The following is a 144179-nucleotide window of genomic DNA, read 5'->3' as shown; positions in this document are numbered from 1 at the left end:
ATTGCCAGCTCACAGGCAGTATCTGCGATTTCAGCTGGGCACACGTCACTTCCAGTACTGTGTGCTACCCTTTGGGCTCGCCTCTGCGCCCAGGGTGTTCACGAAGTGCCTGGCTGTAGTAGCAGCAGCGCTTCGCAGGCTGGGAGTGCATGTGTTCCCTTATCTCGACGATTGGCTGGTGAAGAACACATCCGAGGCAGGAGCTCTACAGTCCATGCAGATGACTATTCGACTCCTGGAGCTACTGGGGTTTGTGATAAATTATCCAAAGTCCCATCTTCTCCCAGTACAGAGACTCGAATTCATAGGAGCTCTGCTGGATTCTCGGACGGCTCGTACCTATCTTCCGGAGACAAGGCCCAACAATCTGTTGTCCCTCGTCTCCTGGGTACAAGCGTCCCAGCAGATCACAGCTCGGCAGATGTTGAGATTGCTTGGCCACATGGCCTCCACAGTTCATGTGACTCCCATGGCTCGTCTTCACATGCGATCTGCTCAATGGACCCTAGGTTCCCAGTGGTTTCAAGCTGCTGGGGATTTAGAAGACGTGATCCACCTGTCCACGAGTTTTCTCAAATCCCTGTATTGGTGGACGATTTGGTCCAATTTGACTCTGGGACGCCCTTTCCAAATTCCTCAGTCACAAAAAGTGCTGACTACGGATGCGTCTCTCCTGGGGTGGGGAGCTCATGTCGATGGGCTTCACACCCAGGGAAGCTGGTCCCTCCAGGGGACGTGATCTGCAGATCATTCTCCTGGAGTTACGAGCGGTCTGGAACGCTCTGAAGGCTTTCAGAGATCGGCTGTCCCACCAAATTATCCAAATTCAGACAGCCAACCAGGTTGCCATGTATTAAATCAACAAGCAGGGGGGCACCGGATCTCGCCCCCTGTGTCAGGAGGCCGTCAGCATGTGGCTGTGGGCTCGCCGTTACGGCATGTTGCTCCAAGCCACATATCTGGCAGGCGTAAACAACAGTCTGGCCGACAGGTTGAGCAGGATTATGCAACCTTACGAGTGGTCGCTCAACTCCAGAGTAGTGCGCCAGATCTTCCAGGTGTGGGGCACCCCCTTGGTAGATCTCTTTGCATCTCGAGCCAACCATAAGGTCCCTCAGTTCTGTTCCAGACTTCAGGCCCACGGCAGACTGGCATCGGATGCCTTCCTCCTGGATTGGGGGGACGGCCTGCTGTATGCTTATCCTCCCATACCTCTGGTGGGGAAGACTTTGTTGAAACTCAAGCAAGACCGAGGCACCATGATTCTGATTGCTCCTTTTTGGCCGCGTCAGATCTGGTTCCCTCTTCTTCTGGAGTTATCCTCCGAAGAACCGTAGAGATTGGAGTGTTTTCCGACCCTCATCACACAGGACGAAGGGGCGCTTCTGCATCCCAACCTCCGGTCCCTGGCTCTCACGGCCTGGCTGTTGAGAGCGTAGACTTCGCCTCTTTGGGTGTGTCAGAGGGTGTCTCCCGCATCTTGCTTGCTTCCAGAAAAGATTCCACTAAGAGGAGTGAGTTCTTTCTATGGAGGAGGTTTGCCATCTGGTGTGACAGCAAGGCCTTAGATCCTCGCTCCTGTCCTACACAGACCCTGCTTGAATAGCTTCTGCACTTGTCTGAGTCTGGTCTCAAGACCAACTCTGTAAGGGTTCACCTTAGCGCAATCAGTGCATACCATTACCGTGTGGAAGGTAAGCCGATCTCAGGACAACCGTTAGTTGTTCGCTTCATGAGAGGTTTGCTTTTGTCAAAGCCCCCGTCAAACCTCCTACAGTGTCATGGGATCTCAATGTCGTTCTCACCCAGCTGATGATACCTCCTTTTGAGCCACTGAACTCCTGCCATCTGAAGTACTTGATCTGGAAGGTCATTTTCTTGGTGGCAGTTACTTCAGCTCGTAGAGTCAGTGAGCTTCAGGCCCTGGTAGCCCAGGCCCCTTACACCAGATTTCATCATAATAGATTAGTCCTCCGCACTCACCCTAAGTTCTTGCCGAAGGTAGTGTCGGAGTTCCATCTGAACCAGTCAGTTGTCTTGCCAACATTCTTTCCCCGTCCTCATTCCTGCCCTGCTGAACGTCAGCTGCACACAATGGACTGCAAAAGAGCATTGGCCTTCTATCTGGAGCGGACACAGCCCAACAGACAGTCCGGCCAATTGTTTGTTTCTTTTGATCCCAACAGGAGGGGAGTGGCTGTGGGGAAACGCACCATTTCAAATTGGCTAGCAGATTGCATTTCCTTCACTTACGTCCAGGCTGGGCTGGCTCTTGAGGGTCATGTCACGGCTCACAATGTTAGAGCCATGGCAGCGTCAGTGGCCCACTTGAAGTCAGCCACTATTGAAGAGATCTGCAAAGCTGCGACGTGGTCATCTGTCCACACATTCACATCTCATTACTGCCTGCAGCAGGATACCCGACGCGACAGTCGGTTCGGGCAGTCAGTGCTTCAGAATCTGTTCGGGGTTTAGAATCCAACTCCACCCCCCTAGACCCATGTTTATTCTGTTCCAGGCTACACTCTCAGTTAGTTGGATAAGTTGTTAGGTCAATCTCAGTTATGTCCTCGCCGTTGCGAGGCCCAATTGACCATGTTTGTTGTTTTGAGTGAGCCTGGGGGCTAGGGATACCCCATCAGTGAGAACAAGCAGCCTGCTTGTCCTCGGAGAAAGCGAATGCTACATACCTGTAGAAGGTATTCTCCGAGGACAGCAGGCTGATTGTTCTCACAAACCCGCCCGCCTCCCCTTTGGAGTTGTGTCTTCCCTTGTCTTTGTCTTGCTACATATGGGACTGACGAACACGAGCCGGTTCGGGTGGGAAGACGGCCGCGCATGCGCGGTGCGCATCAGCGCACGAGGACTAGCAAAGGCCTTTGCTAGTGAAGTTTCCGGTTGGAGGGGGCTGCCGTGGACGTCACCCATCAGTGAGAACAATCAGCCTGCTGTCCTCGGAGAATACCTTCTACAGGTATGTAGCATTCGCTTTCTCCGAGGACAAGCAGGCTGCTTGTTCTCACTGATGGGTCAGCGTCCACGGTGGCCCGGAACTTGGCAATTTTTCTCAGCAAAAATACGCAAAACGTTGCCAGAGCCTTCTAGAACGCGGGTCCCCGCTCAGTTTTTTCTTTTCTGTAGTTGGAGAGTGGCTGCTTGTCGGTCTCTCTCCGTTCAACCCGAAGAAAGAGCCTTCCATTGTGCTTTGAGTTTTTTCCTCTTAGTTTTTCTTTTCTCTTTTTGGCTTTGTGTTCAAAAAAAAAAAGAAAAAAGATATTTTCTTTAGTTTTGGTCCCCTTAAGTTTTCTTTTGCTTCCGCTGCGGCCCTTCCTTTTTGTGCCTTTTTTCGGGCACCTCATCAATCCACGCAATTATGAACTCCCACCTTACATAACTATCCTAATCACTCCCTTCTTTCCTTTCTACTCCTTTACTTAATCGCCACACATCACTAACTGTACTCGACAAACTGAAATGACAATGTTTTTAAAACTATGTAAGCCACTATGTAATTTAACAAAACTATGTAAGCCAGATTGAGCCTGCAAATAGGTGGGAAAATGTGGGATACAAACGCAATATATATATATATATATATATATATATATATATACAGTGGTGGAAATAAGTATTTGAACCCTTGCTGATTTTGTAAGTTTGCCCACTGACAAAGACATGAGCAGCCCATAATTGAAGGGTAGGTTATTGGTAACAGTGAGAGATAGCACATCACAAATTAAATCCGGAAAATCACATGTGGAAAGTATATGAATTTATTTGCATTCTGCAGAGGGAAATAAGTATTTGATCCCCCACCAACCAGTAAGAGATCTGGCCCCTACAGACCAGGTAGATGCTCCAAATCAACTCGTTACCTGCATGACAGACAGCTGTCGGCAATGGTCACCTGTATGAAAGACACCTGTCCACAGACTCAGTGAATCAGTCAGACTCTAACCTCTACAAAATGGCCAAGAGCAAGGAGCTGTCTAAGGATGTCAGGGACAAGATCATACACCTGCACAAGGCTGGAATGGGCTACAAAACCATCAGTAAGACGCTGGGCGAGAAGGAGACAACTGTTGGTGCCATAGTAAGAAAATGGAAGAAGTACAAAATGACTGTCAATCGACAAAGATCTGGGGCTCCACGCAAAATCTCACCTCGTGGGGTATCCTTGATCATGAGGAAGGTTAGAAATCAGCCTACAACTACAAGGGGGGAACTTGTCAATGATCTCAAGGCAGCTGGGACCACTGTCACCACGAAAACCATTGGTAACACATTACGACATAACGGATTGCAATCCTGCAGTGCCCGCAAGGTCCCCCTGCTCCGGAAGGCACATGTGACGGCCCGTCTGAAGTTTGCCAGTGAACACCTGGATGATGCCGAGAGTGATTGGGAGAAGGTGCTGTGGTCAGATGAGACAAAAATTGAGCTCTTTGGCATGAACTCAACTCGCCGTGTTTGGAGGAAGAGAAATGCTGCCTATGACCCAAAGAACACCGTCCCCACTGTCAAGCATGGAGGTGGAAATGTTATGTTTTGGGGGTGTTTCTCTGCTAAGGGCACAGGACTACTTCACCGCATCAATGGGAGAATGGATGGGGCCATGTACCGTACAATTCTGAGTGACAACCTCCTTCCCTCCGCCAGGGCCTTAAAAATGGGTCGTGGCTGGGTCTTCCAGCACGACAATGACCCAAAACATACAGCCAAGGCAACAAAGGAGTGGCTCAGGAAGAAGCACATTAGGGTCATGGAGTGGCCTAGCCAGTCACCAGACCTTAATCCCATTGAAAACTTATGGAGGGAGCTGAAGCTGCGAGTTGCCAAGCGACAGCCCAGAACTCTTAATGATTTAGAGATGATCTGCAGAGTTTTTGATGGCTCAAAATAACTCTCTCAACTGACAAAAATATTCTCAGTTTCTACAAAATCCACTTAAATACAGCATTAATTCGTTCTTCTAACATTATAGGAAGAATCTAGTATAACTAATGTTTTTGAAGACAAATCTAGTGATAATCTTAAATTGCCAAAAGTTAAATACTTCACAGAGGGTTTGATTAAAGATGAACTAACCAAAGAGTGGAGGAGTGGCCTAGTGGTTAGTGCACAGGTCTTGCAATCCAGCGGTGGCTGGTTCAAATCCCTTGTGATCTTAGGCAAGTCACATAACCCTCCATTTCCTCAGGTACAAACTTAAATTGTGAGCCCTCCTGGGACAGAGAATTATTCAGTGTACCTGAATGTAACTCACCTTGAACTACTACTGAAAAGGTGTTAGCAAAATCTAAATAAATAAAGAAGTCTTGTCTTAACTAATCCAGTTCTCCACACTGTCCAAGCATTTTTGGACTGGTTCATCTGTCTTCAAGGATACTGGAACAAGCAAAATGATATCAGCATTTTAAAACAAGTCATTGGAAGCTCCGATGTTTGCTCTATACTTAGAGATCTTAAAATATTTCTTAAAACTAGCTTTCACTTCTCTAAAATCTCAAACAAGGAAATGGATGATTTGTTTTTATGACTCACTTACTGGTATTTAAGATTTATCCTTTTACATTTTTCATACTTCCCTCTTTTTCTGTACATTAATTAAAAAGGTTTCTGTATGCTGAGGTTTACTGCTGCGTAGACAGTGCCCAGCATATCCTGTTTCCAACAGTGGCCGATCCAGATCACAAATACTTGGCAAGATCCCAAAAAAGTTCAAAACATTTTATGCTTCTTATCCCAGAAATAGTGGATTTTCCCCAAGTCCAATTTAATAATGGTCTATGGACTTTTCCAAACCTTTTTTAAACTCTACTAAGCTAACCGCCTTTACCACATTCTCTGGCAATGAATTCCAGCGTTTAATTACACATTGAGTGAAGAAACATTTTCTCCGATTCATTTTAAATTTACTACTTTGTAGCTTCATCCCATTCCCTCTAGTCCTAGTATTTTTGAAAAGCGTAAACAGACGCTTCACGTCTACCCGTTCCACTCCACTCATTATTTTATAGCCCTCTATCGTATCTCCCTTCAGCAGTCTTTTCTCCAAGCTGGAGAGCCCTAGCCGTTTCAGCCTTTCCTCATAGGGGAGTCGTCCCATCACCTTTATCATTTTCGTCGCCCTTCTCTGCACCTCTTCTAATTCCACTATATCTTTTTTGAGATGCGGTGGGTAGAGTCACCATGGTCAGCATCAGCCCATCTCTCTCCCTTCTGTCCCACAAAAATTTAAAATACATCCTCCTCCAGCACCCTCTCAATCATTGGCACATCCCCCTCCCTCCCTAAAAATATTGCCCTGTGGCTCTCAACCCGACCTGAATTAGTCCCTAGTGATCAAATGGGCCCCTTCCTTCCCCTCCCCCTGACTCGCTCACCTCCGACAATAAAATAAACACTGCCTGCTGTATAGTGTCATGCTTCCTCCTCCAACCTGAAAAGGCAGCAGCATTGCCCACTCGCTCCTGCTTCTGGTGCTGTCATCTACAAAATAGTAGCCCCCCCCCCTGCCCTGCACAGTGCTTCCTGCGTGCTGCAGGCATGTTTTCTTTTTCCAAAGATAAATCTTTTTTTTTTTAATGGAAGTTGGTTAATTAGAACTATGTCATTCTGTTTTTTTCACCCGAAACCTCCGTTCACAGGACAAATCCCTCCTCTCAGTACCCTTCTCCACCACCGCCAACTCCAGGCTCCGCTCATTCTGCCTCGCCTCACCCTATGCTTGGAACAACCTTCCTGAGCCCTTACGCCAAGCCCCCTCCCTGCCCGTCTTCAAGTCTTTGCTTAAAGCCCACCTCTTCAATGCTGCGTTCGGCACCTAACCCTTACCGTTCAGTGAATCCAGACTGCCCCAATTTGACCGCCCCTATCAGACCGTCCGTTCACTTGTCTATTAGATTGTAAGCTCTTTGAGCAGGGCCTGTCCTTTTATGTTAAATTGTACAGCGCTGCGTAACCCTAGTAGCGCTTTAGAAATGTTAAGTAGTAGTAGTAGTAGTAGTGAACCTGAAGAGGCAGGAGCAATGCCCACTCACTCCTGCTTCTGGCGCCGTCATCTACAAAATAGTAGCCCCCCCTGCCCTGCACAGTGCTTCCTGCAGGCATGTTTTTTTAATGGAAGTTGGTTAATTAGGACCATGTCATTCTGTTTTTTCATTTTGTTTTCTGTTGCCCCTCCCTCTTTTTCCTCTCCAACATTGGACAGCATCACCTCCCAAATATGACCATGTAGGGTTTAAAATGCAGATGTGTGATTTTAAATACCTCTGCTTATCTTTGTTATTTCTCTATATTTTTAAAGATTATGTAGATTTATGTTTTTCTAATGCACTAACAGGCTTATTTTCGAAAGAGAAGGGCGCCCATCTTCCAACACAAATCGGGAGATGAGTGTCCTTCTCTCAGGGACGACCAAATCGGCATAATCGAAAGCCGATTTTGGCCGCCCTCAACTGCTTTCCATCGCAGGGACGACCAAAGTTCACGGGCGCGTGTTGGAAGCGTAGCAAAGGCGGGACTGGGGCGTGCTTAAGAGATGGGCGTCCTCGGCCGATAATGGAAAAAAGAAGGGCATCCCTGACGAGCATTTGGGTGACTTGGTCCATTTTTCCTTGCGACCAAGCCTCAAAAAGGTGCCTGAACTGACCAGATGACCACCGGAGGGAATCAGGGATGACCTCCCCTTACTCCTCCAGTGGTCACCAACCCCCTCCCACCCTTAAAAGAAAACTTAATTTTTTTTTGCCAGCCTCAAATGTCATACCCAGCTCCCTGACAGTAGTATGCAGGTCCCTGGAGCAGTTTTAGTGGGTGTAGTGCACTTCAGGCAGGCGGACCCATGCCCATCCCCCCTTACCTGTTACATTTGTGTTGATAAATGTGAGCCCTTCAAAACCCACCACAAACCCACTGTACCCACATGTAGGTGCCCCCTTCACCCCTTAGGGCTATGGTAGTGGTGTACAGTTGTGGGGAGTGGGTTTTGGGGGGCTCAGCACACAAGGTAAGGGAGCTATGCACCTGGGAGCAATTTCTGAAGTCCACTGCAGTGCCCCCTAGGGTGCCGGTTGGTGTCCTGGCATGTGAGGGGGACCAGTGCACTATGAATGCTGGCTCCTCCCACGACCAAATGGCTTGGGTTTGGTCGTTTCTGAGATGGGCGTCCTCGGTTTCCATTATCGCCGAAAACCGGGGTCGACCATCTCTAAGGACGACCTAAGGACAACCATCTATAAGGTCGACCTAAATGTTGAGATTTGGGCGTCCCCGACCGTATTATCGAAACGAAAGATGGACGCCCACCAAACCTTCAACACCAACTTCCATGATAGTAGGCTTTAAAATTTTTGGTTCTGGATCAAAAGTACTGGTAAATATAACTACTGCACTTAAGAGCCAGGACAAAGAAATATATAAGATGATAAATATACCCAGGGCTTTCTTAAAGGGGGTACTTGGGGGAACTGAGTACCAGCACCTTTTACTACTACTACTATAAATCATTTCTATAGCTCTACCAGTCGTACGCAGCGCTTCACAATTGCACATGAAGAAAAGACAGTCCCTGCTCAAAAGAGCTTACAATCTAAATCAGGACAGACAGAGAGGACCAGTAAGGGATAAGGATAGGACAGACAGAAGGACACATAGGGAAAGGACTATTGAAGAGAGGAAGACAAGATGAAGGTTACAAGCAAGTGACAAGTTAGGAGTCAAAAGCAGCATCAAACATGTAGGTCTTTAGCCCGGATTTGAAGGCGGTCAGGGATGGCGCTAGACGTATTTTTTGATTCTCCGAGGACAAGCAGGCTGCTTGTTCTCACTGATGGGTGACGTCCACGGCAGCCCCTCCAATCGGAATCTTCACTAGCAAAGTCCTTTGCTAGCCCTCGCGCGCCCGCGCGCACCGCGCATGCGCGGCCGTCTTCCCGCCCGAAACCGGCTCGAGCCGGCCAGTCTTCTTTTGTCCACACTCGGTACGGTCGTGTTTTCGCCGTGTCGAGCCCCGGAAAGTCGACCTCGCGCGTCCAAATTGTTTTGAGCGTGTTTTTTTCCTTCGGGAAAGCTTTGTTTAAGTCGGGAAGTGGTCCGGAAACCCTCCGCTGGGTTTCGTATCAATCCTCCCCGTACTTCCAGCTTTTTGCCCCGGTAAGTTTTCTTTCGTCGTCGGGGTAGGCCTCTTTTCGGCCTCGGTCGAGATTTTTTCTCCCTCTAAATTTTTGGTGCTTCAAATTTCGCCATTTCGGCTTTTGATTTCGCCGGCGTGATTTTTCCGCCCATGACATCGAAGCCTTCCAGCGGCTTCAAGAAGTGCACCCAGTGCGCCCGGGTTATCTCGCTCACTGATCGACACTCGTCGTGTCTTCAGTGTCTGGGGGCCGAGCACCGCCCTCAGAACTGCAGTCTGTGTTCCCTGCTTCAAAGGCGGACTCAGGTAGCGAGACTAGCCCAGTGGAACGTGTTGTTCTCGGGCTCTTCGTCGGCATCGGCACCGGGATCTTCGAGTGCATCGACGTCGTCAGCGTCCAGACCATCTTCCTCGGCCGCCCCTGCATCGAGTGCATCGAGGCATCGGGCCTCTGCATCGGCGCCGAGACATCGGATAGCTGCATCGACGTCGGTGGTACCAGGACCTCCTCTGCTGATGTCGTCGGACGGTGGTGCATCGGGTGGAGTGCAGGTGAGGGCTGTCCATTCCCCTGCTGGTGGCGGTGAGCCCTCGGGTGGGTCTCCTCCTACCCTGAGGGCTCCTGCGGTACAGCCCCCCCGAGATCGACCTTCTTCGGTCTCGGCCCCGAGGAAGCGACGGATGGATTCGACGTCCTCCTCGTCGGTGCCGGGGAGCTCCGGTGACATGCTTCGGAAGAAATCGAAGAAGCATCGACACCGGTCTCCTCCCCGTGTCGGCACCGAGAGCTCTGGGTCGCCGAGGGATTCGGCACCCAGCAGGCATCGGCACCGAGAGGACCGCTCACCCTCTGTTCAGGAGGTGTCGATGCGCTCCGCTCTGGACAGCCCGGAACAGCCTCCACGCCCGGAACAGGTACTGACGTCGACGCCTGCATCGACCTCCATGCCTTTCTCTGCAGCCGCTCTGAACGAGAGCCTCCGGGCCGTTCTCCCAGAGATTCTGGGGGAGCTGTTGCGCCCTACCCCTCCGGTACCGGCGGTGCTTGCGCCTCCGGTACCGTCGAGCGTGGCGCCGCCTGGCCCATCGCCCGGGGTGAGGTCCCCGACGTCGGTACCGCGTGCGGTGCCGACTGCGGCCACCTCCCAGGAAGGCTCCCCGACTACGTCGGCGGAGGGAGCTTCGCCGATGCGGGCGAGGGAGTCTACCTCTCGACGCCCCCATCGTGGACGTGGCTCCACAGAGTCGAGCCGGGCGCGGTTGCAGACGCAGGTCCGTGAACTTGTGTCTGACACCGAGGGTGAGGCCTCGTGGGAAGAAGAAGAAGATCCCAGATATTTCTCTGACGAGGAGTCTGAGGGTCTTCCTTCTGATCCCACTCCCTCTCCTGAAAGACAGCTTTCTCCTCCCGAGAGTCTGTCTTTTGCTTCCTTTGTCCGGGAGATGTCTACGGCCATCCCCTTCCCGGTGGTTGTGGAGGACGAGCCCAGGGCTGAAATGTTTGAGCTCCTGGACTATCCTTCTCCACCTAAGGAAGCGTCCACGGTTCCCTTGCATCATGTCCTAAAAAAGACATTGCTTGCGAACTGGACGAAACCGCTAACTAATCCCCACATCCCCAAGAAGATCGAGTCCCAGTACCGGATCCATGGGGACCCAGAGCTGATGCGCACCCAGTTGCCTCACGACTCTGGAGTTGTAGATCTGGCCCTAAAGAAGGCTAAGAGTTCTAGGGAGCATGCTTCGGCGCCCCCGGGCAAAGACTCTAGAACCTTAGACTCCTTTGGGAGGAAGGCCTACCATTCCTCTATGCTCGTGGCCAAAATTCAGTCTTACCAGCTCTACACGAGCATACACATGCGGAATAATGTGCGGCAGTTGGCGGGCTTGGTTGATGCTCTTCCCCCTGAGCAAGCCAAGCCTTTTCAGGAGGTGGTCAGGCAGCTGAAGGCGTGCAGAAAATTCCTGGCCAGAGGAGTTTATGACACTTTTGATGTTGCGTCCAGGGCCGCTGCTCAAGGTGTGGTGATGCGCAGGCTCTCATGGCTGCGTGCCGCCGACCTGGAGAATAGACTCCAGCAGCGGATTGCGGACTCGCCTTGCCGTGCGGATAACATTTTTGGCGAGAAAGTCGAACAGGTGGTAGAGTCTCTCCACCAGCGGGACACCGCATTCGACAAGTTCGCCCGCCGGCAGCCTTCAGCTTCTACCTCTACAGGTAGACAATTTTTCGGGGGAAGGAAGACTGTTCCCTATACTTCTGGCAAGCGTAGGTACAATCCTCCTTCCCGACAGCCTGCGGCTCAGGCTAAGCCCCAGCGCGCTCGCTCTCGTCAGCAGCGTGCGCCCCAGCAAGGCCCCGCGGCTCCCCAGCAAAAGCAAGGGGTGAGCTTTTGACTGGCTCCAGCAGAGCATAGCCGACATCCAAGTGTCAGTGCCGGGCGACCTGCCAGTCGGAGGGAGGTTGAAAGCTTTTCACCAAAGGTGGCCTCTCATAACCTCCGATCAGTGGGTTCTCCAAATAGTCCGGCAAGGATACACCCTCAATTTGGCCTCCAAACCTCCAAATTGTCCACCGGGAGCTCAGTCCTACAGCTTCCAGCACAAGCAGGTACTTGCAGAGGAACTCTCCGCCCTTCTCAGCGCCAATGCGGTCGATCCCGTGCCATCCGGGCAAGAAGGGCTGGGATTCTATTCCAGGTACTTCCTTGTGGAAAAGAAAACAGGGGGGATGCGTCCCATCCTAGACCTAAGGGCCCTGAACAAATATCTCGTAAAAGAAAAGTTCAGGATGCTTTCCCTGGGCACCCTTCTCCCCATGATTCAGCAAAACGATTGGCTATGCTCTCTGGACTTGAAGGATGCCTACACACACATCCCGATACTGCCAGCTCACAGACAGTATCTGCGATTTCAGCTGGGCACACGCCACTTCCAGTACTGTGTGCTACCCTTTGGGCTCGCCTCTGCGCCCAGGGTGTTCACAAAGTGCCTAGCTGTGGTAGCAGCGGCGCTTCGCAGGCTGGGGGTGCACGTGTTCCCATATCTCGACGATTGGCTGGTGAAGAACACATCCGAGGCAGGAGCCCTGCAGTCCATGCAGATGACTATTCGCCTCCTGGAGCTACTGGGGTTTGTGATAAATTACCCAAAGTCCCATCTTCTCCCAGTGCAGAAACTCGAATTCATCGGAGCCCTGCTGGATTCTCGGACGGCTCGTGCCTATCTCCCAGAAACGAGAGCCAACAACCTGTTGTCCCTCGTCTCACGGGTGCGAGCGTCCCAGCAGATCACAGCTCGGCAGATGTTGAGATTGCTGGGCCATATGGCCTCCACAGTTCATGTGACTCCCATGGCCCGCCTTCACATGAGATCTGCTCAATGGACCCTAGCCTCCCAGTGGTATCAGGCCGCTGGGGGTCTAGAGGACGTGATCCACCTGTCCACGAGTTTTCTCGAATCCCTGTTGTGGTGGACGATTTGCTCCAATTTGACTCTGGGACGTCCCTTCCAAATTCCTCAGCCACAAAAAGTGCTGACCACGGATGCGTCTCTCCTGGGATGGGGAGCTCATGTCGATGGGCTTCACACCCAAGGAAGGTGGTCCCTCCAAGAACGCGATCTACAGATCAATCTTCTGGAGTTGCGAGCGATCTGGAACGCTCTGAAGGCTTTCAGAGATCGGCTGTCCCACCAAATTATCCAAATTCAGACAGACAATCAGGTTGTCATGTACTATGTCAACAAGCAGGGGGGCACCGGATCTCGCCCCCTGTGTCAGGAAGCCGTCAGCATGTGGCTCTGGGCTCGCCGTCAAGGCATGGTGCTCCAAGCCACATATCTGGCAGGCGTAAACAACAGTCTGGCCGACAGGTTGAGCAGGATCATGCAACCTCACGAGTGGTCGCTCAATTCCCGTGTGGTGTGACAGATCTTCCAGGCGTGGGGCACCCCCCTGGTGGATCTCTTCGCATCTCGAGTGAACCACAAGATCCCTCACTTCTGTTCCAGGCTTCAGGCCCACGGCAGACTGGCGTCGGATGCCTTCCTCCTGGATTGGGGGGAAGGTCTGCTGTATGCTTATCCTCCCATCCCTCTGGTGGGGAAGACTTTGTTGAAACTCAAGCAAGACCAAGGCACCATGATTCTGATTGCTCCTTTTTGGCCGCGTCAGATCTGGTTCCCTCTTCTTCTGGAGTTATCCTCCGAAGAACCGTGGAGATTGGAGTGTTTTCCGACCCTCATCACGCAGGACGAGGGGGCTCTTCTGCATCCCAACCTCCAGTCTCTGGCTCTCACGGCCTGGATGTTGAGGGCGTAGACTTTGCCTCTTTGGGTCTGACGGAGGGTGTCTCCCGCATCTTGCTTGCTTCCAGGAAAGACTCCACTAAGAGAAGTTACTTCTTTCATTGGAGGAGGTTTGCCGTCTGGTGTGACAGCAAGGCCCTAGATCCTCGCTCTTGTCCTACACAGACCCTGCTTGAATACCTTCTGCACTTGTCTGAGTCTGGTCTGAAGACCAACTCCGTAAGGGTTCACCTTAGTGCAATCAGTGCATACCATTACCAAGTGGAAGGTAAGCCGATCTCAGGACAGCCTTTAGTTGTTCGCTTCATGAGAGGTTTGCTTTTGTCAAAGCCCCCTGTCAAGCCTCCTACAGTGTCATGGGATCTCAATGTCGTTCTCACCCAGCTGATGAAACCTCCTTTTGAGCCACTGAATTCCTGCCATCCGAAGTACTTGACCTGGAAGGTCATTTTCTTGGTGGCAGTTACTTCGGCTCGTAGAGTCAGTGAGCTTCAGGCCCTGGTAGCCCAGGCCCCTTACACCAAATTTCATCACAACAGAGTAGTCCTCCGCACTCACCCTAAGTTTCTGCCAAAGGTCGTGTCGGAGTTCCATCTGAACCAGTCAATTGTCTTGCCAACATTCTTTCCCCGTCCTCATTCCTGCCCTGCTGAACGTCAGCTGCACACTTTGGACTGCAAGAGAGCATTGGCCTTCTACCTGGAGCGGACACAGCCCACCAGACAGTCCGCCCAATTGTTTGTTTCTTTTGACCCCAATAGGAGGGGAGTGGCTGTAGGGAAACGCACCATATCCAATTGGCTAGCAGATTGCATTTCCTTCACTTACGCCCAGGCGGGGCTGGCTCTTGAGGGTCATGTCACGGCTCATAATGTTAGAGCCATGGCTGCGTCGGTAGCCCACTTGAAGTCAGCCTCCATTGAAGAAATTTGCAAAGCTGCGACGTGGGCTTCTGTCCACACATTCACATCCCATTACTGCCTGCAGCAGGATACCCGACGCGACAGTCGGTTCGGGCAGTCAGTTCTTCAGAACCTGTTTGGGCTTTAGGATCCAACTCCACCCCCCGAGGGCCCTGTTTGTTCTGTTCCAGGCTACACTCTCAGTTAGTTGGTAAATTTTTTTAGGTCAATTTCTGTTATGTCCTCGCCGTTGCGAGGCCCAATTGACCATGGTTGTTGTTTTGAGTGAGCCTGGGGGCTAGGGATACCCCATCAGTGAGAACAAGCAGCCTGCTTGTCCTCGGAGAAAGCGAATGCTACATACCTGTAGAAGGTATTCTCCGAGGACAGCAGGCTGATTGTTCTCACAAACCCGCCCGCCTCCCCTTTGGAGTTGTGTCTTCCCTTAAGAGTATTGTCTTGCTACATACTGGACTGGCCGGCTCGAGCCGGTTTCGGGCGGGAAGACGGCCGCGCATGCGCGGTGCGCGCGGGCTAGCAAAGGACTTTGCTAGTGAAGATTCCGATTGGAGGGGCTGCCGTGGACGTCACCCATCAGTGAGAACAATCAGCCTGCTGTCCTCGGAGAATACCTTCTACAGGTATGTAGCATTCGCTAGAGAGGAAGACAAGATGAAGGTTACGAGCAAGTGACAAGTTAGGAGTCAAAAGCAGCATCAAACATGTAGGTCTTTAGCCCAGATTTGAAGGCGGTCAGGGATGGCGCTAGACGTATTTTTATGGAGATTGATTCTTATTTCTCCTGTAACTTAGGGATAAAGAATTTCCATTGTCTCAAAACCCCCAACTAATTCTTATACAACAATCTAACCCTCCTGTTTACTAAGTCGCGTGGCAATGCCGACACAGCCCATTATAAAGTGAATGGACTGTGTCGGCATCAGTGCAGCTTAGTAAACGGGGGTGGGGGTGGGGGGGGGTAAGTATTTTACTGTGAAAGGGAAGGCACCCTCTTGTGTTAGCCGACATGTTCAAAGTTAGATTTGGATTTGAGCAAAGTTTGAGGAATGGAAACAGCAATCCCTGGAGGCCCATGAGAATATTAGCTCATATGACTGTATAATTTTATCCCAGCATATAGATGACAGCACTTAGCCTAACTACACTGACTGATCGTTCCTGATCACACTACCCTGCCTTTAATATGTAACCTGTGTTCTATTAATTCTACTGTAAGCCACATTGAAACTACCAACAGGTTGGAAAATGTGGGGTATAAATGTACTAAAATAAATAAATAAAATATCCATCCCTTCTGGGAGAATCCTGCGTTAATCCTACCTGTGTCTGTGTGGAGATGAGGGATAGGGGATTATGCAATCTGTATGCAATGTAGTAGAAAGTTCTACTTTGTAAAAAGAATAGCGGAAAACGGTGGAAATAGCTTTCTCTTCTTTCACTGACTTTTTCAGTGCGATTTCTTTATTTTTTTATTGATCTAGTTCTCCTTCCAGCTCAGTCACACACAGGGTTGGGAACTGGTGCCTTAAACCCTCATTTGCAGCTACCTGGAGTTTTGTCCCCTCTTTTAATATCTTTCTGCCCCTCCACCGCACTATTTCAAAAGAGTCTAAATACACCCTTTGGAAATTCCCCAGGATCAAGCCCCTAAAATTACCACCTCATTCCACAAGCCCCAAATTATAAGCTTCGGAGAATAGGGGATTAATATGGACTATCATAGAGATGGGTAACTGCTCAGGATATCCACAATGAATATGCCTTTTCATAGAATGGAACCAGTGCATGCAAATGAATCTCATGCATATTCAATGTCAAGATCTTGAAAACCTGATTGGCTTGCTGCACTAGAGGTCTAGAACTGTCTACCCCTCGGCTGGCAGGAGATTTGAAGGGAGGGAGGGAGGGATGGAAGAGGCGTCTGGGCCAGGAGGAGTAGCCTAATGGTTCTTGCAGTGGACTTTGATTCTATGAGCTGCTCTGTCCACGTGTTCTTTATTGCTGGTAGTATTTTCATTGGACCTCACTTACATTTTCAAAGATGCCAGCTTGTGTAGCATACGGATGTACACAGAGGAAATATTGGTTTCATCTAATTAGATCTAAATCGTAATTGTGTCATTTGGAGGGGCTGGTTATAGGGATTCACTCCATTCTGATGTTTTCACCTAGTAAAGGGCCACCAAAAACAGACATTATGAGTATCAGGTGCTTAACAATCAGACTTACTACTTATAAGTACAGTTTTAAAAAATAGGTTGAGACCTGGGAGCATTTAACATCTTTTATTCCTGTGCCTACATCAAAAGACAAGGATGGAATGTGGGAACTTGCTCCTTTTGCTTTGTGGAATGCAGTGGTATATTATAAAAATGAACTTGCCTTTTTTTATTACTACTATTTCACAGAGAAGGTATTGATTAATGGGGGAAGGGTTTCCTTCATGCAGAACTATCCAGAGTCAATCTAAAAATGTGCCAGCATTGTCCAGTTCAGCACACTATTAGCAGCCAAGTTCATACAACGTTAATTATGTTCAGTGGAAAATAAATCTGTTGGCTCAGGCTGCTTGCTATGTGAATATCCAATCACTGTTTCAGTATTGCTACCAAGTATTACGTATTAAGGGTATTTGTTTTAATTCATTTATCCAATCCTTACATGCACATGGTTTTGCTTTTTAAACCCAAAGGTTTCCTTTGATAGTATTGTGCATATTTGAATTAGTTTTTCTGTACAAGTTTTGCTTGATTTGAAATAAAAAATGTAAAAACACATCTTGAGCGATTAAGACACTGTATACAGATCCCAAAGCATTAATAAGTATCAATGGAGTGAATACAGAAGTGTTTCCAGTGAGCAGAGGTACCAGACAGGGGTGCCCTCTCTCCCCATTACTTTTCATACTAACAATAGAGCCTATTATTCAGACTATCCAGAGGGGAAGAGAGGTAGAAGGGATAGAAGTGGGTGGAGAGCTGGTAAAGGTGCTGGCATTTGCGGACGACCTTCTGGTGGTAATGCAAAATCCTAGAAGCTCCATGCCGAATTTATTTTCTATCATAGAAGATTTTGGGGCGTTATCAGGTTTTACCCTAAATGTTCAGAAAACACAGGTGCTAGATATAATGGGAGAAAATAAAACATCTTGGAAAAACCAACTTCCCTTAACATGGGAGGGGGACTCTCTTAAGTATTTAGGAGTCAGAATACCAAAAGATCTTTCCAGGCTGTACGAAGTCAATGTAACAAAATTAATGACAGACACAAGAGCAGCATTACACGCCTGGTCTACATATCCAATATCATTATTAGGCCGGATAGCGCTATTTAATATGATCATTATACCTAGATGGTTATATACTTTTCAGGTCTTACCATTATATTTAAAAAGTAAAGATGAAAAAAAGTTGAATCAAATTACACAAGCATTTTTATGGAAGGGCAAAAAACCGAGAGCCCCTATAGCTATATTGCAGACTCCGGCAGAATACGGGGGTCTGGGTTTAATTAGTTTGAGGCACATAACGGTAGCAGGAGGGATGAGACAGATAACAGATTGGTACAGAGACACGCAGCACTACACAGCAACAACGATGGAGTTAAAACTGACGGGGGACACTCATTTTAGTCACATGTTACATGCAGGAACAGGAGTTAACTCAGAGGTCCTCGAAATGACCGGAATTATGCCCACCGCGCGAGCGGTGTGGCGCTGGGTGTGCAGGTTACATCAGTTTAAACACACAGTCACACCTTTTCTGGCGCTTTGTGGGAACCCCTCATTTCCACCAGGAAACCTGTATCCTAGATTTGTAGTGTGGAAAACTAAAGGGATCACTTACCTGTATCATGTACTGACTGTAGAAGGGAAGCTTAAAACATTTCCAGATTTGCAGAAGGAATTCTCCTTGCCGGACACAGACATATTTCATTATTACCAACTGCGACACTATGTGAAAAGTTTGGAATGGGAGAATTTAACGGAGGACGTCCAAGAAGAGTTAGCAGATGCCTTTTCACTCTCTGCACAACAGAAGGTGCCACTATCCTTCCACCACAGGCACATCAGAGATACAGCATCAGAAATACAATATAATGTTATAGCCCAAGCATGGAATATGGACTTGGGTCTAACACTGCCTGAAGAAATATACAGAACGCACATTTTAACCATGAGAAGGTCAATGTGGGCACAGTCGCACTGGGAATTACAATATAAAATGGCACTGCGCTGGTATATCCCGCCCAGAAGAGCTTTCCATATGGGAATATCGCCAGATGGCGCCTGCCCTAAGTGCGGGGGGGAAGGTGCAACTTTAGGACACATGTTTTGGAAATGCCCACATATCCAACGCTTTTGGATACAAGTTACACAGCAAGTGAGCAGATGGTGGGCGACAAGTTGGAAACTGGACGCCAAACTGTTGTTTGGCCGACCGGCTTTGGGAAAACCAACACCAAAAGGTTTGAGAGACTTTGCTGTGCGGACTACTGTTATGGCAAAAAAGGTTATCCTCATAAAGTGGCTATCTGCAGATGAACCAAGTGTCCAACAATGGCGAACACAAATGATAACACTATTGCGCCTGGAGAGAGTTGGAGTGGGAGACATATCATCAGCAGCAGGAAAGAAATTTAAAACACGATGGGCTCCGTTCTGGATGACTTTGTCCCCGGCGGCAAGAAGCCGCCTGTTGAACATTTGAACATTTTATAGATATTAACAATGATAATCAGGCCTGTGGCAACCTTGAACTGGAAATAATGGGGAGAGGGGAGGGGAGGGAGAGGAGGGGGGGACAAGGGAAGGGAGGGGGAGAAAAAGGGGGAAAAAGAATAAGATGTTCCAGTTGTGGGAGTTCTGTTTATGTATAACACAGTGATAACTTAATGGAAGATAAAACAGAAATGTTATGATTGTTTGGAAAGTTGAACATCAATAAAAAATGATTGAACATAAAAACACATCTTGTCAACAATGGGTGGGGCTAGGTGGGGGCAGGGGGCCCCATCGAACTGGTCTGCACAGGGCCCTGCAATTGCTAAGTCCAGTCCTGTGTAGGGTTGCTTGAGAAACTGTAGCTGGCTAATACTGATTTTTAGCAATAGTCAGCAAGTTTAGGCTGGAGGCAGTCGAGTCTGAATGGCCATATTCCAGCCACCTAGATTTAGAGTTTTCAGCTGAATTTAGGAATTTCTCAAAATTTAGGTGGCCAAAATTTGGCCAGTCAGCTTTTCAATATGATTGCAGGTGCTAAGCTCGATGCAAATGAGTCTTTTTTGGACACAGTGAATGCATTTGCTCATTACTAGGGGATGCTCAAACATCTACAACACCCACAGAGCTGGCACTTAAATCAAATGCTCAGCCTCTATCCTCTTGCTTCAGGGGTAGGGGGAAATGTTCCTATGCACCAAAATAGGACTGAAGTTAGGGCATTTCACAACATGTCTTTGTGTTCAAATATCTTTATTAGTTTTTCAACAGAAAACAAAACAAGAACAAACAGCTACGACAGCACATGAACCATAAAAAACACCCTGGCTGGAAAACTAAGCCTAGAGGCTATCCAAGTAAGTAGACAAAGGGGTTCACTGTCAAAAGAGAAAAACATTTAGAAAGTGGCATAAAGGAGCAGTTGGACATTTTCCTCACAAAAATGTCAAAATCCTTATTTTCAAAGCCCATTTTCAGCCATAATGGAACTAACAAGAATGTCCAGATCTAAAACATTTGGAGCTAGAACTGTTTTTAGAAGAAATGAGCCACAAAAAAGAGCCCTAATTCACAAGATAACCACTGGAGAAATAAAGGCATTACCTCCCCGCCCCCCTTACTCCCTCAGTGGTCACTGACCCCCCTCCCCCCCCCCAAAAATGTAAAAGAAATGGTACATACCAGCCTCTATGACAGCCAAGGACGTAGCCAGACTTTGGCGGGAGGGGGGTCCAGAGCCCGAGGTGAGGGGGCACATTTTAGTCCCCCCCTAGCGCCACCGACTCCCCCTGCCATTGCCACCCCCTGCCGCCAACCCCCCGCCATTGCCGACTTTGCCCCCGCCCCTGCCACCAACCCTCAGGACCACCACCAACCCGCCGTCGCCTACCTTTGCTAGTGGGGGACCCCAACCCCCGCCAGCCGAGGTCCTCTTCTTCTCACAAAAAGCTTCTTTCTGTTTCTGACGTGATGTCAGAAACAGAAGGAAGCCTTTTGCGAGAAGACGAGGACCTCGGCTGGCAGGGGTTGGGGTCCCCCACCAGCAAAGGCAGGCGACGGTGATGGTGGGATGGAGGTCATTGGCAGGGGGGTCCAGGGCCAAATCTACGGGGGCCCAGGCCCCACATAGCTACGCCACTGATGACAGCCTGAGATGTTATAGCCAGTTCTATCAGAGCAGCAAGCAGGTTCCTGGAGTAGCCTAGTGGTTGGTGCAGTGCACTGTTGAGAAGGGAACCCAGGCCCATAATCCACCCTAATTGTTATACTTGTGGTGGAAAGTGTCAGCCCTCCAAAACCCAGCAAAACCTATTGTACCTATATATAGGTGACACCTGCAGGCATAAGGGTTGTTGTAGTGGTGTATTGTTGGGTACAGTAGGTATTTGGCAAGTTTTGACAGGGTCACTATACAATATAAGGGAACAAGGGTAAGAAGTGTACCTGGGAGCTTTCATGTGAAGTCCACTGCCGTGCCCCCTGGGATGTTTGTGTAGCCAGTGTACTAGGAATGCTGGCTCCTCCTACATCCCATTGGCTTGATTTTGTGTGTTTTTCACTTGGACTTTTTGTTTTTTAAATGGACCAAAAATATAAATGCTTAGAGCACAAGAACATCTAACAAATAGCCATATTAAAAAAAAAAACCCAAACAAGATATTCTGTTTTGAAAATGGCTATATTCCCCACTAGAATTTTGGATGTTTTGAGCAAAACGTCCAAAGTTGGACTTAGACATATCAAAAATGCTCCTTGTAGGTTCCTATTTCTTCTCTTAAGAATGGAGACAGTTACGACATTCAGCAGCCGTCCTCTCATATTTGAAAGTAACATAGACCAAAGTCCGCCACTCATTAAAACACAAGAATTGTCCCTCCCATGAGTCAGCACAAGAAAGGTAAGCAAAAAAGCTTAAGGTGGTGATACAGGTGTACATAGGCCAAGTTGCTTCCAAATTAAAATTTGATAAGTTAATGGTTCAGCAAAACTATGAGTAGCACAGAAACCTCTGCCCAGTAAGAAGATAAACTAGAACAATAAACAACATATGGGACCAGGTGCTTTTGTTCATTTTACAAGACCAACAGAGAGCGGAATGGCTTGTGCCAAGCATGGATAATTTATTTGGTATCCTAAAGGCCTTGTGAGCCAAAAAAACACATAGATTGATTTACAGATGCTGACAATGACACATGGGTAATCTTGCCCCTGAAAAGATTCCACTGAACTGGAATTAAAAAATGCTTGCGATCCACTTCCCAAACTCCTTCCATGCCCTGGGAGGGGTGAGACTGTGGTTGAGCTAATATGCTATATAAAAAAGTAACTCAACCTCAAGAAAGTAAGAGCTTTTATGTAAGGTTATCTGGAGGCCAGTCAGCATTCAACATGGACAGGCCCACATTGCTAGTTTGCAACGTATACCGAAGTTGCAACCACTGAAAGTAACAAGTACCAGGTAGGCTGTATTCGTGCTGCAATCAGGAAACAACTGTAGTGTATCATTCTTGAGAACACAAGCCACTGTCCAGATTCCATGGGATGATCAAACAGGCCATTATATGACTTTCCATTGGATGTGAAATAATCCATTGCACCACAGTGGCATATGAATTGAATGGTCTCCCTCCAAAAGCATAGCTTCCAAATTCATGAAATACACTTGAATCAAATACAGAATAACTTTCTCTTTCTGAGACCCAAACGTTTCACTACACGTCTAGGGATTTGGAGGGAGCTGGAAGAGTTTGACAGGAATCAGAGCATGCTGGGAAGGGTGAGAAAGTCTGACACAAGATCAGAAGATGCCGGGAAGGAAGTTACAGAACGGATTTGAGTGCAGGAAAGAAGGAGGGAAGACAGGGTGTAGTTCTGTGGTTGCAGTGGGTGCTGAGGACCCCCCAGTGATCAGCAAGCTCATTCGCTGTGATCAGGAAAGAGAGAATGACACGGGGACGGGGAACCACAGTAACCACAGGGATGGGACGGGAACAACTTTGTCCCCATGTCATTTTCTAGTTGGAAGGGTAGAGGGTGATGGTGGGAAGGAGGGTTATTATAACTGCTCATTGTTATTATTGTTTTCTATTTGTAATTTATACACAACAGTTGCACAGCATATTGTTCCTTTGTATACTTTAATAAAAAGATTTAAATATAAAATCATAAGTGTTCAAGGCTTCTGATGAGGACAGAGCCCAGGTGGACGGGGACAGAACTTGCAGGGATGGGGCGGGGATGGAGACAGGGCCTGCGGGGATGGGGCAGGGACGGAGACAGAACCCACGGGGACGGGACAGGGACAAACTTTGTCCCCGTGTCATTCTCTAGAAAGGGTAATTTTTGTTAAGCTCCTTGATAATTTCCACATAACTAGTGCTAGAGAGAGCACAGTGTCCCTTTCTCTGGTTCTATCTGTCTCATGACTGTGAGCAGGAGTAATAAACACTCAGGAATAGTAACAATGACTGGGAACCCTGAGTTGCCATTACAGGTCAACACAAGTTTCCTGTAATGCTTGCTTTCAATCATACACTGCACAGAAACACTCATTCCCCTCATATATAACACAACAAAATGAAAAAGTAACAAAACTTTATTTAGAAAATATGAAACATAATAATTGGCTGAATTCTAATGTTCAAATTACTTGCATCCATCTGGAAACATCCAGTCTTATTTATACAGATTCACCCTCCCCATAGTAGCATAGCTGGTTGTGAGATATGCAAAGCCTGATAAATCATTTGATTTGAGGGTGAGGACCCCTGTTAACTCTAAGATAAGGGCTTGCCTTGTTATCTCTCAGCCAGTCCAGGAAGCTACCATTAAGGCAATGACACATCCTACCCCATCTGCCTTCAAATATGCAAATGCATTGCACAGGGCTCTAGAGTTAGAACTGCTTTTTAACGTCAATAATTAACGATAACCAAGTTGTAGGCTGCTGATATGCAAGAAGAATGGAGACCTGCACCAATGTAGAAGACCTGCATTTCACACTAGCATATCTCTGTCTATCTTTGGGATTCCCCATGGCACACTCAGACTTGGCTTCTTCCCTCCTGCTGGAGAATGGCCAAATAAAAATGTATAATCGTCAGTCTAAAATCGGTGATTATCCCCATGTAAAGAGTTTTGATGGACAGGAGGAGATGACGTGACATCACATGCTGAAGCCTGTCCACCCAAGGTGGTTTTAATTCTCCCCAATGCAGCCGCTGCCATCTTGGTACACTCAAAACAATGTAATTGATAGGGCGACAAGCTCCGATAATGGGCCAAGCTTGTTCCTGCCATCTCCTGTTAATCAAACCTCCTTGTCCCCATGTGATGCCAGCTCTCCTCCCTAGGAACACAAACTGAACTGAAGTTGGGAAGAAAAAAAAAATCTCATTCTAATGCTGGTGTGAAATGTCACCCGGATGAAGTGACGGTTACTTCACCTCGTGTTGCTGTCTTTAGGTCTTCAGATTCAGCTGTGTGAAAGAAAATGTACATCACAGGTACCCCACAGTTTGGGGGATCTCTATGAATTCAACTCTTTCATAAAACACTGTAGGAGATCTCCGTTGACCTCGCATTCCGATGACTCTCTTTCACAGATCCATGGGTACTTCCTACTGCAGACTTGGAATTCAATATCAGTGCCTATCATTGCACAATGCCTAGTGGAACTGACAGGTCTTGATCTAAAGAAAAAAAAAGAGGGGCGTGAGAGATAAGCAAAGTATGACGCCTCAGGACACGTTTACAGCAAAATAACCTGCTTACGGAGGAGTTTTGATTAGGGTTCATGGGTAACATTCTGTATTCTTAGCTCTTCCCGTCTCCCTCTCACCACATATATAACATTCAGGTACTCTGGATATTTCTCTGTCTCAGGAGGGCTCACAATCTAAATTTGTACTTGAGGCAATAGAAGGTTAAGTGACTTGCCCAAGATCACAAGGAGCAGCAGTGGGATTTGAACTGGCCATCTCTGGATTGCAAGACTGGTGCTCTAACCACTAGGCCACTCCTCTACTATTTAGTTACATGTTTAGAACCGGGCAATCCCAAGTAATCAAACACCACAACAAACATTGGTTACAACCGTGGTACTCGAAGACTGAGAACATGAACCTCAATTTATATATTTGACAGATTTCTATAAAGTAGCAGGAAGGGGAAATGTACTAGGGAAAAGGGTCGTGATCTGAAATTGGAGAGAGGTTCAGAGGAAACATGAGGAAATATTTGACCATCATCCCCATCCCCAAAAGTTTTTAGAGAGGTAAAGAAATGGATTATTTTGCTGGAATATATAGTACTTCAGCATAATATGATCTCTCAGTGGATAACCAGGCAACAGGCTCTAAGACTACAGCGAGCTGCAGGGGCTGGGAGATGTAAATTGATGGCTTTTACTGTTAGTTACATACTATATTTTATCTATTATTTACACATAAAAATATCAATCTAAACTGAAATGGAAGAATGCACAATGGAGTGTATATTACATGAGAAGGAATGCATTTTATAGGGAAGGCAGACTCTTAACCCTAACTGAAAGGGTAGGAATGCAGATGGGGTCCTGGATTCAGAAAGAACAGTGCAAGATTTGCAGGACAGACCCGGGTTCTTAACCTTTTTTGGTTCCTGCAACCCTTTTAACAGATCAATGAAACTTTCACACACCCCTTCCTAAACCACATATCAACTAGCTGCTAACAACGATTGCTTCCTTCGCTAAAATTACAGCAGTACACAGTTAAAGACCAAAGAAGTCACACATAAAGGTACAGTGCAATATAAATTGAACATGAGCCACTTGCGCAAATTCCTTTGAAAACTGTCCTAGTAATTGCCTTATCTCTGTGCAGAGAGTTTCAATAAATCACCTCAGATTTCAAGACTCTTCTCTGCACCCCATATGACTTCTTCCCACACTTCTTTGGGTGCAGGCTCCACTGGTAAAGAACCCCTGTCCTAACCTCTTGCCTGGTCCCTGACTATCTGGCTGAGAGGGGAGGGTCCTTCCAGGCCAGGAAAACTGAACTGGAGTCTCTGACGCAGTGCCGTAGCAAGGCCAGCTGACACCTGGGGCGGGTCGCCACTGTGCACCTCCCCCCCCGGGTGCAGCACGGCACGCACCCCCCCTCCATGGTGCATTCTTACTTGCAGGGGATGGGCGGGAGGGCCGATCCGCCCCGAGTGCTCGTCGCTCGGAGCTGCGTCGGCTCCGCTGGTTCCCTGCTTTCTCTGCCCTGGAACAGGAAGTAACCTGTTCCGGGGCAGAGGGAGCAGGGAACCAGCGGGGCCGACACCCCCCCAGCGCGTGCATCCGGGGCGGACCACCCCTCCGGCCCCCCCTTCCTACGCCACTGCTCTGACGGCTGGAATCGAAGACATTTGGAATTGCTAGGAGCGATGAGTTACTATCATGGCTCACCCTCACAGATAACTTAGTCACATGCTTTGATGGCCTCCTGCTAAGAATATTGTAACACTGTCTATGCAGCTTTACCTCTTTATGTATTTAAGCCAAAAGATATGACTGTCACTCCTTTCCTGATCAGGGCCACCGAGAGACTGGGTCGGCCCCAGGGCAAGGCCCCCCCCCCCCCCCCCGAGGTCGCTGCTCCCCCCCCCCATACCCACCCCCCTCTGTCCGCCACCAGGCTGGGCCCCTGCATTGAAATCACAGTACCTCTCACCTAGGGTTACCATTTTTTGTCCTCAAAAAAAGAGGACACTTGCCCCGTCCATTCCCCGCCCACTTTCACGCCCTTGCCCCGCCCCTTGTCATACCTCATCCCGCCCCCTGTCGCATTTTCCCCTCCCCCTGTTCACCCCCGTCACCTCCCCAAATGGGCTGGCTGGCTGGCGGGGGCGGGACTCCCCTCCCCTTACTCTACCATCCCTGGTGGTCTAGAGGTACCTCTTCGGGGCAGGAAAGAGCCCCCTCTTTCCTGCCCGGAGCGCTGCTGCCAGCTGCCCTGCATCCTGTGGTGAGTCCAGCTCTCGGCGTTTCAAAATGGTCGCCGAGAGTTGAAGTCTCGCGAGGCTGCTTCAACTCTTGGCAGCCATTTTGAAACGCCGAGAGCTGGACTCACTGTATGCAGGGCAGCTAGCAGCAGCGCTCCGGCCAGAAAAGAGGGGCTCTTTCCTGCCCCGAAGACGAAGAGGTACCTCTAGACCACCAGGGATGGTAGAGTAAGGGGAGGGGAGTCCCGCCCGCGCCAGCCAGCCAGCCCATTTGTCCAGAAATCCGGACAAACGGGCAGGCTGGCCAAATCCATTCGGATGCCCAGACATGTCCTCAAAAAGAGGACATGTCCGGGTAAATCCGGACGTATGGTAACCCTACTCTCACCTCTGTGTGAAAGTGCTGCAGGCAGCAGCAGATTGCTTCCCTTCGGGCCTCCTTTCCTCCTTGTGTCCCGCCCTCGCGGAAGTTATGTCAAACGAGGGCGGGACACAGGGAGGGAAGGAGGCCCGAAGGGAGGCGATCTGCTGCCTGCAGCGCTTTCACACGGAGGTGAGAGGTGCTGTGAGTTCAATGCAGGAGGCCCGGCCCTGTGGCAAACGGTCGATGACGGAGGGCGGGTGGGACTGTGGTGCTGAGCCCAGGGAATTTTGTCCCCCCTGCCCCCCCTCTCTCGGCGGCCCTGCTCCTGATTAAATACCATTGGCTACCAATTCAGTAAAGAATTCCATTAGAAGATCCTTAGGCTGGCTCACAATGTTTTTCATAATGCTATTCCCTCTTCTCTTTCCTCTTGGATGTTGCACGTGCTTTTCAGAGAGTATTACGATCATTACTCAACAGTTGTCGGACACGCTTAGATTCAACTCACCACAGTGCTTTCTTCTTTGCTGCCCCCTCATTCTGGAATTCAATGTCAATGTCTCTCCAAACTGAAGAGTCATTCTCTAAATTCAAATCAGCCTTGAAGACCTACGTTATCCAGATCAATGTCTAGATGAATGGACCATTTAAGTTGCCTAATGTTTCCACTATGGCAGTCCAAAGGCATCAAACTACTGTCTAAATACTTGTTTCTTAATTAATCTCTTTATTTGGAAAAAAAAACCCTCCACCATAATAAACAACAATACAGGCACAATATCATATCAGAACCAAACTTCACAAAGTCCCCACCCAATCCACCCTCCCCGAGTAAGAGAAAAAAAATAGAAAAGTGCACCCCACAACTATTGAAAAAAGTCTGAATATCACCAGTTTTATTCTATTATGTGTTAAGCAGGTGGCCATAGGCAGTCGGTGGCCCAACTGTTTGGGGAGGCTAAAGGGGGCGGGGTTAGGGGTGGGGCCAGGGCTGGAGCTTAAATCCATAATTGTCTGATAACACAAAAAAAATAAAAAATAAAAGTCACAATTAATACAGCGAATGCTACATACCTGTAGAAGGTATTCTCCGAGGACAGCAGGCTGATTGTTCTCACTGATGGGTGACGTCCACGGCAGCCCCTCCAATCAGAAACTTTACTAGCAAAGGCCTTTGCTAGTCCTCGCGCACCGATGCGCACTGCGCATGCGCGGCCGTCTTCCCGCCCGAACCAGCTCGTGTTCGTCAGTCCCCTATGTAGCAAGACAAGGGAAGACACAACTCCAAAGGGGAGGCGGGCGGGTTTGTGAGAACAATCAGCCTGCTGTCCTCGGAGAATACCTTCTACAGGTATGTAGCATTCGCTTTCTCCAAGGACAAGCAGGCTGCTTGTTCTCACTGATGGGGTATCCCTAGCCCCCAGGCTCACTCAAAACAACAAACATGGTCAATTGGGCCTCGCAACGGCGAGGACATAACTGAGATTGACCTAACAATTTAACCAACTAACTGAGAGTGTAGCCTGGAACAGAATAAACATGGGCCTAGGGGGGTGGAGTTGGATTCTAAACCCCGAACAGATTCTGAAGCACTGACTGCCCGAACCGACTGTCGCGTCGGGTATCCTGCTGCAGGCAGTAATGAGATGTGAATGTGTGGACAGATGACCACGTCGCAGCTTTGCAGATCTCTTCAATAGTGGCTGACTTCAAGTGGGCCACTGACGCTGCCATGGCTCTAACATTATGAGCCGTGACATGAACCTCAAGAGCCAGCCCAGCCTGGGCGTAAGTGAAGGAAATGCAATCTGCTAGCCAATTGGATATGGTGCGTTTCCCCACAGCCACTCCCCTCTTGTTGGGATCAAAAGAAACAAACAATTGGGCGGACTGTCTGTTGGGCTGTGTCCGCTCCAGATAGAAGGCCAATGCTCATTTGCAGTCCAATGTGTGCAGCTGACGTTCAGCAGGGCAGGAATGAGGACGGGGAAAGAATGTTGGCAAGACAATTGACTGGTTCAGATGGAACTCCGACACAACCTTTGGCAAGAACTTAGGGTGAGTGTGGAGGACTACTGTTATGATGAAATTTGGTGTAAGGGGCCTGGGCTACCAGGGCCTGAAGCTCACTGACTCCATGAGCTGAAGTAACTGCCACCAAGAAAATGACCTTCCAGGTCAAGTACTTCAGATGGCAGGAGTTCAGTGGCTCAAAAGGAGGTTTCATCAGCTGGGTGAGAACGACATTGAGATCCCATGACACTGTAGGAGGTTTGACGGGGGGCTTTGACAAAAGCAAACCTCTCATGAAGCGAACAACTAAAGGCTGTCCTGAGATCGGCTTACCTTCCACACCGTAATGGTATGCACTGATTGCGCTAAGGTGAACCCTTACAGAGTTGGTCTTAAGACCAGACAGACAAGTGCAGAAGGTATTCAAGCAGGGTCTGTGTAGGACAAGAGCGAGGATCTAGGGGCTATCACACCAGACGGCAAACCTCCTCCATAGAAAGAAGTAACTCCTCTTAGTGGAATCTTTCCTGGAAGCAAGCAAGATGCGGGAGACACCCTCTGACAGACCCAAAGAGGCAAAGTCTACGCTCTCAACATCCAGGCCGTGAGAGCCAGAGACCGGAGGTTGGGATGCAGAAGCGCCCCTTCGTCCTGTGTGATGAGGGTCGGAAAACACTCCAATCTCCACGGTTCTTCGGAGGACAACTCCAGAAGAAGAGGGAACCAGATCTGACGCGGCCAAAACGGAGCAATCAGAATCATGGTGCTTCGGTCTTGCTTGAGTTTCAACAAAGTCTTCCCCACCAGGGGTATGGGAGGATAAGCATACAGCAGACCTTCCCCCCAGTCCAGGAGGAAGGCATCCGATGCCAGTCTGCCGGGGGCCTGAAGTCTGGAACAGAACTGAGGGACTTTGTGGTTGGCTCGAGATGCAAAGAGATCTACCAAGGGGGTGCCCCACACCTGGAAGATCTGGCGCACTACTCGGGAGTTGAGCGACCACTCGTGAGGTTGCATAATCCTGCTCAGTCTGTCGGCCAGACCGTTGTTTACGCCTGCCAGATATGTGGCTTGGAGCAACATGCCGTGACTGCGAGCCCACAGCCACATGCTGACGGCTTCCTGACACAGGGGGTGAGATCCGGTGCCCCCCTGCTTGTTGATGTAATACATGGCAACCTGGTTGTCTGTCTGAATTTGGCTAATTTGGTGGGACAGCCAATCTCTGAAAGCCTTCAGAGCGTTCCAGACCGCTCGTAACTCCAGAAGATTGATCTGTAGATCGCGTTCCTGGAGGGACCAGCTTCCCTGGGTGTGAAGCCCATCGACATGAGCTCCCCACTCCAGGAGAGACGCATCCGTAGTCAGCACTTTTTGTGGCTGAGGAATTTGGAAAGGACGTCCCAGAGTCAAATTGGACCAAATCGTCCACCAATACAGGGAGTTGAGAAAACTCGTGGACAGGTGGATCACGTCTTCTAGATCCCCAGCAGCCTGAAACCACTGGGAAGCTAGGGTCCATTGAGCAGATCGCATGTGAAGGCAGGCCATGGGAGTCACATGAACTGTGGAGGCCATGTGGCCCAGCAATCTCAACATCTGCCGAGCTGTGATCTGCTGGGACGCTCGCACCCGCGAGACGAGGGACAACAAGTTGTTGGCTCTTGTCTCTGGGAGATAGGCACAAGCCGTCCGAGAATCCAGCAGAGCTCCTATGAATTCGAGTCTCTGTACTGGGAGAAGATGGGACTTTGGATAATTTATCACAAACCCCAGTAGCTCCAGGAGGCGAATAGTCATCTGCATGGACTGCAGAGCTCCTGCCTCGGATGTGTTCTTCACCAGCCAATAGTCGAGATAGGGGAACACGTGTACTCCCAGCCTGTGAAGCGCCGCTGCTACTACAGCCAAGCACTTCGTGAACACTCTGGGCGCAGAGGCGAGCCCAAAGGGTAGCACACAGTACTGGAAGTGACGTGTGCCCAGCTGAAATCGCAGATACTGTCTATGAGCTGGCAGTATCGGGATGTGCGTGTAGGCGTCCTTCAAGTCCGGAGAGCATAGCCAGTCGTTTTCCTGAATCATGGGAAGAAGGGTGCCCAGGGAAAGCATCCTGAACTTTTCCTTGACCAGATATTTGTTCAGGGCCCTTAGGTCTAGGATGGGACGCATCCCCCCTGTTTTCTTTTCCACAAGGAAGTACCTGGAATAGAATCCCAGCCCTTCTGGCCCGGATGGCACGGGCTCGACCGCATTGGCGCTGAGAAGGGCGGAGAGTTCCTCTGCAAGTACCTGCTTGTGCTGGAAGCTGTAAGATTGAGCTCCCGGTGGGCAATTTGGAGGTTTGGAGGCCAAATTGAGGGTGTATCCTTGCCGGACTATTTGAAGAACCCAACGGTCGGAGGTTATAAGAGGCCACCTTTGGTGAAAAACTTTCAACCTCCACCCGACTGGCAGATCGCCCGGCACTGACACGTTGATGTCGGCTATGCTCTGCTGGAGCCAGTCAAAAGCTCGTCCCCTGCTTTTGCTGGGGAGCCATGGGGCCTTGCTGAGGCGCACGCTGCTGACGAGAGCGAGCGCGCTGGGGCTTAGCCTGGGCCGCAGACTGTCGAGAAAGAGGATTGTACCTACGCTTACCAGAAGAGTAGGGAACAGTTTTCCTTCCCCCATAAAAACGTCTACCTGAGGAGGTAGATGCTGAAGGCTGCCGGCGGGAGAACTTGTCGAAAGCGGTATCCCGCTGGTGGAGCTGCTCTACCACCTGTTCGACTTTCTCTCCAAAAATGTTGTCCGCTCGGCAAGGGGAGTCCGCAATCCGCTGCTGGATCCTATTCTCCAGGTCGGAGGCACGCAGCCATGAGAGTCTGCGCATCACCACACCTTGAGCAGCGGCCCTGGACGCAACATCAAAGGTATCATATACCCCTCTGGCCAGGAATTTTTTGCACGCCTTCAGCTGCCTGACCACCTCCTGAAATGGCTTGGCTTGCTCAGGAGGGAGCTTGTCCACCAAGCCCGCCAACTGCCGCACATTGTTCCGCATATGTATGCTCGTGTAGAGCTGGTAAGACTGGATTTTGGCCACGAGCATAGAAGAATGGTAGGCCTTCCTCCCAAAGGAGTCTAAGGTTCTAGAGTCCTTGCCCGGGGGCGCTGAAGCATGCTCCCTAGAACTCTTAGCCTTCTTTAGGGCCAGATCCACAACACCAGAGTCGTAAGGCAACTGAGTGCGCATCAGCTCTGGGTCCCCATGGATCCGGTACTGGGACTCGATCTTCTTGGGAATGTGGGGATTACTTAGAGGCTTGGTCCAGTTCGCCAGCAATGTCTTTTTTAGGACATGCTGCATGGGTACTGTGGACGCTTCCTTAGGTGGAGAAGGATAGTCCAGGAGCTCAAACATTTCAGCCCTGGGCTCATCCTCCACAACCACCGGGAAGGGGATGACAATAGACATCTCCCGGACAAAGGCCGCAAAAGACAGACTCTCGGGAGGAGAAAGCTGCCTTTCAGGGGAGGGAGTGGGATCAGAAGGAAGGCCCTCAGACTCCTCGTCAGAGAAATATCTGATGTCCTCCTCCTCCTCCCACGAGGCCTCACCATCGGTATCAGACACAAGTTCATGAACCTGTGTCTGAAGCCGTGCCCGGCTCGACTCCGTGGAAACACGGCCACGGTGGGAGCGTCGAGAGGTAGACTCCCTCGCCAGCACCGGCAAAGCTCCCTCCGCCGACGTCGTCGGGGAGCCTTCCTGGGAGGCGACCGCAGTCGGTACCGCAAGCGGCACCGATGTAGGAGACCTCACCCTGGGTAAGGGGCCAGCCGGCGCCTCACTCGACCGGTACCGGTGGCGCAAGCACCCCCGGTACCAGAGGGGAAGGGCGCAACAGTTCTCCCAGGATCTCTGGGAGAACGGCCCGGAGACTCTTGTGCAGAGCGGCTGTGGAGAAAGACATGGAAGCCGATGCAGGCGTCGAGGTCAGAGTCTGTTCCGGGCGTGGAGGCTGTTCCGGGCTGTCCAAGGGGGAGCGCATCGACACCTCCTGAACAGAGGGTGAGCGGTCCTCCCGGTGCCAATGCCTACTGGGTGCCGACTCCCTCGGCGACCCAGAACTCTCGGTACCAATGCGGGAAGGAGACCGGTGTCGATGCTTCTTTGACTTTTTCAAACGAAGCATGTCACCGGAACTTCCTGGTACCGACGAGGAGGACGTAGAATCCAGCCGTCGCTTCCTCGGGGCCGAGGCCGAAGAAGGTCAGTCTCGGGGGGGGGGGGGGGCTGTACTGCAGGAGCCCTCAGGGTAGGGGGAGACCCACCCGAAGGCTCACCGCCACCAGCAGGGGAATAGACAGCCCTCACCTGCACTCCAGTCGAAGCACCACCGTCCGACGACATCAGCACTAGTGGAGGTCCCGGTACCACCGACGCCGACGCAGCCTTTCGATGTCTCGGTACCGACGATGCAGAGGGTCGATGCCTCGATGCCGAAGGTCTTGAAGCTGTCGACGTCGATGCACTCGATACCCCCGGTGCTGTTGCCGACGAAGAGCCCGAGAACAACACGTTGCACTGGGCCAATCTCGCTACCTGAGTCCTCTTCTGTAAAAGGGCGCAAAGACTACAGGCCTGCGGGCGGTGCCCAGCCCCCAGACACTGAAGACACGACGCGTGCCTATCAGTGAGCGAGATTACCCGGTCGTACTGGGTGCACTGCTTGAAGCCGCTGGGAGACTTCGATGACATGGGCGGAAAAATCACGCCGGCGAAATCAAAACTCGTAATGGCGATATAGGCACCAAAAATAGGGAGAGAAAAAACCCAAACCGAGGCCTCAAAAAGGCCTACCCCGAAAGCGAAAGGAAACTTACGCAGGGCAAAAGCTGGAAGCACGGGAAAGGGGTAAAGACCGGAAAGGTCTTCTTCTCTATTCTATTTTTATTTTTATTTTTTGCGAAAAACGCGAAGACGCGCGAGGGTCAACTTTGAGGGGCGCGAAATGGCGCAAAACACGACCGTCCCGAGCGCGGACAAAAGAAGACTGACGAACACGAGCCGGTTCGGGCGGGAAGACGGCCGCGTATGCGCGGTGCGCATCGGCGCGCAAGGACTAGCAAAGGCCTTTGCTAGTAAAGTTTCCGATTGGAGGGGCTGCCGTGGACGTCACCCATCAGTGAGAACAAGCAGCCTGCTTGTCCTCAGAGAACTTTTATTACATTTAGATATTAGATATGTATCATATGTCAAAGAATAAAGTGGTTGCTCAAAGCATATACTAACCACAATCGCTCAACTACAAAACACTATGCACAACTTTGTGCAAAAACAGAACCTTACTGTACCATAAATATTACACTGGGCAGAACCTAATACACCAATATATCACCCATACGGAAAATGCAGACCGTCAACAATATGAAACAGTTCTCATGTAGAGCCACAAAACACCCTAATTATCTTTGTTGTCTGGTGACTTTTTCTGATCATGCTGGCCCAGTATCCGATTCTGCTGCTATCTGTCCTCAGTGCAGGTCAGGAAGTCATCCTTGTTAAATATCTCCCTGGCAACCCAAGACACCTCCAGCCAACCCCCCTTGCTCTCCCAGCAGTAAGGTAAACAAACCATAAACCAATTTCTACAACTGGTTACACAAGGCTAGAGGGCTTTCACTGCACTCCTGCTGTGAGGATGGAGGTAAATCAACAATTTAAACCCCTCAGAGCACAGCAGGGGAGGCTTAGCCTCTCCAAGCCTCTTATACCGGGCGCCTATGCAGGTGGCTGTGTGCTAATGGCATGAGTGTGTTCCAAAAGGGTTCCTAAACAGTACAAAATTTTTGCCCCAACCTTGTGTCCATATCTACAAATTCTCGCCATGCCAAAGAGGCCTGAGTCATAAGTAAGGATTTCCACTGAGCGACCGTAGGGGCCTCTTGGCGAATCCAATTAGTGAAAATGCATTTAAGCCCCATCAAGATTGCTCATTTGACTAAACCCAATCTCAGGGTCTTGGATACGAAATGTCATATACTCCAAACAGTATTTTGGGTCTGGGAGTCTACCGCACCTTCCATAATAAGGAAACTTGCCTGCTTAGTGACGACCAGTATGCTTTAATTAATGGCCAGTGCCATAGCAAATGACACAATGTCGCTCCCTGCTGGTGGTACTTAACACAACTGTCAGTTTGTCTAAACCGGGCCTTAATATGCCCAAGAAGGGGAGATATAAAGTCACATCACAATTTTGTATTGCATCTCTCAATAGTTAACATTTTTAGTTGTAGCTCTGCACATCTGAAGGCTCCTTAATATATACTCAGATAGTATTTGAATACTCAAGTCCGATGTCCAACGCTGGGCTAGTGGGGCCAAATCACATTCCAGAAGTAGTTCCAACAAAGCTTTGTGATGACATCTCAAAGGCATCCACTGTTGAGCTTCTAGACTATATGTTTCTGATAAAAGGTCATGTGTAGTAGGAATCGTTGCCACCATAGTGTTTAAGTTGCACGTAGGGAAAAACATCTCAAGTGTCCAAACCAAAGTCTGTACATAAACTAGGATATGGGCGCAGAGCTCCTTCATCATTAATCTGAAACAGGAAGAAAAGACCCCTCCTCCAATGTTGAAAGCGAGAAACAGACACGGCAGGTAATTAGGTGGCCATTGCCCTGGATAGGCAATAAAGAAAACACCCTGAATGGTAATTTAAGAACCTATACTGACCCACTGCCAAGTAATGCACAAGGGACGATAAATTTATTTATTTATTATCACATTTGTACCCCACATTTTCCCACCTATATGCAGGCTCAATGTGGCTTACATCACACCGTAAAGGCAATCGCCAATCTGGTAGTTAGGCAAACACAATAATAGAGAATACCTTAAATAGTGTCATAAATAAGGAAAGAACAAAAGGAACAAGAAAACTGGGAAAGGAGGGAAGGGTAAGAATGTCCAAAGTAGTCCATTAAATTGATGGGTTGCAGGAGGTAGGTACACTGGTTGATGCCTTAGGGTAGGCTTTTCCAAATAAGATGGTCTTGAGTGATTTCCTGAAATTAAGATGGTTTTTACTACTTTTGGGAGAGCATTCCATGGTTGAGTGCTAATAAAAGAAAAGGAAGATGCAAAAGTGGATTTGTATTTGAGGCCGTTACAGCTAGGTTAATGAAGGTTTAGATAAGAACGAGATAATCTGGATGTATTCCTGGATGGTAGGATGATTAATTTAGTCATATAGCCTGGAGCTTCTCCATAAAGAATTTTGTGGACAAGGGTACAGATTTTAAAGGTGATTCGCTCATTAATTGGAAGCCAATGCAATTTCTCTCTGAGAGGTTTAGCGCTTTCAAATTTGGATTTACCAAACATCAATCTGGCCGCTGTGTTTTGGGTGGTCTGAAGTTTCTTTATAAGTTGTTCTTTGCATCCTGCATAAATTCCATTGCAGTAATCCAAGTGTCATAATACCATTGATAGTATTAGTTGACAAAATACCTCTCTTGGGGAAAAAAGGTTTGATCCGTTTAAGTTTCCACAATGAAAAGAACACTTTCTTTGCAGTGGTATTTATTTGGCTTTCAAGAGATAAATTGCGGTCAAGGGTAACACCAAGTATTTTTAGGCTCTCTCAGATAGGGAGCAGGGAACCAGCAGAGCCAACACACACACCTGCTCCACTCACCCCCTTGCTCAGAGGAGGGGCTGCTCTGCCCCGGGTGACATCTAAGGTAGGTATTCCACTGGTGAGCAAGATATAAGTACATAAGTATTGCCATACTGGGACAGACCAAAGGTTCATCAAGCCCAGTATCCTGTTTCCAACAGTGGCCAATCCAGATCACAAATACCTGGCAAGATCCCCAAAAAGTACAAAATAATTTATGCTGCTTACCCCAAAAATAAGCAGTGGATTTTCCCCAACTCCATTTTAATAATGGTCTATGGACTTTTCCTTTAGGAAGACGCCCAAACCTTTTTTAAACCCTGCTAAGCTAAACACCTTTACCACATTCTCTGGCAATGAATTCCAGAGTTTAATTAAATGTCGAGTGAAGAAAAATTTTATCAGACTCGTTTTAAATTTACTACTTTGTAGCTTCATTGAATGCCCCCTAGTCCTAGTATTTTTGGAAAGAGTAAGCAGACGCTTCGCGTCTACCCATTCCACTCCACTCCACTCCACTCATTATTTTATAGACCTCTATAATATCTCCCCTTAGCTGCTTTTTCTCCAAGCTGAAGAGTCCTAGATGCTTCAGCCTTTCCTCATAGGGAAGTAGTCCCATTCCCTTTATCATTTTCGTCGCCCTTCTCTGTACCTTTTCTAATTCCACTATATCTTTTTTGAGATGTGGCGACCTCCACTAGAAGTTTCTTCCAGAGCAGATCTTTAGCCAGTGCAAATTCAGCTCAGTTTTTTCAATGTCCAGCAGGTGTTCCAAAGGCTGGAGGAAAAAGAGGTCTTCCACACTGAGTGCAACCACCCTGGCTGCCAAGCCAGGAACAAGGTGGACACATCACCCTGCACTTTTGAATCAGTGCAAGTCTGTAAGCATACTACTACTACTACTTATCATTTCTATAGCGCTACAAGGCATACGCAGCGCTGAACACCATACAAGCCCATAAAGGAACGGAAGTGCCAAAAGCACCATTGCCCTGGGCACTATTTTCTCCAGTGACTGCCTTGAGTATACAGCTCCATGTCCTTACAGCTCTATCGCTTTCATTTCACTGTCAGGCGGGCTGATTGAAATGGGGTGGGATGGGGGTCCTCTCTGACATCGTGACTGACTGGAGAGGGCTCTCTATTGGCTACATTATAAATGCTGACCCTCCTCTATTTGTTGAGGTAGAAGAGGGATCTTGAACTATGTTTAATGAATGGATCCAAAGCAAGCTAACATGAAAAGAACAAGCCAGGCAAAACACAAGGTGGCTTCGGTTTTTTATTTTGCTTTTAAGCTCAATTGTATGGGTTCTGCTGCTTCCTTGTAAGCTGGGAAGCAGTTACAGTAGTGAGATGCAGCTACTCAGAGCTCCAAGGTTGAGCCTGATGGTGTCACACATTTAGGGACTGGATCTCTTGAACCTCCTGCCAGGGAAAGGAAGAAGTCCAGTAATCCCTCCTTTCCCATGAATATGGTTGAGATTAATTTGCATGCACTTCCTCCATTCTATGTAAATCCATTTCGTGCTAGGTGCGTCCTGACAACCACTGGAGTAGACTAATGGTTAGAGCAGCAGGCTGAGAATAAGGGGACCCTGCTTCAAACCCCGATCTTGGGCAAGTCACCTAACTCGCCGCTGCCTCAGATACGAATACTGTGAACCCTCCAGGGACAGGAAAAACCCCACTGTACCTGAACGTACACCACTTTGATAGTGTTCAGGAAATAAACAAACAAACAAATAAATAAATAAAATAAACAGCATTATATCTTTGTATTACATGTGTAAACTCACTCTTCTGAACCATCAGACCACGTCCAGACGTTATTTTTTCTACTTAATCCAATCCAGTAATTTTTCTGCCTGCGCTTAACATAGTCCTGGAACAAATAGTTACAGGCACAACATCACATCAGGTGGAATATTACAGAGATTAACAGAATTAATTCTTTTGCAAAGCTGAGGCTCTGTAGGCTATTTAACTTGGGAGAGGTATATCCAAACTCTGGCTCCTCGGGACCGCAGCTTTATTCTTAATCAGCTCGGGGGGTTGTCCGGTTCTGGGTGAGGGTGGGTAGTTGTGGGAGAAGTAGAATCACTTATTGTATGTAATTAATAGATTTAGAAGGTATTACGTGGAGTGGGGGGGGGGGGGGGAGATAAATAAAAACATAAAAACTTTGATGTTCCATTGATCTTTCATGTTGTAATTCGAAGAATGGTTCAATAATTGTTGTGGAGTGAATATGTTATCTGTACTGTTTGACGGGTCATCAATAAAAATTGTTGAAACATAAAAGGCTCTGTTGGACCTCAAATGAATTTCTCAGCAGCAGCCATTTTACAGAGTTCCGCATTGAAATAATGAATGGTATAAATCTGACAGCTTCCAGGTAGAGGAAACTTGCATGTGTAGCTGTCCCATTTTACAAACGTCCATTATAAATGCAGCCAATTAAGTACTGAGGCTTATATTTAATGTTTAATTTTGAGGTGAGCATAAACTATCTGGGATTAAGGAGAATGACTACCTTAATCCCTCATGTAAAGCCCTGGCTGAAGTGTGGCTTCGATCTAGTGCAAAACCTGACATGGACATTTTTCTTCACACACACATATCCCCTTTGTAAACTGGGAAATATAGGTGGACATTTTAGTCCCACCAGAGCCACGCCACACCCCACTCTCTGCGTGGTGTGGATCGCCACGTGTAAATAGTGGCTTTCTGGAAATTAGTGATACCCACATGCCACAATTTATAAAATAACGGCTATAGGCTCCACGATATACTTTCCAAACTTAGGGCCCTGTTTTCTAAGCATCATTAAAGGCGCGTTAACATTGTTAAGGAGCGCTAACCATGTACATGCCTACTAGGGGCGTAGCCAGACCTTACGGTGGGAGGGGGCCAAAGAGCGTCAGTCAGCGTGCACAGGACAGGAGGAGCAAGAAGAGCAGGGCAGGAACACGGCTGCGCCGGAGACCGGTGCTGAAGAAGACTTTGGCTGGCGGGGGTTGGGGACCCCCTCCAGCCAAACCAGGGGCCCAGATGAAATTTGTGGGGGCCCATGCCCCCGTGGCCCCCCATAACTACACCCCCCGGTGCCTACAATATCTCTATAGGTGCCTACATGGTTAGCGCACATGTTAAGAACACTAACGCACCTTAGTAAACAGGATCCTTAGTTTGTGAAAATTCTACTGTTAGAAGGTCATATAAAATCCCTACCTTTAATTCTGTGTTACTGTCTTTTATTGTGACAAGCCGTGAGCCTCGTGATTTGCAGTTTGTGTCACCTTGGATTCTTGCATCTTCTCTTTCAGAAAAGAAATAACATTTCCCATCCAGGAGGATCCACAATGAGGGACAATATTTAAACCTTTCTGCAAAAAAATAAAAATAAAAATGAACAGAATTAATCATAACTCCCTCGAACATTTGAGAAACTGGAAAAATCAGATACAGTTACATGCATAGTTCTGGTGGAGCTGTGTGTGGATGATGTACAAACAGGAAGTTATCATTGCGGAAAGATCAGATGTTGGGGGAAGTTTGTGAAGGAATGGGTGCCAGTTTGTAAATATGTGGATATAGTGCTATTACATGCCCGATATTTGTGTTATATTAGTATTTTCAAATAAGGGTTGGGGGAGAGAAAGTGGGATCACACTGTCCAGCAATCTACTCTCTGTATGTCTCGGTTAATTGGAAGTTTTATTTCAAATCTAATAGTACCAACTTAAAAAAAAACATTATGACACCCTCATTCTCCTCAGCGATAAGAGTTATAACTGTTTTGCTCCTATTCAGACTGTTTGCTATGGATATCCCCTCCAGCACTGGCTTCCAGTCCCTGAGTGAGGCCAAGGGAAAATTATAAATGCAGTTTCAATACAAAAGCTTTTCGGAGACACCTCAGTCACTCAATCACTGCTCACCTGAGTGTCTCAACTTGTACCTCAGCCTTTGCTCTGTTATTGAGGTTACTTCTGATATCTGCTATATCTCAGCAGGCAAATGACAGGAAACAGATATTGATTACACAAACAGTTTCCAATTTCCAGCAGCTTTGGTTTAGGATGTGCCTCTTGAAACACTCAGAAGCACATATGTATACACCTCTGCATGCACATGCTAGTAATTTAATCATTTATATATATATATATATATATATATATATATATATATATATATATTAGGTTTTCAAGGCAGAAACTAGGTTCGTGAGCCCTTGAGCCACTGCCGTGGAGCAGCAGTGGCAGGCAAAACCACCCCACACCAGAGACAAGGCAGAACTCTGACAGAAACAGCTAGACTTCACCTGCACTTGACCGCCCTTCCCCAGAAGTTGAGCCCCTGGGTGCAGGCAGCCGGCAGGACTTACCGGACAGGGCAGGAACTGGATATCAACTAGGCTGAACAGGGACTGAGGGTCAGAGGGGAAGGGAATATGCATGGGCAGCAAGGCAGGAAACTGGGCTAGGACTCACAGACAGACAATACTACACAAGACAGGAAAATGAACAAGCTAAAGGACAGGAACTGAAAGCTGCCAAGCAGCCACTGAAACACACTGACAGACAAAAGTCAGGACTGAAAGCTGCCAAGCAGCCACACAACACACAGACTAACTAAAACCAGACAAGAAACCAGACTAGGCAGAAGTGCAACAAAGAACCAACAAACCAGGGACCTTAGGCGATGCAAAGGCAAACACAGAAGCTCCCAGGTGATTAATAAAGCCCATCAGCTGCTGCAGTCAGACGAGTCGGAGAAACTTACTGACTTCACGGTAAACCTGGAGGACGTAATGGGGCAGTTCAGCAAACTGAAGAGTAGCAAATCTCCTGGATCGGATGGTATTCATCCTAGAGTACTGATAGAACTGAAAAATGAGCTTGCGGAGCTACTGTTAGTGATATGCAATTTATCCTTACAATCGAGCGTGGCACCGGAAGATTGGAGGGTGGCCAATGTAACGCCAATTTTTTAAAAAGGTTCCAGGGGAGATCCGGGAAATTATAGACCGGTGAGTCTGACGTCAGTGCCGGGGAAAATGGTAGAGGCTATTATCAAAAACAAAATTACAGAGCACATCCGTGGACATGGATTACTGAGACCGAGTCAGCACGGCTTTTGTGTGGGGAAATCTTGCCTGACCAATTTACTTCAATTCTTTGAAGGAGTAAACAAACATGTGGACAAAGGGGAGCCGGTTGATAATGTGTATCTGGATTTTCAAAAGGTGTTTGACAAGGTACCTCATGAAAGGCTACAGAGGAAATTGGAGGGTCTTGAGATAGGAGGAAATGTCCTATTGTGGATTAAAAACTGGTTGAAGGATAGGAAACAGAGAGTGGGGTTAAATGGGCAGTATTCACAATGGAGAAGGGTAGTTAGTGGGGTTCCTCAGGGGTCTGTGCTAGGACCGCTGCTTTTTAACATATTTATAAATGATTTAGAGATGGGAGTAACTAGCGAGGTAATTAAATTTGCTGATGACACAAAGTTATTCAAAGTCATTAACTCGCGACAGGATTGTGAAAAAATACAGAAGGACCTTACGAGACTGGGAGACTGGGCGGATAAATGGCAGATGACGTTTAATGTGAGCAAGTGTAAGGTGATGCATGTGGGAAAAAAGAACCCGAATTATAGCTACGTCATGCAAGGTTCCACGTTAGGAGTTACGGACCAAGAAAGGGATCTGGGTGTCGTTGTCAATAATACACTGAAACCTTCTGCTCAGTGTGCTGCTGCGGCTAGGAAAGCGAATAGAATGTTGGGTATTATTAGGAAAGGTATGGAAAACAGGTGTGAGGATGTTATAATGCCGTTGTATTGCTCCATGGTGCAACTGCATCTTGAGTATTGTGTTCAATACTGGTCGCCATATCTCAAGAAAGATATAGTAGAATTGGAAAAGGTGCAGCGAAGGGCGACTAAAATGATAGCGGGGATGGGACGACTTCCCTATGAAGAAAGACTAAGGAGGCTAGGGCTTTTCAGCTTGAAGAAGAGACGGCTGAGGGGAGACATGATAGAGGTATATAAAATAATGAGTGGAGTGGAACAGGTGGATGTGAAGCATCTGTTCACGCTTTCCAAAAATACTAGGACTAGGGGGCATGCGATGAAACTACAGTGTAGTAAATTTAAAACAAATAGGAGAAAATGTTTCTTCACCCAACGCGTTATTAAACTCTGGAATTCGTTGCCGGAGAACGTGGTGAAGGCGGTTAGCTTGGCAGAGTTTAAAAAGGGGTTAGACGGTTTCCAAAGGACAAATCCATAAACCGCTACTAAATGGACTCAGGAAAAATCCACAGTTCCAGGAATAACATGTATAGAATGTTTGTACGTTTGAGAAGCTTGCCAGGTGCCCTTGGCCTGGATTGGCCACTGTCGTGGACAGGATGCTGGGCTCGATGGACCTTTGGTCTTTTCCCAGTGTGGCATTACTTAGGTACTTATGCAGGAATCACAAGACAGCTATGGGTGCTGTTCAGGCACAAACAAGAAAAGCAAGTCTGGCAGCCTGGAAGATCCGGACCGGACTCGGCTGAAATCTGGAACGTGTGACAGTTCATAGCAGCCACTGGTTCTGGCCACCAGAGGGCGAGGTGATCACAGACAAGGAAACGGTCACAAACGTGACATATATATATATATGGTGGGCAAACATTAGCACCATCTTCATGGACTGACCCCCATGGTGACCTGGTTACAGTGCAGATAATAAAAAAAAGCTGATGCTGGAATTGTGAGCAAGTCCATGCAGTCGATCCCTGAGGTAATTGAACTAGGTTTGATGCCCTCAGAGAAAGGCTCATCGGCCATGGAGGGAGGCAATGGAGAGAACCGGAGACCTGAAGATTCTGGCAGTGTTCTCTCGTGGATTTCTTCTTTACTATCGCTGAGAATTTACGGGTTTGTTCCTCCTTTTCTGCTTTTTCAACCTCCTCAGTGGGTAAACTGAACTTCCCTCTTACATGACTACCTAGCTTGATTGCCACCTGGATGGAGCACCCCCAGTGAAGCACTGAGCTGGTGCACAGCTGTCAGCTCTGTCGGTCCCTTGCCCCGGAACAGGAAGTTGACATCAAAGGGAGGAAGGGTCCAGCAGAGTTGACAACTGCAGGACTGCTCAGTGCACCCCCTTGTTGCCTGCACCCGGGGTGATCGGCTGTTACTGCCCCACCCTTGATACACCACTACATGATTATCCTGCTTATTTTCGAAGGAGAAGGGCGACCATTTTCTGACACAAATCGGGAGATGACTGCCCTTCTCTCAGGGCCGGCCAAATCGGCATAATCGAAAGCCCATTTTGGCCGGCTTCAACTGCTTTCCATCACACTGCCGGCCAAAGTTCACGGGGGCGTGTCAGCAGTGTACCGAAGGCGGGACTGGGGCGTGGTTAAGAGATGGCCGTCCTCGACCAATAATGGAAAAAAAGAAGGCCAGCCCTGACGAGTATTTGGCCGACTTTATTTGGTCCCTTTTTGTTCACGACCAAGCCGTGAAAAGGTGCTCGAACTGACAAGATGACCACCCGAGGGAATCGGGGATGACCTCCCCTTGCTCCCCTAGTGGTCACCAACCCCCTCCCACCCAAAAACAAAATTAAAAAACATTTTTTTTGCCAGCCTCTAATGTCATACCCAGCTCCATCACAGCAGTATGCAGGTCCCTGGAGCAGTTTTAGTGGGTGCAGTGCACTTCAGATAGGCGGACCCAGGCCCATTCCCCCCCTGCCTGTTACACTTGTGGTGGTAAATGTGAGCCCTCCAAAACCCACCAGAAACCCACTGTGCCCATATGTAGGTGCCCCCCTTCACCCATAAGGGCTATGGTAGTGGTGTTCAGTTGTGGGTAGTGGGGTTTGGGGGGCTCAGCACCCAAGGGAAGGGAGCTATGTACATGGGAGCAATTAATGTAGTCCACTGCAGTACCCCCTAGGGTGCCCGGTTGGTGTCCTGGCATGTGAGGGGGACCAGTGCACTACAAATGCTGGCTCCTCCCACGACCAAATGGATTGGATTTGGCCGGTTTTGAGATGGGCATCCTTAGTTTCCATTATTGGCGAAAACCGAGGCCTGCCATCTCTAAGGGCGGCCATCTCTAAGGTTGATCCAAATGTGGAGATTTGGCCGGTCCCAACCGTATTATCGAAACAAAGATGGCCGCCCATCTTGTTTCGATAACACAGTCGGGGATGCCTCTTTACGGAGCCGTCCTTAGAGATGGGTGCCCTTTTAGATGGGTGCCCCCATTCGATTATGCGCCTCCACATCTCTGCTTTGCTCAGCATCATCAGTATCTCACCAGAGTCTTCCTCAGCAGCTCATCCGGCTGAGCCTTTGAAGGTTTCTCTGATGGGGGAACTTATGTGTTGAGCAGTGGTCCAAACCTACGCTTATCCCAGGTCTGTTAGCAAATCCTGAGGCTGCTCTCCTTAAAAAAAAAAAAAAAAAAAGTACTTTCCCCAAGAACTGCCATTGCTTAAAGCTCCTAGATGCAGTCTGACTAGCTGTGATCCATGTTATACCATAGAGGGTGCTCTAACTGGCCACCCCCCACCCCTTCAGCTTCCTCTCTTCTAGTCCATATGATCTAACTGGCCACCCCCCCCTTCAGCTTCCTCTTTTCCAGTCCATATGATCTAACTGGCCACCCTCCCCCCCCCCCCCCCCCCCCCCTTCAGCTTCCTCTCTTCCAGTCCATATGAACATGTTCCTTCAACCTCTCCTCAGGGTCACATTCTTAAGGTCTCCACCCATTTTTATTGCTCCTGGGTCTCAACTTCCTTCTTGACGTGGGTTTAAGATCTACAGGTTGCCCATGAGCTGCTCATGAAATCTGCTGAAAAACCCAGAAAAAAAAGGGAGGATGTGGTTTTTCAGAGCTTTACGTGCACAGGGTCTGTCTTGCTTTTATTTCATCATTTCTATTTCACAAGTCAGTGATGAGCAGAATCCACAGACTCATAGGAGTGTGAAATGGGACCACCTTCCCATTTCACATGGGCACCTGAGCTGGGATTTGAACTGGTGGCCTACAACTGAAGGGCTCTGTAATGGGGTGACATCTCTCTGAGCCATCCACTCCCCAAAGACACAAACGGGAAAACTACCCTTGAAAATTGTTTATAGTGGAATCTGTGCTTATATGGCCCCCTCTGACAACCTAGTCTCAGAGAGGGCTGTAATTATGTGGGAATTATTTCTCTGATATTTCTACTTATCATAAGAAATATATCATTTGGACAGGTGAGGCAACAGGGTTTCTATCTCCTTACATCCACCCCAAGATAAAGGACAGAAGCTATGTTCCTTCCAAAAGGATAGTCTTTATTCCAATATAGATAACAACAAAGCAATCAGATAAAGCAATTAGGCAGAGTAATCAGTAAAGGTAATCAGGAAAAGCAATCTGTCTTGCCTTATTGTTTACATAGAAGGGTACATACTATCTGGATGTTTATAGAACACAAAACATTGTTTATGATTATAAGATGCTGAGTTATAAGTCCAAGGTTTCTTTTACAGAGCATTGTAGATGCCATCCCCTTATAGGAATTTCCCTAGTACCCAGGTCTTATCTAATAATCTCAACACTCTTCACTTTCAAACTGTATATTCATTCTTGTGTCCTTGGTGAATTAGAATCAGTGGCACCAGGGCGGGGGAAAGAGCGCTCCTCAGAGCCAGCATGACCTTGCATTCCCAGCTTTCGCAGTTCTCAGTAAAAGTACAGAGAAATGCAGTTCTGAGCAAAAAGTCAGCTTTCAGCAAATGGTACAGAAAAGTTTGAGCCTTTTAGCTATGCAGTTCATGGGTCACAACTGAGCTGTCAGTGGTCAGAAAAGAGCACATCAATTCAAAATTCAGGCTCAGGTTTTACTGACTCATCGTGAGTTATATTGAGAGGTGGAGCAACATGAGCCGATGACTTGAGTTAACGGTTTATCACCCTTGTACCTGACTTTCTTCATAGCCCTCACACCACATCTGTTTACATTCGATCCTGAATAACAATATGGTAAAATTATGTATAATCATACCTGATAATTTTCTTTCCATTAATCATAGCTGATCAATCCATAGACTGGTGGGTTGTGTCCATCTACCAGCAGGTGGAGATAGAGAGCAAACTTTGCCTCCCTATATGTGGTCATGTGCTGCCGGAAACTCCTCAGTATGTCGATATCAAAGCTCCATCCGCAGGACTCAGCACTTAGAGAATTACACCCACGAAGGGACACTCTGCCCAGCTCACCACCGCCGAAACGGGGGAGGGGAATTAACCCAGCTCATCCCCACACAAGTGGGGGAGGGGAATCCGTCCAGCTCATCCCCGCGGAGCGGGGGAGGGACACCACACCCGCTGATGCGGGGGGATCTGGCTTATCCTGCAACCGCAACCGCGGGAGGAGCTGACTGACCCGAACACCGCCGAAGCGGGAGGGGTACAAAACTGCCCTACAGCCGCACGAAGCGGGAGGGAGTGCCGGCAGAATTATAAGTCTCAATCCAGCCCCGTAAAACGGAGGGGAGAGGAATGCAGCAGCTCACTGTAACACAAACTCGTCTTAACTCTTGAAGAATCCAAGTGAAAAAACTTGAACACGAAGTCTTTCTGAAGTAACTGAAGACTAAACTTGAACCTGAAATGCAACCAGAATAAAACAATACAGATATCTGGGAGGGGCTATGGATTGATCAGCTATGATTAATGGAAAGAAAATTATCAGGTATGATTATACATAATTTTACCTTCCATATCATCAAGCTGATCAATCCATAGACTGGTGGGATGTACCGAAGCAGTACTCACCCAGGGCGGGACATTGAAATCCCTGACCTCAACACTGAAGCTCCAAACCGGGCCTCCGCCCGTGCAGCCACCGTCAAACGGTAATGCTTGGAGAATGTATGAGCCGAAGCCCAAGTTGCCGCCTTGCATATCTCTTCCAAGGAGACGGATCCGGCCTCTGCCATCGAGGCCGCCTGAGCTCTTGTGGAGTGAGCCTTCAGTTGGATAGGCGGCACCTTCCCCACGGCTACATAAGCCGCTGCCATGGCGTCCTTGACCCATCTTGCCACTGTAGGCTTAGCAGCCTGCAGACCCTTACGAGGACCTGCAAACAGGGCAAACAGATGATCCGATTTCCGGAAATCATTGGTCACTTCCAAGTATCTGATGATGACTCGTCTCACATCCAGATATTTAAGAGCAGAGTACTCCTCTGGGTAGTCCTCCTTACGAAAGGAAGGGAGACAGAGCTGCTGATTCACATGGAAGCGAGAACAATCTTGGGCAGGAAGGAAGGTACTGTGCGAATAGTCACTCCTGCCTCAGTGAACTGCAGAAAAGGCTCTCAACAAGAGAGCGCCTGGAGCTCGGAAACTCTTCTGGCTGAAGTGATAGCCACCAAAAAGACTGCTTTCAACGTCAGGTCTTTCAGAGATGCCCTTGCCAAGGGTTCAAAAGGCGGCTTCTGCAATGCTCTTAGCACCAGGTTGAGAATCCACGCAGGCACCACTGAGTGCAGAGGAGGGCGCAGGTGATTAACTCCCTTGAGAAAGCGCACCACATCTGGCTGCGAAGCCAGGGAAGCACCCTTCAGGCGGCCCCTGAAGCAAGCCAGAGCCGCTATCTGGACTTAAAGGGAACTGAGCGACAGGCCTTTCTCCAGACCTTCTTGCAGGAACGCCAACACTGAAGAATTGGAGCAGTGAAGGGAGAAAGCGAGCCGTAGAAGTAGAGCGCTTCCTCGCTCTCAACATAGTGGCGATAACCTTGTCTGAGAAGCCCTTCTTCCTCAGACGCTGCCGCTCAATAGCCAGGCCGTAAGACCAAAGGGAGAGGGATCCTCCATCACCACGGGACCCTGATGAAACAGGCCCTGCTCCACTGACAGCCGCAGAGGATCGTCGACTGAGAGCCTGATCAAGTCCGCATACCAGGGACGTCTGGGCCAATCCGGACCCACCAGGATTACCCTGCCGGGATGCTTTGCCACCCGGTCTAGCACCCTGCCCAACATGGGCCAGGGCGGGAACACATAGAGGAGCTCTTGTGTCGGCCACCGTTGGAGAAGAGCATCTACTCCCAGGGATCGAGGGTCCCGTCCTCTGCTGAAAAAGCGCGGCACTTGGCAATTGGCCGATGACGCCATCAGATCTAGGCTCGGCTGGCCCCAGCGCCTCGTGATGTCCAAGAACGCCTGAGCAGATAGTTGCCACTCTCCGGGCTCCAAGGTATGGCGACTGAGAAAGTCCGCCTTGACATTCATGACTCCGGCAATGTGGGCCGCTGAAAGCTGCTCCAGGTTCGCTTTCGCCCACTGGCAAAGACTCATAGCCTCCTTGGCTAGAGGGGCGCTCTTGGTACCTCCCTGGCGGTTGATATAGGCCACAGCCGTGGCATTGTCCGACAGGATCCGTACAGGCTTCAACACCAGTACCGGGATGAACTCCAATAACACCAACCGAATGGCTCTGAGTTCCAGGAGGTTGATAGACCACTTGCCTCTGCAGGAGACCAGAGCCCCTGCGCTGTCCTTCCCAAGCAGTGGGCTCCCCAGCCCATCAAAGAGGCGTCTGTCGTGACGACAATCCACTCCGGGGTCACCAGAGGCATTCCTGCAGACAACTTGTCTGTCTGTGTCCACCAGCTCAGCGCCTTGCGCACTGCTGGGTCCAAGGGAAGGCGCACAGCATAATCCTCCGACATCGGAGTCCAGCGCAGCAGCAGAGATAGCTGTAGTGGTCTCATATGAGCCCTGGCCCAGGGCACTACTTCCATCGTGGCCGTCATAGAGCCCAACAGCTGCACGTAGTCCCAAGCCCGAATAGGAGAGGCTACTAGGAACTAGTCCACCTGAGCCTGAAGCTTGACAAACTGATTGTCTGGCAGGAACACTCTGCCCACTTGGGTGTCGAATCGAACTTCCAGATACTCCAGGGACTGAGTCGGGCGCAGCTGGCTCTTCTTCCAGTTGATGATCCATCCCAGGGAGCTCAAAAGAGCAACTACCAGGTCCATAGCTTTGCCGCACTCTGCATAAGAGGGGGCTCGGATCAACCAGTCGTCCAGATAAGGATGTACTTGCACTCCTTCCTTTAGCAGGAAGGCCGCTATGACCCCCATTACTTTGGAAAAGGTCCGCGGAGCAGTAGCCAACCCGAAAGGGAGGGCTCTGAACTGGAAGTGTCGTCTCAGGACTGTAAAACGCAGAAAGCGTTGGAGAGGAGGCCAGATGGGAATATGCAGGTACGCTTCCTTGAAGTCCAAGGAAGCCAAGAACTCTCCTGCCTTCACTGCCGCTATAACAGAGCGGAGAGTCTCCATGCGAAAGTGCCGCACTTTCAAGGCCCGATTGACCCCTTTGAGGTCGAGGATAGGCCGGACAGAACCTCCTTTCTTTGGTACCACAAAGTAAATGGAGTAACGTCCCTTGCCAATCTGATTTTTTGGCACCGGAACGACCGCAGCCAGACGGATCAGGTTGTCCAAGGTCTGCTGCACTGCCACAGCTTCGACCGGAGACTTGCAGGGAGAGAGTACAAACCCGTCTCTTAAGGGTCGGCAGAACTCTAGCTTGTAGCCGTCTCTGATGACTTCCAGCACCCAAGCGTGTGAAGTTACTGTGGTCCGCTCACCCAGAAACGAGGACAGCCGTCCTTCAATCTGCACTGGGGCGTGGACCAAAGCCCCGTCACTGGGTACGAGACCCTGGGGGAGGACCGGAGGGAGCACCTCCGGGACGGCGGTCTCTGCGAAAGGAATGCTGCATGGGGGAGAAATTCCTCTTGAAGGAAGAGGGGGCAGAGGAGCCCGGCCTGGCCGGGCGGTACCGACGGGCTTCCTGCAACCGTCCTCTGGAGGGACCGGGACGGGTACTAGCCCGAGCCCTGACCTCTGGTAACTTCTTGCCCTTAGACGTGCCGAGATCGGTCACGATTTTGTCCAGCTCGACCCCAACGAGCAGCTTGCCTTTAAAAGGCAATCTAGCCAGACCACCGCCGCGCAGAGACTGTCTGAGCCATGCCTTTAGCTGAGGCCCTCAAGACATCATACAGCAAGACTGCCAATAGGCTAGGCCCGATCCCAGGGCCGGCCAATCAACCCTCAAGGAATGATCCGAGGGGGAAGCCCGCTGCACCATAGTCAGGCACGCCCTGGCCACATAGGAACCGCAAACCGAGGCCTGCAAACTTAAAGCAGTTGCCTCAAAGGACGACCTTAAGGCCGCCTCCCATCTTCTGTCTTGGGCGTCCATTAGGGCCGTGCCACCTTCCAACGGCAAAGCCGTTTTCTTAGTCACCGCAGTGATTAAAGAATCCACAGTAGGCCACAGATAGGCCTCACGTACACTTTCAGGTAAAGGATAGAGGCGGGACATAGCCCTAGCCACTTTAAGGCTCGCTTCCGGGACATCCCATTGAGCCGAAATTAAGGGGTGCATGGCTCATGCACGTGGAAGGTTCTAGGCGGGCGCTTCGTCCCCAGCATAATGGCAGAGCCAACAGGGGCTGAGGGAGAGACGTCCTCCGGAGAGGAAATCATCAAAATGCCCATGGCCTGCACTAACAGGTTGGGCAAATCCTCTGGGCTAAAAAGCCGCGCTGCAGAGGGGTCATCCGCTCCATCCGAGCGGGGATCCGTCTCCTCCAAGGAATCCGCAAAGGACCGTTGGGAGACCTCAGACACGCTGCCCTCATCTACATCGGAGGAGACAAAGTCCTCCAAGGCCTGGAAATCAACCCGAGGGCGTTTACCTCTGGGAACCTCAACCTCTTTATCAGAAGAGGGAGCAGGGGCAGCGTTTGGCATGAGGAAAGCCTGATGCAGCAGCAAAACAAACTCGGGGGAGAAACCCCCCAGACTGTGCACTTCCGCAGCCTGGGCAACCGCCCTAGACGCACCCTCAACCGGCGCTCGCAAGAGCGGGGGAGAGACATGCTGCACATCCAAAATGGCGTCCGGCGCGACACTCCGCGAAGGAGCCGCGCGGGAAGAACGGCACTTAACTGTAGCCGCTTTTGTGCCGTTGCCCAAATTAAGGGCGTTCATGGCATTAATGTCTCCAACCTCAAGGGCGGCCCACGAAGAAGCCGTCCGAGCCGCGTGGCCGGCCAAGATGGCGGAGGCGAGGAGCGGGGGATGGGCGTTTATGGCGGGAAAAACCGCCACGCCGGAGGAAGGACCGGGACATTCATCGGTCACGAAACTGTCACCCAACAAGGGCGAATCAGGCTGTAAGACCCCCGCATCCCCTCTAGAAGCGCTCAAGCGATCCGGGGAGCGACCCTTTGCGCCCTCGCCCTCCAACGCCATATGCCACGAGGAGAAGAATCGGGGAACCCCCTGCCCGCTATAAAAAGGTAAAATTACCTGCTTGCCGCTCCGAGCTGTAACGAACTGGTGTCCCAGTGAGTAGCTGCAATGAACGTTTAAATAAACGTCGAAATAAACGCCTTTAAGGACGTTTAAAATTTTTTTTTTTTTTTTTAAACGGAGCCAGCGGGAGGGGGGAGAAAAGGAGGGACCTGGCACCACCAGGTTTGCACTTGCTCAAAAGAGCCCTCAACCCCAGGCCTCAACAAAACCTAAGGATTAGGCTTGGAGGCCTAGCCAGAGCTGCTGCTGTGTGTGACCACCACCTGCTGAGATAGAGAACATACTGGGGAGTTTCCGGCAGCACATGACCACATATAGGGAGGCAAAGTTTGCTCTCTATCTCCACCTGCTAGTAGATGGACACAACCCACCAGTCTATGGATTGATCAGCTTGATGATATGGAACGTTAGGTTACTCTGTTAAATGTATTGTTAATGTGAGCAAGTGCAAGGTGATGCATGTGGGAAAAAAGAACCCGAATTATAGCTACGTCATGCAAGGTTCCACGTTAGGAGTTACGGACCAAGGATCTGGGTGTCGTCGTCGATAACACACTGAAACCTTCTGCTCAGTGTGCTGCTGCGGCTAAGAAAGCGAATAGAATGTTGGGTATTATTAGGAAAGGTATGGAAAACAGGTGTGAGGATGTTATAATGCCGTTGTATCGCTCCATGGTGCGACCGCACCTTGAATATTGTGTTCAATTCTGGTCGCCGCATCTCAAGAAAGATATAGTAGAATTGGAAAAGGTGCAGCGAAGGGCGACTAAAATGATAACGGGGATGGGACGACTTCCCTATGGAGAAAGACTAAGGAGGCTAGGGCTTTTCAGCTTGGAGAAGAGACGGCTGAGGGGAGACATGATAGAGGTATATAAAATAATGAGTGGAGTGGAACAGGTGGATGTGAAGCGTCTGTTCACGCTTTCCAAAAATACTAGGACTAGGGGGCATGCGATGAAACTACAGTGTAGTAAATTTAAAACAAATCGGAGAAAATTTTTCTTCACCCAACGTGTAATTAAACTGTGGAATTCGTTGCCGGAGAAAGTGGTGAAGGCGGTTAACTTAGCAGAGTTTAAAAAGGGGTTGGACGGTTTCCTAAAGGACAAGTCCATAAACCGCTATTAAACGGACTTGGAAAAATCCACAATTCCAGGAATAACATGTATAGAATGTTTGTACGTTTGGGAAGCTTGCCAGGTGCCCTTGGCCTGGATTGGCCGCTGTCGTGGACAGGATGCTGGGCTCGATGGACCCTTGGTCTTTTCCCAGTATGGCATTACTTATGTAAGTCTTGTGTTACAGTGTAAAAGCCTCTTCTATATATCATTAGGTTATGTTACACTGTACCAGGCCTTTTCTCTTAGTCTGTTCACTGCCTTGAATAGTTAGGCGGTTTACAAATACCACATTAAATGAAACATATCAGAATATCATTGCAAAAACTTGAGAATTTACCTGAGGTGTATGGAAATTCCAACATGCTTTCTGAACCTACACAATTGAAAACAAAAAGATTTTAATATTATCATATCAAAATACAATATGAAGGATGTATAACCAATTTACACAGATTGCATTTGCTATTTGCAGGTACAAGCAAAACCCCCCCCCCCCAAAAAAAAACCTGATGCTGCAACCCAAAAGCAATCACTAATAGAAGTGGTGAGCTCAGACTCTGCTGTAACAGCGCACACAGCGACATGGTGACCCAACAGCTTCTGTATGGAAGGCTATGAATGTACCTGGAGCTGGAGGAGTAGTTGGGGGTGGGGGGGAGACTTCATTCTTAACTAAGATTCACTCTTGTGTTACTTGGGAGATATTAAAAGGGTCTAGCCACAGGGAAAGGAAGGAAAAGGCCATAGAATGTTATTAAATGGACGTAGGGAAAAATCCACTATTCCTGGGACAAGCAGTACAAAATGCTTTGCTCCGTGGATCTTGTCGGGTGATTGTGACCTGGATTGGCCACTGTCGGAGACAGGGTGCTGGGCTAGATGGACCTTTGGTCTGTCCCAGTGTGGCGATGCTTATGTCTTTTGTCTTATGTCTAAGTCTTCCTTTCCCTTCCTGGTCAGGAATGCAGACAAGGTTCTAGCATTATCAGTCATCCCAGCAGGGAGGTAAATATACAGTGATAAAGACACAGCACATATAATTGTGTCCCCACTAGCCAAGTCCTTATCCAACCAAGGCCTTAACCCTTTCGTCTATACAGATGATGTCACAATATTTATTCCTTACAAATCTAAACTGACAGAAATCACCAACGAAATCAAGATCAGCTTGAACATCATGGACTCTTGGGCAAATGCATTTCAACTAAAACTAAACAAAGAAAAACACACTGTCTCATCCTCTCATCCCCACACAGCGCGGATAACACCACAATTATCAACAACCCAGACTACACCCTCCCTATCTCAGACAGCCTGAAAATCCTCAGTGCCACGATGGACCGCACCTTAACACTAGAGAGCCAAGTGACAGCCACAACAAAGAAAATGTTCCACTCAATGTGGAAACTCAAACGCTTGAAACAATTCTTCCCGAGCGGAACATTTCGCAACCTGATACAATCAATAGTACTAAGCCATGTAGACTTCTGCAATGGAATTTATGCGGGATGCAAAGAACAAACCTTAAAGAAACTTCAGACCGCTCAAAACACAGCAGCTAGGCTTATTTTCGGAAAAATGCGATTTGAAAGTGCAAAACCCCTTCGCGAAAAACTACATTGGCTCCCAAACAAAGAACGCCTTGCTTTCAAAATCTGCACCCTGGTTCACAAAATTATCTACGGTGAAGCTCTGGGATACATGACAGACTTGATCGACCTTCCAACCAGAAACACATCCGAAGCAACACAAACATACCTAAATCTGCACTACCCAAGCTGCAAAGGACTCAAATATAAATCAACTTACGCACCCAGTTTTTCCTACATAAGCACACAACTGTGGAACGCATTACCAAAAGCCTTGAAAACTACGAACGACCATTTAAACTTCCGGAAAACACTGAAAACTAACCTGTTTAAAAAGGCATACCCTACCGATCCAACATAAATGCCCGATCTCTGCAACACAACAAAACTAAAGAATGTAATGGACATAACACAACTCTTCCGTTCTACGATTCCCTAGTGTGGCTGTGCCACATGAACTTTATCTTACCACAACATCACTTTATATTTGTTTACACCGGAGTCTGTAACGCCTCTCCGGTACTATGTAAGCTGCAATGAGCCTACAAACAGGTGGGAAAATGTGGGACATAAATGTAATAACAAAAATAGCGGGTCAGATCAAGCAAATTGCATGATGGTGAGAAAATAGCGGAAGGGGGGAAGAAGGACCTCAGACTGGTGACACTCAGCCAAATTAATGGAATTACTCACGCACATATGCACAGTCACTGTACTTCAATCACTGGTCCTCAACCAACCACCTCCCTAGATGCTCTTAGTTGAGCCAACGGCAGGACAGGCAAGCCGACATCGCTGCTTGCCACTTGAGCAGTATTCTATATTAGGGCGTCCTTCCTCTGACGAAGCCTTTATCGGCGAAACGGACCGTTGGGGAGGCCCAAGTTTGACGCTGCTACAAGATAAGTTGCTTTTTTTACTCTTTATGTCCTGAGGAGGTGTATGTGGCACTTTTTGCATAAAAATTACTATAAAAATAGACATTGTTTATCATCTAGGGAGGTGGTTGGTTGAGGACCAGTGATTGAAGTATGGTGACTGTGCATATGTGCATGAGTAATTCCATTAATTTGGCTGAGTGTCACCAGTCTGAGGTCCTTCTTCCCCCCTTCTGCTATTTTTTCACCATCATGCAATTTGCTTGATCTGACCTGCTATTTTTGTCGTTGCATTTCTACAAGTTAAGCGGTGTTTTTTCCCATTTTGTTTGTTACTTTGGGATATAAATGTAACAAATAAATAAATGTGCCTTCCTATGAGGTGACAGGAGGAACATTCTGGGTCCCCGCTCCAGAGTAGGGCCAGCAAAAACTAATGAAAGGCTGGTCTATTTGGGAAAGTGACCCAATGGCTTTAGCTTTTGGAGGTACGTATAAAACCCAGAGTTTAGGCAGGAGCCTTCTGTTCCTCTTCCAGAAGGGTTCATCCTTCCCAGAAGGAGTCCAGAAAAGGGGAGATTAAAGAATTCCAAGGAGTGGATTCTGGTTGCTGGGCCCAACTGAACCTTGGTTCCCTTGGAGGAGTAGCCTAGTGGTTAGTGCAGCGGACTTTGATCCTGGGGAACTGAGTTCAATTCCCACTGCAGCTCCTTGTGATGCTTGGCAAGTCACTTAACCCTTCATTGCCCCATGTACAAAATAAGTACCTGAATATATGTAAACTGCTTTGAATGTACTTGCAAAAACCCTCAGAAAGGCGGTATATCAAGTCCCAATTCCCTTTCCCCTTTCCCTTCTCTAGGGGCTCAGGAGTAGGAAGAAGGAAGCACAAGGGTTGCCAGCCCAGTTCACAAATTGTCCCACTGAGGCACAATGCCGCCTAGAGAGAAGGAATGAGGTGATCACTGGGAAGATCTGATCCTGCTGTCAAACCAGAGAAACAAGGTGAAGCTGCTGGGTAGCCTACAGTCCTGACAAGGAAAGGATTGAAGCTGGAGAGCAGTGGGCCTGACAAGTGCTGGAGACCTGCCTGAGATAGGATGAACGTGCCTTCCTATATATATCGAATGTTGTAAATGATCTGTGCATCTGGGGCAAAAAACCTTCCCTAAAAGGATAGAAAGTCACTAAATAGTGTGTGCTGGAAGAAAACAGGAATTGCATTGAATTCAGTATTTGCAGAACACAGGCCCTTCCAAAAAAATATCCATAAATGGGGAAAAAAAAACCTGACACTGCTGGCAAAGGATGGTGCAGCCACCTTGCTGTGCTTTTTCATTGTTCGTGTGCCTGCATAAGTACATAAGTACATAAGTAGTGCCATACTGGGAAAGACCAAAGGTCCATCTAGCCCAGCATCCTGTCACCGACAGTGGCCAATCCAGGTCAAGGGCACCTGGCACGCTCCCTAAACGTAAAAACATTCCAGACAAGTTATACCTAAAAATGCAGAATTTTTCCAAGTCCATTTAATAGCGGTCTATGGACTTGTCCTTTAGGAATCTATCTAACCCCTTTTTAAACTCCGTCAAGCTAACCGCCCGTACCACGTTCTCCGGCAACGAATTCCAGAGTCTAATTACACGTTGGGTGAAGAAATATTTTCTCCGATTCGTTTTAAATTTACCACACTGTAGCTTCAACTCATGCCCTCTAGTCCTAGTATTTTTGGATAGCGTGAACAGTCGCTTCACATCCACCCGATCCATTCCACTCATTATTTTATACACTTCTATCATACAGTATCTCCCCTCAGCCGTCTCTTCTCCAAGCTGAAAAGCCCTAGCCTTCTCAGCCTCTCTTCATAGGAAAGTCGTCCCATCCCCACTATCATTTTCGTCGCCCTTCGCTGTACCTTTTCCAATTCTACTATATCTTTTTTGAGATACGGAGACCAGTACTGAACACAATACTCCAGGTGCGGTCGCACCATGGAGCGATACAACGGCATTATAACATCCGCACACCTGGACTCCATACCCTTCCTAATAACACCCAACATTCTATTCGCTTTCCTAGCCGCAGCAGCACACTGAGCAGAAGGTTTCAGCGTATCATTGACGACGACACCCAGATCCCTTTCTTGATCCGTAACTCCTAACATGGAACCTTGCAAGACGTAGCTATAATTCGGGTTCCTCTTACCCACATGCATCACTTTTCACTTGTCAACATTGAACTTCATCTGCCACTTGCACGCCCATTCTCCCAGTGTCGCAAGGTCCTCCTGTAATCGTGTGTCTCTGTGTGTAGTTAGGCTTTTATTCCTTGTGTACCCCTCATGCTTTATTTGCATTGGAATTTCTGTTTAAAAAGACTTGAGAGAGATGCCGATCTTTATATGTAGTATAACATTACAGCACATGCTCAGATGAGTGCCATAGTAAGAGAGTAAATGACGGCACATAGAGACCTGCATGGTCCATCCAGTCTGACCCACAAGGAAGTCAGAGCCATACCAGCCACTGGTGCCAATACTGTTGTTTTACATAAGTACATAAGTATTGCAATACTGGGACAGACCAAAGGTCCATCAAGCCCAGCATCCTGTTTCCAACAGTGGCCAATCCAGGTCACAAATACCTGGCAAGATCCCCAAAGAGTAGCAACATTCTATGTAGAACCCCAAAGAGTAGCAAGACTCTGGAATCCTAAAGAGTGACAAGATTCCATGTAGAACCCCAAAGAACAGCAAGATTCTGGAATCCTAAAGAGTAACAAGATTCCATGCAGAATCTCAAAGAGTAGCAACATTCCATGTAGAACCCCAAAGAGTAGCAAGATTCTGGAATCCTAAAGAGTGACAAGATTCCATTCAGAATCTCAATTTTTAGAAAGACCTTTCTAAAAATTGAGCATTGCAGAGATCAAAAACACGGACCACTGCACCCTGAGGTAGGTCTTCAAAACGGCAGCCATCGTTGGTTGTGGTCTGCGTGTAGAATTGATCCACATGCTGGGACACCAGATTAAGCTAAGTAATATCTGATGTTGATTTGGACTTGCTAAGTGATGCATTGGAAGATAAAAAAAAGTGAAAGAAATGAGAAAAATAAAAAATAGAATTATAAGAAACCAGTGAGATATATATACAGAGGTTTTTCTGGCCGATGATGAAGAAGCCCAGCCCCCGAAGCCTATAGATGTGTTGGGGGCTTCTCGGGGCCTTTTCCTCTGTTTCTCAGTCAGACCTTTTGATGCACATTATTTTGAATCTCCTAAATTTTCTAGATTGATATTAACTATATTTGCATTCACAGAGCTCAGAGAAATCCTTGCAGGACCTCAAGGATTTATTTAATAGATATTTAGAGACAGGAGAGATTCTGCAGGATTGGAGGTGAACAGATGCGGTCCCTCTTCACAAAAACGGGGACAGGGAAGAAGGGGAAATCTACAGGCTGGTAAGCCTCACGTCAGTGGTAGGAAAAATAATGGAGTCGCTGCTGAAGCAAAATATAGTTAACTTTCTAGAATCCAACGGGTTGCAGGATCCGAGGCAACATAGTTTTAAGAAAAGAAAATCCTGCCAAACAAATCTGATTGATTTCTTTGACCGGGTGACCAAAGAACTGGATAAAGGACATGTGCTAGATGTAACCTACCTGGATGTCAGCAAAGCCTTTGATACGGTTCCTCACAGAAGGACTCATGAATAAGCAAAGAGGACTGAACTTAAGACCCAAAATTGGTGAACTGGACTGTAAATTGGTTGACCGACAGATGACAAAGGGTAGTAGTAAATGGAATTTGCTCAGAAGAAAGGAAGGTGAGTAGTGGAGTGCCTCAGGGGTCGGTACTGGGGCCAATTCCTTTTAATAATAAATCCTAATAAAATATATTTGTGAGGGACATTAGTGAAGGGTTAGAAGGAAAAGTTTGCCTTTTTGTGGATGACACAAAGATCGCCAACAGAGTGGATATCACAGAGGGAGTAGAAACCATGAAGAGATCTCCAAAAATTAGAATGGTCAATGATCTGGCAGTTAAAATTAAAATTTAATCTGACGCTGATCTCCGCGCTCGATTAGCTCTGAGTTGTTCGCTCTCTTTCTTCGTTATGACAAAACGCAGAGGGAAATCGGCTGCCGCAGTTCCCCCAAGCCGATCTACTACTCAGCTTTCGGGTACATTGGATACCTTTTTGCGGAGATCCGGAGTTCAACAGCGGTCGGAGAACAGCAAGCTTGCGATGCCTGGAATAAGTGGAAGCTCCGAGACGCCGCTAGTGCATGACATCTCTCTAAGCCCCGACCAGCGTGCTCGCCCCCCGCAACCCCTGGGCGTCTCTCCCCCGGCGGCGGCGGCGTCTCCTCTGCAATCCGGAAGTGTTTTAGCAGCGGAGCAACGGGAGAATACAATAATCTCGCTGGAGGACAAAAGTGTGGAAGGGAGTTTTACCCCTTCTTTAGCCCAGGAGTCTATATCTTTGTTTGCGGGAGTTCCTCTGAGACCAACAGGAATGCAACCTGTAAGTACTTCTACTGAAGGGCAACAGACTTTAAACACTTTTGCATTTTTAGAAGTTAAATCACCAGAAGTGACCCTGGACAATTTATGGCTTTTGATAGTTAATTTAGGAAAAACTATATGTCCTCAAATTCAAGTATTACAATCCCAAGTAAAGAAACTAGAAGAAACGGTCGTAGCCGCGGAGATCGAAAGGAAAGATATATTAAAAAATGAAAAAAATCAATTGCAACTTACAGGAAAAATACTAGAGACACAAACAACTTTAATTAAAGACTGTACTAATATGAGAAGGAAGATTGAATCTCTGGAGAACTCCCAAAGGGCTAACAACTTGAGATTTTTAAATTTCCCTAGGGCAATTACGACTGCGCCTAGAGAACTGTTGAAAAAATATTTCAAAGACTCTTTGGAGATGCCGGAGGACTCTCTTCCCCCTTTAATTCAAGTATATTATTTACCAACTAAAATGCCTGGAAATACTTCAGACCAATTATTAGATGTTCCCACAGCATTAGAGGCCCCAACAGCTGAATTAGTCTCTCCAGCAACATTATTGGTAACAGTTGCCTTTCCTCCAGACAAAGCGTGGATTATGAGACAATTCTTTAAAAATAAAGATAAAGAATTTATAGGTTTAAAAATACGTATATTTCCTGATGTTTCTAAGGAAACACAAAGAAGACGTAGATAATTTTTGCTTCTAAAACCAGGTGTCCTCCAGTTGGGAGCTACCTTTTACCTACGTTACCCTTGTAAGTGCGTAATCTGTTTCCAGTCAGTGAAGTATGTTTTTTATGAATCCTCACAACTTACAGAATTTCTTGTTGCTAGAAGAGCTTGAGAACTTTATGGAATATAGAGCTATGATTGAAATAGGAACTCTTTGTTTAGCCAGGTTTAATAATTCTTTATATTATATTTCTTTATATTCCACATGTGTAATTCTTGGATCGTAAAATTGAGGACTTGAGTGTACTTTAATCTGGTAATTTTCAATTGTGAATTAAGGATGTATTTGTTTTTTGTTTCTTTTTCTTTGATGAAGTACCTTTTCTGTTCAAGATGTAAAGCTTGATGAATAATGTAAAATTATAAATAAATAAATAAATAATTAAAATTTAATGCAAAGTGCAGAATGATGCAGTGCAAAAATCCAAAAGAGATATACAAGATAGGAGAGAAGAGATTGGCAAGCTTGGCTCAGGAGAGGGACCTTGAGGTGATGGTGAGGATCTTATGGTGACGAAACAGTGTGACAGGGTGTGGCCAAGGCCAGAAGGTTCCTAGGCTGCAAGAAAATGGTATAACCAGCAGAAGAAAGGTGGTGTTGACACCCCTGTACAAGTTGTTGGTGAGGCCCCACTTGGTGTATTGTGTTTAGTTTTAGAGGCCTTATCTTGCTAAGGACTTAAAAAGACTTGAAACAGTTCAGAGAAGATCGACAAAAATAATATGGGGATTCCACCTTAAGATGTTCGAGAAGAAACTTGATGTCATGAAGATGCATATCCTGGAGGAAAGGAGAGGCAAGGGTGATATGACAATACCGTTCAAATAATTGAGAGGGGAAGGCGGTAGAACCAGAGGACATGAATTTGTGTTGAAAGGGGGCTGGCTCAGGAATAAGGTCAGGAAGTACTTTTTCTTAGGGAGGGTAGTAGATACTTGGAATGCTCTTCCGTGGGAAGCAGTGGAAATGAAAATGGTAACGAAATTCAAAAATATGTGGGATAAACACAAAGGAATCCTTTATGTGAAGAATGGACCCAAACAAACTTAGTGGTGCTTAGATAGCAGGTCCAATTAAAAAAAAATAATCCAGTGCTGAGCAGACTTCTACAGTCTGTGCCCTGATCATAGCTGGGCAGATTTGGATGGGCTACAGTTTGGCTTTGAAGGCAGTTTCAAATAGTTGGAGAACAAGTCCAGTGCTGGACAGATTCTATGGTCTGTGCCCTGAAAATGGAAAGGACAAATCAAGTATCACATCATACCTTTATGCTATTTTATCTTCTTGGACTGTACAGGTGTTTATCTGCCGTCATCTACTATGTTACAATGTTTACTGTTACTTTAATTTGATCTTGTCATAGGCATGTTTTAGGGAGAACTTTGGGCAGAGTAGGGTGGTTTCATGAAGTAAACAAGTTATCACTTATGTGCTTATTTCAGCCGTGTAGATTTATTTCTGCTTCCCAGCTGTTGTCGACGTCCACAACCTCAATTTAGCAACTATTTCTGCAGCTTCTGTGCTACTATTTTACAAACACACATAGAGGCATATTTTCAAAGCACTTTGGGAGGCTAAGTTCCATATGTTTCTATGGAACTTTGGGAGGCTAAGTGCTTTGAAAATAAGCCTCATAGGCACCAATATGTGTCTAGAATATATGACTAAAATAGATGCCTAAGGAGCTCATTTTCGAAAGAGAAGGACGTCCATCTTTCGACATAAATCGGAAGATGGACGTCCTTCTCACAGAAATGTCCAAATCGGTATAATCGAAAGCCAATTTAGGATGTCTCCAACTGCAGTCCGTCGCAAGGACGTCCAAAGGTCAAGGGGGCTTATCTGAGGCATAGCGAAGGCGGGACTTGGGCGTGCCTAACACGGACGTCCTTGACCCATAATCGAAAAAAAACAAGGACGTCGCTGACGAACAGTTGGATGTTTTCACCTAGTCGTGTTTTTCTTTCTTACGAATAAGGCACAAAAAGGTGCCCGAAATGACCAGATGACCACCGGAGGGAATCGGGGATGGCCTCCCATTACTCCCCCAATAGTCACTAACCCCCTCCCACCCTCAAAAAACATCTTTAAAAATATGTCGTGCCAGCCTCAGATGTCATACTCAGGTCCATGACAGTGCAAGCAGGTCCCTGGAGCAGTTTTAGTGGGTTCTGCAGTGCACTTCAGACAGGCGGACCCAGGCTGTACCCCCCCTACCTGTTACCTTTGTGGAGGAAACAGCAAGCCCTCCAAAACCCACCACAAACCCACTGTACCCACATATAGGTGTCCCCCTTCACCCATAAGGGGTATGGTAGTGGTGTACAGTTGGGGGTAGTGGGTTTTTGGGGGGGGGGGGGGGGTTCAGCACACACGGTAAGGGAGGTATGTACCTGGGAGCAATTTATGAAGTCCACTGCAGTGCCCCCCTAGGGTGCCCGATTGGTGTCTTGGCATGTCAGGGGGACCAGTGCACTACAAATGCTGGCTCCTCCCATGACCAAATGGCTTGCATTTGGTTGCTTCTGAGATGGACATCTTTGATTTCGAAAATCGCTGAAAATCAGAAACGTCCATGTCTAGGGACGTCCAAATCTAGGGACGATGAAATTTAAGGATTTGGACATCCATGATGGTATTTTTGAAACGAAAGATGGACGTACATCTTGTTTCGAAAATACGGGTTTCCCCGCCCCTAGATTTGGATGTTTTGCGAGGACATCCAAATCGTAACTTGGACGTCCCTTTCGAAAATTCCCCTCTAAGTTACCTGCCAACCTAGGTGACCTGTTATAAAAATGACCCTCACAGTGATATCAGATAAGCACTACACAAATCAGAACAGCAGTAATACAACTACTCACATGTATTGAATACGCATTGCTGTGCTTTACTCCACTTTTCCTTCAAGTCGAGCAGTGGCCCTTCCGTTTGCCTCCATCCTTGCTGTTCTGATGTTAAACGCTCACTGGTTTTGCTTAAAGAACTTTCACACTCGCTCAGTTTCTTTTGGGTAGAGCTTAAATTATTGTTGGTTGCTCTCAATGTATTTTTGGTATCACTCATAGATCTTTCAGTTTCTCTCAGTTTCATCTGGGTTGTAACTAAAGTACTTTTTGTACTTCTCAGTGTCTCCTGGGTTTCTTGCAAAGTATTTTCCCGTTCACTTAAGGTTTTCTTGCTGTCACTCAGGTCCTCCCGTGTCTTACTTAAGGTTTCCTCAGTTTGATGGAGCCTCTCTCTAGTTTCTGTAAGTTGTTGCTGGAAATGGTTCAGGTCTTCGAGCTTGGCTTCAAGATATTTTTGGGTGCGATTCAACTCCTGCTCAGTTTCCCTCAGTTTCTGCTCAGTGTGAATCAATGTTGACTCTTTTGTGCTGACGCTCAGGGCCAGGCTGCTGCTGAGATTTTCATGGTCATAGGAGATCTTATGAATGTACTCCCTATACTCTTCCAGATGCTGGGAAACATGAAATACTGCAGGCAAAAGAGAGGACAGGTCTTGAGATTCAATCAACTTGGATTCAGCAATGAAATGGTTTACAATGTCAGAAACAATTGATAATGTTCAGAGGAGCCAACTATGCAGAAAAATTGAAGGTGCTAAACTCAACACTTTCTGGACACAGTAAAGGGGTTTGATCAATATTTGGGGTGCTTAACCAGCCACTGTACCCACAGAACTGACACCTATTGCTTTTAGGGTTCAGAAGGAAGAGTCATGAACTGGGATACTTCCTTCTGTTCCTTCCAAGAACTGAGCAAGGAACATGTGTTTTAGCTGCATTGACCACATGCCTGTGCATTGCATCTGACAGGGATGGAGAGAGGCAGCTGAGAGGAAGGGAGGTTGCCCATTCTCCACTGCTGATGTTCCCCAAGAAACGCCCATTCTAACTCCATCCTCCAGCGCTGACTCCTCTCCTATTCTCCTTGGCTGCTAACACCCATCTATCCCACCTCCTCAGAAGTTGGCATCCTTGCTCTCACCCTACCTAAACTCCAGTACCTCTTTGCTGTCACTTGTCTTCTCCCATCCCTATTCTCCCCGCTGATGTGTCCTCCAAATTTGCTCATCAATGAGACAAACTTCCTCTTCTTCTGATTCCCCAAGAGGTCCCATCTTTCATTACTATCCTCTTCCCTTGACACAGCCTGTAGGGGTGAAACCCCCACATAGCACTACAGGACAGAGCCTGCAAGAGAGTTTTCCACTACATACTACCAGTAGCATAGCCAGAGGGCCGATATGCGGTGGGCCTGAGCAACAGGAGGGTGGGCCCAAAGATTCATCTCATCACCCCGCTGCCCACCGCCAAAAAGAAAAGAAATACCTGAGCTGGCGGGGATCCGCAAGTCGAAGACCTCCTCCTCGCAGAAAGAGCACTTAGACCTCGATCCCCACCAGCCACACCAATTGAGCACTAATTTTTGGAGCGCGTGAGCCCAAAACGGGTGGGCCCCAGCCTACCCAGGCCCACCTGTGGCTACACCACTGCATACTACAGACTTGGTTTAAAAGTCAGTATAAACTCTGACATAGCTGCCAAGGTCACTGAGCAGCCAGGAAGATGCCCTATGGCCTACTTGGGTGATGCAACTCTTGTGCTTTATCTCCTCAAGAAACTGTGTGTACCTGAGTCAAGAACAATACCCCAGACATCTGATAACATTCTTGGGGTTTGTGGAGCCAAAATGTCCCTTCACATACCCCTTCTTGTCACTCACCCTCTGACTCCATTACCTGATACTCCAGCTGTCCCCAAACATATACACTCTTGCTGAACCTCTAACTCCAACCCCCAATTAATACAGCAGCTTTGAGAGAGAGCGATCAGTTAGAGGAAATGGTTTATGGTTTATTAATATTTATTAGACCGCCTGGACTGACTGGCCAGTTGCGGTGGTTTTACTATAATCCAAATAAAAATAAAAGCAAAGGAACCACAATAAATTGAGAATAAAGAGAGGCAAGAACGCATTCACAAACAACTGGAAGAGGAAGAGGATGAGGAAAGGGGGAGACTCATACAGAAAGGCACCAGGGAGGCAAGCAGTTAAGGAATAGGTGCAGGGGAGACGACTGACAGACTTTGGGATAAATTTGCCCCAGTCTCATCTGATCTAGTAATGAGGCTTTTTAAAAGCTAGTAAGTCAAGGTTGCTCCTTGGATGTTTGTCCATCGTTCTATCTAAAAGAAGTACCTTTAGATATTTTACAATGGCTTACTAGTTTTGTTACCATAATCTTGTCAGAAGGATCTTATCCTACGGACATTGCAAGAATTGTCATTTCCCCGATACCAAAGAACATTGGGGCAGATTTGACTATAGTGGATAACTTCAGGCCTGTATTATGGATTGCTAAACTCTTGGATCGTATTTTTAATATACAATTCTCTGATTAACCTGCTACATTAACGTATTTGCACCCATTTCAGCACAGTTTTCGGCCAATGCATAATGTAGAGACCCTGTTAAATAAATTGGTAATGGAAATAAGGAAATCTTTGGCCATGGGAAAGAATGTTATTCTTCTACAGTTCGATATTTCTGCGGCTTTTGATGCTGTAGATCACTCTCTACTGTTGACTAGATTAAGTGAGATGGGAATTATAGGCAGGATCTTTAATTGGTTCACAGCATTTTTTTAAAAATAGAACATACAATGTCAGAAAAGGTGAAATTAGATCTTACCTGCTAATTTTCTTTCCTCTAGACCCTCCAGACCGGTCAAGACGCGTGGGTTATGTCCTCCTACCAGCAGAGGGAGACTGAGAAAACACTAAGCTTTTGAAGCCTGTATATATAACCTGTGCAGAACCTCCACTAGCCAGTATAACCCTGACAAAGCAGAGAAACAAAAAACACTAACAACAACTAGCAACCCTGTACGTGGTCACAGTAAACTGCAAAAACAAGAAACATCTTCCGTTTGCTCTTACGGAAACATGTTCCTTTGCCTTTGATAAAACAGTTGGGCTTCTACAGGTGGACTATCAAAGAAGAGCCCCACCTGTCCCGGACTCCTATCACAAAACAGAAATAAACAGTCTGCAATTAGAGAAACAACAATCTACAGCAGCCAAGAATTATCCAACCAACACACCTCCTGGCCTCCAATACAGACAGGGCGGGCTCTTGACCGGTCTGGAGGGTCTAGAGGAAAGAAAATTAGCAGGTAAGATCTAATTTCACCTTCCTCAGCGACCCTCCAGACCGGTCAAGACGCGTGGGACGTACCAGAGCAGTAACTAACTTACGGGAGGGACCTACTAAGGCCAGAGGTCAAAACTGCTGCCCCAAAGCGCACCTCGTCCTTTGCATGCACAGGAATCCTATAATGCTTCACAAAGGAATGCAACGAAAACCAAACCGCAGCCCAACAAATATCTAACAGAGAAATCATACTATTCTCCGCCCACGAGGCTGCCATTCCCCTAGTGGAATGAGCAGACCAGCCCCTAGGCACCACAGGACCCTTCACCAAGTAAGCAGATGCAACCGCCTCCTTCAACCACCGTGCTATGGTCACCTTAGGAGCCGCTGCACCCTTCTTTGGGCCACCATGAAGAACGAACAAACGGTCAGAGGCTCTGAAGTCCTGAGTTCCAGAGAGATAACAACTCAAAACTCTCCTGACATCCAGCTTGGCAATACCACGCTGCTCCGAATCTCCAGCCATATCACCCAACACTGGCAGAGAGATGACCTGATTAACATGGAACTCGGAAACCACCTTGGGCAAAAAAAGGAAAGCACCGTCCGCAACGAAACCTTTCCCTCAGAAAGGACAAAAATGGTTCCCTACAAGACAAAGCCTGAAGCTCTGAAACACTCCGTACTGAAGTAATCGCCACCAACAAGACCGTCTTTAAAGATAAATCCTTACAAGATGCCGATACCAGCGGCACAAACGGAGGCCTGATCAAAGCATCCAAAACTAGCTTCAAATCCCACGGAGGCACCATCCGTCACTGAGGTGGACGCAGCAACTTAACACCCTTCAAAAAAAACGCACTACCTCAGGCACAGACGCGAAGGACTTTCACTGAAGCTTCCCACGAAAACATGACAAAGCTGCCACCTGAACCTTCAGTGTAGACAAGGCCAGACCCCTATCAACACCATCGTGCAAAAATTCCAAAACTTCCGCCACCGAAGAGCGAAACGGCCGAACTCGATGGTCTTCACACCAGTGCTCAAAGATTCTCCAAACCCGGACATACGCCAAGGAAGTGGATCGTCTACGGCAACTCAACATCGTAGCAAAGCCACTGGACGAAAGCCCCTTCTTCTTCAACTTGTGCCGCTCAAGAGCCAAGCCATAAGCGAAAACCGAGCCGGAACCGGCATGATTATCGGGCTTTGACACAGAACTGATCCCAACAAAGGCAGGGCCGCCGCCCCTGCCAACCGCACCAGGTCTCCGTACCATGGTCGATGCTGCCAATCCGGAGCTACCAGAATCACCCGACCGAAGTGATGTTCGATGCGCTATATTACTCGACCGACTAACAGCCACGGAGGAAACACATACAGTCACTCCCGAGGCCAAGGCAACAGAAGAGCGTCGATTCCCTCCGCTCAAGGGTCTCTTCAGCGACTGAAAAAACAAACTTGCGCATAGCGAGCCGTTGCCCTAAGATCACCGAAAGTCCCCAGACCGACACAACTCACTGGAACACTGACCGAAGAAAAGACCACTCTCTGGGATCTAGAGTGTGCCTGCTGAGATAATCTGCATCTATGTGACCTACCCCGGCCACATGCGCTGCCAAGAGAGCCTGAAGATGAGTTCAACTGCGCCGCCAAGGCTCTTCGTCCCCCCTTGACGGTTGACATATGCTACTGCCATGGCATTGTCACAGAGCACTCGGACAGCCTTGTGGCGAACCACCGACGTCAAGGCCTGGAGCACCACCCGAATGGCCCGAGTTTCCAGCCGGTTGATGGACCACTCTGCTTCTGCCCGAGACCACCGGCCTTGAGCTACCTGACCGAGACAATGTGCCCCCCAACCTTGCAGACTGGCATCCGTGACCATTACCAGCCCCTGTGGGGACTCCAACGGCATTCCTGTTCCCAAATTGCGCGGGTTGAGCCACCAGCGGAGACTGAGACGAGGGGCCACCGACAGCGGACAACACATTTCCAAGTCCTGCGACAGAGGGGACCAACGACTGAACAGAGCTGACTGTACCTGACGCATGTGCGCCCTGGCCCACGGAACTACCTCTATGGTCGCCGCCATCAGGCCCAGGACCTGACGATAAGTACGGGCCGTCGGCGCCTTCTCTGCAAGGAACCGACAAATCGGACCCTGTAACTTGGAACCAAAAGGCTGCACGAAGGAAAGTGAAGATAAGCTTCCGTCAAATCCAGGGAAGTGAGAAACTCTCCTTTCCGGACCGCACCAGTGACCGACCGCGACGTCTCCATCCGGAAAGAGGGCACCTTGAGTGCCGCATTGACCCTTTTGAGATCTAAAATGGGACGACAAGCGTCCTCTTTCTTGTGGACCACAAAATAGATCAAATAGCACCCTGAGCGTTGCTGATCTGAAGGAACAGGAACCACGGCTCCCAATGCGAGCAGCCACCGCAGAGTGTCCCTCACTGCTGCCCTCTTGCTCCAAGACCGACAGAGGGATTCCAGAAACACTTCGGGAGAACAGCGCATATCCGCCTCGAAACACCTTGAGAACCCACTGATCTGACCTGATTTGGGCCCAGCTCTGGTAAAACAGACTCAGCCGAGCCCCAACATGCACCAGAGCCTGAGCCCGCACACCTTCATTGGGCATTGCGGCGTGAATACTAACCTCCTACGGAAAAGCCACGCCCTCCACGACGATTCTCACGAAAGAACTGTGCGCGCTGGAAAAACCGACCCCTAGAGGTCCTACTACTATTAAACATTTCTATAGCACTACTAGACTTATACAGCGCTGTCCAAATTAACATGAAAAGACAGTCCCTGCTCAACAGAGCTCACAATCTAAATTGGACAGACAAACAGACAGCTAGGAGTAGGTCCCACTCGATCTGCCCGGCCTATACCGCTGAGCCTCCCTAAACCGTCCCCGAGAGGAACTAGTTCTGGCCCCTGCCTTGAACCGAAAATCTGGAAGCCATAGAACCTTGGTATCACTAAGACCTCACACTAACTTGTCCAAATCTTCTCCAAAGAGCATAGCTCCCTTAAGTGGCAGAGACCCACAACCATAGCCATATTTTTTGTCTGAAGTAGGCAACAAATCATAAAAGCCTCAGACAAAAAGGATGAACCCATGTCCAAGTCGGCTAACTCCTGACCCCCAGAAGAACCAACATCTACCGAATCATCCAGGAGCTTCTCGGCCCAACGAAAACATGCCCGAGCTACCAGACCCCCACAAACTGAGGCCTGCAGGGCTAGAGCCGACAAAATAAAACTACGCTTGAGAAAAGATCCCAACTTCCTATCCTGAGGATCACGGAGGGCCATTCCTCCATCAACCGGGATAGCCGTAGCTATAATTACTGCCGTCACTACTGCATCTACCGTGGGAGCCTTAAAGGAATCCCTATCGTCCTGAGGGAGGGGATAAAGCCTCGCCATTGCCTTTGCCACCTTACACGGCAAATCCCATTCCTGACAAATCATCTCCCGGAGATCCTTGTTCATAGGGAAGGATCACGCCTGACGCTGAATGCCCTTCACCAACGGATCCTGGACAGTTTCCCCCAAAGCCACCTCAGGACCAAACTGAAGGGTGGACGACACCTGATCTATGAGTTCTGACAGCTCATCTCTATGGAAAATCCGCACTATTGAAGGATCCTCTCCAGGAATCCACCAATCCTGCTCCTGAGAGCCGTCAATTCCATCTGACTCCCCCAGATCACTAAGCACAGCTTCTGCAGCTACAGGAGAAAAACATTGCCTGTCCTCTGACCACTCTAACCGTGGTCTCTCAGCCAAGACGGAAATAGCCCCCTCTTCCAATTAGGGGGGGGGGGGGGGGTCCCGATCTCCAGGCCTGATACCGCGTCCAGACAAAATCTGGAGGAAAGCCCACCATTCCTGGACCGTCATTAGGCCCTTTTGTGCCAAAAACGGAGGCCGCAGGCCCAAAAACAGCTGGCTCCACGGGCCGCGTCAGACTCAAGATGGCGGCTGTTCCCGCCGAAACTGTTCCCGCTGACAGCAGCCCTGCCTACGCTCCCGCTGACCCGGAGACTCCCGACACCATCGATCCCTCCGCGGTCAAGTCGGGGGGTGCCGCAGCCACCTTTATAGGTGCACCGCAAAGCTACACTGAGCACCCGGCGCCTCTAGCCCTCGCCACGAGCACGCGCGACATCGGAGGAGCTGGGCCGCCATAAACCACGAGGGAAGGGAAAAGCTGTTCCGCAAACGCGCCAAACCAAAAACTCCCTCACACTGCAAAAGCACTGAAGAAAGCGCTGCTCTCTCGTTCCAGCAAGGAATCGAAACCCCCGTTCGGTCCGCTGAAAATAAAGAAATAAATGCCCTTAAAGGCACAGTACTCCAACTCTGGCAGCTGGAAATTGTAAGGCACTCAAGGCTACAATACTGAGAAAGCAGCCGAGGCACAAAGCTGCCAAGCAAAACGAAATAGAATAACTGACCTTAAAGGCACAGTACTCTAATTCTGGCAGCTGGAAATTGTAAGGCACTCAAGGCTACAATACTGAGAAAGCAGCCGAGGCACAAAGCTGCCAAGCAAAACGAAATAGAATAACTGACCTTAAAGGCACAGTACTCTAATTCTGGCATCTGGAAATTGTAAGGCACTCAAGGCTACAATACTGAGAAAGCAGCCGAGGCACAAAGCTGGCAAGCAAAATGAAATAGAATAACTGACCTTAAAGGCACAGTACTCTAATTCTGGCATCTGGAAATTCGAAGGCACTCAAGGCTACAATACTGAGAAAGCAGCCGAGGCACAAAACTGCCAAGCAAACAGAAATAGAGAGCAGCACAGGGGGAGGGACCCAAACATAGGTGTAACACCCCAGGGGGAAAAACTGGGCCCCACCAGACCCAGGGCCCCAAAGCACTTTTTTTTTTTTTTTTTTTTTTTTTACACACACACGTACAGGGTACTGCAACAGAATAAAGTTTGGAAGGAAAAAATCCTACGACCCAATGACAAACTACCTCACCAGATTATTGGAGACTGCACAGGCTGTCAACTGCTACCTCTGCTGAGACTGAGAAAATACTGGCTAGTGGAGGTTCTGCACAGGTTATATATACAGGCTTCAAAAGCTTAGTGTTTTCTCAGTCTCCCTCTGCTGGTAGGAGGACATAACCCACGCGTCTTGACCGGTCTGGAGGGTCGCTGAGGAAAATGGAGTTTATGGCCATCAATCTGTGGGGTCCCACAAAGACCTCTGCTGTCTCCCCAATTGTTTAAGATATGCTTGAGTTCTTTGGGCAGGTATTTGGCCAAACCAAATATTTTTTTCGTTATCCTATGCAGATGATGTATTTATACTCTGCCAAGAACAAAGAACTTTTGAAGATACTCTTCTTTATGTGAAGCATTATATTACCATCCTATATAATAATTTGCACCATGAACATTCCATGAAGCTGCCTGGGCCCATGCCTCCATTCTGATTTGCTGTGCCTGGGACTGAAGCCTCGGATGACGACATCCAGAGAGCCCAAGCAACAGCAGCATTCTGACAGAGAAAAAAAAAGTAACACCCTGTCAGAAAACCTTCCCTGTCTCACACAACACATACAGTTCACCTCCCACCCCCACCCACACACACAGTTCCCCACCCCACACACAATTACTGACTCTCTCTCTCTCACACACACACACACACACACACTCATGCAACATCTAAAACCTCCTCCCCTCTGTCATTCTGACAGAGAAAAAAAAATGTAACACCCTGCCAGAAAACCTCCCCTGTCTCACACATACACACATGATCTCTCTCTGTGACACACAACACACACAGTTCACCCCCCCCACACACAATTACTGACTCACACACACACACTCATGCAACATCTAAAACCTCCCCCCTCCCCTCTGTCATTCTGACAGAGAAAAAAAAATGTAACCCTCACCTCTGGCACTGTCAGACAGACACACACACACACTCAATAATTCTCTCTCATACACAATCACTGTCTGTCTCATAGACACACACACTGACCCCTCCTCCATGGAGAATACAACACAGATGATGAACACTTCGGAACCCCAATACAAGCCCAACACCGACACAGACCACTTCACCACACCCATCACCCCACCCCCGTCTCTCATTCTGACAGAGAAAAAAAACTACCACCCTCCCCTGTCTCACTTACACATAAACACACGATCTCTCTCTATGACACACAACACACACAGTTCCCCAACCCACCCCTCCCACATGGTAACTGTCACACTCACACACACTCATGCACCATCGCAGTTCATCAAACCCACCCCCACCACTGTCACTGTCAGAAACACACACACACAATCTATCACATACACAGTTACTGTCTGAATCATATACACACACACTGAAAAAGTCAAGAACTACACAAACAACTACCCCTCCTCTGTCAATAGAACAATGATGTACAACCCTTAGGAACTCCACTCAAACACAAACTATCAATAAAAAAAAACCCCAACATATATTAAAACAGTTCAGGTCAAAACAAACACAAATAGATAAAACCCTTGCTAGCGCCTGTTTCATTTGATTGAGAAACAGGCCTTTCTTACTAGTAGTAGATAATTGGACAAATATTAACTTTCTTAGATTAAATAAACAGAAATCTAAGTTTCTGTGGTTCACAGATTTGCAACAAATTTCTCCAACTAATGTTATTTTGTCGTCAGGGGAATTGTTCAAATAAAGATTCGTGTCAGTTATTATCCAACTATAGGCCGGTTGCATTGATCCCTCTATTTGTAAAGTTGATACACGGTTTGGTCACATGTCAACTAACCAAATATTTAGATAATCATAATTTGCTCCATTTTTGGCAAACTGGCTTTCGTTCTGCCTTCAGCACTGAAACTGTGATTGGCTCACTGCTGGATTCAGCCTGGTTGGCATCAAGTGAAGGTTTAAAAAAAATGCTTGTCCTCCAGTTTGATTTATCGAGTGCTTTCGATTTGGTGGACCATGCTATCTTCCTACATATATTAGAAGCAATGTGTATCTCTGGGGGTTTTTGCAAAGTACATCCTACAAAGTCAAAAAGAATGGTGAATTATTGAACTCATAGTCTAAACCATGCGGAGTCCCCAAGGATTCCCATTATCTTCCATCTTATTTAATATTTATTTACATTCTTTAAGTTTTTAATTGGAAGAGGTGGATAATATTACTGTTTAATTCTTTTTCATTCTCTCTCTCTCTGTGTCTCTCAAGATGTGTTGCCCACAATTCAAAGATGTATTCTACTGATTGAAGCATGGATGTTGTGACGAACTAAAGCTCAATACAGATAAAGCAAAGTTCTTTTTTATTGATATTAAACATGAACCAAATTGTACTGCACTCTAAATTGGCCAATATACTTATAATCTCTCACCAATTGTTCAAATACTGGGGGTATTTATTGACCAAATGTACTGTTCTATTACATTAAAATTACATTGAAAATTGCAACGGTTACAAAATACATCTGCAAGGTTGATTTTTATGCTGGGAAAGTTTCATGAGGCACCTCCACTTTTGAATAAATTAGCTCGAGCTTTAAGTAACGAGAGCAGTGTCACTGAGCTAGAGACTGTTGCAGGACTTCCCCTGAAGAAGTGGACGTGAAACGGGTTCCCCGTTGGGATGATCGATTTATAAATTAAGTCTCTCTTAGCCTCTCTCGAATGCTCGTTCCATGTATTGAATGATATCTGCCAGTGGTATTCAGGTTGTTGTTTATATAAAGATATAAAGTTAAAAAACATGAAAGTAAAAATATTTTTTTTGAAAAAAACATGTAGAAGATAAATCCCTGATAATCTTGGAGGTTATATATCAAAGTGCCAAAATTTGGAATAACATTCCCTACCAGTTTCTTCAAATTTCATCTTATCTTCTTTTTCAAAGGCACTCGACACTTATTTATTTTTAAAGCAATGAGTGTAAATTGTATTTGTCTTAGATTGATAAGGAAGACTGTTGGAAATTCCTTTGAATGTGGTTTTCTTTTATTTGCATCCTTAAGTTTAAAGGTAGAATATAAGCTGTACAATACAATACTGCTGGTTCTTCCTCCCACCCACCCTCACATCTATACACCCCATCCAGCTGCTGCCCCTTATTCCAAACATCTCTCTTCTCACACATGTTCAGTTCTGACTCTGCCCCTCCCCCCATTAACACTTCCCTCCCTGTCACATTATACACAGTTATGTATAGGATATTTAGGTCTGGTGAAGTATAGTCAACCGTATAGTCTAAATAGAAACAGAAATCTCCTTTGCTGATTCCCCTGAGTGTTCTCTGGTGACCCATGATCTTTATTCACAGTTTTTGTTAACATAGCTGTTAGCTGAATGTTACGGTCCATGTTATACGCTAGGGCCCTTGCTAATTTACTTATTTTTTGCATTTGTATCCCACATTTTTCCCACCAATTTGCAGGCTCAATGTGGCTTACATTATGCCGTAATGGCGATTGCCATTTCCGGATAGAGAAATACAAGTGGTATTGCATTAAGGTGCATAAATGGTAAAGTGAATTATAGAATAAGTTAGACAATCAACTTTAGAAAATTCATTTCCGGTATGTGAAATAAAGTGGTAGTGCGTATTGCGTAACTTTCATTAGTAGCACGTAGGTTATCAGTCTAGTGTGGAGATTTCAGTTTTGTCTAGTTCATGTAGAGTCTAGTTGTCTAGTATTTAGGATGGATCGTTATGGTATGCCTTTTTGAACAGGTTGGTTCTACTTCTTTCTTCCTCCACCAAAGTGAATCAGCTCCATCCTTTTCTCCCAATCCCCTCACCTTTGAGCAGTATTATTTTCCCCTCCACCAACTCACAGCTTTCTCTGCTTTCTTTCCAAACCAGCGATTCTATGTACCCCTCTTCCCCTCAAGGCTGGAAATCTTAGTTGTTACGTCCCCTCTCACCCACCATCATTTCTCACAGCCTTACTTTCCACCACACTTCAGACAACCCATTCATTAACACTTTCCAGCCCTAACTACCCCTTCTTATACCCAAGTGCCACATTCCTTCCCTCTCACTCCGATTCTTTTGAGCTCCACCCCACCTTCTCCACACCTCCTAACCTGCCTCCTCTTTCAACTCTACAACAATCCCTACCCTTCATTACAGTTCTCAACCTCTTCCCCCTCCAAGATTCCTATCACCATTTCTGTCTTCGAGGTAGATGCACTAAACGTTTTTCATCGTTAAATGAGCCCTCAGGGAAGAATTTCCTATCCTTTCCATGCACTTAAGCCTATTTTCCGACGACAGTAGCAGCTAACGAAAACGGAATGGAGATGAGCAATTAGTGTGAAAACCCCATTGAAACGACATGCACTAACCTTTTCCGATTGCCTTTACGCAGGAAAAAGGCAGGAAAACTAACGAGAGGTCTGGACCTCTCGTTAGGACAGCTCCGTGGCAGGAAAAAGTGTTAAGTGAAAAAATAAACAAACTTTGAGCCAATCCCAGCGCATTAGCAGAGCTAAAAGCGCTGTGATTGGTCCAAAGGACCTCAGAAAACACATAAAAAAATAAAAATAAAAAAAGGATCGGGAGGGGGCAAGGGCGCTCATCAGGAGCATCCTGTACGGACGGCCTTGCCCCCCCCCCCCCGCTGCTCCCCACTTTCCGCCGCTCCCCCCACCCCGAAAAAGCAAACTTCTAGAAGCCCCTGCCCCCCTCCCTTCCTCACTACTCTCTCACCTCAGCTCCGCCTCCCGACATCCTCCATCCGTGCCCCGCCCCCTTTTGGGGTCGTCGCCGCCATTCCCCTCCTCCATCGGGCCCCCTTCCTCTTACCGGGCCCGTGCAGCGCCTCTCTCCTCTGTCCGAAGGCGCTGCACGGGCAAGAAGAAAGCTGAATCAGCTGATGCCTGCCTTCGCCTAGCTTCGATAGAGCGTCTTTCTCCTCCTGGGCCCGCCCCTGTCTGACGTCAGTAACCTACGTAGGTTACTGACGTCAGACAGGGGCGGGCGCAGCAGAAGAAAGACGCGCCATCGCGAAGGCAGGCATCAGCTGATTCAGCTTTCTTCTTGCCCGTGCAGCGCCTTCGGACAGAGGAGAGAGGCGCTGCACGGGCCCGGTAAGAGGAAGGGGGCCCGATGGAGGAGGGGAATGGCGGCGACGACCCCAAAAGGGGGCGGGGCACGGACGGAGGATGTCGGGAGGCGGAGCTGAGGTGAGAGAGTAGTGAGGAAGGGAGGGGGGCAGGGGCTTCTAGAAGTTTGCTTTTTCGGGGTGGGGGGAGCGGCGGAAAGTGGGGAGGGGGCAGGGGCTGCTAGAATTTTGCTTTTTTCGGGGTGGGGGGAGCGGCGGAAAGTGGGGAGCAGCGGGGGGGGGGGGGGGCAAGGCCGTCAGTACAGGATGCTCCTGATGAGCGCCCTTGCCCCCTCCCGACGCTTTTTTTTTATTTTTGTTTTTATTTGGGAGCCATGTGCTTGCGATTTGACTGTGTTTTGACTGTTTGTGGCATGCGCAGAGCAGCTAACATAACGCTTGGCTGCTCTGCGCATGATTTGGGGGCCGATTAACGATGTGTATTGTGATTCTTTGATACATTGTACGTTTCACTACCGATCTCAGCATGTGTGACTTTTTTTTTTGGTGCATTTTTCGTTATTTTAAAATCGTTAGGGACTTTAACGATTTAGATTTTTTTACGTTTGGTTGCTGCATCTGCCTCTTCTAGTCATACTGTTGCATCTTCTTCCAATCCTGCTCCTTCCCCCCATTCATGACATATCCATCCGCATGCCTCATTCCACCCTGTGTCATCTCCTCCTAAAACCTCTCCCCTTGTGATCCTTCATCTTTCCTTTCCTTCTTCAGTGACACTTCCACCTACTCACGCAATCATTTCTAAGGGAATCTTCTTCCCCACATAAACCCTCCACCTCCTTGCTCTACACCCTCCCTACTAATGCTCCTCCTGTTGGTGTTCCATTTCTTACTTCCTTCCCAATCTTAATGCCTCTCTTCCTCCTCCTGTATGTTCATCCCTTCCAAAGCCTACAACTCTTCTTCCCCACCCTTCTCCTTCCTCATTCCTGGTGCTAACACTTCTTGAGCATGGGCATGCTATCAGAGGCGTAGCCAGACCTCATATTTTGGATGGGCCACTGGGCAAACTGGGTGGGCACATGCACTGTAGTCTTCACAACCCCCCTCCCCTGTGCCAAGTCAAAACTTTACAGTAAATACCTGTACTGGTGGGGATCCCTAAGCCCCACCAGCTGCAGGGGTCCTCCAGCAGCAAGAACAGCTTCCTCTCCTTCTTGCTCCAACTGGCAGAACTGTCCACACACTGCCGCTGCCCTGCCTCTTTGCGCATGCTCAGTTCTCACGCATGTAGACAGTGTTGTCGACTGGAACAAGTAGGGAAAGAAGCTGTCCTTGCCGCTGAAAGACCCCTGCAGCTGGTGGGGCTTGGGGATCCCCACCAGCCAATAACAAGTGCGCAAAAATGTTGGGTGGGCCTGAGCCCAAAGTGGGTGGGCCCAGGCCCACCCATGGCTACGCCACTGCATGCTACATCTTGAGCCAACCCACTCTAAGGGAGTACTCTGCCCTCGGACTGCCCTGGCACTAAACAGATAGTCCTACAACCGTCTACCTGAATATTCAGCAGCACTATCCCAGTACAGTGATGTGCAAAAGTTCCCTCTTCTCCCCACAATTTCCCCTATTATTGCATATATATTACACCGAATGGTTTCTGACCTTTAAACAAAATGTAATATTAGACAAAGGGAACCTGACTAAACCTGTACCACAGTTTTTACATTATTACTTTATTTAAGGAGCAAAGTTATCCAACACCCATATCACCATGTGAAAAAATAACTGCCCCCTTAGTTACTGAATCAACCAATTGTCAAATGTAATTGATAATTAGATTCAGGTGATTGAACACAGCCAGCCCTGTTGAATCTAAACCTTACTATATATATTGAATCTTGCCAAGAACGCTTTTGCGGAGAAGAGAGGAGAAAAAAAAGTTGTTTAAATGTATCAGTCTGGAAAGGGTTACAAACCATTTCAAAAGCTCTGAGATGCCAATGATCCAAAGTGAGAGCTATAATCTCCAAATGGGGAAGACTTGGAACAGTGGTGAATCTCTCCCAGAAGCGGCCAGCCTACCAAAATTATTTAAAGGGCACAGCAACAACTCATCTGGGACGTCACAAAACGTTCCAGGTCATCATCCAAGAACTGCAGGCCTTTCTAGCCTCAGCTAACGTGAGTGTTCATGACTCTACAATAAGAAACAAATGGGCAAAATGGGATTCATGGGAGATTAGCAAAGCAGAAACTGCTGATATCTCAGAGTAACATCAATACTCATTCACATTTGCAAACACACACCATAATGCTTTATGGACAAATGAGTCAAAAGTGGAACTCTGGAGAACACAGGTCTCATTATTTCTGGTGTAAAACAAATAAAGCATTCCACAGCAAGAACATTGTACCACCAGTCAAGCATGCCGCTGGTACTGTGATGATCTAGGGATGCTTTGCAGTCTCAGGACCTGGAAAACTTACTATTATTGAAGGAACCATGAATTCTACACGATATCAGAAAATTCTTAAGCAGAAATATCTCTCCATGATCTTAAGATGAACTGAAATTAGATTATGCAACAGTGGAGGCAGTGCATGCAAATCTCTCTCATGAATATTCATTGTGAATATCCTGGAAGCCTGACTGGCTTGGGTGCCTCCAGGACCAGGTTTGGGAACCACCAGGGGCGTAGCCAGACCTCGTGGTGGGAGGGGGCCAGAGCCTGCCCCCCCCCCACCTCGCTGCTCCCCCTCACCTCCTTGCCACTTCCCCTCACCACCTCATCGCTCCCCCCGCAAAAGCAAATACCTTTGCTGGCAGGCCAGCCAAACCAGGGGCTATGCCCCTGGGAACCACCACTCTAGGGTATTGGTAGAACTAGAAGACATGAATCGAGGCTGAAAAGGGGCAGACTCAGGAGTAATGTCAAGAAGTATTTTTTCATGGAAAGGGTGGTAGATACGTGGAATGCCCTCCTGCGGGAGGTGGTGGAGATGAAAATGGTAATGGAATTCAAACATGCGTGGGATAAACACTTAACCTGTTTAGAAGGAATGGATCTATGGAATCTTAGCAGAGATTGGGTGGCAACGCTGGTAATTGGTCCTGATTGTGACTGAATAGATAGGGATGGCCCGGAGTGTAAATTTTAAGGGTCTTCAACGTTAGCTTCAGAACTTTTAGTACAGGAACAGTGCTGGGCAGACTTCTACGGTCTGTGCCCTGAGAAAGGCAAGGACAAATCAAACTCAAGTATACGCATAAGGTATCACATACCATGTAAAATGAGTTTATCTTGTTGGGCAGACTGGATGGACCATTCAGGTCTTTACCTGCTGTCATTTACTATGTTACCATGACAATGATCCATCGCCTAGTCAAAGTCCTGACTTGAACCCAATAGAGATGCTGTGGCAGGACCTGAAATGAGCAGTTCATGTACAAAAACCTACAATGTGTCTGAATTAAAACAGTTCTGCAAAGAAGATTGGGCTGATTCTTCAGAGCGATGTGAAAGACAGATATCAATATATAGGATGCATTTTTTTTTTTTTGCAATTATGGCTGCTAAAGGTGGTGCAACCAATTATTAAGTTTTAGGGACAGTAACTTTTCACAAGGGTGATATGGGTGTTGGATAACTTTGTTCCTCAAATAAATGAAGTAATAATTTGAAAACTGTTACATGTTTACTCAGATTCTATATGTCTAATATTACTACTACTTATCATTTCTATAGCGCTACTAGACGTACGCAGCGGCACTGAAGAACTGAGTTTGATTCCCACTTCAGGCACAAGCAGCTCCTTGTGACTCTGGGCAAGTCACTTAACCCTCCATTGCCCCATGTAAGCCGCATTGAGCCTACCATGAGTGGGAAAGCGCAGGGTACAAATGTAACAAAACTAAAATAGATACTATTGGAGATTCTACATGGAATGTTGCTACTATTGGAGATTCTACATGGAATGTTGCTATTCCACTAGCAACATTCCATGTAGAAGGCTGCGCAGGCTTCTGTTTCTGTGACTCTGACGTCCTGCACGTACGTGCAGGACGTCAGACTCACAGAAGCAGAAGCCTGCGCGGCCACATTGGTGATCTGCAAGGGCCGACTTCTACATGGAATGTTGCTAGTGGAATAGTAACATTCCATGTAGAATCTCTAATAGTAGCAACAGTGGAGGAGTGGCCTAGTGGTTAGGGTGGTGGACTTTGGTCCTGTGGAACTGAGCAACTGAGTTCAATTCCCACTTCAGGCACAGGCAGCTCCTTGTGACTCTGGGCAAGTCACTTAACCCTCCATTACCCCATGTAAGCCGCATTGAGCCTGCCATGAGTGGGAAAGCGCAGGGTACAAATGTAACAAAAATAAAATAGATACTATTGGAGATTCTACATGGAATGTTGCTACTATTGGAGATTCTACATGGAATGTTGCTATTCCACTAGCAACATTCCATGTAGAAGGCTGCGCAGGCTTCTGTTTCTGTGAGTCTGACGTCCTGCACGTACGTGCAGGACGTCAGACTCACAGAAGCAGAAGCCTGCGCGGCCACATTGGTGATCTGCAAGGGCCGACTTCTACATGGAATGTTGCTAGTGGAATAGTAACATTCCATGTAGAATCTCTAATAGTAGCAACAGTGGAGGAGTGGCCTAGTGGTTAGGGTGGTGGACTTTGGTCCTGTGGAACTGAGCAACTGAGTTCAATTCCCACTTCAGGCACAGGCAGCTCCTTGTGACTCTGGGCAAGTCACTTAACCCTCCATTGCCCCATGTAAGCCGCATTGAGCCTGCCATGAGTGGGAAAGCGCGGGGTACAAATGTAACAAAAATAAAATAGATACTATTGGAGATTCTACATGGAATGTTGCTACTATTGGAGATTCTACATGGAATGTTCCTAGTGGAATAGTAGAATCTCAAACAGTAGCAACAGTGGAGGAGTGGCCTAGTGGTTAGGGTGGTGGACGTTGGTCCTGGGGAACTGAGGAACTGAGTTCGATTCCCACTTCAGGCACAGGCAGCTCCTTGTGACTCTGGGCAAGTCATTAACCCTCCATTGCCCCATGTAAGCCGCATTGAGCCTGCCATGAGTGGGAAAGCGCAGGGTACAAATGTAACAAGAAAAAAAAAACATGAAGAGACAGTCCCTGCTCCACAGAGCTTACAATCTAATTAGGACAGACAAACAAATAGTGGAGGCAGTGCATGCAAATCTCTCTCATGAATATTCATTGTGAATATCCTGGAAACCTGACTGGCTTGGGTGCCTCCAGGACCAGGTTTGTCCTGTTTGTCTAATATTACATAGTCAGCATATGACATAAATGCGAATAACAGGGGAAATCAGGAAGGGGATAAAACATTTTCACACCACTGTTTGTGCTGCTGCACATTCGGGTTTGCCCTTGTCCTGCCTGGTTAAATTCTTTTGAATATCAATCCCAAATAACTAGGAACATTTGAATAACCCTGAAGTGTTTTAAAAAAAAAATCAACCAAGACACTTTAAATTTATTCTCTGTGCAATCAGTAGCCAACGCTGACATCTGAGTGCTGAGGAGCGGATGGGTTGGTGAGTTTTCCCCTCAATTGTCCTCACTTGCCATCACCAGGGAAGCGCCCACAGCTCCACCAGTCCACGTCCATCATTACACGTGGCACTTGCTGCTTGCTGCACTTGAAATGGCTTTTCAGCTTAGCGGGCAAGAACAGCCAGTGGCCCTCATAGTCCAACAGCAGCTGAAGAGGGTGAAAATAAGGACGGGGGGGGGGGGGGGGGGGGAGATGAGGAAAGAGATAGGTCCAGACTTGATTTCAGAAGGTCCTGGGCATGGGACCAGTGGATGGTAGTCTGCAGATGGGGAAGGAGAACTCACTTTGCAGATGACACCCAGATTGCCGTAGGGTAGTGGTTCCCAAACCTGCTCCTGCAGGCACCCCAGTCAATCAGGTTTTCAGGATATCTACAATGAATATTCATGAGAGAGATTTGCATGCAATGGAGGCGGAAGTGCAGGGCATTAAAGCATGAAGTATCTACTGGCTCAGGTCCCTTCAGAAAGCAGCAGCGAAACGGGTGCTTGTCGGGATTGGCTGAGCTTTCAGATAAGTGAGACTGCATTTGATAGTTTCATACCAAACTGCCGGTCATTCTGTTAGGGTTCTTCAGAGTATTAACAATGTTATACCACGATTGGTAAAACTTAAAAAGTTAGAAAATTTCTTCACAGAGCACAGATTTAGGGAGGAGGGGGTTTTTTGTCAATGATTATTTCAGTCACGAGTGGGATTTATTTATGTTCTGGAGTCGCCATATGGCAGAATATCCCAGTGACTAATGAGACCTTCCCCACCCCCCCCATCACAATCTATTTTGGAGTGAACATTAAGTCTATTTTTTTGTTGAGTTTGTTAGTTTATGGTAGTAGATAGACTACTCAGAGCCATTGCATATCATCTTAACGCCTCTACTACCCAGAATTAGGGCCAATGGAGGTGACAGGACACAGCTGCAACCAGTGTAGATATCATGTGAAGGAGGGTAAGAGGGGAGACTGGGATGTTTTGTATGCAGTTGTGGAGAATGTGGGCCGAGTTATATGTTCAGACCAGGAAGCACATGCTGGTGCTGTACTTCCACACCTTCATGTTCACAGAGTCTGACCACAGGGTATCAGAACCTCCTCTTCACACACCACGGGTCTCAGAGTCAGATAGCGCCAACTGAATGGCAGAAACAAGCACTCGGACAGTCTGTAATAGCTGCAGGCTGATGGGATGTGATACAACGTATGAAAACATCTGTCATGTGCACTATCCACAAACACCACAAACTCACACACACACATGCCCATTAATTGCACCATGCTGTCTGCTAGTCTAGGCATGGAGAAACTATTGGCGCATTCATAGAATGATGCAGGATTTCTGCATGGTCTATATTTCAGCCCTTATTGCCTGTCAACCCTCTAACCTAGGGCTTCAACATCAACTGCATTTTTTCAATGAATTGGGACAGTCAGAAAAATCTGCCAGAATTGAAAAGGGGCTGAAATCCACCTAGCTCAAGTTGAACGGTGACTGTTTTGCACGTCTCTCATTAGGATAATTCCTAGAGAAATCCCTTCCTGCAGATCACCAAGTTCTTTTGGCACATACTGGGAAAGCCTTGGTCTTTTCCTTATAAATTTCTTTCACATCACCCTTTCGCTTGGTGTAATGTGTGTTTGTATTATCTGAGATCCCCATCTCTGAAGGGAGAAGAGCGAGCTCAGACTCCTGTACCAAGAGGCCTGAGGGTCAGGACCAAAGTGAATCTTTTTACAACAATGAATCAAGGAATCCTGTAATTGAGCCACCGAGAACTCTGGTTCATCTGGGGTTTGTATTATAACAGAGCAAAATCTGGGTTTCCACTTACATTTTCCAACTAGTCCCATGGTTGTGGCCAACAGGAAGAGACAGCACAGTGCCAGGATTAGTCTGGAATTCTGTTTCCACAAAGTCTGGTAAATGGCATCCACTAGAAATAAGAAATTATTTTGTGGTATTAGTCATTGTCCCATTGGGGCCCAGCCCTTCCCAGCAATATCCTGTTTTATAACATCACTGAATTATCTAAATACTAGTAAAAAAGGCCCGTTTCTGACACAAATGAAACGGGCGCTAGCAAGGTTTTCCTCGGAGTGTGTATGTTTGGGAGAGTGTATGTGAGAGTGACTGTTTGAGAGTCAGAGTGAAAGTGTGAGTGTGTGAGAGAGAGAGTGAGTCTGGGTGTGAGTGTGTTTGTGAGAGAGTGTGTGTGTGAGAATGAGAGTGTGTGCAAGTGTGTATGTGAGACACAGTGTGAGAGAGAGTGTGTGTGTGTGTGGGCGAGAGAGAGAGTGTGTGTGAGACACAGATTCTCTGTGAGAGTGAGTGTATGAGACCAAGCGAGTGTGTGAGTGACTGTGTGGCACATAGAGAGTGAATGTGATACAGTGTGAGATAGAGTGTGTGAGAGTGAGAGTCAGAAAGACATTGTATATGAGAGAGAGAGTGTGAGCCCTGCCCTCCCAATCCATGGCCATCTGTCCCCTGCCCCCTCCATTCATCCTTTTCCAGCAATTCCCCTCTCTCCCTGCCCTCCCAATCAATGCCCTTCCATGCTCCTCTGTCACCTGTCCCCTCCATTCATCCCTATCCAGCAATTCCCCTCTCTCCCTGAGCCCTGCCCTCCCAATCCATGCCCATCCATGCTCCTCTGTCCCCTGCCCCCTCCATTCATCCCTTTCCAGCAATTCCCCTCTCTCCCTGAGCCCTGCCCTCCCAATCCATGCCCATCCATGTTCCTCTGTCACCTGCCCCTCCATTCATCCCTATCCAGCAATTCCCCTCTCTGCCTGAGCCCTGCCCTGCAATCCATATCCATCCATGCCCATCTGTCCCCTCCATTCATCCCTATCCAGCAATTGCCCTCTCCCTGAGTCCTGCCCTTCCAATCCATGCCCATCCATGCTCCTCTGTCATCTGGCCCCTCCATTCATCCCTATCCAGCAATTCCCCTCTCTCCCTGAGGCCTGCCCTGCAATCCATATCCATCCATGCCCATCTGTCCCCTCCATTCATCCCTATCCAGCAATTGCCCTCTCCCTGAGTCCTGCCCTTCCAATCCATGCCCATCCATGCTCCTCTGTCATCTGGCCCCTCCATTCATCCCTATCCAGCAATTCCCCTCTCTCCCTGAGGCCTGCCCTGCAATCCATATCCATCCATGCCCATCTGTCCCCTCTATTCATCCCTATCCAGCAATTTCCCTCTCTACTACTACTACTACTTAACATTTCGAGAGCGCTACTCCCTGAGTCCTGCCCTCCCAATCCATGCCCATCCATGCTCCTCTGTCCCCTGCCCCCTCCATTCATCCCTTTCCAGCAATTCCCCTCTCTCCCTGAGCCCTGCCCTCCCAATCCATGCTCCTCTGTCACCTGCCCCCTCCATTCAGCCCTATCCAGCAATTCCCCTCTCTCCCTGAGCCCTGCCCTGCAATCCATATCCATCCATGCCCATCTGTCCCCTCCATTCATCCCTATCCAGCAATTCCCCTCTCTCCCTGAGCCCTGCCCTCCCAATCCATGCCCATCCATGCTCCTCTGTCCCCTGCCGCCTCCATGCATCCTTTTCCAGCAAGTCCCCTCTCTCCCTTCCATGACCCCCCCTCGCATCCATGCTCCTCTCTCTCCCATGTCCCAGCCTGGCCCGCCCTCTTCTCCCCCCCCTTCGCATCCATGCCCCCCCCCTTCGCATCCATGCTGTCGCATCCATGCATCCCTTTTTGGTTTTTTTCTTCTTTTTAAATTTACCTCCGTGGCGGTTCCGGCAGCGAAGCGTCAGGGAAGGAGGCGGCGCTCCCGATGTCTAGCTTTCCCTTCGCTGTGTTCCGCCTTCTTTTGACGTCATCCTTGACATCAGAAGAAGGCGGAACACAGTGAAGGGAAGGCTAGACGTCGGGAGCGCCGCCTCCTTCCCTGACGCTTCGCTGCCGGATTTGTTTGGGGTTTTTTTCCGCCCTCGACGTCATGACGTTTGACGCGAGGGCGGGGCAGAGACGGCTGGCTGGCTTGAAGGCTTCACACCACGAATCCACGAACCCTTCAGCCTGGGAGTGACGTCAGATGGCTTCATGGCTTCAGAACGTTGTCCTCAGAACGTTGAGGGTGCGTTTTATTATATTAGATATTTCTCGTTTACTTAAGAAGTCACAAAACTACTTTCATCCCCTAATTTTATTTATTTATTTATTTGTTGCATTTGTATCCCACCTTATCCCACCTCTTTGCAGGCTCAAAGTGGCTTACAATACATCATGAATAGTGGAAGAATGTTGATAATAAACATTTAGTATTGCATGTTCTTGGTCAGCATGATGAGAATGTGGGCCGAGTTATATGTTCAGACCAGGAGGCACACACTGGTCCTTTACTTCCACACCTTCATGTTCACAGAGTCTGACCACAGGGTATCAGAACCTCCTTTTACACACCACGGGTCTCAGAGTCAGATAGCGCCAACTGAATGGCAGAAACAAGCACCTCACCTTCCGTCTGATTCACACATATCTGTCTACAGAGGCCTTTTCTACTACAATTTTCACTGTAATCTTCTACTTGGAAGACTGATAAAGGCTCAGTTTGTAACATGGCATTAACATATCAGTAAAGATACGTGAGACTATTATATCCACAATAAACTTGAAAAAAAATCTTCAAAAGGAGATGACATCAGAATAAAATAGATGTAGTCCTAGGACCTCTTGTAACATACAGCAATGACCGAAAATAGTACACAGTTAGAGAAAATATGCCATAACAGGCAGAAACACTCTAAGTACGACAGAAACTGAAGAACTAACAACTTCAAAGTTAACGTGTTCCACGTTCATTCTTTCCCTATTTTATTTTGTTTAGAAAAGGACGACCCTGCCCATTCTCACTGGTGCTCACCCAGTCTTACCACCCATCACTCTAAATCTCACAACATACATACTGGCAATCTCAACAGAAGCATAAACCCATCCCCCCCTTCCCGCACCCTCTTCCTGGATGGAAACAGTCAGCATCAGAGAGCTCAGAAGTGTCAAAGATGGGCATTTTCGAAAGAAACGCCTAAGTTGGAATTTGGACGTCTTTGTAAAACGTCCAAATTCGGAGGAGGGGAAAAGGTCATTTTTGAAAAAAAGATGGACGTCCATCTTTCGTTTTGAAAATACCGAGGACGTCCTTGGATTTGGACATCTTTGACTTTTGGTGATTTTCCAAACCAAAGACATCCAAGTCAAAAACGTCCAAATGCAAGCCATTCGGACGTGGGAGGAACCAGCATTTATAGTGCACTGGTCCCCCTGACACAACGGCGTACCAAGGGCGGCCCGGGTGCACGCCGCTGGAGGGGTACAGAGAGCAGCCACGCCTCTCGGTTCTGCTGGTTCCCTGCTCCCTCTGCCCCGGAACAGGTTACTTCATGTTCCGGGGCAGAGGGAGCAGGGAGCCAGCGGAGCTGAGAGCCATGCAGCTGCTCTCAGCAGCCAAGAATGCAACCGGGGGGGAGGGGGGGGGGGGTTGTGCGCATCGGCGATCCGCCCCGGTGGCAGCCGACCTAGGATCGTCACTGCCCTGACATGCCAGGACAGCAATCGGACCCCCATATGGGGCACTGCAGTGGATTTCATAAAATGCTCCAAGGTACATAGCTCTCTTACCTTGTGTGCTGAGCCCCCCAAATCCCCCCAAAACCCACTACCCCCAACCGTACACCACTACCATAGCCCTTACAGGTGATGGGGGGCACCTAGATGTGGGTACAGAGGGTTTCTGGTGGGTTTTGAAGGGCTCGCTGTTTCCTCCACAAATGTAACAGGTAGGGGGAGTATGGGCCTGGGTCCACCCGTCTGAAATGCACTGCACCCACTAAAACTGCTCCAGGGACCTGCATGCGCTGTCATGGACCCGAGTATGACATCTGAGGCTGGCAGGTAATATTTTTAATAATGTTTTTTGAGGGTGGGAGGGGGTTAGTGACCACTGGGGGAGTAAGGGGAGGTCATCCCCGATTCCCTTCAGTGGACATCTGGTCATTCCGGACACCTTTTTCTGCCTTATTCGTAATAAAAACAGGTCTGGGTGAAAACGTCCAAGTTTTACTCATGGATGTCTCTGTTTTTTTCCATTGTGGGTCAAAGACGTCCAAGTCTTAGGAACGCCCAAGTCCTGCCTTCACCATGCCTCCGATACGCCCTCTTGAAATTTGGACATCCTTGCGACGGACTTCAGTTGGAGACGTCCAATATTGGGTTTCGATTATACTGATTTGGACGTCTCAGGGAGATGGACGTCCATGTTCCGATTTATTTTGGATGGGCCCTTCCACCTCCCCCCCCCCCCCCCCCACCCCAAAAAAAAAAAAATCTTCCTGGAGATATTTTTTAAAATACAGATTTTTTTTCACCTACCCCGCATCTCCCCTCCTCTTCTCCGCGGTGTCCTGGCATCTGTGTTTCTGTCTCTGAACCCCGTCCTTCCCCGGTGTACCATACAGGCATCCTTGGCGCCTGCAGCGGTTCATTCTCGCTGTTTGCATCAGCCCTGCAGGCTTCCATCTGCCACGTGCCCGTGTCCTGCCCTCAATGATGTCATTGCCTATTTACTGTCTGATGGGACTTGGCAGATGGACGCCTGCGGGGCTGGCACAAGCAGCGAGAATGAATTGCTGCAGGCACCGAACATGCCTCTATGGTACACTGGGGAAGGATGGGGTTCAGAAACAGAAGTGCAGATGCCACGGAGGAAAAGAGGGGAGAGAGCAGTGTGGTACTGCCTCTGGGTGGGCCTGAGCCACAAATGGGTGGGTCTGTGCCCACCCAGGCCTATCCATAGTTACACAGCTGTTTTGTGCTATCAACCCACACTGAGCACCAAGCAACAAAATCTCGTAGTCCCAGGTAATCTGTCCTGGAACTATCCGCTTTCGGCACCTAACCATTGTACTACTACTACTTGACATTTCTAAAGCGCTACTAGGGTTACGCAGCGCTGTACAATTTAACATAGAAGGACAGTCCCTGCTCAAAGGAGCTTACAATCTAAAGGACAAATGTACAGTCAGTCAAATAGGGGCAGTCTAGATTTCCTGAAAGGTATAAAGGTTAGGTGCCGAAAGCAACATTGAAGAGGTGGGCTTTGAGCAAGGATTTGAAGATGGGTAGGGAGGGGGCTTGGCGTAAGGGCTCAGGAAGTTTATTCCAAGCATAGGGTGAGGTGAGGCAGAATGAGTGGAGCCTGGAGTTGGCAGTGGTGGAGAAGGGTACTGAGAGGAGGGATTTGTCCTGTGAACGGAGGTTTCGGGCGGGAACGTAAGGGTAAATGAGGGTAGAGAGGTAATGAGGGGCTGCAGACTGAGTGCATTTGTAGGTAAGAAGGAGAAGTTTGAACTGTATACAGTATCTGATTGGAAGCCAGTGAAGTGACCTGAGGAGAGGGGTGATATGAGTATATCGGTTCAGGCGGAATATAAGATATGCAGCAGAGTTCTGCTAAATAGGGGGATAGATGACTAAGTGGGAGGCCAGTAAGGAGTAGGTTGCAGTAGTCAAGGCGAGAGGTAATGAGAGCGTGGACGAGAGTACCCCTACCCAAGAAATCTAGACTGTCCCAATTTTTGATTGACTGCACTCTTGTCCTTTTGTCCTTTAGATTGTAAGCTCCTTGAGCAGGGACTGTCCTTCTTTGTTTTTTGTACAGCGCTGCATAACCCTGGTAGCGCTCTAGAAATGTCAAATAGTTGTAGTAGTAGTAGTACTCGGGGCCATATCCATCGGGTCTGGGAGCTTTGGCCAATTTCCTTTGTTTTATGCCTAAAAATTGATGTCAATCTTCCTCAGCAAAGGGTCTTTTCTCATAGAGAGTTCTATAAAAATGAGCTGTTCTCCTATCTGCGCCTCCCCCTTATGGGTTTGTCCCTGACTGTCCCTAATGGCTACAATGACTCACTTTTTCCTGCAGGGTTGTATGAGATTAGCAAGAAGCTTACCTGCTTTTCCACCCCACTTGTGAAGTTGATATTGGTAATAATAGATATCGTGAGTGGCCTGCTCAGTAAGAAGTAGGTCTAATTTGTCCCTTGTTTCCTGAAGCTGCTTTTTGGTGGCATCATCCAGGCGGGACATATATGTATGGCATGAAGCACTAAGTTCACTGGATTAGCGGAGGATTTCGGCTTCCCTAGTTTTCCTTTTGCCTTTAGTGTAGGCAATGATGTGACCTCTCATAACTGCTTTAGACGCCTACCAATATGTAACTGAACTAACATCCATCATTGGTTGACTGATCATCTACCCATTTTTCCCTTCAATAAGTGTGAAACCCAGGGTCTTGATACAGGGACAAGGGGAATTTCCAAACCTTCACTTTGGGATCCGACGCTATGGCCAATGTAAGCTCTACCGGGTAATGGTCAGAGAGCTCTGGGTTGAGAATCCTCAAATCTATAACCCCAGAGAGCATCAACACAGAAAATAGTCTAGTCTAGCATAGATCTTATGAGGATTCAAATAAAATATGTAATCCCTCTCCTGGGGGTGAAGGACACGCCACATATCCAACACCCCCCCGGGGTGTTCTATAAGGAAATTTATTCTCCGACGAATATATTCTCTCTTTCTGGGTTTGGGTGGGTTACAGTCCAGTAAGGGATCTGCGGTGATGTTGAAATCACCACCTTCTACTAGCTGGTAGTCCGAATACATTTCTAGGATAAGCAGCATAAAATGTATTGTACTGTTTGGAGATCTTGCCAGGTACTTGTGACCTGGATTGGCCACTGTTGGGGTGACCAATTTCAAATTAACTATGGTAAGGCATATGCAGCAGAGATGTGTTTTCCACACAATGCATGTCCAGCAGGCCCCCCCAGCTAGGCCCACCAGACAAAGAATCATCAATTATGTGTACACATTTTAGAAACATAAGGAAGCCTCCAGTTCCCCACTCAACCCGCTATCCTCCCCAGTGAACCTGATACAAGAAGAAACCCCCATCCAGCAATCATTCATCCACCCGCACACACTCACACCAACTCCCCAGCCTCCTTCCTCCCACCCCCAAAACCCCTTCCCACCCCAAAAGTATGATCATCACCTACTGATGCAGGATCCCCGCGGAGCTCAAAGAATATGCATCTTACCAGGAAGCTGGCATCACTTGACCCCCTGGACTTTTCTTTTAGGAAATTATCCAAACCTTTTTAAGCTCTGCTAAGCCAACTGCTTTTACCACATTCTCTGGCAAAATGAATTCCAAAGTTTAATTACACATTGAGTAAAGAAATATTTTCTCCAGTTTGTTTTACATTTACTACTTAGCAGCTTCATTCCATGCCCCCTAGTCCTAATATTTTTGGAAAGAGTAAACAAGCCATTCACATCTACCTGTCCACTTAGTATTTTACAGACCTCTGTTATAGCTACCCTCAGACGTCTTTTCTCCAAGCTGAAGAGCCCTAGCTGCTAAAGAGCCAAGCACAATTGCCCTTGTTGCACTCCGCCCCCCCCCCCCCCCCCAAAAAAAAACCCATCCTTGGCATGTGCTGTCTTTATATTTTGCACAAGAGGAGATGCCTTTCTTTCTTGTTTCTCTAGTGTTGTACTACATGCAAAGTCTGGCTTCTTGGGGTTTCCGTTTAATTTATATTTATAGAGTTTGTGGTCTCTTATTCTGTATGTGGAATTTATGTTCTCTGTGTGTGACCCCAAGGGATTCTGTCGCCATGAAGTTTCTATGTAGCATTCTGTAGTAATTTGGCTTGTTCAGTTTTCTCGATAGATATATCAATATTTTAGGGCCCCACTGTAATATTTAGGGCACTACCTTTTCATAGGTAGGATCCTTGTTTTGGAAGTTAGTGCTGGCATAGTAAATTTGCTCTAGATTCTGAGTGACTTTTTGTTTATAGATTTTTTAAATTACTTTACAATATGTCTATTATTGAGATTACCAGAATTTCTTAGTATGGTGAGTTTTATGAGGAAATGTCCTTGCTCTGCTCCGCATCCATTGCTGGTGGAAGGCCAGGAGGTTCTCTGGATATGGAATGTATTTGGCTTTCAATACCATATGTGTGTAGGAGGACCCTGGCTCAATGGGGGCTGAAGGAGAGTGCAGTCTCTTGTACTTCCCTAAAGCCTGCACTGCTACCCTCATTGAACTAATTGAGAGTGGGGTAGAGGTGGAGCATGGGGTTGGGTAGGGACAAAGCATGGGTGCATTAGGTGACTGTTTTTTTTTCTCTTTCAAAAAAGTTGGAAACTCTAGCGCCCACCCATCCAACCTGTTGGCCCAACCAAAAATTGCCTTCTGGCTACGCCACTGGATGAAATAACTTCTTCCCACCCCACCCACCCACCCCCACACTCACCCCCATCAACCTCATATGACAATCACTTGGCTCTAGAGGTTCCTGCCTATTGAAAGTAGCATGCTAGCTTGATAAATTATGATTCACCTCATACTCAGAGACTACCATTCGTGGGGCTCACTGGATCTATAATTAGGATGCAGATGAGCTTTGTGGGTCATCTGTATCAGAGAGAAGCAGAAGAGTCTAGTTAGGCAAGAAGAATAGCCAGTGAGAGGACCCACACTCCAAATTACAAAGAAGATAACTGCATGCACCCAGTACATCCTAGATTCATCCTAGAAGTATCTCAATTACATGATTAATCAAAGACAGTAGTGTTTAACTTACCTTCTCGCTTTCTGTGCATCTCTGGGGAAGTTCTTGAGATGTTGGCGTAGATGATCTCCCCATCCTGGTCCACCTCTGAGAAGACTTCAGAGGGAGCTGTGAGGGAGGGAGAAAGGTTAGCTGTAGGTTTTCATAAATGAGCGGACGTGTGGAGTGGGAAGGGGGGGGGGGGGGGGGGGAAGAACAGGACTTGCGGAGACAGGCTCTGCATTTTACGGTACCTGTATTGGAGGTGAAGGGCTTTGCTTTCCATGGTGGGGGCTTGGTAAACCTCAGCTCAGCGTAAGTCACAGCTTCTGCCATGTCGGTCAAACTACAGTCAGGGACAGCACTTTCACATCCCTTGTGTCACAGATCTGACGTTCTGAGTGAATAAGGGGAAGTTCCCTTGTGGGTTGGTGAATGCAAATGTTACAAGAGAAAACAGCACAGCAGGTGGATCTAGCCATGTAGAAATGATAACATTTAGCTACATACTACTACTACTATTAAACATTTCTATAGCGCTACTAGACTTACATACAATAAATGTGTCTGATGTGAACCGCTAGTTATTTTAAAATTCCCATTGCTTTTCCACAGTATTACTGGTTTATGAATAGTTAGGTTGTGAGCCCACTAGGGACAGAGAAAGTGCCTGAATGCAATATGTAAACTGCTTTAACTGTACCACAGAAAAGCCGTATATAATTAGACCACAGAGCAATATCTATCTAGCAGGGTCCCTGATCCCAAGAACCTCCCCAAACTGTAATCTAGAATGCAGAAGATGAAGTGCAGAATACATGAAAAGCACAAAAGAGATTCTTGCTTTGAGACTAAGGGGTAGTTTTTACATCGACTGGAAACCCCTGTGTGCTCCTTGAGAACTCAGTACTTACAACAAGGATCCTTGCCAATCTTGCAGCTTGCTTGTTTTCTGTGACGCCAGCCAGTGAAGGTTTAATTCTTCTATTCTATTTTAAAGCAGGATCTGGGGCAATAACCAGTGGTCTCCACATTAGATGGACTATCACAAAGAGAAGACAGATTTAAAGTGGAGGAGTGGCCTAAGGGTTAGTGCAGCAGGTTGCAGACCTGGAAAACCAGGTTCTTTTCTCACTGCTGCCTAATGGTCGACAGTGGGTTGAGATCCTGGGGAACCAGGTTCAATACCCTCTGCAGCTCCATGTGACCCTAGGCAAGTCACTTGGCCCTCCATATCCCCAGGTAATACTTAGAATATAAGAACATAAGCATTGTCATACAGGGACAGACAGAAAATCCATCAAGCCCAGTATCCTGTTTTCAACAGTGGCCAATCCAGGTCACAAGGACCAGGCAAGATCCCAGAACAGTAAAATAGATTTTATGCTGCTTATCCTAGAAATAAGGGGAAAGGGAGAGTGGAGGAGTGGCCTAGTGGTTAAGGTGGTGGACTTTGGTCCTGGGGAACTGAGTTCAATTCCCAGCACAGGCAGCTCCTTGTGACTCTGGGCAAGTCACTTAACCCTCCATTGCCCACCGCATTGAGCCTGCCATGAGTGTTACAAATGTAACAAAAATAAATGGGACTTGATATACTGCCTTTCTGAGGTTTTTGCAACTACATTCAAGGTGGTTTACATATATTCAGCTACTTATTTTGTACCAGGGGCAATGGAGGGTTAAGTGACTTGCCCAGAAGTGAAAATATTGAAAAAAAGAAGCATTTTCCTTGCCCCCCCTTTTCCCTGAGAGGGGGGCATCTTGCAGAGGACAGGAAGGTGCAGAGGTCTCAGAGCAGCCCAGCAACAGCACTGGCACCTTTTAGTTAAAATGTTTAAAGTGTTTAAAATGCTCCAGCACTGTTATAAAACAAAGAACTCAGGTGCGTTTAAATTTTACGAGTCTGTGACTGTAGGAGAGGGGCAGGGAAACCTGTTACAAAGCTTCTGATTTGCTGTCTGAGGCCCCAGAGCAAGCTTGGAACTACAGGTTGGACAGTGTGGAAGGCAGCCAATAGGAGCCAGGATCTGCTAAAGGGCACGGATTTGGACCAATGAGGTGGCAGGAGGCAGTCTGACCCATAGATTGGTGCGAATTTCAAGCCAATCCAGGGGACAGGAGGGGTGGAACAAAGAAAAAGTTTTGCAGTCCAGAGGCAGCCAGGGAAGAAGGAAGGAAGACAAGCCCAGGAAAAGAATGGAGGCTGCAAGCATGGGCTGAGAGGAAAAAAATCAGATCCGGGCAGGAGTGTGCAAGCTCAGGGACAGAGGAGGCATGCTGCAGGCTGGAGGAGAAGGAGATCAAACCCTAGCAGGAGTGAGCTGCAGGCTGATGAAGAAGGAGAAGACTGGTGAGTCCCGAAAAGGGGCCGGGGACTGAAGCAGACAGGAACAGAAGAGGAGGAGAAGGGGACACACTGGGAAGCTGAGACGTGTTGGGAGCAGTGCAGAACTGAATAGAATCCCAGGGAAGTCCACCCAGTGCATCCGTGTGTGTGTGCTTGCCTGTCCAGAGAGGAGAGAGAGCCGGCTGTGTGACTGTCTGTCCTGTAAAGAAGAGGCTTATCCAGAGAGGGAAGAAGCCCCACAAGGAGAGAGACAGAGAGACACCCCCCCCCCTGCACTGAGTGCCCAGACTCCAAAGGAACTTTTTTTGAGTACCTGCCAGTGAGTGTCTGCCTCAGGAGAATCCGGACAGAAGCCTGCCCTGGGGAAAAGCTGCCCCGCCTAAGCCTCGAGTCCTGTGAGTACCTGCCTTTAGGAGATACAGTTTAGCAGTCCATCAGTGTGATTAGAGGGTGGTTGTATAGCAGAACAAAAGAAAAGGAGTCATGTTTTGGGAGGGTTAGATAGGAATTTCCCCTGCTTATCTTTTTATTTGAATCTAGTTAGTCCACAAGGTCCTTTGCCAAAGAAAATACTGATTGAGGTTAGTACACACACCAAGCACATGGAGTCAGGGTTTTCCTTTTTTGAGTTTTTTTGAGTCAGAGCAGTAGGTATCCTGGAGTTCCTGAGCTGGTGAGCTGACCTCGCCAACCGAGGAGACGTGGATATGGAGAAGACCAAGGTACCCAACGCCAGAGAGCAGCGATGCTAGCGAAGATTTGATATACCGGTAACATTATTGTGTGCACACAAACTGAAAAATATATATCTATCAGATCTGAGTACACTAGTTAGAGCTGTGTACATGGTTGGAATGTTTTGTGTTATTGCAGAAGTGGGGTTGGGGTCTTGGTAACTGTAATTGTAGTTTTGAATATGTGATTGCCTTTATTTCCATTGTAACTTATCACAAAGCATTTAACACCTTGCACTAGTTTTATTTAATACCATCAAACTTTAAAAATTGGTACCAACTTTAAGGAACATATCCCAGTGTTTCTATTTACTTTACCCTTTAATAAAACCTTTAATATTTCTTTTCTTGTTAAATCCCTTGGTTGTGTGGAGTTTATTTGGGAACCCTATTTGAAACTGTGACATTCATATATATTTATTTCTTTAATCATTGTAATTTACCTGCTCCACGACTAGGGGGTTTACAAAAGTATAAAGACAGGAGTCAAAGGGAGGAGCCTGGTCTTCTTCCCCAAAAGGATCCAGTAAAGAGGAAAATGTGGAGAACAGTTTCCTACACTGGGACCCACCAGGACCTTAGTCTTGGACGTTAGGAGTTACGGATCAAGAAAGGGATCTGGGTGTTGTCGTCGATGATACGCTGAAACCTTCTGCTCAGTGTGCTGCTGCGGCTAGGAAAGCGAATAGAATGTTGGGTGTTATTAGGAAGGGTATGGAGTCCAGGTGTGCGGATGTTATAATGCCGTTGTATCGCTCCATGGTGCGACCGCACCTGGAGTATTGTGTTCAGTACTGGTCTCCGTATCTCAAAAAAGATATAGTAGAATTGGAAAAGGTACAGCGAAGGGCGACGAAAATGATAGTGGGGATGGGACGACTTTCCTATGAAGAGAGGCTGAGAAGGCTAGGGCTTTTCAGCTTGGAGAAGAGACGGCTGAGGGGAGATATGATAGAAGTGTATAAAATAATGAGTGGAATGGATCGGGTGGATGTGAAGCGACTGTTCACGCTATCCAAAAATACTAGGACTAGAGGGCATGAGTTGAAGCTACAGTGTGGTAAATTTAAAACGAATCGGAGAAAATTTTTCTTCACCCAACGTGTAATTAGACTCTGGAATTCGTTGCCGGAGAACGTGGTACGGGCGGTTAGCTTGACGGAGTTTAAAAAGGGGTTAGATAGATTCCTAAAGGACAAGTCCATAGACCGCTATTAAATGGACTTAGAAAAATTCCGCATTTTTAGGTATAACTTGTCTGGAATGTTTTTACGTTTGGGGAGCGTGCCAGGTGCCCTTGACCTGGATTGGCCACTGTCGGTGACAGGATGCTGGGCTAGATGGACCTTTGGTCTTTCCCAGTATGGCACTACTTATGTACTTATGTACTTATGTACTTCTACCTATAGAGAAGGGAAAGGCCAGGAGTGGGCCCTGTTCCCAAATGTAACTATGATTAGTCTAAAAACCAGCTGAACCCAGGGGCACAAGGAAGGATCAAGTAAGGAGATTAAAGCTGCACATCTCAGTCAGGGAAAGGACTGGAGCCTAGAAGCAGTGTGAGTACATGCTAGATGCCTAAGAGATAGGAAGTGGGTCCCCTGGATGCAGGAGGAGAGGAGGCGTGGCCTAGTGGTTAGTGTGGTGGACTTTGGTCCTGGGGAACTGGGTCTGATTCCCACTGCAGGCACAGGCAGCTCCTTGTGACTCTGGGCAAGTCACTTAACCCTCCATTGCCCCAGGTACAAATAAGTACCTGTATACAATATTTAAGCCGCACTGAGCCTGCCATGAGTGGGAAAGCACGGGGTACAAATGTAACAAAAATAAAAAATAAAATAAAATCCTTCTTGCCTAATCCAGAGAGATTGCAAGGGGATTATGAAATGAGATTAGGAGAAAAAGGACTTGCCAAGCACATAAGACTGTAGAGAATGCGAGGATATGAGAGGAGGAGAGGAGTGAGTATCTGGGGGAAGGAAAGTGGAGCTGCAAAAGTCCTTAAACTTGAAAGGCACAAAGGAACAGGGAGGGTGCAAAACTCATCCATCAGAGCACAGGAGATTGACAGCACACTCTAGAAGAGGGTGGAGGAGTAGCCTAGTGGTTAGTTCAGTGCAGCTCCTTGTGACCCATGGTAAGCCCTTCTCAGCTGCAGTAAGCACACACACACACACACACAAGTATTACCACATCTTATTAAAATGTAGCCCTACGTAGCCCTCCGGGATCTTAGTCAAACGCAGTCCTCAGGGATCTAGAATATCAGCCAAAATTGTGTGAGATCCACTCCTTTATATAATTAGGCCGAGTGGAGGAGTAGCCTAGTGGTTCGAACAGTGAGCTGAGAACGCAGGGCGGCCCAGGTCAAATCCTTATAATTTTGGGCTAGTCACTTAACCTTCCACTGCCTTAGGTAAAAACTCAGATTATGAGCCCTCCAGGGACAGAAAAATACCTACCTTAGCTGAATGTGCACCACCTCAAAAACTTGCAGGTAGAATCTAAGAAAATGAATAAATAGTGAGTCCATAGAAAACAATGCTTTAATCTATGTGCAGAGATAGGTTAATTCACTAAAACACAGTTTAGCACACCTGGAAATCAGTATTGCCTACATTTAATACAAATTAAATTGAATTATATTGTATTGGGTAAATGATTAACAGATTAACAAAGGCATTTGGCCATCAATGTACTGAATCACTTTATGATACTTGAATTAGGTACCTTGCCAGTAAATGGTTTCAAAACCCTTTTATCTTGTTGTTTATAATGGAAAAATTAATACAGAAAGGGCGGAAATAGGCGAGTTGAAAAATAAACCCCCAGGAGACCACAAGAGCTGAGGCTTCAGCAAACACCACATCCTTGTTCTGAAGTGCCAGTGTGAGGTGACTGTACAGTGACCACTAGAAATTACAGCTCACTTCTGGAGGTGTCTTCTTGCTATTAATAAGAGCTCTGCCATCTCATGTACCAGGGCCACCATGGAAGCCAGGAAGATTGGTTTGGTCTGCAGCCTTCCGTGGTTACAGCAGGTCTTGTCAAAAAATCATCCAAGTGGCAAGAACAGGAGAGAAGAGCTCCACTTTATTGCAGGTTTCTCCCTGAGTCACAAATTCATTACATTCAAGATGGAATATGACCACACTTTTTTTTTTATCTAGGATGAAGTAAGCATCACAACGACTTCCAGAAGTTAGAACTCTACATCTCTGGTACTACAATAAAGTTTCTTCGACTTCTAATTCCTGACCTGGAAGTTGTCGTGTCATCCTCTACTCCTTTGGTTTTGCTTGGACTTTCGTAGAGGCTGTCTTCCTGTTTTTGTCTCTGGATGAAGCGAGCATAAGTACATAAGTACTGCCATACTGGGACGGACCAAAGGTCCATGAAGCCCAGCATCCTGTTTCCAACAGTGGCCAATCCAGGTCACAAATACCTGGTAAGATCCCGAAAAAGTTCAACACATTTTATGCTGCTAATCCCAGAAATAAGCAGTGGATTTTCCCCAAATCAATTTAATAATGGTCTATGGACTTTTCCTTTAGGAAGCCATCCAGATCTTTTAAACCCCGCCAAGCTAATCACTTTTACCACATTCTCTGGCAACGAATGGGTAGATTCAGTTTATTATTGCACAGAAAATCACATGGCATATTTAAACTCCCCAGTTTCCTGTGTAATACCACAGAGCTCAATAAATATCTTGTTGCCACCTTCACTTACTCATAATTAGGGATGTTTTGTACTTCTCCCTTTCCATAACGTTTCTTCCTCCATCACCTCCACTGGGAGTTGGAATAAATGGCAGCTATCAGGTTTAGGATCAGCTGGGTAAGGTGTTTGCTGGTTGAGTTCACTTGAATGCTCAAACATAAAGGTAGATAATAAAAATTTACATATGATACCTTTAATTTGACTAACTTAATACATTTCTTGACCAGTTTTCAGGAATACAGGTTGGGCTTGAAGCAGTAGCAATACAACTACACAGCGTAATATTTCTGGGATCATACATATCCAATGAATTTCCTATAATTCAAAAGCTAAACCATGTGAAATGAATCTGATTAAATTCTTTGACTGAGCGACCACAGAATTACTACTACTACTACTAACTAGCATTTCTAAAGCGCTACTAGGGTTACGCAGCGCTGTACAATTTAAACATAGAAGGACGGTCCCTGCTCAAAGAGCTTGAGGGCACCTAGATTTAACGCACCATATACAGAATCAGGTCCATAATGTCCATATCACAATAGTTCTCAAAGTCATTGATTAAGTCTTCATGAAAGCTATCTGAAAAAGAAATATGATTATAATTTCCCTTAAAGCCATTTAAAAGATGCCTCCATTTTAACCTCCAAAGGCAGTTGATTCCACAACGTGGCTGCCCTCTCCCTAATCACTACCAAGACTGCACAATGATTATTTGGTATGGCAAGCAAATAAGCCAAACCTGATCTCAACATCTTCCCTGGAACATCAGATTGAATTAGGGACTTCAATGAGAAAGGGATCCCTTCATTTACGATTTTATAGACAAATGTCAATATCTTATAATGTGCCCTATACTCAGTTGGCAACCATGATACAAGGCGTCACATGTCCCCTAGGCCCAATGTCCCACAGTAGTCGAATAGCTGAATTCTGTAGCATCGTCAAGCACCTCAGTGAACATCTAGGAAGTCCCGAATCCAATCTAGATATTACAAATAAGTGCAACAGAACATGCAAAGTGTCAGTGTCAAAGGATTGTGTCACTGTCCTCAGTATCCACCTTTAGATCAAAAGAGTCTTTAGATTATATTGGGTGACTTAGGTACACAAGGGTGGGTGGAAGGGGAGACAGGAGAGATGCCAGATCATCAACAGGGGAGGGAAAGAGGAGATGCTGGACCATAGGCAGGGGTGGGGAGAAAATGTCATGCTCATGCAGTTTGGGCTCAAGCTCACCCACAATTGACTATCTGGCTATGCTGTTACAAAAATAGTACAGTATTATTCATGTTTCAAATATGCTTCTGAGTTCCATTGTTCATGTCTTTATTCTCTCTCTCTCTCTGTTTCTCCTGTTCTTTCCCTTTATCCTCTACGGTTTTCAGGGAGTAGAATTTGCAGATGGAAGGAGCAGTATGTTGGAGAGAGTAGTGGATGCTTGGAATACCCTCCCGCGGGAGATGGTGGAAATGAAAACGGTAACGGAATTCAAACATGCGTGGGATAAACATAAAGGAATCCTGTTCAGAAGGAACGGATCCTCAGGAGCTTAGCCGAGATTGGGTGGCAGAGCCGGTGGTGGGAGGCGGGACTGGTGGTTGGGAGGCAGGGATAGTGCTGGGCAGACTTATACGGTCTGTGCCAGAGCCAGTGGTGGGAGGCGGGACTGGTGGTTGGGAGGCGGGGATAGTGCTGGGCAGACTTATACGGTCTGTGCCAGAGCCGGTGGTGGGAGGCGGGGCTGGTGGCTGGGAGGCGGGGATAGTGCTGGGCAGACTTATACGGTCTGTGCCAGAGCCGGTGGTTGGGAGTCGGAGATAGTGCTGGGCAGACTTATACGGTCTGTGCCCCGAAGAGGACAGGTACAAATCAAGGTAGGGTATACACAAAAAGTAGCACATATGGGTTTGTCTTGTTGGGCAGACTGGATGGACCGTGCAGGTCTTTTTCTGCCGTCATCTACTATGTTACTATGTTTGCATCTCAGAAAGTAATGAAATGTCACTAAATCTTTCTAATGAAGACTCCCCCCTTGTTATCTTAATTAGAATAAACTATAAATTAATACTATAAGTGAATTGATTTGCTCTTTTTCTGACCACTGACAGGTCAGTAGTGACCCATGAAATGCATAAGTTAAAAGCTCAGACTTAAAATGTCTGAGCACTGCATTTTCTGTACTTTATGCTTAAAGCTGCATCTTTCTGTCTAAAGATTCAAACTTAGAAAGCCTGACAGTTCATCTTTCTGTACTTCGAGGTCACGCTGTTCCGGCAATGAGTGCACTTCCCCTGCCCTGGCAGAAATGGTGCCACTAATTCTACATTCACAAGGACGCAGAGAGTATACATAGTTTGAAAGCGGAGATAGTAACATAGTAACATAGTAGATGACGGCAGAAAAAGACCTGCATGGTCCATCCAGTCTGCCCAAGACAAACTCATATGTGTATACCTTACCTTGAATTTGTACCTGTCCTTTTCAGGGCACAGACCATATAAGTCTGCCCAGCAGTATTTCCCGCCTCCCATCACCGGCTCTGGTACAGACCGTACAAGTCTGCCCTCCCCTATCCTCGCCTCCCAATCACCACCCCCTCTTCCCCCCACCTGCTCAGCCACCCAATTTCAGCTAAGCCTCTGAGGATCCATTCCTTCTGCACAGGATTCCTCTATGCATATCCCACGCATGTTTGAACTCCGTTACCGTTTTCATCTCCACCACCTCCCGCGGGAGGGCATTCCAAGCGTCCACCACCCTCTCCGTGAAAAAATACTTCCTGACATCTTTCTTGAGTCTGCCCCCCTTCAATCTCATTTCATGTCCTCTCGTTCTACCGCCTTCCCATCTCTGGAAAAGATTTGTTTGCGGATTAATACCTTTCAAATATTTGAACGTCTGTATCATATCACCCCTGTTCCTCCTTTCCTCCAGGGTATACATGTTCAGGTCAGCAAGCCTCTCTTCATATGTCTTGGAACGTAAATCCCATACCATCCTCGTAGCTTTTCTTTGCACCGCTTCCATTTTTTTTAACATCCTTCGCAAGGTACGGCCTCCAAAACTGAACACAATACTCCAGGTGGGGCCTCACCAACGTCTTATACAGGGGCATTAAAACCTCCTTTCTTCTGCTGGTCACTCCTCTCTCTATACAGCCTAGCAATCTTCTAGCTACGGCCACTGCCTTGTCGCACTGTTTCGTCGCCTTCAGGTCCTCAGATACTATCACCCCAAGATCCCTCTCCCCGTCCGTGCCTATCAGACTCTCCCCGCCTAACACATACGTCTCCCTTGGATTTCTACTCCCTAAGTGCATCACTTTGCATTTCTTCGCATTGAATTTTAATTGCCAAACGTTAGACCATTCTTCTATCTTCTTCAGATCTTTTTTCATGTTTCCACACCCTCCGGGGTGTCCACTCTGTTGGAAATCTTGGTGTCATCCGCAAAAAGGCAAACTTTACCTTGTAACCCTTCGGCAATGTCACTCACAAATATATTGAACAGAATCGGCCCCAGCACCGATCCCTGAGGCACTCCACTACTCACCTTTCCCTCCTCTGAGCGAACTCCATTTACCGCCACCCTCTGGCGTCTGCCCGTCAACCAGTTCCTTATCCAGTTCACCACTTCAGGTCCTATCTTCAGGCCGTCTAGTTTATTCAAGAGCCTCCTGTGGGGAGAGATGTTTTTAGGTCTTAGATAGCACTATGGTAAACATGGGTACTGGGGAAATTCCTATAAAATAATGGCGTCTATAATCATCTAACCTTGGAGGTGCTGAAGTTCTGTATTCTGTAAACATTCAGATAGTGTGTTCCATTTAATGTAAACAATAAAGTAAGACAGAAATTCACTGATGTTACAATAAAATTGGCTGAAATTGCAAATTGTAGACTGGATGGGAGGGGGATTGATGCTCAATCGACTGTATATAAGGCACTCCTGTGTTACATCTAAACAGAGGCTGAGAGACCATCCACAGTGAGTGCATTTTTACCACAGTGATATCTCCTCCTCCCACAACAAATATGTCTATTTCTTGTGCTTTCCCTAATTCCTTTACCTAATTACCTTGTCTGATCACCCTGCCTAATCAGTTCATTGTCTAATTACTTTATCATCTGATTGCTTTGTTATTATCTATACTGGAATAAAGACTATCCCTTTGGAAGGAAACTAACCTCTGATCTCTCTGTCACACTATATCTTGGGAACGGCTGGTCCACTGTATCTTGGGGTAAGTGTTAGGAGACAGAAACCCTATTGCTTCACCTGTCCAAACTATTATATTCCACATGGCAGATGGAAGGATAAGAAAGAAGAATATCACGGCCTACTCTAGGACTGGGTGGTTATCAGGGGAGGACCATATTATGGCCTTCCCTAAGGCTCCACTATAAATATAAGGGACCAATTCTATCCTCATCCTTCTCAATCTAGCTACTGCTTTTGACACTGTTGATCAGGCAGTGGCCTGCTCCTTGATACGCTGTCCTCACTTGGATTTCAGGGCTCTGTTCTTTCCTGCTTTTCTTCTGATCTCTCCCATCGTACTTTTAGTGTATACTCTGGTGGATCCTCCTCTACTTCTACCCCACTGTCAGTTGGTGTACCTCAGGGATCTGCCCTAGGACCTCTTCTTTTCTCCATCTATACTTCTTCCCTTGGTACTCTGATCTCATCCCATGGTTTTCAGTAGCATCTTTACGCTAATGACTCCCAGATCTACCTCTCCACACCAGAAATCTCAGCTGGAATCCAGGCCAAAGTATCAGCCTGCCTGTCTGACATTGCTGACTGGATGTCTCACCATCATCTGAAACTAAACATGACCAAGACTGAGCTTCTTATCTTTCCCCCTAAACCAACCTCTCCTCCTCCCCCATTCTCTATTTCTGTGGATAACATCCTCCTTGTCTCATCAGCTCGTAACCTTGGGGTCATCTTCGACTCCTCTCTCTCCTTCTCTGCACAAATTAGACAACTAAAACCTGTTGTTTCTTTCTCTATAATCAAAATTCATCCTTTCCTTTCTGAGCACACTAACAGAACCCTCATCCACACTCTTATCACCTCGCGCTTAGACTATTGCAACTTACTTCTCACAGGTCTCCCACTAAGCCATTCTCCTCTTCAATCTGCTCAAAATTGTGCTGCATGACTTACTACTACTACTATTTAACATTTCTAAAGCGCTACCAGGGTTACGCAGCGCTGTACAATCTAACAAAGAATGACAGTCCCTGCTCAAAGGAGCTTACAATCTAAAGGACAAAAAAGTGCAGTCAATCAAATTGGGGGCAGTCTAGATTTCATGGATAGAGGTACAATGGTTAGGTGCCGAAAGCGACATTGAAGAGGTGGGCTTTGAGCAAGGATTTGAAGATGGGCAGGGAGGGGGCTTGGCGTATGGGCTCAGGGAGTTTATTCCAAGCATAGGGTGAGGCGAAATATAAGATGGGCAGCAGAGTTCTGAACGGATTGAAGGGGGGATAGATGGTTAAGTGGGAGGCCAGTGAGGAGTAGGTTGCAGTAGTCAAGGCAAGAGGTGATGAGAGTTCGGGTGGTGTGCTCGGAGAGGAAGGGGCAAATTTTGCTGATGTTATAGAGAAAGAAGCGATAGGTCTTGACTGTCTGCTGGATATGGGCAGAGAAGGAGAGGGAGGAGTCGAAGATGACTCCGAGGTTGCGGGCAAATGAGACGGGGAGGATGAGGGTGTTGTCGACTGAAATAGAGAGTGGAGGGAGAGGAGAAGTGGGTTTGGGTGGAAAGACAATGAGCTCGGTCTTGGCCATGTTCAGTTTCAGGTGGCGGTTGGACATCCAGGCAGCAATGTCGGATAAGCAGACTGATACTTTGGCCTGGGTTTCCGCAGTGATGTCTGGTGTGGAGAGGTAAAGCTGGGTGTCGTCAGCATAAAGATGGTATTGAAAACCATGAGATGAGATCAGAAAGTCCAGGGAAGAGGTGTAGATTGAAAAAAGAAGGGGTCCAAGGACAGATCCCTTAGGAACTCCAACAGAGAGTGGGATGGGGGTGGAGGAAGATCCATGAGAATGTACTCTGAAGGTACGGTGGGAGAGAGAAGAGGAGAACCAGGAGAGGACAGAGCCCTGGAACCCAAATGAAGATAGTGTGGCAAGAAGTAAGTTATGATTGACAGTGTCAAAAGCGGCGGATAGGTCGAGGAGGATGAGGATGGAGTAGTGACCTTTGGATTTGGCAAGGAACAGGTCATTACAGACTTTAGTGAGTGCAGTTTCTGTCGAGTGTAGAGGGCGAAAACCGGATTGAAGCGGATCGAGGATGGCATGAGAGGAGAGAAAAATCAAGGCAGCGGCTGTGAACGGCGCATTCAAGTATCTTGGAGAGCAACGGTAGGAAGGAGATGGGGCGGTAGTTTGGAAGGACAGGTAGGGTCTAGTGATGGTTTTTTGAGAAGTGGTGTGACTACAGCATGCTTGAAGGTGTAAGGGACAGTTGCAGTGGAGAGAGAGAGGTTGAGGATATGAAAGATGGGGGGGGTGACAGTAGGAGAGATGGTGTTTAGTAAGTTGGTGGGGATGGGATCAGAGGAACAGGTGGTGCATTTCGAGGAGGAAAGAAGGTGGGCGGTTTCCTCCTCGGTGATATCAGGAAAAGAGGAGAAGGAGGCCTGGGTTGGTTGGTTGAGGGAGTGGGTTAAAGGGTGAAGAGGAGGAGGTGGCTTGGTAGTGAATTCGAGGTTGATCTTCTGCACCTTGTCACGGAAGTAGTCAGCTAGTGATTGAGGAGAGAGTGAGGGGGGTTGGGAGAAGAGGGCACTTGAAGGAGGGAGTTAAGGGTGGCGAAGAGACGACGAGGGTTGGAGCCGAGAGAATTAGTCAATTGGGTGTAATAGTCCTGTTTGGCAAGGAATAGGGAGGACTGGAAGGAGGATAGCATGAATTTGTAATGAAGTTGGTATGGGTGTGAGATTTCCTCCAGAGGCGTTCGGCAGATCGGGCGCAGGAGCAAAGGTATCGGATGCAAGGGTTCAGAGCCAGGGCTGGTGATTAGTACGCCTAGTGGGATGGGAGATGGATGGTGCAAGTGTGTCCAGAGCAGTGGAGAGAGTGGCATTGTAAGCAGAGACAGCCTTGTCGACAGACTCGGAGGACATGATGGAAGAGAGGAGATTAGAGATACAAGAGGATAAGGTGGGAGGGTCGACAGCTTGGAGATTCCTGAAAGTCGTGGTTAGTGTTGGGCGGGACTGAGGGGGAGGGGGATGAAGTGTGAAGGTGATCAGGTGATGATCTGAGAGAGGAAGAGCAGAGGCGCAGAAATTGGAGGGTGAGCAGGTAGAGGAGAGGACGAGGTCAAGACAATGGCCAGTTTGGTGAGTAGGGGTGGTGGAGCTCAGCTGGAGGTTGAAGGAGGATGTCAGAGTGAGGAACTGAGAAGCGTAGGAGTCGGATGGGTCATCAGCGTGTATGTTAAAGTCTCCAAGAATGAGGAACGGAGATGAGGGTTCAAGAAAAACGGAGAGCCAGGCATCGAAATCGGGAAGGAAGGGAGGGACTTATCGGGGGGCGGTAAATGACTGCAACTCTGAGTAGCAGCGGGTGGAATAGACAGATGGAGTGAACTTCAAAGGATGAGAAGCAGTGAGACTGCGGTAGGAGGAGGGGTTGAAAACTACAGGAGGGCAAAAGTAGAAACCTGACTCCTCCTCCACGGCCAACTGGGCGGGGAGTGTGGGAGAAAAGATAACCTCCATGGCACAGGGCCGCGACTGAGGCAGAGTCGTCAGGGGTGAGCCAGGTTTCAGTTAGGGCGAGCAGTTGGAGGGAACGGGAGATGAAGAGATCGTAGGGGAAGGAAAGTTTGTTGCAGACCGAGCGGGCATTTCACAGGGCACACGAGAAGGGGAGAGAAGAGGGGGGGAGGAGGGTAACAGAGATGAGATTGGAGACATCCCGGAATAGTTTGCATGGATAGGACGAGGACAGGTGTGGGGGACCTGGATTAGAATTGATGTCTCCCGCGGATAGCAGAAGGAGCAAGAGAGTGCGGAGGAGGGTGGGGGAGGTCGGGCGACGAAGACGGGATGCGCTTAGGAGGAATGGGGATGGGTTAATGGCAGGAAGGAAGTGATGAAGGTTGAGAGCTAGGAAGGAGGAGGGGGATAGGAGAGATGGTGAGGTGGTGAGGGACGGGGGTGGGTAGGGTATTGTAGTAGTGAGCAGGACGGGAGGGGACATGGATGGGCAGTGAGTTCCTGCGGTAGACAGCGGTAGGGGGAGGGGAAAAGATTAGGAAGGGACAGGGCAAGGAAAAGAATGTGTATAGTGGCCATGAGTAGTGACTGAGGTGTTTATGGGTGCATATGTAGTGACTGAGGTGTTAAGCAACAGATAGAGTAACTGGGAGAAAAATAGATATAAAGAGAAAAATGCCCCATGCGCCGTTAGGCGTGCGGCACCTAGAGCGGAGGCCCTGAGTGAATCGAAGCGGACCTGGGAGTCACCCCGGAGAAGGCTGAAAGGATATGCAGATGAGCTGCAAGTCCTCTACAGCACCTGAAAGGCAGCCGGTGGTAGAGCTGGGCACCTCTCAGCTGAGAAAAAGACTTACCAGGGGTTAGGCCGAAGCCAGCATTCCTCCCCCTGAGGGTCGCCTGATCCTAGCCAAAAAGCACCTGGAAACCTAGGGCACTTGGAGCGAGGGCCCTGGGAAGATCGGGGTGGACCTGGGAGTCACCCTGGATACAGCTGTGAGGAAATGCAGAAGGGCTGCAAGTCCTCTTCAGCACCTGAAAGGCAGCCAGTGGTAGAGCTGGGCACCTCTCAGCTGAGGAAAAGGCTTACCAGGGGTTAGGCCAAAGCCAGCATTCCTCCCCCTGACAGTCGCCTTATTATATTCAACCAGTGTGTCGCTATGCTCATATTAGCCCTCTCCTCGAGATTTGGCTTGGATGCACGCCATACTCTTTTGCAATGAAAGCCTGACATTCTTTATTGTCCAGTCTTTTTATAACATGAATCCTATCTGCGAGTGATACTGCTTTACATATGCATGGTGACACGGCCATTACTGCTTGCCTGGTAAAACTATACAGCCCACAGCATCAAACTTGAATGTCGAATTGGAGGAGAAGGATTTTTTTCCCTGTTGCTATTTCCTGTTTGAATTTGGATAGGAGGGTGAGTAGTACTGTTTCAGTGCTGTGGAGGGGGCAGAAACCTGACTGTGATTCGTGTAGTATTGAGAATTTGTTTATATAGTCTGTAAGTTGTTTGGTTACCATGCTTTCCATCAGTTTAACTACTAGCGGGATCGATGCTACTGGACGGTAGTTGGTGATGTCATTTGTTTTTTTCTTGGTATCTTTTGGTATTGGGGTGAGTAGGATATTGCCGGTTTCCTTGGGGAAGAGACCCTGTTGAAGCATGTAATTTAGGTAGGATGTGAGGTCTACTATGAATCGGTCAAGGGCAGATTTCAATAGGTAACTGGGGCAGGTATCTAGTTTGCAGTGAGTGTTGGAGAACCTGTTAATCGCTTGGACGACTGTTTCGATGGTAAGGAGGGCGAAGTTTAACCAAGTCTGATCAGCCGGTAATACTCCAGTGGTTGGGTCCAACTTGTTGGAATTTAGACAAGGTGTCTTCACTGGAGATTGGTACCCAGTGGCATAGCTAGGTGGAGCCACAGGGGCCTGCCCCCCCCCCCCCCAAAAAAAAAAAAAAAATTGCTCTGGGCCCCTGGTTACTTGCCCTGCTCTCTCTTCCCCTCACATCCGGCACACTCCTTTTAATGAAGAGAAAGCAGGACAGGCAATGCAGCAGCACTGCCGCACACCAGCACTGGACGAAGTCTTCAGCTGACAGGGGTTGGGGACCCCCACCAGCCAAGGTATTTGCGGCGGGGTTGGGGAACTCCGCCAGCCTAGATGTTACAGTGATGGAGCTGTGATCAAATGCAGTGATGGAACTATGCTCAACATGGAGCGATGGAGCTGTGCTCAACAAGCAAAATGCATAGATGGAGCCCCGGGGAACAGCCAGGAGGCTGCATTCCCCTGGCCCAGAGGAACTAAAACTGTAAGAAGAGAAGGCCCCGTGCCCCAAGAGACACTCTTGGCCCCCAAGTGGTCTCTGAGCCACAATGACCACCCTCTAGGCAACCGAGATGGAGCAGCAGTCAACGTAGAGAAAGAACTCCCGCCAGGATGCAGGTAAGCACCACAGATGTGGAATCCTCAGACCATAGGAAGCAAAATGCAGCCGTAAGGCAGTAAGGAAGGTAAAATTATGTATTATACCTGTTAATTTTCTTTACATTAATCATAGCTGATCAATCCATAGACTGGTGGGTTGTGTCCATCTACCAGCAGGTGGAGATAGAGAGCAATCCTTTTGCCTCCCTATATGTGGTCATGTGCTGCCGGAAACTCCTCAGTATGTCGATATCCAAGCTCCATCCGCAGGACTCAGCACTTAGAGAATTACACCCACAAAGGGACACTCTGCCCAGCTCACCACCGCCGAAACGGGGGAGGGGAATTAACCCAGCTCATCCCCACACAAGTGGGGGAGGGGAATCCGTCCAGCTCATCCCCGCGGAGCGGGGGAGGGACACCACCCCGCCGATGCGGGGGGATCTGGCTTATCCTGCAACCGCGGGAGGAGCTGACTGACCCTAACACCGCCGAAGCGGGAGGGGTACAAAGCTGCCCTACAGCCGCACGAAGTGGGAGGGAGCGCCGGCAGAATTTATGTCTCAATCCAGCCCCGAAAACGGAGGGGAGAGGAATGCAGCAGCTCACTGTAACACAAACTCGTCTCAACTCTTGAAGAATCCAATTGAAAAAACTTGAACACGAAGTCCTCCTGAACAGGAACTGAAGACTAAACTTGAACCTGAAATGCAACCAGAATATAAACAGTACAGATATCTGGGAGGGGCTATGGATTGATCAGCTATGATTAATGGAAAGAAAATTATCAGGTATGATACATAATTTTACCTTCCATATCATCATGCTGATCAATCCATAGACTGGTGGGATGTACCGAAGCAGTACTCACCCAGGGCGGGACATTGAAATCCCTGACCGCAACACTAAAGCTCAAAACCGGGCCTCCGCCCGAGCAGCCACAGTCAAGCGGTAATGCCTGGAGAAGGTATGGGCCGATGCCCAAGTTGCCGCCTTGCATATCTCTTCCAAGGAGATGGACCCGGCCTCTGCCATCGAGGCCGCCTGAGCTCTAGTGGAGTGAGCCTTCAGCTGAATAGGCGGCACCTTCCCCGCGGCCACATAAGCCGCTGCAATGGCTTCCTTGACCCATCTTGCCACTGTAGGCTTAGCAGCCTGCAGACCCTTACGAGGACCTGCAAACAGGACAAACAGATGATCCGACTTCCGGAAATCATTGGTCACTTCCAAGTATCTGATGATGACTCGTCTCACATCCAGAAATTTGAGAGCAGAGTATTCCTCTGGGTAGTCCTCCCTACGAAAGGAAGGGAGACAGAGCTGCTGATTCACATGGAAGCGAGAAACAATCTTGGGCAGGAAGGAAGGCACTGTGCGAATAGTCACTCCTGCCTCAGTGAACTGCAGAAAAGGCTCTCGACATGAGAGTGCCTGGAGCTCGGAAACTCTTCTGGCTGAAGTGATAGCCACCAAAAAGACTGCTTTCAACGTCAGGTCTTTCAGAGATGCCCTCGACAAGGGTTCAAAAGGCGGCTTCTGCAAGGCTCTTAGCACCAGGTTGAGATTCCACGCAGGCACCACTGAGTGCAGAGGAGGGCGCAGGTGATTAACTCCCTTGAGAAAACGTACCACATCTGGCTGCGAAGCCAGGGAAGCACCCTTCAGGCGGCCCCTGAAGCAAGCCAGAGCCGCTACCTGGACTTTAAGGGAACTGAGCGACAGGCCTTTCTCCAGACCTTCTTGCAGGAACGCCAGCACTGAAGAAATTGGAGCAGTGAAGGGAGAAAGTGAGCCTGCTTCACACCACGCTGCAAAGGTACGCCAAACCCTGGCGTAAGCAGTAGAAGTAGAGCGCTTCCTCGCTCTCAGCATAGTGGCGATGACCTTGTCTGAGAAGCCCTTCTTCCTCAGACGCTGCCGCTCAATAGCCAGGCCGTAAGACCAAAGGGGGAGGGATCCTCCATCACCACGGGACCCTGATGCAACAGGCCCTGCTCCACTGGCAGCCGCAGAGGGTCGTCCACTGAGAGCCTGATCAAGTCCGCATACCAGGGACGTCTGGGCCAGTCCGGACCCACCAGGATTATTCGGCCCGGATGCTTTGCCACCCGGTCTAGTACCCTGCCCAACATGGGCCAGGGCGGGAACACATAGAGAAGCTCCTGTGTCGGCCACTGTTGGAGAAGAGCATCTACTCCCAGAGATCGAGGGTCCCGTCCTCTGCTGAAAAAGCGCGGCACTTGGCAATTGGCCGATGACGCCATCAGATCTAGGCTCGGCTGGCCCCAGCGCTTCGTGATGTCCAAGAACGCCTGAGCCGATAACTGCCACTCTCCGGGATCCAAGGTATGGCGACTGAGAAAGTCCGCCTTGACATTCATGACTCCGGCAATGTGGGCCGCTGACAGCTGTTCCAGGTTCGCTTCCGCCCACTGGCATAGATTCATGGCTTCCTTGGCTAGAGGGGCGCTCTTGGTACCTCCCTGGCGGTTGACATAGGCCACAGCCGTGGCATTGTCCGACAGGACCCGTACTGGCTTCAACGCCAGTACCGGGAGGAACTCCAAAAGCGCCAACCGAATGGCTCTGAGTTCCAGGAGGTTGATAGACCACTTTGCCTCTGCAGGAGACCAGAGCCCCTGCGCTGTCCTTCCCAAGCAGTGGGCTTCCCAGCCCGTCAAAGAGGCGTCCGTCGTGACGACAATCCACTCCGGGGTCACAAGAGGCATCCCTGCAGACAACTTGTCTGTCTGCAGCCACCAGCTCAGCGCCTTGCGCACTGCTGGGTCCAAGGGAAGGCGCACAGCATAATCCTCCGACACCGGAGTCCAGCGCTGCAGCAGAGAGTGTTGTAGTGGTCTCATATGAGCCCTGGCCCAGGGCACTACTTCCATCGTGGCCGTCATAGAGCCCAACAGCTGCACATAGTCCCAAGCCCGAAGCGGAGAGGCTACTAGGAACTGGTCCACCTGAGCCTGAAGTTTGACAATCCGATTGTCCGGCAGGAACACTCTGCCCACTTGGGTGTCGAATCAAACTCCCAGATACTCCAGGGACTGAGTCGGGCGCAGCTGGCTTTTCTCCCAGTTGATGATCCACCCCAGGGAGCTCAAAAGAGCAATCACCCGGTCCACAGCTTTGTCGCACTCTGCATAAGAGGGGGCTCGGATCAACCAGTCGTCCAGATAAGGATGGACTTGTACTCCTTCCTTTCGCAGGAAGGCCGCGATGACCACCATTACTTTGGAGAAGGTCCGCGGAGCAGTAGCCAACCCGAACGGGAGGGCTCTGAACTGGAAGTGTCGGCCCAGGACTGCAAAACGCAGAAAGCGTTGATGAGGAGGCCAGATGGGAATATGCAAGTACGCTTCCTTGATGTCCAAGGATGCCAGGAATTCCCCTGCCTTCACTGCCGCTATAACAGAGCGGAGAGTCTCCATGCGAAAGTGCCGAACTTTCAAGGCCCGATTGACCCCTTTGAGGTCGAGGATAGGCCGTTCAGAACCTCCTTTCTTTGGTACCACAAAGTAAATGGAGTAACGTCCCTTGCCAAGCTGATTTTCTGGCACCGGAACGACCGCACCCAGGCGGATCAGATTGTCCAAGATCTGCTGCACTGCCACAGCTTTGACCGGAGACTTGCAGGGAGAGAGTACAAACCCGTCTCTTAAGGGTCGGCAGAACTCTAGCTTGTAGCCGTCTCTGATGACTTCCAGCACCCAAGCGTCTGAAGTTACCCTGGTCCACTCGCCCAGAAACGAGGACAGGCGTCCTCCAATCTGCACTGGGCCATGGACCAGGACCCCGTCATTGGGTACGAGACCCTGGGGGAGGACCGGAGGGCGCACCTCCGGGACGGCGGTCTCTGTGAAAGGAATGCTGCTTGGGGGAGAAATTCCTCTTGAAGGAAGAGGGGGCAGAGGAGCCCGACTTGCCCGGGCGGTACCGACGGGCTTCATGAAACCGTCCTCTGGAGATACCGGGGCGAGCACTGGCCCGAGCCCTGACCTCTGGTAACCTCTTGCCCTTAGACATGCCGAGATCGGTCACAATTTTGTCCAGCTCGACCCCAAAGAGCAGCTTGCCTTTAAAAGGCAACTTAGCCAGGCGGGACTTAGAGGCGTGGTCCGCAGACCAATGTTTCAGCCAAAGCCACCGCCGCGCAGAGACTGTCTGAGCCATACCTTTAGCCGAGGCTCTCAAGACATCATACAGTAAGTCTGCCAAATAAGCCAAGCCCGATTCCAGGGCCGGCCAATCAGCCCTCAAGGAAGGATCCGAGGGGGAAGCCCGCTGCACAATCGTCAGGCACGCCCTGGCCACGTAGGAGCCGCAAACTGAGGCCTGCAAACTTAAGGCAGCCGCCTCGAAGGACGACCTTAAGGCCGCCTCCAATCTTCTGTCTTGAGCGTCCTTTAGGGCCGTGCCACCTTCCACCGGCAACGCCGTTTTCTTAGTCACCGCAGTGATTAAAGAATCCACGGTAGGCCAAAGAAAGGCCTCCCGTTCACTTTCAGGCAAAGGATAGAGGCGGGACATAGCCCTAGCCACTTTGAGGCTCGCTTCCGGGACATCCCATTGAGCCGAAATTAAGGTGTGCATGGCATCATGCACGTGGAAGGTACTAGGCGGGCGCTTCGTCCCCAGCATAATGGCGGAGCCAACAGAGGCTGAGGGAGAGACGTCCTCCGGAGAGGAAATCTTCAAAATGCTCATGGCCTGCACTAACAGGTTGGGCAAATCCTCTGAGCGAGAGATCCGCGCTGCAGAGGGGTCATCCGCTCCATCCGAGCGGGAATCCGTCTCCTCCAAGGAATCCCCAAAGGACCGTTGGGAGAACTCAGATACACTGCCCTCATCTACATCAGAGGAAACAGAGTCCTCTAAGGCCTGGGAATCCACCCGAGGGCGTTTACTTCCGGGGGCCTCAACCCCTTTATCGGACAAGGGAGAAGGGGCAGCGTTTTGCATAAGGAAGGCCTGATGCAGCAGCAAAATAAACTCGGGGGAGAAACCCCCCAGACTGTGCACTTCAGCAGCCTGGGCCACAGCCCTAGACGCACCCTCAACCGGCGCTCGCAAGAGCGGGGGAGAAACATGCTGCGCATCCAAGATGGCGTCCGGCGCGACACTCCGCGAAGGAGCCGCGCGGGAAGAACGGCGCTTAACTTTAGCCGCTTTTTTGCCGTCGCCCAAATCAAGGGCGGCCATAGTATTAACGTCTCCCAGCTCAAGGGCGGCCCAAGAAGAAGCCGTCCGAGCAGAGTGGCCGGCCAAGATGGCGGAGGCGAGCAGCGAGGGATAGGCGTTTATGGCGGGAAAAACCGCCGCACCGGAGGAAGACCCGGGACACTGACCGGCCTCCGAACTGACACCCAACAAGGGCGAATCAGACTTGAAGACCCCCGCATCCCCGCTAGAAGCGCACACGCGGTCCGGGGAGCGATTCTTCGCGCCCTCGCCCTCCGACGCCATAGGCCACGTGGAGATCGATCGGGGAACCCCCTGCCCGCTATAAAAAGGTAAAAATTACCTGCTTCTCGCTCCGAGCTGTAACGACCTGGTGTCCCAGTGAGTAGCTGCAATAAACGTTTAAATAAACGCCCTTAAGGACGTCCAAAATTTTTTTTTTTTTTTTAACGGAGCCAGCGGGAGGGGGGAGAAAAGGAGGGACCTGGCGCCACCAGGTTTGCACTTGCTCAAGAAGAGCCCTCAACCCCAGGCACTCAACAAAACCTAAAAATTAGACTTGGAGGCCTAGCCAGAGCTGCTGCTGTGTGTGACCACCACCTGCTGAGATAGAGAACATACTGAGGAGTTTCCGGCAGCACATGACCACATATAGGGAGGCAAAAACTTTGCTCTCTATCTCCACCTGCTGGTAGATGGACACAACCCACCAGTCTCTGGATTGATCAGCATGATGATATGGAAGAAACTATTTGCCAGGGACAAAGAGGGACAAAGAGGAAGCTGGCCACTAACACCAAACCGAGGAAAAACCAGCTAAGGGAGAGTCAAACTCCAGACCTAGAGCAGAGCCATTTCCCTGCAGAAAAGTAGAGAAAAGCGCAGAGCTAAGAGGCGATAATCCAGATGCACAACAATAGATCTGCTCAGCAGGAAAGAACTGCGCCCCTTAAAGAAAAAGGAAGGAGTGCCAAATGTGCCATGAGAGAGGCGCCTGAAACTAGAAAAGGCAAAATCCGCCTGTGCCAGGCTAAAACTCCCACCCAAAAGCAAGAGAAAGCAAGGAAAGCTGTGGCAAACTAATCCTACAAAGGCACATTCCCGTAAAGAGATACTGAACTGGGTCCAAGCAAAAGACTAGCAAGAATGGCGCTCCCGAGGGTACTCGGAAGAGGGATTTCAGCTAGCAGTTGCACACCAAGAGCAACTTGGACCCCCCACCAGAAGGAAAGTACCCTGCAGACAAACCAGAGCAGACAGGAGGGATCCACAGGGATGAGAGAACCAGAACCTCCCTAAGAAGGGAGGGAAAACTGCTGCTAAAACAAGAATCAAATAGCAGGGGCGTCTCAAGCAAGGTGCCTGAAGCAGCAGAGACCGGACGGTCTGAAAAAGAACTGACCAACAGCCGCGTAAGGCTGACAGGAAAGAAAAAATAGCCCTGGACTAAAAAGACCGAGCCTGTAGCCAAACGGAGCCAGCGAGTGACTTCCCCCACTTTGGAAACGGCAGACTAAGACCTCCGAACTGCAAAGGTACAATTTCCAGCAACGGAAGGGTCCAAGATCAGAATCAGACGCCGGCCAGCGAAATTCAAAGAAACTTCGCAAGCGGCCCCCTAGAATACATTGCCAAAGGCAGGAAAGAGCGAAAACACCACGAGGGAACAAAATGGCCCGGCAAAACCTGAGAGAGCAGAGAAGCGAAGCCGAACGCAAGGACAGAGCCCGCCAAAAACAAAGGAGGCCCCAAGAAGAAGGAACTAAAAATAAATCCGGTAACAGGCAAGAGAAAGAAGGAAAAACAAAGTTTCTTCTTTTTTTTTTTTTAAACAACCTTCTTCACTAGTGACAGGAACAAATAAAGGCTTATCTCAGAGGCAGAAATTCAGATATACCTACCACCACAAAAGAGAAGAACCCCCAAAGGGGAGACAAGTTACTTCATGCCACAATCAACCATCACCCTGCTAGAAAGACAGCCAGGGGAGGGAACCAGGGTCACTGGATATCACCCTAGCTGGCAGATAAGGAACTCAGGACCACTGAGTATCATCTAAAACTAGCCCCAACACAGCCCCAACCAGCACACCCCTGGCTCCACTGTCACCAGAAGAATCTGGGACAGGAGCTACCAGCCAACAATCTATAGCAGCTGCACGATCCGTCCACCGTCCACTAGGAGACAGAGAAAATACTGAGCATTCCAGGCTGCATGATACCCTTAAGGGGCGGTTTACTTGGAACTATTTTCTCCGTCTCCTTCCGCTGGTCTGGTATAGATTTTTTCACCAATGGCTTCACTTGACAAACAAATCTCTTCAGAACCCGGAGACTTGCACGGTACCATGGGTGGTTATTGGAGGAGAAGCATTTGGACTGCTTCTGCAATGGCACTATTTTGTCCAAAGTATTACACAAAACTGGAGCTCATACGAGAGACCAGAGTAGCTGGCTCAAGGTCATGTAGTTTGTGGGAAACTCTTATAATTTTCATGGACATGTCTTACTCGTCACTGTAATAGATTAGGGTTTTCTCTTAGACAAATCATCAAGTTTAAGCTCTTAAGCTACAGACAAACATTTCCATTTGTGAAGATCAAGTCTAAGGTACACCCACCTTTATAAGTAGAGATGGTCATATATGTTGAAAGCCCAATCACTCCAACAAGGTGAAAACAATGTTTTCTTTCACTCTAGTCTGAGTATCTGCATGCCGAAACCTAGTATAAACAGATGTTAGTATTTAGAGGATATTTCAACCAAACATTTCTAGAGACCACAGAGAGGTGGCCTCAAATTTGAGGGACAATATATCAGCAAGATAAATGCATAGTTAACAGTACCATAATGGCATCAGTATGATAACATGGGGATATTATATCTATACTTTCACAGACGGGTGATGGGAGAAAAGGTGCTGAGGTCCAGTACACTCCCTGTGGCAGCAGAATATCTACTGCAAAATGCTTCGGTCCATCGTCACTTGGACCAAAGTCCTATTGTCTCAACACTTTGAAGATAAGTTGACATTTTCACTATTTCACATGTTTGATGAAGAAATATGAGTTTAAATTAAAGTTATTGTACAGAAATTCACAGGAAACCAGAAGGTTCTTTTGCTGGTGAAAGGACAAATACCTGAGCACAAAGTGTACTAAGAAGGATTCTGAGGCTTTTCCTTGTGGTAAATAAAAATCTTTGTGGTTTCTGTAGCACGTTATATTTTTGGAGGTAGTGTTAGCATTTATTATTGCTGTGATAAGGCTCCATCCCGCAATGGTTGGAAATTATATCTATAGAAAATTGCAACATCCCCCCCCACCCCCCACACCGACAGATCTACATTTGGCCTTGACACAAAGAGTACAAAGAGATTATCTCCAGTGAATCCCTGCAACCTACCTGAACTGGGCAGCTACCCCGACGACCTGGAATACGGTATTCCATCATGAAGTTAAAGTATGATACCAAACAAAAAATTTTAAAGAATATAACACACACCATCTGGACATGAAGGAACAAGCCCCTTGGGTATACTCTCTATTGATACTGGAAGTGGTGCTAAAGATATAGGAAAGGATATCAACTGCTTTGTGCCAAGAGAGGTGGCACATTGCCCAGGGCAGTGTATAATTATGGTACAGCCAGAGACCCCCCCACCAGAATGGTGGCGGGCCCAGTCATAGAGCTCAGGCCATTACAGACCTTGGCTGAGTCAGAAATCTGATGGCTGACATAACTGGGAGCTTACTGGAAAAGTATGGCCTAGTTTGTAGCCCGGATTGAGGCCTAAATAAGCTAAATTAGGAAAAGTTAGGTCACTAGATATGGAAACAAAATGGAGGATTTCAGCACAAAATGGAAGCCGTATCTGTTGCAAAGTGGAATTTTCTCTAATGTAAGTTAGAAAAACAAGTTGAGAAATGAGACTTTCCTGTGAGCAGGATTGTGGTCAGCCATGGTGTGAGAAAGGAAAGGTGTAGCTGGATGCAGGGTCTTGCTTAAGATTTGTGGTCAAGCGAGCTAAAGACAAAACCATGTTAGCAAGATAGAAGCTACTCATTAGCATGAGCCAATCAGTGACAACCATGACATTAGCATAGATCCAATCAGGTATATCTACTGTCATATTATCCATATCCTGAGGGCACCTATAAAAATCAGGGTATTTCCTGGTTTAAGCTAGAGAGAAGGGTTGGCACTCTCTCTCCAAGGGAAACCAATGTGTCCAGCAGAATTGACAAATTACCTAATTGCTTTCCCTTGTAAAACCTCTAATTGGTAAAAGAAATTATAAAAGATTAGGAATTAACACCTGTTTGCAGCTGGATTATTATATTCCTATAATTAATTGAGTGTACATGCCTGTTGTCAATCACTGATTTGACTTGTACCTTGGCAAATAAACTCCTCATTCCAAATGATGATTTGTGGGCTTCACTTAATGATGAAAGGCTGTAAGTATAAATGCTTTTGCTGTATCAGGCTATCTTTCGCTGCATTGTATAACCTGTAGCCTAAATCCAGTTTGTCATAAGGCTGGTGTCTATTCCTTGCCAGTGCTGAGAGGCGGACTAATGCGGGTCCCTTAGACCTAACGTCTCTCTTAGTGGCAATTCCTTTTAGAACTTCACAACTCCTTGATTACCCCAGTACTAGTGCTATTTAGAGATGGAGTCAGATTTAAGGTCACTCCAGCCTTCTTGGGGGGCTCGGGACCCCTCAATTCACAACAGCAGCCATGTAAAATACTCAAGTCTAAAATAAACACAAAGACAAGGAGCGATTAAAATCAGTGGCGTACCAAGTGGGGGCGGTCCGCCCCGGGTGCACGCCGCTGAGGGGGTGCCGCGCGCCTGTCGGCTCTTCGTTTTCATGCTCCCTCTGCCCCGGAACAGGTTACTTCCTGTTCCGGGGCAGAGGGAGCATGGAAACGAAGAGCCGACAGGCGCGCCACCCCCCCCCCCCCCCCAGCAGCGTGCACCCGGGGGGGGGGGGTTCACGCTGTTCTGGGGGGCATGGCGCATCGGTGATCCGCCCCGGGTGTCAGCACCCCTAGGAACGCCACTGATTAAAATAAAACAAATAAGGATAACTTTACGAAACCAAACGTACAAATTAAAGTAATGTTGGGACTGCTGTGGCTCTTCTTTGCGTTCGTGCCAGAAGTGGTGCTACAGATAAAGGAAGGTACATCACCTGTGTCATGCTGAGAGGGGCAACCTCAGTAAAATAATTCCACAACAGACAGACAAGGAACAGTTATAATAACATTGTAAGAGGGAGGGGGGTTCCAGTTTCAGGCTGGTCCATCGCTGAATTTGCACCCCAGGGCCCCCAGAGAATCTTTCTTTCTTCCTGGTATTCTTCCTTAATCACTCTCAGCATGCATGCTCTTCTCCAAGGGAGCTGATTCTCCATGGAGGGAAAGGAAATCCCTTCAAAGCCCTGGCTCAGAAGTCTTTCAAACAGATAATTCAGAGACTGCAGATTCTCCATGAAGGAAAAGGATATCCCTTCAAGGCCCTGGCTCAGAAGTCTTTCAAACAGATAATTCAGAGACTGCAGATTCTCCATGAGGGAAAAGGATATCCCTTCAAGGCCCTGGCTCAGAAGTCTTTCAAACAGATAATTCAGAGACTGCAGATTCTCCATGGGGGAAAAGGATATCGCTTCAAGGCCCTGGCTCAGAAGTCTTTCAAACAGATAATTTAGGGAGTCTTTTACTTAAACTTAGCTTGAGTTATCTGCAGCAGGGCAAAAAGGAATAAAATGGTCCCTGCTGAAGACACCTCGAGCCAAACTTTAGTAAAAGACCCCCTTAGAGAGACTGTAGATTCTCCATGGAGGGAAAGGATATCCCTTCAAGGCCCTGGCTCAGAAGTCTTTCAAACAGATAATTCAGAGACTGTTTCTTTACTAAAAGTAAGTACAAAACAGTTACAGATCTGAGGTAGTTTTTCAATCCTTAGGCTATACCACTGAAATGCAAGACCTGGAGGCCGATGGTGGCCCCTGAGACTTCCATGGCAACCTCCATCTATGTTTTTCCTCCTGCTACTCTTTGGTTGCTTACCAAAGATCAGAACAAAAATGGGGAAGTGGATGGGGGAGAAGACCTGCATGCTCGAAGGTCAGTCAAGGGATTGGTTTTCTATGTTGGTTCAGTCAGTTTACTTCTCCCTGTGGAGTTGTATTGTTTGAATTATTTCTGCTTGAAGGACAAGGCATTCTCAGTAGACGAAGATACTGCATTTGGAATTGCATTGAGGATACCCCTAATGAAAAGTTTGAAGGTAGGCAGATGGGGATGGATGTCACTCCTCCACATGGGAAGATATTTGATGGCTCTCCTTCAGCTCATTAGAATTCAAAGTGGTCCTGACTTAAAATTAGTGAAGACCACTGGATACACAGTATTGGGTAACACTGCAAACTTTAAACTTCTTCTATATCTGTATCTGTCTATATGATGATTGGCTTCCCGGTTGTTGGAGTTCACCACTGCAGCCAGAATACATAGTCCTACAGGATAAAGGGTCTCCCTGGGGCTGAGGTTAAACTGATGCTTGCAATTAGGAACTGTACCTTCTTTCCAGTCCAACTCCTGAGCGGGGCTTTTCAATTCTTATCCCATCAGCTTGACAGCCAATATACTTCTCCACTCCTCAACCAAATAGCAAGCAAAAGGGTAGTTAAAAACCTCCGACCTGTCACATTCACTTCACATTGGACGCAAACTAAAAGAATCAAGGGAGTCTTCACATAAAAACTAAGGCCTTAACACTCAGGTTCCGATAAGCATCTCCGTCTCCTCTCCCAACATTACACTACACATGCTCACTAGGGTCTCTGACTTACAAAGGGGCAAGGAGTACCATTGCAACCATCCCTGGAAAGGGGATGCTGCAGCCAAATGGCGTGTACCTTCTCCGTGCTCTAATTTTGTGTGGTCCTGGATCCGTTGAATAGGAAGAGAGAAGATAAGTGGACAGCAAGATAAGGGTCAGGGGAGTGTGGGAGAAGAGATGGGAGACATGAGTGAAGGGAAGTGCAAGGGATAAGAGACAGCGAGGAAGGTGGAGAAGCTGTTGGCTACAGTTTAGATACAGGTGTTGTTTTTGTGGGGATGGGAAGTGTTTTGTTGGGGTCGCAGAGTCCAAATGACGCCACTGGAGATGGGAAGTGTTTTGTTGGGGTCGCAGAGTCCAAATGACGCCACTGGAGATGGGAATTGTTATGTTGGGACCATCGAGTCCGTCTGGTTTTTCATTAGAATGGGAGGTGTTATGTTAGGCCCACCAACCCCTTTTGGTATTCTTGCTGGAGGAGGAAGTATGGTGTTGGGGGTGTCCAGTACCTTCTGTTTTTTTGAGGGTGGAAAGATGAGTCTAGAACAGGAGTTTTTAACCCAGTGCTCGGGGTACACCCAGCCAGTCGGGGTTTTAGGATATCCCCATTAAATTCAATGGGGATATCGTGAAAACCCCGACTGGCTGGGTGTGCCCCGAGGACTGGGTTGAAAACCTCTGGTCTAGGGGCTGCCAAAGCCTCGTTTGTTGTTTTTTTGTGAAGGTGGGAGGTGTTTTGTTGGTGTCACTGAGCCCCTGTTGTAGATATCACTGCATCTCACTGCAATGGCGTAGCCAGATAGCCAAATTTGGGTAGGCCTGAGCCCAAAGTGGGAAGGCACAACATTTTCTCTGCCTCGCCCTACCCCCTTGGGAGAAGGGAGTTCTAGCCGTCTTTGGATGAATTCCACAGCTTTGGATGTTTGGGGATCCCGACTAGCTATACAGCAAGGGTCAGGACCGATGTTAGCCATGCTAGAGCCCAGGTCAGAAAATTGAGCTCCCCTCTCCTCTCTGCCTAACCTCCAATTTCCCTACCTCCCATTACTATCACACCACAAAGGGTACAGGACTGCACACATTGTGGCACCAATATCAACATTTTTACTAACCAAACACACTATGAATCAATTTATTGTATCAACATATGCAATTCTTGTTTAATTTTTAGAGACGAGGCATCGTATATGGCTGTAAAATGAGCTATTGGATCTCCTATAGTGCACACCTAGATCTGACGTTCTCCAATTTGTCTTAATCATTTGCATCCACTGTCTTATTTTATCTTTTACATAAAAATGCATTTCTGCAACAAACACAACAAAAGAGACACCAGTTCACGTATCCGAGAATGCAGATTACAGAACTGTAGAGACTTGATCAACACACTGACAGACCCAAGGTGGTGAAAGGACCCGCGCTGGAGAGAAGACGACCCGTACTGCAGAGCACAGCAAGACAGCTGATAATTTAAGCAGACGCATACTACAGAGAGCAGCACATAAGCTAAGTGCTTTGGACTTTTTTTTTACTAAGACTTTTGTTAGATTGTTTAAGATTTAAGATCTGTGAGGTAAAAGTCCAAGAGGTTTTGGCCAATGATGAAGAAGTCCAGCCCCCGCTGTTAAAATTTACACTGGGGGCTTCTCGAGGCCTTTCCTCTTAAAAGTGATCTGTGAAGTAAAAGTCCAAGAGGTTTTGGCCAATGATGAAGAAGTCCAGCCCCCGCTGTTAAAATTTACGCTGGGGGCTTCTCGAGGCCTTTCCTCTTAAAAGTAGATACAACATCACGACGCATTGAGGCTCACCCTATGCCTCACCCTATGCCTGGAACAATCTTCCTTTACCCATACGCCATGCCCCCTCCCTACCCATCTTCAAATCTCTGCTTAAAACTCACCTCTTCAATGCTGCTTTCGGCGCCTAACCGCTTGAGAAATATAGAATGCCCCAATCTATCCACCCTATCAGATTAACTGTTCACTCGTCCTCTAGATTGTTCACTTGTCTTTAGATTGTTCTCTTGTCTTTTAGATTGTAAGTTCTTTGAGCAGGGACTGTCCTATGTTTAAATTGTACAGCGCTGCGTAACCCTAGTAGCGCTTTAGAAATAGTAGTAGTAGTATATTTAGAATCTCCTCTTTTTCTAGATTGTAAGGTGATTATAATAGGGGATTCCCTCTGATATTTTCTATAGACCCTTTGCTAAATACAGAACAAGGGATCACAAATTAGAAATAAAAATATTTACACAAAAATTGAGCTGGGAACCCCAAGAAGTTAAACTTAGCATGTACTGCAACACTGGAGAAAGGAAAAACAGAAATACATTTCCTTTTCTACTGACACATTTCCCAAAATAACATATTCCATTTAAAGTTTTAATCAAAACTTGCCCACATGATTCTTATTGACATTTGTTTTACATTGACCATGTTCCCGTTATCCTTATTGCTACCCCATATCCATTCCTTTCCATCTTTCTACACCTTCCTCCCAACGCCCAATTCCTTCTGCACCCAATTCCTCTTATGTTCAATTTACTTATCCGTTAACCCCATAAATTTTGTGTTCACTACAAACTGTATATTTTTTTTTTTTTACAAATTTATAATTCTTTATATTGTTACTATGTAAGCCGCATTGAGCCTGCCATGTGTGGAAAAAGCGCGGGGTACAAATGTAATAAATAAATAAAGCATTCAAAATAAGATTCTTTTTTTTTCTACCTTTGTGGTCATGTTGGTTCTGCTTTCTCTTTTCTGCTTTCATGTCTGTCATTTGCTAATTCTCCTTTAAGTGGCCGCTGTCCATTTTTCTTTTCTCCTCTCTCCTGTCTATTCCCTCACTACACCTGCCTCTGACATATTGATCATTCCTTTTCAGCTCTTTGTTTTCCGCTCTGTCACCTCAAATTTCAACCTCTATCACCCTTCTCCTCCTTTTTACTATTCAGCCATCTATCAAATGTCCATCTTCTCTCACACAGTAGCTTTCCCACATGATTCCAGCATCCCCTCCACCCTTCCAGCCCAGCAGCTGCTCCCTCTTTTTCCACATCTCCACTTTCGTAGCCTGACATCTCCCTGTCCCTTCTCTCTTCCCTCCTGCTCACTCCCCCATGTCTCCAGCAATTCTCCCTCTCTCTTTCCTCACTCCCATTGTCTGGCATCTTTCCATCACTCCCTTCTGCTCCTGGATCCAACATCTCCCTCTTTCTCTCAGCTCCCTCCCTCTCATCTACCCCCATGCCCAAAATCTCTCCCTCACTCCTATTGTTCACCATTTCTCTCTTTTCCTCCCTTGTGCCCAAAATCTCTCTTCCCCCTCCACCATGCAGTATTTTCTCACTATGTTGTCCAACATTTCTACCTCTCTCCCCGTGCACCATCTCTCCCTCCCCTCCACCCCTATGTCAAACATTTCTCCCTCACCCCTCTCAACCTCCATGCAGCATCTCCCCCTCCTCTCTACCCTTGTGTCCAACAATTCTTCCCCTCCCCATATCCAAAATTCTCTCTCTTTCTCACCCTACATGTAGCATCTCACCCTCCCTCTCACCTTTATGTCCAGCATTTCTCCCTCTATCACTCTCCATGCAGCTTCTCTCCCACTCCTCCACCCCTATGTCCATTTGTTCCTCTCTCATCCCTCTCACCCTCCATGCATCATCACTACCCTCAACCCTTATGTCCAACAATTCTCCTCTTCCCTCCCCTATCCAACCATTCTCCCTCTCTCATTCCTCTCACCCTCCATGCATCTCTTCCTCCCCCTCACCTTTATGTCCAACATTTCTTCCTTTCATTCCTCATGAGCCTCTATCCCTCCCCTCCACCCCATGTCCTTCTCTTACCTCTCACACCCTCCATGCAGCATTTCTCCCTCTCTCATCCTTCTCACTCTCCATGTAGCATCTCAACTTCCCCTCCACCCTTATGTCCAACATTTATCCCATCCCCTCCCATCCCATGTCCAACAATTCTTCCTCTATCAACCCCCCCCCCCCCCTCAGCATCTCTCCTTCCCTACCCCACAACTTTCCTTCTATGATTGGGACCCTCGCAGCGACAGCATGGAGGGGAGCAGGCTGGGCTCCTATGGCCCTGCATTTCCCTCCCTTAAGCATTGCTCTTGCGTGAACAGGTCTCCGGCACCGGAAGCAATTCTCACACGCAGCCAGCCACTAAGTTGGAAGCCTCCTTTCTGCTGCATCCCGCCACCTAGTCAAAAACAGGCAGTTGCAACAGGGGGGCGAGACGTGGCAGAAAGGAGGCTTCTGGTTTAGCGGCACCAGCAGGCAGCATGTGGGAATGGCCTGCCACTGCACTGACAGGGAACCTGTTCATACAAGAGCGACACTTAAGGGAAGGAGATGCAGGACTGTGGGAGCCCAAACTACTACCCTCCACGCAAGCTATGTTAAAAGTGCAGCACTGCTGGGTAGGCCTGAGCCCAAACTGAATGGGCCCAGGCTTACCCGTGGCTACGCCCCTTTCTCACTGCCTTATTCTGTGTGCTCAGTAACGTGGAGGGGCATAATCGAACGTCGCCAGCCAAATAGTTCGCCGGCGATCTAGTGTGTCGGAGGCGCTACAGCTGGCTGGAACCGTATTATCGAAAAAGACGGCCGGCCATTTTTTTTTTTCGAGAATACGGTTTAGCCCGGCCAAATGGCTTGGATTTCGCCGGGTTTGACATGGCCAGTTTTGTTTTTCAGCGATAATGGAAAAAAATGTCGGCCATCTCCAACCCAGCGAAAGCCAAGCCATTTGGTCGTGGGAGGAGCCAGCATTTGTAACGCACTGGTCCCCCTGACATGCCAGGACACCAACTGGGCACCCTAGACATGTGGGTACAGTGGGTTTTGGAGGGCTCCAATTACCAGCACAAGTGTTACAGGTAGGGGGGATGAGTCTGGGTCCACCTGCCTTAAGTGCACTGCAGTACCCACTAAAAGTGCTCCACGGACAGGACTTGTTGCTGCTGTATAAGCTTGGCACACCAGTTGACACCTGAAGACTAATCTCTTTGAAAAAGTCCTTTATTTGAATAAGCATGTTTACTCACAGTTAACTGCAGAGCAGAGATTGTGCCCACTGGCAAAGAGTCTCCCTGGTACTGAGATTAGCAGTAGGTCAGAGCTGGCAGAATGGTGTACAATGCCCTCTTTCAGCCACATTTAAGGTAAGAAGTAACTTTCTCTAATGTGGCTAACACAAGAAAGGGATCTAAAACTGGCTTACAAAAATGGCCACTACCTCATGGACTAACGGAAGTAAAACAGGGCACACTCTGACCCAGTTAGCAGGGGGAAAAGCAGCAAGGGAGTACAGCTCAGTACCCTACACCCACCACAATGCATTGCTGATGTGACTCTGCAGTACACCTAACAGAAAAGGTGTCAGACTCACAACCAGGGAAAGGCTGTCGGAGGATAGAACACATTCTGCTGTCATGGAGGTGGGTACAGCATTTGAGGCTGGCATACAGGCTGGCAAAAAAGGTTTTTAATTTTATTTTTTTACTGTGGGAGGGGGTTGGTGACCACTGGGGGAGTATGGGGAGGTCATCCCCCATTCCCTCCGGTGGTCATCTGGTCAATTGGGGCACCTTTTTGAGGCTTGGTCGTGAAAATAAAAGGACCAAGTAAACCTGGTGAAATACTGCTTATCGCCAGTTTTATTTTTCCATTATCCGTGAAAGCCGCCCATCTGGTAGCCACGTCCATGCCCGCCCATGCCCTGCCTTCTCTTAGCCGGTGACACGCACCTTTCAACTCGCCACCGAGACGACGGGGAAAGCAACGATGCTGTCAAAAAAGCAGCTTTCCATTATACCGATTTCGCCGCTTTTCCGAAATCGCCGGCCATCTCCCGATTTATGTCGGGAAATGGCCGGCGATCACTTTCAAAAATAAGCTGGACAGTAACATAGTAGATGATGGCAGAAAAAGACCTGCATGATCCATCCAGTCTGCCCAACAAGATAAACTCATATGTGCTACTTTTTGTGTACCTTGATTTGTATCTGCCATTTTCAGGGCACAGACCGTAGAAGTCTTGCCCAGCACTAGCCCCGCCTCCCAAACACCAGCCCCACCTCCCAATCTTGGCTAAGCTTCTGAGGATCCATTCCTTCTGAACGGGATTCCTTTATGTTTATCCCATGCATGCTTGAATTTCGCTACCGTTTTCATCTCACCACCTCCCGCAGGAGGGCATTCCAAGTATCTACCACTCTCTCCGTGAAAAAATACTTCCTGACATTTTTCTTGAGTCTGCCCCCCTTCAATCTCATATCATGTCCTCTAGTTCTACCGCCTTCCCATCTACGGAAAAGGTTTGTTTGCGGATTAATACCTTTCAAATATTTGAACATCTGTATCATATCACTCCTGTTTCTCCTTTCCTCCAGTGTATACATGTTCAGGTCAGCAAGTCTCTCCTCATACATCTTGTAACGCAAATCCCATACCATTCTCGTAGCTTTTCTTTGCACTGCTTCAATTCTTTTTACATCCTTAGCAAGGTATGGCCTCCAAAACTGAACACAATATTCCAGGTGGGGCCTCACCAACAACTTATACAGGGGCATTAAAACATCTTTTCTTCTGCTGGTCACACCTCTCTCTCTATACAGCTTAGCAACCTTCTGGCTATGGCCACCGCCTTGTCACACTGTTTCGTCGCCTTCAGATCCTCAGATACTATCACCCCAAGATCCCTCTCCCCATCCGAACCTATCAGACTCTCCCCACCTAACACATATGTCTCCTGTGGATTTCTACTCCCTAAGTACATCACTTTGCATTTCTTCGCATTGAATTTTAAATTGCCAAACCTTAGACCATTCTTCTAGCTTCCGCAGATCCTTTTTCATGTTTTCCACTCCCTACCTGGTGTCCACTCTGTTGCAAATCTTAGTATCGTCCGCAAAAAGGCAAACTTTACCTTCTAACCCTTCGGCAATGTCACTCACAAATATGTGAAGCCTGAACATATGAAGAACTGAGCTTTCTGTGCAGGGCCTCTTCTGAAACTTGTGTAGAGTCTTTGCTGTAGGAGATGGGGGATAAGAAAAGAGAAGCCTTAATTTCTGGGGAAACAGCCTAGGACACAGTTCCCTCACTTCTTTTCACACAACAGAGCAGCTCAGACTGTTCTGTTCTTTCCCTTCCAGGCAGACTGCTGGAAGAGGGGAGAAGGGGTGAACCCGCAGCAGAGCACAGAACAATTGCTCTGGGCCATATATTAATCCTAAGAACCTAAGAATAGGCATACTGGGTCAGATCAATGGTCCATCTAGCCCAGTATCCTGTTTCCAAAGTGGCCAATCCTGGTCACAAGTACCTGGCAGAAACCCAAATAGTAGTAAGGTAAGCAGTGGCTTCCCCCTTGTCTATCTCAATAGCAGACTATGAACTTCTCCTCCGTGAACCTTTTTCAAAATTCAGATACGTTAACCGCTGTTACCACTTCCTGCAGCAACGAGTTCCAGAGCTTAATTATTCATGGAGTGAAAAACAATTTCCTCCTATTTCTCCATGTAACTTCATTGAATGTCCCCTGGTCATTGTACGAACATCAATTCACTTTTACCCATTCTACACCACTCAGAATTGGGTAAACCTCAATCATAGCTCCCCTCGGCCGTCTCTTTTCCAAGCTGAAGAGCCCCAACCTCTTTGGAGATTTATCCTCTTCTTTGAACCTTTTCTAATTCTGCAATATCTTTTTTGAGATACGGCGACCAGAACCAGTGGCGTAGCCACAGGTGGGCCTGGGTGGGCCAGGGGCCACCCCTTTAGTGCTCAGGCCCACCCAACAGTAGCAGACATTTAGCGGTAGCTGATGTGGATCTCAAGCTAGGCCAGCTGAAGACTTCCTCCCGATTGTAAAAAAAAACGCTACTCTCCACGATACTGGCACCTGCACACTCTCAGTTTTCAGCGCATGCCTGCTGCATACTGCCAAGGTGGAAAGAAGCATTTTCCCGCCAGCTGAAATATTTTTTTTGTTGTTGTTTGAGAGGGAGGGAGAACACTTGGTGCCCACCCACTTCTTGCCTAGGCCCACCCAAAATGTGTTGTCTGGCTACGCCTCTGACCAGAACTGAATGCCAAAACTCAAGGTGAGGTCGCACCATGGAGAGATACAGAGGCATTTTCTTGGACTTATTTCCCATCCCTTTCCTAATAATTCCTAGCATCCTGTTTGCTTTTTTGGTTGCTGCCACACACTGGGCAGAAGATTTCAGCGTATTGTATACAATGACACCCATTTCTTGGGTGCTGACTTCCAAGGTGGACCCTAGCATTGCTTAACTATGATTCCGATTATTCTTCCCAATGTGCATCACTTTGCATTTGTCTACATTAAATTTCATCTGCCATTTAGATGCCCAGTCTTCCAATTTCCTAAGGTCTTCCTGCAATTTTTCACAGTCTGCATGAGTTTTAACAACTTTGAATAGTTTTGTGTCATCTGCAAATTTAATCGCCTCACATGTTCCAATTTCCTGATCATTTATAGGTAATAAATAGAAATAAATCAAAGCATTAGAATGCTTTTGTGTTTCACTTATATATTCTGATAATTGTGAAAAAAGTGCTCTGCTCAGACAAATTGTGATGGAGCCCACGAGGGAGGGAGCGACGTTGGATCTGGTGCTCACAAATGGGGATAGTGTGTCAAATGTCCGAGTGGGTGCACACCTGGGAAGCAGTGACCAAACGGTTTGGTTTGATATGACGGCTGAAGTGGAGGGCAGCCACTCTAAACTCAAAGTCCTGGATTTCAAGCGAGCTGACTTCAATAAAATGGGAGAATACCTGAGGAAGGAGCTGATGGGCTGGGAGGACGTACGAGAAGTGGAAGGACAGTGGTCCAGGCTGAAAGAAGTAATAAATAGGGCCACAGACCTTTATGTAAGGAGAGTAAATAAAAGCAAGAGAAAAAGGAAACCAATATGGTTCTCCAAGCAAGTGGCTGAGAAAATAAAGATTAAAGAGTTAGCGTTTCAGAAATATAGAAAATCTCAAGAGGAACGCGGGGAGGAATACCGGATGAAACTGAAAGAAGCCAAGAGAGAGGTACATCTGGCGAAGGCGCAAGCGGAAGAACAAATGGCTAGAAATGTAAGAAGGGGAGACAAAAACTTCTTCAGGTATATTAGTGAAAGGAGAAAGACAAAAAAGGGAATTGTAAGACTAAAAGATACAGCGAAACGCTATGTAGATAATGATGAAGAAAAAGCCAATTTGCTAAATAGATACTTTTGTTCTGTTTTCACTGAAGAAAATCCTGGAGAAGGACCGCGAGGGACTGGCAAAAGTACATCTGAGAATGGAATGGATATAGCACCGTTCATGGAAGAGAGTGTGTATCAACAACTTGGAAAGCTAAAGGTGGACAAAGCCATGGGACCGGACGGGATCCACCCCAGGATATTGAGGGAGCTCAGAGAGGTTCTGGCGGGTCCTCTTAAAGATTTGTTTAATAAATCCTTGGAGACAGGAGAGATTCCGAGGGATTGGAGAACGGCGGAGGTGGTCCCTCTTCACAAAAGTGGTGATAGGGAAGAAGCTGGAAACTACAGGCCGGTAAGCCTCACTTTGGTTATTGGAAAAGTAATGGAAGCGATGCTGAAGGAAAGGATAGTGAATTTCCTGGAAGCCAATAAGTTGCAAGATCCGAGACAACATGGTTTCACCAAAGGGAAATCGTGCCAAACGAATCTCATTGAATTCTTTGACTGGGTGACAGGAGAATTAAATCAAGGACGTGCTATGGACGTAATCTACTTAGATTTCAGCAAGGCTTTTGACACGGTTCCCCACAGGAGGCTCTTGAATAAACTAGATGGGCTGAAGATAGGACCCGAAGTGGTAAACTGGATTAGGAACTGGTTGACGGGCAGACGCCAAAGGGTGGTGGTGAATGGAGTTTGCTCGGAGGAGGGGGAGGTGAGTAGTGGAGTGCCTCAGGGATCGGTGCTGGGGCTGATTCTGTTCAATATATTTGTGAGTGACATTACCGAAGGGTTACAAGGTAAAGCTTGCCTTTTTGCGGATGACACCAAGATTTGCAACAGAGTGGACACCCCAGAGGGAGTGGAAAACATGAAAAAAAGATCTGAAGAAGCTAGAAAAATGGTCTAACGTTTGGCAATTAAAATTCAATGCGAAGAAATGCAAAGTGATGCACATAGGGAGTAGAAATCCAAGGGAGACGTATGTGTTAGGCGGGGAGAGTCTGATAGGCATGGACGGGGAGAGGGATCTTGGGGTGATAGTATCTGAGGACCTGAAGGCGATGAAACAGAGCGACAAGGCGGTGGCCGTAGCTAGAAGATTGCTAGGCTGTATAGAGAGAGGTGTGACCAGCAGAAAAAAGGAGGTTTTAATGCCCCTGTATAAGACATTGGTGAGGCCCCACCTGGAGTATTGTGTTCAGTTTTGGAGGCCGTACCTTGCGAAGGATGTTAAAAAAATGGAAGCGGTGCAAAGAAAAGCTACGAGAATGGTATGGGATTTGCGTTCCAAGACATATGAAGAGAGACTTGCTGACCTAAACATGTATACCCTGGAGGAAAGGAGGAACAGGGGTGATATGATACAGACGTTCAAATATTTGAAAGGTATTAATCCGCAAACGAATCTTTTCCGGAGATGGGAAGGCGGTAAAACGAGAGGACATGAAATGAGATTGAAGGGGGGCAGACTCAGAAAAGATGTCAGGAAGTATTTTTTCACGGAGAGGGTGCTGGATGCTTGGAATGCCCTCCCGCGGGAGGTGTTGGAGTTGAAAACGGTAACGGAATTCAAACATGCGTGGGATATGCATAAAGGAATCCTATGCAGAAGGAATGGATCCTCAGAACCTTAGCTAAAATTGGGTGGCGGAGCAGGTGGGGGGGAAGAGGGGTTGGTGGTTGGGAGGTGTGGATAGTGGAGGACAGACTTATACGGTCTGTGCCAGAGCCGGTGATGGGAGACGGGACTGGTGGTTGGGAGGCGGGGAATACTGCTGGGCAGACTTATACGGTCTGTGCCCTGAAAAAGACAGGTACAAATCAAGGTAAGGTATACACATATGAGTTTATCTTGGGCAGGCTGGATGGACCGTGTAGGTCTTTTTCTACCGTCATCTACTATGTTACTTGCTTATTTTTGATCTGAAGAAGGGTTGTAAATCTAATAAAAATAATTTGTTAGTCCAAGAAAAAAAAGGTCTCTTATTTTCTTTTCTCTGTTTTATTTATTACCTTTAAAAGTGGACTAACATGCTTACCACACCACTTTACTCCAGATCATTTATAAATGTTAAATAGCACCATTCCCGGTACAGACCCCTGTGGCACTCCACTATTCACTCTCCTCCATTGAGAGCAATGGAAATTTAACCCTACCCTCTGTTTTCTGTCCAACAACCAATTCCTGATCCACAACAGAACATTGAGTTTTTAATTTTCTCAGCAATCTCTCATGAGGAAGTTCTGAAAAGCTCCAGATCTACAGTTCTACTTCCTTTGTCTAGAAATTAAACCCTGAGCATAAAGGAGGGATGGAGTCCATAAGTGCTAACATTTATGCAAGTGTTATGAACATTCATGTTTAGAATAATGGCCTATATACAGGTATGTGCACACAAACAGACACGCTAATGTATCTCGCATAGCATGTATTTGCAAGGGGGTGTAATCAGGGCTGGAGCTATGGTGCAGCATGAGTGGGGCTCCCAAGTAGGCAGTTATGTGCATATGTCTTGCATTTAGATGCAAACACTTACACCAAATCTATGACTCACCTAAGTGCAAAAGCATGTATAGACCCAGTATAGACCCAGTAAAGCTTGCATTCTACACAGGAAACCAAGTGCCTACTTTCCCTTATAGAATAGGATCCTACCAGGTGCCCTAAGGAATTTAATTGTAGGCAGCCTGATATAAAATGTCCCTCAGCATTCCAGGGGGGAGCACTTACAACCTGCCACAGTTCTAATGCTGACAGATTAAGTGCCTGGCCTGAGGAGCTGAGTCAGGGCTAACTTTAGGGTAAGCAGCATCTTCTGCAAAAATGGAAATTGGCACCTCCTTTGGGTTAGAGGTAACTTCGGCACTACATCCCTGAATATGTCCTCTGGCCACCTCAACACTATCCAGCTTTCATCTCTTTCCCTCACCCCAGTCCCCAGAGATGCCAAGGGAGGCCCATCCCGAAGCTGATATGCAGCCATGCCTAAAACCAGCTCTAGAAGATGTACATTCAAAATTGACATATTCTAATCATCTGGTCATTTTATTTTTCTAATCATGTTGGTCCTAGTTCCTGGTTTCTGCTATTACTCCCTTCCTTCTGTGTTGCTATCCACCCTGTCCAGTATTTCTCCCCTGTGCCTCTCTGCTCCTATCCTCCCACCATGATGAAACAGGAAGTTGTTATGCTGACATCGCATAAACTAAAAATAAATCCTGATGACACTTCTACGTGGAGGCGTATTTTGCTTTGAAAATGATCCCTAAGGTGTCATATTTTCTTGGAAAGGTAACCTTGAACCTGTTAGCATTGTAGGATCTACTTAGACCAACTACTAAACTTCTAGGCATCGTCTTAGACCAGAGCTTAAACTTTAGGCTGTAAATATCTAATACTGTATGCTCCTGCTTTTACAAACTGAGGAAGCTTTACTCTGTAAGACATCCGTTCACTCAGGGAGCACTTTGGATATTAATTCATACCTTCGTCATCAGCAAACTTGATTACTGCAACGCCCTCTTGAATGGTGCTCGCATATCTGACATTCAGCGACTACAAATAGTCCAAAGTCTGACTGTTAAACTTATGAATAACTCACGTAAATATGACCCTATAACCCCCTTTCTCTGTCAGGAACACCAATTGCCAGTTCCACACGAAATCCTTGCTCTCACCCATAACATTAACCATTCAGGATAACCATTATATCTTCTTGTTTACTGACTGGTTATCACAATACAGCTGTCTCTGTACTATTGGTCTTGACAGCATTAGAACAAGATTTTTCAGTGTAGCAGCTCCTATGGAACTCCTTGCTCAAACCTCTGAGTGTAGAACATTCCCACCTGAACTTTAAACGAGAATTAAAGACTTCTTATTTCATAATGCATTCGGCAAAAAAAACTGCATTGAATATATCCATTGAATAGCCCTCCTCCCTCTTTCAAATACTCCGACCTTCACTCCTCTCGAGGACCAGGGCATGAACCACTGCTGGAGATTTCTTTTCTTTTTATCTAATAATCCTATAACTCAACACTACCTATACTTGGCTATTTCTTTCCTGTCAAATGATTGAGGTTCCTTTCTATATTCTAATATTAGCCATTTATCAATTGTAAACCGCTAAGAAATGTAGCTTCCAAAGTTCACTCTTCAACGGTATATCAAGACCTAAATAAACTTGAAAAGTAAATCAGAGGAGACAGGACCCATTTATCCAGGCTCCCATTCCTCCTTTTACCGACCTTATTTCTAATCATTTCTATATCGCTATTAGACGCACGCAGCGCTGTGCACGTATATGCAGGTAGTTTCACTGTCCCTAGAGGGCTCACAATCTAAGTTTTATTTGTACCTGGGGCAATGGAGAGTTAAGTGATTTGCCCAAGGTCACAAGGAGCTGCACTGTGAATTGAACCCAGGTAGCCAGGATCAGAGCCTGCTGAACTAAGGTGAGGGAGGTCACTGTCTGGATTAGCTCTTATTCAGTGTCTCCCCCTCTAATTGTCATATTCCCTCTCCAGTTCCAGGATGCTGGGCTTGATGGACCTTCAGTCTGTCCCAGTATGGCAATACTTATGTTCTTATGTTGTCCTCTGTCTTTTTCCCTTTTCCCCTCCTCCATCTTCACCTTCCCCTGCATATGGCCATGTTTCCCCCCAAACAGTATCTGTCCTTCTCTTTCTTCTCCCACCACCAATGCTCTTCTCTCCTCCCCATCTCTCTTCCCTGCTGTCCTCTCCATAGTCCAGCATCTCCTCCTAGCTCCTTCCTGCTGTACTTCCCCCCCATTCCCCCTGTGGTTCAGCCTCTCTCCCTTTCTTTACCCTGCTACTCTCCCCCCCCCCCCCCCCCACACCTCCTGTGGTCCAACATCTCTCCCTCTCTCTTCCCTCCATCCCTCCCATTACCCAACATCTCTCCCTCTGTCTTCCATGCCTCTCTTCTCCTATTGCCTAGTATCTCTCTTCCTTCTCTCTCCCATCTCAGTCTCTCTCAACTGCCCCCCTCCCTCCCCAGTCTGTCATCTCATCTTCTCTCAACCAGCTCCCCCCCCCCCTACACCATCTGCAATCTGACTCTCTCTCAACTGCCCCCTCTCTCCCCAGTCTGCCATCTCACTCTCTGTCAACCAAGCCTGCCTCTCTTCCCCCTTGTCTGCTTATCTTGTGTTCTCAGACTCACCAGCGATGATTCACATTCACTGCCTGCCGCCATCCCCAGAGCCTTCTCTCTACTGTGTCCCGCCCTCTCTGATGTACTGTCATAAGTACTGCCATCCTCTTCCAGAGAAGAACACTTTCCCTCTGCCTTCCCCTCCACCCTTTCTAGCCCTATTTCTCCCTCCCGGCCCCTGTCACTATTACCCAACCTCTGTTCCCCTCACACATCCTTTCTGCCTCTCTCTCTCTCTCTCTCCTTTTACCATTTCCTAACTTCTCTATTCATCTCCAAGCACGTTCTGATCATCCTCTTCCACTTCCAGAGAAGAAATACTCTTTCCCTCTGCCTTCCCCTCCACCCTTTCTTACCCCTATTTCTCTCTCCCAGCCCCTGTCACTATTACCCAACCTCTGTCCCCCTCACGCATCCTTTCTGCCTCTCTCTCTCTCTCTCTCCCCCCCCCCCCAGGCAATAACTCCTTTTCCCATTTCCTAACTTCTCTATTCATCCCCCAGCGCATGTTCTGATCATCCTCTTCCTCTTTCCCTCTGCCTTCCCCTCCACCCTTTCTAGCCCTATTTCTCCCTCCCAGCCCCTGTCACTATTACCCAACCTCTGTTCCCCTCACACATCCTTTCTGCCTCTCTCTCTCTCCTTTTACCATTTCCTAACTTCTCTATTCATCTCCAAGCACATGTTCTGATCATCCTCTTCCACTTCCAGAGAAGAAATACTCTTTCCCTCTGCCTTCCCCTCCACCCTTTCTAGCCCTATTTCTCCCTCCCAGCCCCTGTCACTATTACCCAACCTCTGTTCCCCTCACACATCCTTTCTGCCCCTCTCTCTCTCTCTCTCCTTTTACCATTTCCTAACTTGTCTATTCATCTCCCAGCCAAGTTCTGATCATCCTCTTCCACTTCCAGAGAAGAACTCTTTCCCTCTCTCTTCCCCTCCACCATTTCTTACCCCTATTTCTCTCTCCCAGCCCTTGTCACTATTACCCAACCTCTGTTCCCCTCACACATCCTTTCTGCCTCTCTCTCTCCTTTTACCATTTCCTAACTTGTCTATTCATCTCCCAGCGCATGTTCTGATCATCCACTTCCACAGAAGAACTCTTTCCCTCTGCCTTCCCCTCCTCCATTTCTTACCCCTATTTCTCTCTCCCAGCCCTTGTCACTATTACCCAACCTCTGTTCCCCTCACACATCCTTTCTGCCTCTCTCTCTCCTTTTACCATTTCCTAACTTGTCTATTCATCTCCCAGCGCATGTTCTGATCATCCTCTTCCAATTCCACAAAAAAGAACTCTTTCCCTCTGCCTTCCCCTCCTCCGTTTCTTACCCCTATTTCTCCCTCCCAGCCCCTATCACTATTACCCAACCTCTGTTCCCCTCACACATCCTTTCTGCCTCTCTCTGTCTCTCCTTTTACCATTTCCTAACTTCTCTATTCATCTCCAAGCACGTTCTGATCATCCTCTTCCACTTCCAGAGAAGAAATACTCTTTCCCTCTGCCTTCCCCTCCACCCTTTCTTACCCATATTTCTCTCTCCCAGCCCCTGTCACTATTACCCAACCTCTGTTCCCCTCACACATCCTGTCTCTCTCTCTCTCCCCCAGGCAATAACTCCTTTTACCATTTCCTAACTTGTCTATTCATCCCCCAGCGCATGTCCTGATCATCCTCTTCCACTTCCAGAGAAGAACGCTTTCCCTCTGCCTTCCCCTCCTCCCTTTCTAGCCCTATTTCTCCCTCCCGGCCCCTGTCACTATTACCCAACCTCTGTTCCCCTCACACATCCTTTCTGCCTCTCTCTCTCTCTTTCCTTTTACCATTTCCTAACTTTATTCATCTCCCAGCGCATGTTCTGATCATCCTCTTCCACTTCCAGAGAAGTTCCCTGTGCCTTCCCCTCCACCCTTTCTTACCCCTATTTCTCTCTCCCGGCCCCTGTCACTATTACCCAACCTCTGTTCCCCTCACACATCCTTTCTGCCTCTCTCTCTCTCTCCTTTTACCATTTCCTAACTTGTCTATTCATCTCCCAGCGCATGTTCTGATCATCCTCTTCCACTTCCAGAGAAGTTCCCTCTGTCTTCCCCTCCACCCTTTCTTACCCCTATTTCTCTCTCCCGGCCCCTGTCACTATTACCCAACCTCTGTTCCCCTCACACATCCTTTCTGCCTCTCTCTCTCTCTTTCCTTTTACCATTTCCTAACTTGTCTATTCATCTCCCAGCGCATGTTCTGATCATCCTCTTCCACTTCCAGAGAAGTTCCCTGTGCCTTCCCCTCCACCCTTTCTAGCCCTATTTCTCCCTCCCGGCCCCTGTCACTATTACCCAACCGCTGTTCCCCTCACACATCCTTTCTGTCTCTCTCTCTCTCCCCCAGGCAATAACTCCTTTTCCCATTTCCTAACTTCTCTATTCATCTCCCAGCGCATGTTCTGATCATCCTCTTCCAATTCCACAAAAAAGAACTCTTTCCCTCTGCCTTCCCCTCCTCCGTTTCTTACCCCTATTTCTCTCTCCCAACCCCTGTCACTATTACCCAACCTCTGTTCCCCTCACACATCCTGTCTCTCTCTCTCTCCCCCAGGCAATAACTCCTTTTACCATTTCCTAACTTGTCTATTCATCCCCCAGCGCATGTCCTGATCATCCTCTTCCACTTCCAGAGAAGAACGCTTTCCCTCTGCCTTCCCCTCCTCCCTTTCTAGCCCTATTTCTCCCTCCCGGCCCCTGTCACTATTACCCAACCTCTGTTCCCCTCACACATCCTTTCTGCCTCTCTCTCTCTCTTTCCTTTTACCATTTCCTAACTTTATTCATCTCCCAGCGCATGTTCTGATCATCCTCTTCCACTTCCAGAGAAGTTCCCTGTGCCTTCCCCTCCACCCTTTCTAGCCCTATTTCTCCCTCCCGACCCCTGTCACTATTACCCAACCGCTGTTCCCCTCACACATCCTTTCTGTCTCTCTCTCTCTCCCCCAGGCAATAACTCCTTTTCCCATTTCCTAACTTCTCTATTCATCTCCCAGCGCATGTTCTGATCATCCTCTTCCAATTCCACAAAAAAGAACTCTTTCCCTCTGCCTTCCCCTCCTCCGTTTCTTACCCCTATTTCTCTCTCCCAGCCCCTGTCACTATTACCCAACCTCTGTTCCCCTCACACATCCTGTCTCTCTCTCTCTCTCCTTTTATCATTTCCTAACTTCTCTATTCATCTCCCAGAGCTGCTTCTGTCTTTTCTACCTTCATGTGACCTTGTCATGTGAACAAAGTCATCTGACTCTGTCTCTTCCTGTCTACAAGACTCCCTCATTGGCTGCTGAAGGCAGGAAGTATGGCCGTGGAGACGGACAGCCAATAGGCTGCAGGGGGAGGCGGAAGCAGTAGCTAGGAATATAGGATGCAAAACCCTTTCTCTCTGCAGCATAGACTGTTGGACCCTCAGTTAAACTACTGTTTTGAAACTATTTAAAAAAAAAAAAAAAAAGAGCCAACAGCATCTTTTACAACTGTTTGTGAAAACTTGATCTTTGGTCACTAGTTGTCTTATGGAAAGTAAAACCTGTAGGTTCAAATAGACCCTTTCCAGACGGTCCCACCCCCCCCCCCCCCCCAAATGTGTTTAAAACCCAGCCCTTAAAAGATTTGTACAAGACTTCACTGCAAACTTCACTTTAAAACACAAAAGCAGAAATAAACCATTTGAAAGCTCAGCACCAGGTTTTGAGCAATGATGTCAGAAAGACACTATTCTGACAGGACTCACGTTGTCATGGCTGGGGTCAGATATAATCAGCTTTCAATTGCAGCTCGGTGCAGTTTTTTCTGCACGCGACTGGTGAACTGTGTTTTTTTCACGAGTTCATTGCGATTACGAAAGGAGAAAGGTAATAAGTTTTCTTAGTATAGTGGGGGGAGGAAGGTTAATTGTGCAGGATCTTGTCAGCTTTGGGGACACCTTAGGGCAGTGATGGGCAACCTTTTGAGCTTGGTGTGTCAAAATTCGCCAAAAAACCGAGCATAACTCGGGTGGTGTGTCACTTCGAGAAAAAAAACATAATTTTGCGATATTTATAGTTTAAATAACAAAAATGTATAATTGTAATATATAACTGTATTAGTAAACCAAAACCTAATTATTTAACTTACCTGCTTAGTGACTTCTTTGTTCATCTGTCAGTCGGTTTCTTTTGTTGGTCTTGAGATTATTTAACTTGTGTGGGGTGCCGTGAACTAAGATAAGTGAGGGGGAGGGGGAATTCTTTAACTAATCTGCCTATTAGTGACTTTTTTGTTGCTGAATTTCATTGGCTAAATCTTCAATTGAAGGTTGGTATTTTGTACACTTCAAGCCCAAGCAAGCGCTACTAACTTCATCTGTCAATCTGTTTCTTTTGTTGGTTTTGATATTATTTAACGCTGAGAATAAGAATTCACAAAAGTTTGTAGAGGGAAAAATTGTGAGTAAAGCCATTGCTATATTTTTCAGGGTGCTAAAAGTGTCTGGTAATCGGATTCAGGCACTCCAAATTTCCTGGTAACTCAGATATTCTCTTAATAATTGCATCTTTATTCTGCATATCGTGAAATAGAACTGGTGCACATCTTAGGAGAGTTTCTTTAATAAATCCTCCCTCACTGAGTGCTTTTCCATGCTGAGCTATGGAGTGAGCAATGCTCAAACTTGCAGATGTTAAATTTGTAGAACCTTTTACAAATGTAAGGATGGAATTAGATTGCCTCTTATAAAAGTGTAGCTGCCTGGAAATGTATTCCTTCATTTCATCCTCACTTTTTTTCAAGAGCTGGGAATGATTAGTTTCAAAATGTCTATTTATATTCCACGTTCTGCTTACTACCGTTTCAGTACATAGAACGCAAAATTATCTCTCATTTTTTTCTATAATGCCATACATCTCGGTCCATGTCTCTTGAAAGGGTCGGCTACTGCTACTACCACTTCCTTTACTTAACCTTGGTTTTTTATTTTTTGGGTTCTCCATCAGGGGGGCAGTGACAGAAGATAGAATTATAGATAGCCTGTTAGCCCTGCAGGCAATTAGGGGTTATCTAGCCTAACTGACCACCTTATGTAAATTAAGATGGCTGCCGCTATTTCTAATGGCGGGAAACGGCACCCATAGCACATGCCCTCGCCTCTCCCAGCCTCCCCCTCACCTATCTCAGCAATGATGGTCAATTAGAAATCCACGACACCCCAGAACAGTAGATTGGATGATGGTTGCTGTGGTTATGTGGTTGCTGGTAATGGCGATCACAGGGCCCTCAGAGGTGCTGCTCTCTGCTACGCCGGCCGGAAGTGAGGTCAAACGGCCGTGCAGGAGCCGGGGCAGAGGGAGCAGCAGGGAGGGAACGAGCGGAGGACTCGGAGGGAGCCAATAGGAGCGCACACGGGTAAACATGCACCGGGGGGGGGGGGGGGGGAGGTCGCGCTGCACCTTGGGGGGGGGGGGGGTGCATCGGTGATCCGCCCGGGTGTCAGCAAGGAACGCCGCTGCTTCTCTGTATGCAGCTTCTCTGTATGCATCGAAAATGTCAGATTCGCCATCAGGGCCTTAGGGTCTCCCGGAATCAGCTTCTTGTATGGCTTTAGTGTCAGGTGACTCTGGGTTAGGAATTGCGGTGTTAATGGTATGATTGTTATTTTATATTGTTGACTTTGTAAACCACTTTTAATGAGTAAAGTCCAGTTTGGCAGTACAATATGTAAGTTTTTTAATAGATGGAAGAGGAAGAAGTGAGAGGCTAACTGCTAATTGTATTTCTTATTTGCAGAGATAAGGAGAAAGTGGGTTTTATACTGTATGTATTTTAATTTGGTGTGAATGATCTTGGCTGTAACCTTTCCTATTATAAAATGCTGTTCTTTTCTGGTTTTTATATATTGTGAACCAGTCTGACTCTTTAGTTAAGAGAAGGGGTGGTATATCAAGTCTTTTAAAACTATTATTTCTCTTCCCCCACCAGAATGGCCAAGAGAACATGCAAGATGAATGGAGTCTGCTTGACACACCATGTGTCAGAGGTAAGTCATTTATTAAAGTAACATGGCAGGTATTTATAACAGAGGGTACACGTGGGCGGAGCATGGATGGGGCCTACTTACCTTACACGGCAGGTATTTGTAAGGGAGGACACATGACTGTAGCATAGACCGGGACATGGGGGGGGGGGGGGGGTGCAATCATCGGTAGATGGAGGCATGTCCCTGACTTCCTCGCTTCCGAGGAGATACGAGGAGGAAGGGGTGACTCAAGACAGCTGATTTCTTTGGCTGGCAGGGCTTCAGCTACCCCACCAGCCATCAGTGGCGTAGCCAGACAGCCAGTTTTGGATGGGCCAAAGCCCAAAGTGGGTGGGCACAACATTGTCTCTGCCCCACCCTACCCCACCTAATAAGGATCCCAAGCTCTTGTCTGCTGAAGACTTTCTCTGAAGGTGCCAGAACTCCCTTTTACCAAGCTCGGCAGGCAGCAGCAACGTCCCTAAGCCACTGATGCCGGCACTCCATGCATGCTTAGCTTAGCTTTCGGTGGCTAAGCATGGAATTTGGTAGAAGCAAGTTCTGGCCGTCTTTGGAGGAGGTTCTCAGCTGGTAAGGCTTTGGTACCTACCAGCTAGACAGCAAGGGTCAGAACCAGTGTTAGACATGCTAGAGCCCAGGTCAGAACAAACAGGCCCCCCCCCCCACCTCGATCCCCTCTCCCTCTGATTTCCCCACCTGCCATTACTATCACACCAACAGACCCTCACCAAATACAGAACAAGGGATCACAAATTAGAAATAAAAATATTTAGACAAAAATTGAACTGAGAACACCAAGAATTAAACTTAGCCTGTACTGCAACACTGGAGAAATAATACCAGATGCACATTTGTCTTTTTTACCCTCACTAAACCTGCCTTACATATTGATCGTTCCTTTTTAGCTCTTTCCTCTTTCTTTCTTTCTGCCCTTCACCCTTCTCATCCTTTTTACTTTACAGCTACCTATCAAATTTCCATCTTCTTCTCTCACCCACTAGCTCTCCCATTCCCCATCTCACTCCTTTCCCAGCCTTCCATGACCTTTCATCTTTAATCTAGTCACCATTACCCTATTTCTACCCTCTATAATCACTATCCTTTCGTTAATTTCCTTGCCTCCCCCTTCAGGACTCTCCCACATGGTTCCACCATTCCCAGTGTCTTCCTCCCTCCGTCCTTTTAGCCCAACATCTGCTGCCTCTTTCTCCCCTCCTCACTCTTATAGCATGACATCTCTCTGCCCCTTCTCT

General features: G+C 47.7%; 1 protein-coding gene across 2 annotated transcripts; it reads right to left on the bottom strand.

Annotated features, from left to right (window-relative positions):
- Positions 1-23165: 23165 nt before the first annotated feature.
- On the bottom strand, positions 23166-100292 carry LOC115461794 (CD209 antigen-like). 2 transcript variants are annotated; one of them, XM_030191837.1, is made up of 11 exons: positions 100211-100292; positions 98941-98982; positions 94312-94439; positions 93652-93794; positions 93431-93526; positions 84576-84677; positions 63748-64359; positions 53491-53526; positions 39847-40001; positions 38412-38497; positions 23166-24279 (listed from the first exon to the last, which is right to left on the bottom strand). In XM_030191837.1, exons 4-11 carry the CDS (start codon positions 93731-93733, stop codon positions 24117-24119), a joined length of 1332 nt encoding a protein of 443 aa, XP_030047697.1. In that variant the 5' UTR covers positions 93734-93794; positions 94312-94439; positions 98941-98982; positions 100211-100292; the 3' UTR covers positions 23166-24116. The 2 variants fall into 2 exon arrangements, with proteins under 2 accessions (XP_030047697.1, XP_030047698.1); XM_030191838.1 differs by lacking the exon at positions 38412-38497 and having other exon boundaries at positions 24170-24279.
- Positions 100293-144179: the final 43887 nt, after the last annotated feature.

Source organism: Microcaecilia unicolor, chromosome 2 (genome assembly GCF_901765095.1).
Source record: "Microcaecilia unicolor chromosome 2, aMicUni1.1, whole genome shotgun sequence".
NCBI classification, from domain to species: Eukaryota; Metazoa; Chordata; class Amphibia; order Gymnophiona; family Siphonopidae; genus Microcaecilia; species Microcaecilia unicolor.
This window is presented reverse-complemented; position numbering and strand designations above follow the sequence as displayed.

Bases quoted from the DNA above. Each gene is read 5' to 3' on its own strand.
- LOC115461794 (XM_030191837.1), bottom strand. From the start codon at position 93,733: ATGGCAGAAGCTGTGACTTACGCTGAGCTGAGGTTTACCAAGCCCCCA. The intron at 93,527-93,651 runs GTACCGTAAAAT...CCTCCCTCACAG, and splicing joins GCCCTTCACCTCCAATACAG to CTCCCTCTGAAGTCTTCTCA. The intron at 53,527-63,747 runs GTGAGTAGTTGT...TCAATTGTGTAG, and splicing joins GCAATGCGTATTCAATACAT to GTTCAGAAAGCATGTTGGAA.